Source organism: Scatophagus argus, chromosome 5 (assembly GCF_020382885.2).
Source record: "Scatophagus argus isolate fScaArg1 chromosome 5, fScaArg1.pri, whole genome shotgun sequence".
Taxonomy (NCBI): domain Eukaryota; kingdom Metazoa; phylum Chordata; class Actinopteri; family Scatophagidae; genus Scatophagus; species Scatophagus argus.
Window position 1 is genome coordinate 11,161,746 of NC_058497.1, and position 143,206 is coordinate 11,304,951.

Consider the following 143,206-nt stretch of genomic DNA (forward strand, 5'->3'; position numbering starts at 1 on the left):
AGGTCTTATTGATATGAAGAACTGGAGGCTTTAGTCTTCCTTCATATTGTCTTTTTCAATCACAACCTCAAGGATGGGTGTAAGATTTGCAATCGAAACTTATTTATAAAAGTCTCATGTTTTGCAAGGGGGGGGTGTCACTATGATCAACAACCCCCGACACCCGGCCCCCCCGGGGACTTTTAATGAGATGTTGGCCTAACACACTGCCCTCAACTCATTTTCATAATGAATCCTCCCACGGCGAAATCAATCTGTCAGCTCAGTGAACATTGGTACTCCTGCAGACAGCAAACTCATAGGGTCTATTGCCGGTTGTGCACACAGAGCACACATCGAGACTCTCCTTACAAGAGACTGAAAAGGAATAAGAGACAAAAGGCCTCTTATAGCAGTACAAAGGAAATGGGTCCATCGCTGTGTATTAACAGGAACAGCTTAGAGGCTGAGTGTTGTTTAACCGTGCTAAGATTTAAAGAGCCATCTTCCAGGTGAGTCGAGAAAATCACCTTTGTAGCCGTCTCTATTGAAGCTCACCTAAACCTGCCCATAGTGCTTCAGTATTTGCCCTGAAACATGAGGATCCAAACAAAACAACGGAGGGACAGTTAAATAAAACTAACAAAGATGAGTCAAACAGTTACTTTATTTATGTTCAGGTAAAAACATGAACCTGATGCAGTAAATTATTGCAGATCTTAGAAACCAGCACATGAACGATTGGGCCAGGAGAACATACAGTGGCGCCCTCCCCTGGCCACAGACTGCAGGTGCACACCACGGTTTGTTCCAAGCCAGCAGTGCAAAAAAAAAAAAAAATAATAATAATAATAATCAACTACAGCAAGAAATAAAGACAATATAGAAAATTAAAAAAAAAAGGTAAAGCAGACATTCCCACCTCAAACAGGGTGTGAAACTGCATATAAACTTTATTCCATAAATGAACTTGAAATGCTATCTGGCCATGAAACAATAAAATGCGACCAGACAAAATTTTGTGCCCAGCTACATTTATGTGTTGAGGGTTGCTCAGAGCTTGGTCTACCAAGAAAACCCTACACATCAGGTAGGGCCCAACAGAGAGACACTAATGCTATCAAAATAAGAGCAAAACAAATTTTACCTGATCAACACATCGGTTACAACTCTTCATTTGAGCTCAAACTCTCTATAAGAAAGGGCGCCAGGACACAATCTCAACTTGGGTAGAAGGTGGAAAAAAAATAAAGAATAATATGCACTCATCACTACCCACATTCAAACAACTGCAACTCTCCTTTCCACAACTTGAAGCAAAGACACACGGGGGTGGGGTGGGGGAGTCGAACCAAAATACAACACACAAACTGGGGCCAATATAATACAGAACAAAAGGCGAACAGACGAACTGAAGGGAAGAGACATGAGAACAAATAGCTATTCTATCAAATGTGTAGAATGAGCAAAGTCTGCAAATTTGTCTGTACAAATGATCTTTGGAGCTAAAGTAAACCTAGCTTGCTCGATGGACCCCCCCCAAATACCCTCCCCTCCCCTCCCCAACACCCAGTGATGTTCGTCCACCACTCCAGAGAGGAGACATCCCTTTTTAAATATCACATAGCAATGCAATTTAAAATGTCACCCAGATGTTTTCATCTTTTTTTTTAAACATTACTCAACTACTAATATAAGTTTGACTCTCTCTTTTTTTTTATATTTTAAGTTCTGTGAGTCATGGAACACCTTTCCATTTTTTTATTTTTTTAAGATTTTTTTTGAGAGACAGGGGCAGCAAATATATATTTAAAGTCTTAATTTTTCTGCAAGCTGCTTTCTCTAACAAGAAGGCTGTACACGTAGCCTTAATGTATGTGATTACAAAAAAACTAAGAAGGAAGTCATGATTTCATCAGTCGCTGGAGAAGGCATTTGAATGTGAGATGTTGAGAGATCAGGAGAGGTGGAAAGACTGCTGGCCCTCGCGAGCCGCAATCAACAGTTTCTCTCGCATGGTCTCTATGCTGGAGTAGTCAGGCAGCTTCAGGTAGTTGACACAGGTCATGACTGAGGGGAGGAAGTCATCCGGGTTCTCTGTCGACTCGAACGTCTTCCTCACAATCGTCAGAGGGGGATTCAGGCTCCGGAAACCTGAAACACAAGAGGAACACCAGGCATGAGACACAGTGCAGACATTGTTTTAACCCTGTCTTAATGCATGTATGAGTTTGTGTGTGTGTGTGTGTGTGTGTGTGTGTGTGGTGACTTGCCTCCGACAGGCAGTCTTGGGCTCCCTGTGACAAACTGTAGAAAGAGTCTCTGCTGCTCGGCATCAAAGCTGCTCAACACTTCAAACAGGAACCGTACAGCCCGGCTGCAAAAACATGGAAAGAAATCAAATGTGTGTCTCGAGAATTACGCCTACATTGTGTTATTTTGAGGATCATTTAGTTTGTACAACAAAATCATCATAACAACAAAGGGTTTGACAATCTTCACCTGTCATGTGTGTAGCCGTGGTCCGGTCGACAGCACTCCATCAGCGTCTTGACATCCCACGTCTCAGATTTACTGCCACACAGTAACTGATCAAGCTGTAGAAAAGGAGGAACAATGAACAACTGATAAGAAAAGAAGGAACACTAACAATTATTTGTTTTAACTGACTGCATCATAAGTTGTCAGGACTGACTGAGAAGAACAAAAAGAAGTGCTTACCTCCTCCGGGTAGAAATACTGCAGGTGATGCAAGGGAAAGACCGACTCAAACCCTTCTCTAAATGACTCAAATTGTCTGGACACTCCTTCATTTAAAGTCCAGTACACCACCAACTGGAGGGAGAGACACAAGTGGCAAAGAAAGATTAACCTCAAGAGAATCAATATCAAGGGAGACAACAAATATGAAACGGAATGAGATTTGCAAGAAAAACTGTATCCCATACCCTGAGGTACTCCTCCAGGTTGTAGATTGTGACCGGGATGTCTTTACCACCCTTTTTTAGCTCAATGTTTGGGAATCCTGGAAGGGTGAAGTCCAAACCCAAGTCCTCCACTGAGCAGCCGTTCATGTTCAGGCTCTCCAGTGCCTGCTGTAGGGTCTCCCTTGTCTATTCCACACAGACAGACAAGGACAGGTCAAAGAAAGAAAAGGTGAAGGATGCTTGCTCTGCATAAGAATGTATTACTCTGATCTAAAAGAAAACAGTATTCTCATGGATACTAGTATCACAGTATTAGGCATATATATACACAACATATTCAGCAACAACCAAGTCCTGTGTGGTGACCAGATTAAGTGTTCTGTGATGTAAAGGACTACAACAGAGACTCGCAATGGACTCTTAGAGGCAGATATTCTCATGAAACCTGGAAAACCATAAGGACAACAAGAACCTCTTCTGTGCCTTACCTGTGATCGGTCCTGCTCCAGCCTCTTTTTCTGGCGGATAATATCTTCCAAGTGCTGGATGGACTTCGCCACGCCGGGATCAATGTTCACCAAGTCATGGGAGCCTATTGACATCTCATGCCGTAGCATCCACTTATAAAATGGCAACCCCAGGGGCAGGTCCAGCTGAGAGAGTGGGAGGCAATAGTTAAAATTAAAGGATATTTGCAATACATCCAAATAAGAAAAGGGAGGTATGTTTGAAAGCTGCAACATGTCAAGCTGGCACCTTGATTATAACACAAAGCTCGTAACTACAGCATGATGTTCATTTACAACCAGCAGAAGAGAAGTCCTACATGTTAAGATAGAAGAGAAAATAGAAGTTGTTACCAGTCTGAAGTCCATAATGGCTTTGGCCATTAGCTTCCCTAAGAAACGGAATTTCATTTTGATTTTGGCTATGTGTGCTGGTTTAGTTGTCCTGCCGAAGGGAACAGCAAATAGTCCTCTGGTGTTGAACATGTACTTGGTTCCCTCTTGGCTTCCTGTTGGGGCAGAGACACAAGTGTGGTCAGAGTGTGGTCAACATGCTACACACACTGTCAGATCAGCGTTTCTAGCTGCATTCAGTGCTAGCAATTTTGGTGTGCTTGTCACGATACCCTGCAGGTGACTGAGGGTTGACACACAGAGAATGTGGTACCTTTAGGATTGGCCAGCGTGACCTCTTCGCCCCTCCACAGGCCGAGATCAGCCCGCTGGAGCTCCTGAGACACCAGAGCATAGAACTCCAGAGTGGGGCCAAGTCCCGTGCCAACCTGAAAGAAGATTCAGATTAGAATGATTTTTCCAAATACAAAAAGAATGTAAAACATTTCATTGCACCAAAGCGCAATTTATGATTCAGTATCAAAATAACAGATACGACAGGCACCTCATTCTCATACTGAATCTCCAACATTGCCCTGGAGCTGCCAAGGTCCTGCATCACAGACTCTGCCTGTTTTAGCAGCTCATCACGGTTTATCGTCCTCTGAAAATGCAAGACAAATACAGATATGCTCAGGCAGTAGATGACACACAAAATATTTAAAAACACAAAAAGGTCAGAAGCAATTCAAATTCCATTCAGATACAATGAAAACTGATGACTGTGTGTGAATGGTGGTACCTTCTTTCTGTCAAGACGTGGTGCAACTCTGCTGTCCTGAGAATCTGACTGGTTGATCTCAGGGTTTGTGTCCAGTAGGCGTTGCATGGCTCTATCTCGATCAAAGGCAGTGACATAGAATAACATCTGCCGGGTGTCGAAGGGGAAGAAGAAAGGGCTGTAGACAAAGAGTGAGAGAATAATATAAGTGAGAACCAAGTCAAAGGCTATCAGTCAAACACATCAGCAATCAAAAGACAAAACATTTACCAGGTCTTTCCAAGCTCAATGAGCCAAGTAGGGATGTTGCCCGTCATGATGACCAGCGGGTCTTGCAGCTGACGGTTAGCTTTGGCTGTCAGCTTACTGTTAATGAACTCACTGGTAGGGATGAGTTCCTTACAAACAGCATTCTGCAAAACAACCACAAATGTTCCTGTTATATTTTATGTCATGAATCTTTTTCATTTATTAACTGAAACGATATCAAAATGCACCTGTATTTCTGCATATTTCTACATCACTCCCCAACTTTACACAGCTTTGCGTGTTAGTGTAACTTGCTAAACGTTTGCACAAAAACTAATTCTTAAAAGTGAGACACCAAAGTAACTTGGACACAAACAAGTAAACCAGAGGTTGCTGCCTTCCTTTTTTCATTCCTTAGAAGAAAAAAAAAAAGACTTACATCATACAGGTAGAACCAGTATCTACTAATGGAGTGCAGGACCCTAAGCAGCAGGTTGACCTCTAGAGAGGGGTCATCAAAGGTTATGGTCTCTGGTGGCTCCGAAGTGAGGTATGTCTCTAAGGGATTGATGACACTGGGACACACACCATCTGAAAGTGATGTTAATCAACAAGAGTAATGAAGCTCACTGTACACTTTCCGATTTGGAAGAAAAAAAGAAAGCTTGGTGATTTTAACACTGATCTCTGTAAATAAGTACTAAACAATAAGATGCAGCTTGTTTTGCCTAAATCTGCACTGGAGCAGCAGCTGTTTTAGAGTTAGTTGGCAAAGCTGAAGCTAGTTTGAGAAAGCCTTCCTCACCATGCCACAGCTCATCCTGCTTCTTAGCGTTGCGAGGTGAGGTTTTCGTAGGAGCAGTCTGAGCTCGACCCCTCTTTCCGCCCACGGCATCTTTGCCGCCATCCTCATCCTCTCTCACAGGCTTATACCTGTCAGGAAACAAAACATGACAGGTCGTGTTTCTGTGTGCTTTGATGAGCATGTACATCAGCTGTTACACCAGAAACTGCCTCCTTTCAACTCTAACTTTAGGACAGCACTCAAAACACATAAAAATGCTTGCAACACAGAATAGTGGTCAGCACAAGTGCTTATTACGTCCTGTGCAGAACAGCATTTTAGTTTTAAAGTATTTATCTTAAAATCTGTATGACTAGACATCACTAGAGCAAATGATCAGATAACATTTTTTTATTTGACTGACTGACTTCAAAACTGGTTAATAAGAGTCAAACAAATGCCAAAAACACTGCTTGTTTGTTTCCAAAGCTTTCTTAAAAAGTTAAGAAAAATCCCTTCTACAAGAAAGAAACTTCTGTGTCCGTTAAGAACCAACGTAATTTGTTTCTTTTTACCATATTGTGTGCGTTTTGGTCCAGATGCCAGCTCGCCCAAGCGGGTTTGCCTCATCGTCTGTTGACTCCCTTTCTTCTTCTGCCTGAAGACTGTACTGCCGTACAGCCTGGTATACTGTCATGTTGTAAGGTAGCAGGTGGTCACCAATGTAGAACTGTAGTCTGTGACGCACACTGCCAGAATTCAGGAACTGTGCCGCCTGAATAACAGATAAATTACATAGTGGTGTCACGCATGCCTTTTACTGACACTACTGAGGTTGATAATAAGACTTATCTCTCCATACAGTGTGTACAGACTAAGAGAATCACATACCAGCGATTCATCAATTTCATCATCTGAACCATCATCATCACTGTCTTCATCCTCTTCTCGGATCCGGCCATATCCTGTAAAGACAAGATTGCAAGTTATACAACAAACTTAGCAAAAAAAAAGAAATAAAAACATTGGATACCCCATTATAAGAACAGTTAAAAAGATCACTTTCGGCATTTGGACACTGGGGGAAAAACAGGTGCCTTAGGGGAACTCAAATGGCTGGAAGGGGATCAGCTCACCAAAACTAATTGAACAGTTACTCACCTCTGACAACAAGATATCTCTCTATGGCTTGCACCAGGGCCAGGGGGTCGATCTTCACAGGGCCACCTTTCCACTGTTTAACATTAGTGCAGTCTGGATGTCTCTGCAGCTGACACTTAAGCTGATGTGTGTTGAAGAACTTCAGTGCTTGAGAGCCCCTGGAGAGATAAACAACAACATTTTTAAAAAATATATATACCAAACAGTGTGACTGTGCTTAAATATAAAGTCAATTTGTTTGAACCACAAATAACAAACCCACAAACCTGCTGCCATTGCCGTTGCCACTTGGGAAATCATGCACTTTGACAGGAAACTGCTCCATTTGGCTGAGGCAGCTGTTCATTTTGTGCACTAGTGCCAGGTATGGCCCATTCTCTGATGGGTCCAAACGGCCTACAGGCTCCATTCCTGGGACCTACAGACCAAATGGGAGGAGAAACTAGAATTAAGCCTCGCAGCTGTAAGCCTCCGCCAACGAGTCAGGTTGCAGTTTACATCCATGTCTGTCCACACTTACATCTGTAACAAAGACTTTGAAGGAAGTTAAGAAAAATTAAGTGTTTTTAAGTATTTTTAGCGAAATAGAAGTTATCACCATAGCGACATGTATGATTCCAGTGACAAACATTATCATTCACTTAGAGACTATTTGTACAGAGGAGTACAGGGCACTCACAGAGCTTCATCACAGGGTGTGAAAACAATCACCTTTAGCAGAGTACGACAAACCATTGAGCTTTGTGCTTAAGTACTGCTGTTTGTCTGTTAGTGTTTCGCTTCATTTACAAAAACAAAACAGAGTCCAATTCTTTGTGTGTGTTAACGTGCTTGATCAACAAAGCGGATTCTGACAGATGAAGAAGCTACAAATTGTAAAATGCGGATGCTTCACACACCATTTTCAATGCAGGAGCAAAGATGATCTATACAGTGAGCACAGTGTCAAGGTCACCAATGGAGTATCTGTCCAAATGTAAAATACAGACCCAATCTCCACCTTTGTTACTTAGTGACGGTGTTGAATAATGACCAGAAAGTGTATTTGTAGAATATGCTGTCACAGTAAAGCTTGGGTGATGGTCAAAACAATATACAGTAATATAGAGCATTTTAGTCTCTCACCGGGCAGCCAGCAAACACATGGAGGAACCTCTTGAGCCGCACATCACGGCTGAGTAAGTCCCTGTCGGTGTTGGAGGTCAGGTAGACCAGGAGCTGCTTCACCAGCCCACTGTGCTGGATCTCAAAAGACGACACATCAGATTCTGATACAATACTGGAGATCTCCACCAAGCACTCCATACCACCATCCACCTGGGGTAACAGCAACATAATGCATCATCAGTAAAATGTCACAGTCATCTAACTTGTCACAGTCAATTTTATCTGCATCTACCTATGTTTCACTATCTGTACATCTTGCATCTGAAGAAGCTGGGTAACTAATTACATTTAGGTAGGGGAGTGAATGTTTTACCTGCAGGTTGAGCTGCTCAGTGGCTGTGCAAAGTCTCTGGAGTACATTCAGTGCAGGGTTGCTGCCATCTACATTTTCAGAGTTGAAGTAGCGCTCCACAAACTTACTTGCCTGTTCTTTGATCCAGGCCTTTATTTTGTCTCTACAAATGGGGGGAAAAACATTTCACTGACTATATTTAAACATTAACCATACAGCCGGTGATTCTGTTCTGCATTAACACAAAAAAGGACATAATTTGGGCAATACAGGAATGGAAAATATGGAAACTTTGTTCATTAACTCTCAGTCTTACCTGTTATTTGAAACTGAGTCCTTTGGAGGCGCTCTTGCCAGTCCACTGACCCCTGCTGTACGTGAGGGCTCTGAGTTGGCATTGTTAGTCTGGGCACCCAGCTTACCCCAGGTCTTGGGATTAAGACTGGCCAAGAAGGACGATTTGGGTGACTGCGTACTAGTGGGGCTCTTGGCTGGAAAGAACACAACAGGTATATTTGGAGGGACACCTATAGGCTAACAATATATCCAAGAGCACAAAATGCCATTTTACTTCAAGTTGACTCAAAATATGTTTAAAGGAATCACTGATAAACCTGCATTGCTGGTCTGTTGGCCAGAAGGTACTAAACAGAAACAAAATCTGCTGTGAGTCTTGCAGTTACAAAATCAAAATAATCATCACCCATTGCTAACGCATGCATTAGCTGGCACATCTGCACAGCTGGCTGTCTGCACAGTAGTTCAGTGATATAAAATATATATAAAACAGTGATAGCAATACATTTCTGGTGTTACTCCTCTGAGACAAAAGGTGGTCTGATACTGGCATACTCATGTGTCACTGTGTCTGGTGGGGATCTTTCCCCACACAGTGATAACATCTTAACTTACCCTGATTGTCTACTTTATCATCATCTCTTGGGGGAGAGTATTTCGGCCTTCTGGGCCCTCGTTTCGGTAGCCGTTTCCTCTTTAGGACATCACTTAACCGTCTTGGTGGGTGAGAAAATACATAACATAAATGCACTGACAAACACATCGATAAACAATTGCTTACATAAATTACCAAATGAAATGACAACTACCACTGTTTAAAAATGCTTAGATTTTCAACTTCAAAAACAATTTGTAGAACTACATGTTAGGTAACAAGATTAACTGCCTTTTCTTGGTTTGGCAGTTTGTGTTTCTGATCTTAGTCTCCAGTATCACAGTGAATCTGGATCTGTGCAAAAAATGTTTTTTAAAAACACAGCAAAGAGTAAACGGCCAAACCAAAGCCACACATGGCCATATACTCACCCCTGTGGGCTGAGGTCCAGTGAGTCGTCCATGCTCTGCTGGAAGCTGGGTGAGCCCAGATCAGGAGTTGCATTATTAGCAGATGTGGTGGATGCAGTGCTGATGGTGGTAGTGCACAAGCTGGCAGTGCCACTAGGGCAAGCCTTTGGGGGACTAGTGACAAGAAAGCTCTCAGACTCTGACAGGTTCTTCACCTGGTGCATCACACCTGGAAAAGAAAGGAGAAGGACAGGCATTAAAATGTAAATTTAAAAAAAAAATGCGACAGCACATAACAACTTCATTTCAATTAGTAAAGACTTATCTGAGATCTGGCTGAAGACACATTGAGGATCAATGTAAAGGAAAACACTTGCAGCAAGGCTTTGTGGACTTTTTTCTGTCTCCTCTGATGAGCAGACAAGATGGTTGAGTGAGTGAGTTTGCCATAGAGTTACACACTACCTTCTCTTCTAAAATAGACACTGAAGACATCAGGCAGCTTCTGCATGAGGATCTCAGCCATCTGCAGAGAACCCACTACAATCTTCAGGTCCTGGCTGGATAGCATGGAGGCAATGTGACTGTAGAAACAAAATTACAAAAACAGAATTTATATTCAACTCAAGGACCATCACCAGTAATTCTCTGTTTCTGAAATGCAGTTGCTTAATTTTTTTGAAAGAAGTCTCAAGACACCCTTTTGATCCAGCTTTAGTGCCAATGTTAAAAGCTGTCCTGGCAATCTTACCTGGACACAGCATGGTTCCTCAGCACATCCTTCAGCAACTCTGCATCAGCAAAGTAGATGATCCTGAGGATGGCTCTAAGGCACTTGTGTCTGACAGCAGGGCCAGCCGATGAGCTGTACACCTCGTACAAGACCCCAAACAGAGTTTTGATAAAGCACTTTGCCAGTTCAGGGTCCTCCTTCATCAACTGGGCTCGTGCATCTTCTCTACGAACCTCCTGGTGACTCCCTGGAGTCAGACAGTGAACATGTCAAGTTTATTGGTTCAACCACACTGCAAAGGTTCCTCTTTTAATTTTTTTTTTTTACTACACAATGTTATCTTCAAATGAATCTCACAAGACCTGTAATACCTGTATTGGGGTTGGCAAGAGGATTTGGCTTCCTCTGGATACCACGTGCTGTTCCTGTGTCTTCATTGATCTGCTGCATAGAGTTGAAATCAATTGTGTACACACGGCCCAGGGTTGACAAGCTGATCTCGTCCTCCCCATTCTGGTGGGCTGTCTGCAGGCCAAGGTAATCCCAAAATAAACCCCAAAAGTCAGCATCACATACAGATGCGCCCCATATGTTGTAAAAGTACTCAAAGATGCTGACACACTGTAAATAGACTGAATGGTATCGAGTAATGGAAGTTAACACTTTAACAGATGCATTACATTATTCACCCTTCGAATAGTTATTTGTAATGTAGCAGACAGTCCAGAATCACTGACCAGAATTAATTCTGCCTTGTGATACAACATATCACCCCATGCACAATATTTCTTTAGAAATTTAGAGATTTCAAAGAGAAAACATGTGGGTGACATAGTCACTTCCGTTACATTTATACCTCAATGATGCGGCTGTCAATACGGTTGTAAGGATGCCACAGTCCCCGGTCATCCCTCCATTGCCAAATTGCTCCCTCTGTTGTCTGGGCACTGCCCTTCTTCAGCATTACATCAACTGCAAAGATGCCCTCTCTAGGCAGACAGGGCATCAACTCACTGTAAGAACAAAAGGAGTTTCAGGAAACTACAAAATTCTGTTTGCTCCAAATTCAACTGTCACCAAAGCAAATGACACTCAAACATCAACTATCACTGACAAAACAATTATATGTGCGGTTCAGAAAGAAAGATTAACATTTTTGGCACTACTGTAAGCCCCACGTCGGTGTAGCAAAGTATGTTGGACAAGGGTTTCTGTAAATGCTGCAGAATACAATAAGTCTTGAATTTTCTAATTTAGTGAACACCATTTTTATTTTTACTGGCAGCATAATTTACAGGATTAGCAACCCTATATCCAAATACTTTGCCATTTTGCCAAGCATGATCCTAACCCATAGGATACTAAGAAGAAGGCAAGTAAATAGGTGTTACCATATAAGGGAGGTCAGTTCATAAAGCTCCTGGGGGCTCCGAGGTACCAGTTCAATCTGCTCCTGGCAGCTGCCATTTGATGCACCACACAAGAGGAAACGCAGAGTTTCTGCTATGTCTGTTTAGAAAATAAACACATTTCTGTTGTTAGATGTCCTGCTGCAACTTCAACACACAATATTCCTACACTACTGCTAATAGTGCTGACAAACTTTTAGCAGTAGTGTAGCACATCCACATTTAGCAGAAGTGTAAACTGCAAATCAAATTTTACAGGCAGTCAATAAGATGCAAGCTGATGTGAACATGACATGTTTTCAGCATAGATGGTAACATGGAAAAGATGTGTGCTTAAGTTGAAAATGTGAGGTGAGCTATAGCATATAAGCATCAGAAAACACAAATGCATATTTAGCTACAAGCTAGATTTTGTACTGTCACAACCCGTAGCTGTTTGGCAACTTAACAAAAGCCCCTTTTACGCTGCCTGTTCAAGGCAAGAATGTCATGTCGTAATTCTGCCTCACAATTATATACAAAAGGCACAAACACAGAATGGAGCTACCATTGCTTTTAAGCTAGCAACAGAGGTAACCACAGAGCTGAATGGATGTCCATGTGAAAAAGGAGGGACAGCAGGACAGGACACATGTTGTCACACACATTTTTGTTTTTTGTTTATACATAATGCCGTTCTGCTGCGGGAGCAATAGAATGCCATCTAAAAATCACCAAGGAAGCATTATGCCAGTATTGATTGGTCACTCTGAGCCCAACAAAACTGGCAGAAACTGCATAAACTCTTAAAACAGTTAAAAGGGAGGTATAAAAAACACACTTTTTTAGATACACCTTTTTTTTTACAGCACATTAACACAAATATCCAATCAACCAATCAGGTGGCAGCATCTCAATGCAGTTAGACACGTAGACAGGGTTAATATGCTGAAGTGCAAACCAAGTATGAGAATGGTGTTGGTTGCTGTTGGTACCAGATGATGGTTTGAGTACTTCAGAAACTACTGAAATAATGGGATTTTCACAAACATCCCTTGGATTTACAAAGAGCCCAAGGAACAAATGGGCCCACTGTGTAGTGAGTACATGCAGTATAAATGTATAAATATTTGCATCACAGAAATGACAGAGGTGCCAAGTAATACATGAGTGGCAAGAGTGTTTCCACTGGTGTGTGTGTGTGTTACTCACTTTGTTTCATAAGTTGGACTGCTAGGCAGGGGCAGTTAGAGCACATAAGGGAAAACATGCGCACAACCATGATAAACATCCCAGAGCTGAGGACAGGAGGGGTCACTACCAGCAGCTGCTGAATATTGGTCAAAAGGTCCCGTGATGCAACCTCCTGCAGCAGGTTCTGTTGACAGACACATACATGCACATCAGCAGCAGAGTTGGATGGCAAATGGAGGACATGAAAAGGCAAACACAGAAACAGTAAACATGTTGTCATGTTGGAATTTTAGGTACAAACCTCTTCATGTTGAAAGTTGTCCACCAGCCTGGCGAAACAGAGACAAGTGCTTTCGACGGATTTTTTATCCTAGAGGATTGTTAATTGAACAAAATCATTAGTGAATCCTACAATAGGCTACACTGAACTATTACGATTCAAAGCACAAATGTATCACTGTGATACATTTGAGGATAAAACACTTAAATACTGAAATGAATTAAGAGTATTCATGTTTATACAAATATCAAAGTAGTTTTGGTCAATCTGAACTATGAGCAACCAAAACCCAACACATTAAAAAGTGACACAAGTTCTCTAAAATGCAGGACTTTTTTCAAAGTAAGATCACGTTAACAGCAATGATGATAAATCAATATTTTGGTTTTGATCCTCCACCTAAAGTAAACCACCGATATCTATAAGGCCTTACCTTCTCCAGGAAGACTGTCATCTCTTTTGATTATTTGACATTGTTTGTAATTTGTTGAGTCCAGGTTAGCAGGCTACATTTGTTTTCCTTGATCATTTTATATTCGTGCAGCTGTCTGATTACTGACTAGAAGGTGATCATGAGATTATCTGGACTGTGTAATCAGCTACACTGAGGCACAAAATTCACGCAATTTCACTGTCAGAATTTGCCGAATAGAATCTGAAAACACTGAGTCCGGATGGTCAGCAATTTTCACAATAATATGCATTCACTTTGACATTACTTGGTTCTTAAAAAAAGTCATACAAGTCACCCTCAATGCTGTTAGAAACTGAATGTACCTGGTGTGTGAGCCTCTGTGTCAACAGTGGCAGAGAATCAGCAACAAAGTGGAACTCATCTGGAGTAATGCTCTGGCAGCAGTTAGCAGCAATGGCCAAAGCATTCCTCTGAGCATTGATGCTGAAGAATTCTAGGTACAGGAGGCAGTCTGCAAGCCCACCCTGTGAGAGATGACAAATGATAACATTATAGTGGCGTAATTGCAGCTAACAGAGGAGGGGCAATATAAGGTGTGACAAAAAGGCAGTGTGACACTTACAGCCTGCAAAATGGCTTTGCTGTGTCTCCTTGACAACATCTCCAAGGCTGTCAGGGCCTGCTCTGCTACGTCAATGAACTGGATCACCTGAAGCTAAAGACAAGAAGGTGGAACAAGACATTAGCACATCTAAATGCCACCATTGCAAATTAACAATTAGGGAAAGATTGAGAATGCTGGCCTTACCTTCTCCAGGAAGACAGGAATAGCATCAACCACCACAGCAGAAGATCGAGGAAGTGCCTCCATCATATAGGTGAGTGCACGGGAGGCATGATTCATCTGTGTGCAAGGATGACAAGGCATGCAAAAAATCCATTGTCATTACAAAAATAAATGAAAATAACACAAGACAACAACAGTTACAGTAATAAATGCTAATCAGACTCACAATATCAAAGTTATGCTCCATTTGTAACAGCGTAATCTGTGAAAGAAAGTTGAGAGCATTAACATGGAATCAGATTCTTGGGAGGTTCACAAAAATAATCATCCAATCTGCAAAGACTTTCACGTTACACAAAGCAAATGAAACACAGCCGAGGCACAGATGCAAAACATACGGGACAGCCAAGTATTATGAAGAGGTTTAATTACAAACAAATGAGACCAACCAAAGCGGGCACCACACTCTTGACAGGGAATCCACCCAGTGTTTCTTCATTGCCCATCACCAACAGCTGGCACATCTCAATGGCGGCTTGGAGCTGCTGAGACTCGTCACCTGTGGCTTGCAGGCCCTGCAGTAACTGCTGAGCCTTGGAACCTGAAAGAGAGATTTTTTATTAAGAACTTAGCAAACATAAAGAACACTGATGTAAGGTCAAGAAGGTTGCACTCACTGGCTCCACTGCCAATAGTCCTGTGAAACAGCTGTGACATACGGGGTCCCAGGGGCCCAAAAAGATGTGGGGGGAGACCCCTGGCCTCCAGTAGGGCTGTAAAGACCAAAACAGAAAGACTTAGAGACAAACTACACGATATAAAACTGAGAGAACTGTTTATGAAGTGTTTGGAACTACATTTCTAGCTGCAAATGATGAATCTTAGTGGGGATAGATTGGTAAATCTGAGGGGATTAATATACCTTGAAGCCTTCCCATTTCAGAGTCGTCAGACTCACTCTCTCCAGAGGTGGTCATGCCCACTGCTCCAGCAACTGAGCTTGAAGCTGAATACAGAAACAGCATTAAATTAAAATCCACAGTGAAAGTTAAAAAGCAAATAAAAAGCTATTCAAGACTTAAAAACTCTTGAAGAGTTTTAATTCCCGAGCAAATTTAGCAGCAAATTCCTGATCATCCATAGATTTCACACAACATAACAAGGACAGATGATCTACTGTGAATCAACTATCAACAGTGCTGGCGTAATAGGTACCAGAAGCCCCTTGCGATGCTTCATCAGTGCGAGCGGCTGATGAGTTGGCCCCATCCTGGTTGTTGTCGGAGTCGGCCATTTTCTCCTGTCGGCGAGCGTCGGCTGCCCCGCGCTTGCCCAGGCCTGAGCCCCGCCGACTGTGATATGAGTAAAAACAGATTGACAACATGAGTGACAGTTTTCATAAGTGGTGTGTTCTATTTTACCACTCCAAGTTAAATTAATAAACAGCAGATATTCCACTGGATATGGTTTTTATGTTGGATGTTGACGATTATGCTATTACAAATTTTATGTCATGTTGCCGTTTTTACATACATCTGGTACATTTAATGAAGGTTTCTGCAATATATACATAGATATATATCTATATACACACTATTTTGTTTTCCTTAGCAGTAATTAATTCAACAATCAAATGTTCAGAATTTTGTTCAAATCAGACCAGACTAAGTCATCAATAGAAAGTCATCAGTCAAAGTCATCATTAAAAAGGCTGATTAAAAGAAAGAAAAACAAAAACAGGACATCCTTAGGTTGATATCCATCATTGGTTAAGTGGATGATTACAACAATTACAACAACAATATAAAATGTCTGTGGTACTGGTGCTTTATTAGTGCTAGGAATTTGATGTTGCTTAGACTCATGGAAACAAACACTGATGCATGATTATTAAGTAAACCTTCAAAATTAATAAAATAAACAGAATTTAATACAACAACCCTGCGATGAATTCTACCATCATCAAAGTTATAATGTTCAGTTTTTGTTAACACAAAATTGTGGACATTTTGGAGGCTTTGGTTTCTAGAACTGCTGAACACGAAATTACACTCATTGGTGTGCACAAATCAGGAAACACAAGACAATTTCATTTACTTTTTTTCTGGCATCAATATTTATACTACACTCTACACTGCGTTATCACTGTAACTTGTACCTGGTGCTGGCACAGGAGCCCGTGGTCTTCTGGCGTGTGCTCCGCCGATAGCTGGGGAGCTCTGCTGGAGGAGACTCGCTGCGCTTCTTAGTGGATTTCCTCAAACCTAACATGAAAAAAAGGACACTTTAACCACACTGGGACCAGTACAAACACTACCATTATCTCAAAACCAGTCTGATATTTGGGTTGATTTTTAGGTTGAGATTATATGAAATACGTCACCTAGCTATCACAATAAGCATATGCATCAACAATGACTTTCAGAAAATATCTACATCATATTTTTAAGCATTTTTGGCTATGGTACCTCAACAGATCTCCTCATGTCATAAATATTGCTCACAAGTATGTGGAAAATCTTGGTCAATATAGCTGTTAGGGCAAAGACTGATGCTGAGTGTTACTTTTCAATACAGTGAAGGCTCTAGTGTCGCCAGTTTAGAACCCTGTACCACTGACTACCGGGTATTAATAGTAACCCAACCATGGCCCTATGACAGGACAGCCTTCATGCTAGATCTGTGAGTCATAATTCAGAAGTATAAAAATAAACATTTAAAAAGACAAAATGAATTAATGATGAATTATTATTTCTTCTTTTAAATTTTTTTTTACCTTATTGGAATTATAAAAGGTAACATTTTAATTCCTCACACTTATTTAAGCGTCTGTTTTCTAATAAGAGATTTCAGATAAGGCTCAAATTATCTTCCTATTTAGGCTGTAGCAACATTACTAACTCAACCTAATCTCACAACTGTGCAATGAGAAACCATACAGAATCACTGAAACACACGCAAACTGCATTGCATATGCTTACTCACCATTACAGCTGAAAATCTGTGTGTGCTTTAAGATATTAGAGGCTAACAGATAAAGATATTGAGAGAGAGAGGAAGAGGAAGAGAGAGAGAGAGATGAAGTTCTGTCCTATCCTCACAGAAGCAGCTTTTGAGTCCTTCCTTGCCCTCAAACATATCCCAGTCAGCTGGTGGACCAACAAGTGAAGCCAACTTAGGAGGGGTCTCTCCATTTGGGCCTAGGGCCCATGGCACAGAGCCCACCTCAGTTTCTATCCTTTCACCTACCCAGAACAGCCTGACCTCACACTGACCTGAACAGCTTACACTCACTTCACCATACACAACTCATTTGAGTATCTCTTTATCTGTACTACTACCCTGCAGTCTTTCCTCTCGACAAAAAGGATGAGTCTCAAACCTTAATACATCTCAAGTACTGACTAAATAGCACTGTAGCATTGCATGCAGCTAACTGCTGGACCAACAACAGCTAATTTTGTTTCCCCAAGTCAGCCAACGTTTGATTGTCCACTGTTCTTTATTGAGGTTTATTCAGAGTTCTTGTACAACAATGTGTTTTCACTAAGTATCTCTAACTTTCACACCGTGCATGGCAGCATCAACTATCAGTGTATGAACGTGTGTGAGAATGGGTGAAGTGTTTTGTAGAACTGGAGATTAGAAATGCACTCTATAAATGCAAGCACATTTACACAGACAACAAAAACTGAATGCAGTGCTAACCCAACGAGCTACTAGTGTAACACCAGTAAAACATCTCGAGGAGGCTCAACCTCAACAACTCATGACAGAATCCAAAGAAACATTCTGCATTCACAGTAGTCATTAGTGAAGTCCCCAGTCTAATGGTTAAGTCACATGACTATATAGATACTATCATAATGTGGTGATTTAATGTGACAAAAATGTAATTTTGAATTAATCATCTAATAACTATAGTCCTATCTCAGTCACTCTGGGTGAATTGATGTTAATATCGCAGCTAGCTATAGTCTGCAAAAACATACAAGTGTGACTAGCATGGCATCCAGACAGAGATTTGAATTTGTATTCAAAGAGAGTGTTTGGAGATGGTACTAGTACGCAAAGGGAAAATCAGGAGAGAAAGGTAAGAGACACTTTGATAGTGAGGAGCTGAAGAGCAGAGCATGGCTAACACAACTATTGCTACATAGCTTGAAGCTGGACACAAAGATTTCTGAGTGTCGATACTCAATGTGGCAAAATGTAACCAAGTACCAAAAAAAATATTCAACACTGCATCTGTGGTCTACCCTTCAGTGAGTGATGGAAACAAGATGTTTATGGCAAGCAGTGGGCAGCTACAAAAATTCCTTCAGCACAATAGCCTCACACAATGTCCCAGATATATACTCACTACACTGACAAGGTTGTCGGTTCTAAAAAGTAATGGCGACTGATGTTTATACCTAAGTAATAAGTAGTAGTAGCATCTAAGCAGTATCTAAGTTGTGGTACATCAGTACAGTTTAGTTTTTGTTGCGTCAGACTAGTATACCGTAAATAAATGTCGCTGGTACAGTTCAAATTTCTGATCTTTGCTGTCTGTTGTTTTTGATGTGTGCTGTACATTATGTGTGCATATAAATTAAGTTGTCCGAATACTGTTCTTATGACATCACCTGCGCTATGCCAGAGGGCATAGGCTTGAACTCACAGTAGCCATGTAGCCTAGATAGAGGAGTCACAGGTGAACAGCTGATAGAAATATAAACAGAGGACACCACAAAGTTTTTCAGTAGAACGTGAGTGTCTGCATTGGTATGTGGTCCTGTTTGATAGTCAGGAGCTTTTCTCAAACAGATAAAGGGAGAGAGGAATTTCAATCAACAACATAAGAACAGTGGATCAAACAACACTTTGTCCTTAAGTGTGACCTATTATACGGCACTTAAACAGACAGAGTCAGACAGAAATAAAAGCCTACTTCTAAGGCAAGCCTGTTTCATATAAAAGCCTGGTGCCAGTCATTATTTGAGGAAATAAATCCAAACTATTTTGATATTCAATTAATCATTGTTTTTTTTCCAAACATTTGCTGGTTCCGGCTTTTTTAATGTAAAGATTTACATCTTCATTGTCATTTATGATAGTAAATGAAAAGTCTTTGCATTTTGGATTGCTGGCCGGACAAAACAATCAGAATCAGATCAGAATTCCTTTATTTATTCCTGAGGGGAAATTCTTTAAAAGTAATCTGAATAAATTAATTTGGATAGTTGTGAGGAGAGAAAAGAGTGAAACCTTTTTAAACATTTTATAGACTAAACAATTAATGGATTAATTGTGAAAATAACAGGAAGATTAATCAATAGTAATAATAATGATTATTAGTTGCAGACTAACTTCTGGGTCTACCATACCTGCGAAATCACACATTTGCTCCACACTGATAATGGAACAACCAGCAGTATTTTTGTTATATTTAGCTATTTTCCAGTTTCAGGTGACTGGTGCTTGAATCTGAAATCTGAGCCAGGTCACCAGCACGGTGAAGCCCACATTCACCACATGTGAACTAGATATGATAGTCAATATACACGTGCCTTATTGTATCAAGTGTAAGTGTGTCAATGTCACCATCTGTATTTATACATGATACAGGGACATCATATGAGTTATACACTTGTCTTGATAAAGGATTCTCCACTTGGTATATACTGCACTATATTAATCCTCTACCATGCTGTAATGTGTATCAACTTGGCAGCAGTTACAGCAAATATATTTGTTCCCATGGGTTAAGAGTGACATTTTGTAATTGATGCTGTGATGCTGCTTGGATCACAGGTCTTGTGACATATAATCCCAGGGGTGTAACCCTTATCCAAGCTCACAAGAAAACTGCCACTCTGCAAACCATTCATAACCCTATTTGAACCCCTAAATACTTAATGCAATTACAAACCCAGAAAAGCAAATGCTTACAGATAAATCCCTCACCGTATGCAATGTAAATATGAAATACTATCAAATATTTATGAAGTAGTACTAAATGTTCTCTAAAAGATGTAAGACAGATGTTTCAGCTCAGACAGTGGATCAGACGAATTCTAACACACTGTTTCTGTTAAGAATTAAGATGATGCCTACACAGGCAACTTGACTCACTTGCTAGTTTAGCTTGTAATCCTGATGGCCCAGGTTTGGAGGTCTCAGTTTTGGAGGATCCGGGCAAAGACAGTTTGGGTTTTGGCAGGTTAACTTTGGGGTTGAAGCGTGCTGCCCACTCAAATTTTGAAGAACTGGCAGTTTTGGCCTGCTCCTTGTCACGGGTACTACGGCGTGGGGAGGGGCTTGAAGCTGAGCGGGAGCGTCGTGCCTTGGTCTGATCCTTTCCTTGTTTGACTCGAGCGCCCTGCGTAGTGGCACTGTTGGTGCCTGTGGTAGAGGAAGAGGAAGAGGTGGAAGCAGAGGAGGAGGAGTCTGTCACGTTGCTACACCCAGCTTTGGCTGAGGCGGCCGATTTAGACGCCAGCTTGGTGGGTTTTGCAGTTCTGCCCTCGGTACGATTGTGGAGGGACCCAGCGGTGCTACTTAGACCGGGGAGAGGGTCCGCTTTCTTCCGTTTCTGGATTGGTGAGGCCCCAGCGGCCCCGTTCTTCTTACTCTGGCCTCGACCTGATGATGCAGGTTCTGAAGCAAGTGATCTCTTCTTAGACTTAGCTGGGCCTTTCTTAGTCTCTGAGGTATTATCTCGGGGTAGTGGGAGCGATTTGGACTTCTTGGCAGGGGTCGGTCCAAAGGTACTAATTTGGTCAGGAGCTTCGCTTCGCTTCAGCCCTCGGGTACCTTCACTTTTTGACTGGTGGCCGGGTCGCTCTTGTTCAGATGTCCCTGCAGTCTCTGGCTCGTCGTGCAACACAAATGAGGCCACAGGCAGAGTGATTCTGCCAAGGAGCAAGAGGGATTTAAGATATAGTAATAAAAATTTTTTTTAAAAAAACCCACACCATTTCAGGAAACTCCTCTAATCACAGAGGGTGATTAATTACTATTTCCCATTCATTGTACTCATTCAGATTCATAACAAAACCTATAGGTGCACAATAATTTATGTCTTTCTTCGTTGTGAATTTTATTTAGAATGACACTACTGGACAAAGTACAAACCCATAAACACACGCACACACAATAAGTACCAAAGAGAGGAGGGGTACCTTCTTGAGCTGTGCCCTCTGGACTGGCCAGTGGCTGAGCTGGCTGTGGCTTTGGAAGCCTTAGAATTAGGTCTTCTACTTTCAGGTGGGGAATTTGCTTTATGTTTTACCTGCTCTGACTGCAACCTGTAAGGTTGGAAATTAAAGAGCAAGTGACAGTGTGGGTTTCTGTAATTAAGCCACATAAAAGAAAGACTTGATCAAACCCCAGTTCATTTTTGCTGACTGTTTTTGCATATCCTGTGATCATTAATGCCTTTGGAGTAGCAAGAAAAACAGCTAAAACAGAGTTAATCACCACTAGACCCTGATAAAAGAACACAAGACAAGCCTCCTCTTTGATTAAGGAGGCTGAAAAAACTATTCAGCGTTAACAGAAAGAAACCCATGAATTCATTACAAACATCCTCTTATTAAAGACCTGTCTTTTATTGCTTCCTTCAAGAAAATCCCAACTAATGTTCCCCACAAACCATCATCCCTGCCTCTCACTTCATATGGAGATTTTCACTTTAAGTTAACAGTAAGTGTGCAGGTAAACTCACCTTCCTGCGACTGTGTGGTCTTGTGGCTGGGCCGCAGCAGTGTTCCTCTGTGAACGGCGCAGTGACCCCCCTGGATTGGAATTAGGCCGGTTGGACATTGGCACCTCTCTCCTGAAGGGACATACCCTTTCTAGACACTACCATTCACTACAATAAAATAGAGGGGAAAAAAAACACATAAGAATAGTGGCAAAATGAAACAGTGAGAAATTCTATCTATGCTCTTGTCCAACCACTGTGTTGTCCTCTGTTTAGAATAAAGTGTTGTGCTATAGGTGAGAACTGATAAAGCTTTTCTACCATCAAGCTCTGCTCTCTAGCCTACTTGAAACGATCAGGGGTATGACTGCCTCATTAATTTTACTATAATTTAACATCTCAAGATACGAAAGCTCTCCAGAAAACAAGCAAGCAATCCTACGAATGACACTACCATTTATGTAGGGTACAAAAACAGGCCCTGAGAAAGAGTGTGAGCAAGGAACAGACAACTCACAGTTGCGACTATTAAAAATTGTGGGACTTGTCATGAATTTTATAAATCATATCTAAAGTATCAGTAAGATGCTTGTTTGTTTTTTTTTAAGTCAATAATAACATCAACATTTATATTTAGGTGAGCCACTTACAGTAAACCACTAAGTGACCTTTACCAAAACATAACCTATTTGTTTTAAGAGACAACACTTCATACAGAGGTTCAACAAATTTGTTACCCTGTGTCATATGTATATCATAAGCCCTGTACTATAAAGCTGTGACCAAGTATCCTAATCCCAACTATACCTGAATTGTAAGTGTGTACTTTTCTTTATGTTTGTTTTGTTTACATTTGAACTTGTACGTTTAACCAGTTGAAAAAAAACTGGCATTCATTCATCCACTAGCAACAACATGGATAATAATGAGAAGAAGAAGAAATATATGACCTATAATACCAACACAATAACCCCAGACTCCTCTGAATAATGATGTGCAAGGTCACAGACAAATCAAAACAAACCTAAGGGGTCAAATGAACAATGCAATGAGAGAATTATCTTTAAAAGTTTCAAATTCTTTACAGACTATCATTTACTATTGATACCACTCTCATCTTGATATTTCAAATGACCAGAATATCCCATAGCATTTGGCTATAGGTCAGGCTATAGTAGCCATTTTAATCAAGATGCTAAATAAAATGTATTTTACACATGAAGAAGCAAAATTTACAAATTAAGTCTCATGAATTATGACATCAGGGTACTGATAACAGAAGTAATGACTGACATATTTTGAACACACACACAGAGCAGGATGATTTTATCAGCTGATAGACAAAGACTGTTGAATCACAACCTAAAAAGTTTTTGCCATCTAGAAACGATAGAGTACTAATTTATCAATTCACACTCTAAATCGTGATGATCATGATTGATCATTGGTCATAAAAATACGCCACACTTGGCAAGCTCACAGGGCCATTTTAGGCCTTCACTGACAGTGCATCCTTGTCTTTGTTTATTCGTACATTCTGACAACTGGCACACCATACTGGCGTATAATGTGATTAGTTAGGTATATCAAATGATCGGCATCTTAAAACACTCGCCGGTACTGAGTTTCTATTACCATATCACTAAGCAAGCACGGCAATGTTCAATTTTTATAACCATGATTTACAGAGGCCTATATTTCTGACGTAGTTCTCTACCACCGCCGACTAGCATGTTTAACGTTAGCCACTCATATCCTAGCAAGACCCATACATTTTGACAGTAGCGTAGTTCCATCTGTATCCACGCAAAAAACTCCCACATCCCCCAGGCGAAGCTTGTAACCGCTGGATACTGAATATGATTACGATAAAAAGCTAAAAGGCTAGTAACAACATACCAGAGACTCGCTGGTTAAAGTTACGTTGGCTAGCGTAGCAGTAGTTACATGGAAATGCGTAGTTGGCGTACCGGTGTGTCAACCAATTTAGCTCCCGTAACTAAACACACTGCCAAAGTGAAACAGCTTCCTCGTTTGCACCATGTTGTGATACAAAACGGATAAAATTTTACAGTCTGGTTTAGACGAGGCCCTTAAATAGCAAATAACGATTACCTTCACCTGAGATTAGCAACAGATCGAAAATGGCAGCATCGACTTGACCGTCTTTCGAAAGCGGTTTAATGTAATATAGCTAACAGGCTACCAGTAAACCAACGTAGGCTAACTTCGTAGTCTGACTGCCATGACAGACTGCTGTGTCTGGCTGACGATCAAGTTTGAAGAAAAAAAATATACATGTCTCGCACGCAAGTTAGCTCACCCTGTGCTATTTGATGAGATAATCAAATCAAAAATACACAACTGTCAAGTCGACAGATAACCAAGCAGATCCAGAAACTTATCTACTCTCTTAGCAACTGTCAAAGCGAATCTTGAGTATAGAAGTATAGCTAACTAGCGTTAGCTAGCTACGAGGATCCCTAATGTTTTCTAAACTGACATAAGGCCAATGCCTGGTTCTCACTATAGCACTGGCTAGCGTTTAAGCTAATATTAGCCAGACAGAAACAAGTTGGCTACTAACAAACAATATGTCAACAAAGTACATAACGTTTATTCCTATTTAGAGTTATGGAAAATGAATTAATCACGGTCTAGTATCTTATTTAGCTAAGCATTTCGACCAGAATGACAGTATCGGGCTAATTATTAGCAAGCTAATGCTAGTTTAGCCAAATAAGATACCGAGTGTTTCGTCAATGACTGTTCACTCGCAAAGAGTGAGCTGACAAAAATAAACACTTGACTGATGGCTAGATAAGCCATTGTTACTGCCTGGTATTAGTTAAGCTAGCTCTCCGACAGACAATAAACCACTGACCTTAACAATACTGAATAAGCTGCTGCAGGGCAGTCACGTAGCTGACGTTAAGCGTTGTCAAATCAAACAAGAGCGTTATAGCTATTACCAGCTAACCTTGGCATCCAAGCTAATTAATATTAGCTAGCCTTGTTGTTGCTGGCTAACGCCGTGCCAGCTCGACAGAATGGTAATGGGATTTGTTAGACAAACAACTGTCTCGTTACAACTCACGAATTCTGTTTTTTTGGGAACAAATTTGTCAAGTTTTGATGAAATTTACAAGTTGTCTAGCTACCAGCTAGCACGTTAACTGGCTAGCAAAAAGAAATGGCCTCTGATACCTTTTAGACACAAAAAACAGGAAAGCAGGAACGGGATTCGAGATATTTTAGCAAAACTGAATCATAATTTCACCGATGTATTTCGATATTAAATAGTCTCGAAGGTCCAAGATACTGTTGGCTGAGATGTCACTGAAAATTTCTACCTTTTGTATAATGTTGTTACCTATTTGTTCCAGTGTTGTAGTTGTAACAGACAGTGCACCAGCTCCTCTTTTCTCTCGCTACCCCTGCTAGTTTCACATCAGCTGAGGGACCTACAACTGCAATATACATCCGCGTTATTCATCCGCTCTGGGACTAGTTGCTTCTGAATTTATCTTTTGCATCTGCTTGTTTTTAGCTACCAAAGCCGCTGCGAGCGCTGAATGTATTGCTTTATAAATATATATGCGAGCTATAATGTCTTCAGACAAAAAGAAATAGTTATATTTGCCAGCGTTCGAACATAAGCACTGCAACACTGAAGTCATTTGTAACATTAACTTGTCACAAATATGAAGTATCAATCCGCTGGGTCGTGACCCCCCATACATAAAATTGTTATATGTATCAATTAATTTGATATTCTACATTACCTTTTAGCATAACATCACGTAAATATAACATAACATCCATTGAACTGTCTCCTCTGCCGCTGGGTATATAATGTAATTTCAGTTCCTTCAGTTGTCATGGTTACAGTTCTGCGTCCAAATGGCGTCCTAGCTCAAGAGAATTTATTTTAAATACTTGGTGGAGGTCTGTCTAGTCCAAAAGATTGTTTCTCTTTATAAAGCAGAGTCAAACTTTAAAAAGTATGTTAAGCAAACTCAATTTTCACCTTCAAAGTTGGTTAGCTAAAAGGCTTTAAATAAAATCTCGCTAGCCTAATTTTGTATATTTTGCAGACTAAATATGGCAAGTTGAAGAAACCATCCAGTATTTCTTTTTAAATCCTAAGTTGAATTGAGGGATGAGGCATAGAGTGAACTGATGGCAAAAACTTAATTGGCATGTAAAATAAATGTTGCTGTGGGTTAAAATCACCTTGCCTCAGTTCATTTGTTAGATATCATTATACATAGCATTTTGGATTCATAAGAAACTCAATGCAGTCTTTTGGAATTTAGTCCTGTTAGATTCCCTAAGCCTTCGTTGTTTTTCTTTTTCTAACTCAAGGTAATATGGAAATCATGGGAGATTTCTGTGTCCTGACTGCCAGGACACTGCAGCCAAAGAGCTGAAGACATCCTATCACAATTTACTAAAACACAAAATGCAAAAGTAGAATTTTTTTTTCATCTAGATAGATATATTCACACTCAGGGGAAAATTTGCACGTCATATCAACACTGTATATATGAAAAGTAGTTTTCATTTTGTTTGGCAAAGTGTTACTTTGTTATGGCAGAGATCATTTTGTTAGGTTTTAAAAAGCTTTTGTTCAGATTGTGTTTTGCCACTCCTTATCTGCAGAACAAGTTGGTGGTGTTTTGGGGCTAAGGATCTGGGAACACACAATATCATTTTGTCAAGGAACGCTTGATTACCTGGCACGCTTAACTGATGACACATTGCTCGGAATCCTGTCGTACCTGCAACTGAAAGATGTAGTACTGCCAGCACAGACTTTTCACCGATTCAAAAAACAGAGAGCCTCTTAAAATTATATTTACATTTATAGCAGTATAGCATTGTCCATATTAGATGACGCAGTTTCCACTTTTCTATCTCTCTCTGGCATTTCTTTTCTAGTGCTCACAGTGAATGACTATCAGTATTAATTTTGCCCTTTGTAGAACAAGAACAAAAATTTTTGTGTTGACATAAGTGATCTAAAGTAAGCTAAATATTCTTTAAAACACATCTGTATTTTTACGCAATTGCCTATTTCTTGTTGCACATTGGATGAGAACAATTCAAAGCACTATTTACTGAACAGGTGCCATTAGTTGCAAGTTATACAAATATGTTGCAGAGAGATTACCCTGAGTAATACTACTGTTAAATGAAATTTGCATAAGGTATTTAGTGTTGTGTTGTGTTTATAGAATGATAAACTAACAAAACATAATCTAAAAATGGCCACAACAAAATATTTGAGCACATACTGGACACTGATTATTTCCAAATCAATGTAAACAGCCAATTTCAACATATTTTCCTGTTCACATTTGTCATTCAATTGCTGTTGTGCCTGCTGTTGAAGGCCCTTGGCAAACAATGTCGTCTCTGCCTAGAGCCAACCTGAGTTTGCATATAGTTCCTGGACTATGTTCATTCATGCAACCAGCAGAGGGAGTAACATAGCTAGGAAAACTAGAGTCAGGCACAGGGAGGAGGAGGAGGAGGAGGATCAAGCAAATAAACCCTTGGGTAGCGTGTGCAAAACAAGTGCACTGCTGGTTACCATATCCAGGTCTAAGGAGTGAAACACACGTATTCTGGATTGAAATTTTGTACAAATACATCTGTAAGGGCCACACCGGTACGACTAGAAAGATGTACAAGCAAGATACAGTAACTTAAGACAAAGGTATGCACTGTTTTTTCCATTTCTAACAGGCACCTTTGTGGATCAGATTTCGCATATGGTACAATAAATAGTACAAAACAGCTGCATACTAAAATACTGTCCTTGTTTCTTATTGTCACCGAAGGATGACAAAATAGAAATGCAAGCAAGTCATTCCATTGCTAAAGAACAAGAATGTTTTCCAGTGAGATAAAATGCAGGTAATTTTAGATAAACAACAAAACTCTCTTCAATGCTAAATATTCCTCCACCCAAATGATAGCTAGGTGTTGGACTGATCCAACATGACCGCATACAGCCCTGACTGCTAGGCACTACAGCCTATTATTAGCCTCTGAACACTGGATACCGCCTTCTCAGCTGAGTCTGGTTGAGGAGGAAAAATATTCATTACGTAACAATAAAGGATCTGTCAGCCGACCCACTTCCTGAATACCACAGCAGCAACTAGGCCCCAAACTGAGCCAGGGCGGAAGCCTCATCCATTAGTTTACTGGAACAGTGTAAAGCATTAGCGGTTGTTTTCTGCTTATCCCTTGCCTCCACTCATTCACTACGTCACCCCTCCTTCTCAGCTCCTCTTTGTGGGTCAGTGATGCAGCGGGACTGACGCAGCTGCCTCCAGAAGGCAACTATACACAGCAGGAACAAGGAACCTCTGCCAGAACCACAGTCCACAGGCAACATCTAGACAGCAGTGAAGAAGAAAGATGGTAAAGGCCTAATCTAGGCCAAAGGGAGAACGGGAGCCGGGTAGTCACTCTCCTTTCCTCCTCCTAAACAAACACCAGAGAGACATCTACAGCGGCAGAGACAGGCCAAGCAGGACCTTCGCCACAGAAACATTTTGGTAGGCGATTCAAAGTATGAGTGCTTGTTAAGGCAATATAAGTGCTATCAGGGATGAGTGTCCTTGTATGCTAAGAGTGTGAATGCTTTGAGAATGATGATGAGGCCTACTCAGCCTTGTACTACGGTCTGTGCCTCCCCGCTGATCGCCGTCTCTGCAGGCCGCAGCTGAGTTTACCGAGCATCAGAGGCACAGAGGCCTATAAACTTTGTCCTGTGGTTTTGAACACATCCTAGCTATCATAATAAGTGTGGGTGACAAGGTACTGCTTACAAAATACTTCATATAATCCACTATTCAGAGTAACGTCATAGTATTTTAATATTAGTAAATTCCAAATTTAATATGAGACTGAGATAGACAGTTTCACAATTCATTCATTACCATAAAAAGGCTGGCCTCTGCAGTTAAAAATGACACAGTTCTTAAAATGATCCCCTATGGCACAATGTTTTTTGGAGTTAAAAATTATGAAAAAGAATTTATTTTATTGGCTTACTACATATGCTAATCAGTGCTTGTTTTATGTCTGAACGACTAAAAGGTCTGCCCACCATCAAAAACTGTATGCACTTCAAGTTACTGAAGTTACTGCAGAAGACTCGAAGTGAGAACACAAAGTACAAATGCTCCAAAAATAAAGTCTGTACTATAATTCCACTGACAGACCGACTGGTCTGAATGTTAGACCCTGGCTCAGAGAAAACCCCAAACATAGTGCAGTCAACAAAAAACCTCCAACTTCTCTATTTAAATATAATTATAAGAAAATAAGGTCTTATTGGTTCACCTGACTTCGTCTAATGTGTCTTTGCTGAGTCAAACTGAGAATGACAGTAATTTTGAATGGCATGAGTCTCTAGAAATCACAATCAGTGGTGGTGGTTCCCGCATACTCTTTCCACTTCAACTCCAGTCAGCCAGTCCCCCACTCCCCACTCCCCACCCCCATCTTACAGTTTCTCAAATTTAGATTTTCTGGCTCCAATTACACAGGGTATTCTGGTTTTTAGTTGTCTTACCAATATGGTCCAGTGTGGCACACATTTTAAGGTTCAACTACCTGAAAGGCTTGCACACTGGCTGGTCTCCAGGCTAATGTAGAGTCCCAAAATAGACAACTGAGCCTCCTAATTGTGTATTCATGAAAGCAAACGTAATGTGATATACTGATCACATAAAAGGGAACAGGGCAGTACAGCACCTAAGATTAAGGGTGATCACTGACTGTATTGCAATAAACAAAATCACAAACACTCCCTTCAATTGCACATTTCCTTCCTTTAGGGCAAAGAGTGAGTGCATGCATAATAATATGGCGCCTGCGACTTTGTCTTTTGCAATCAACAGCACATAAAATCAAATAGCAGTCAAACTGGTTTGAAGTGGGTATCGGCCAGCATGAGGAGAAGACTCACTCAGTCACACAACTACCCTAAGCTGTGTAAATAAAAGAGCTGCTTCCGTCCTCAGAAGCTAGCGAGTGGCTCACAGTGCAATGTCGGGTTCAGCTTCCTCCCCTCCCCCTCGTCTGCAGTGCTGACGCATCTGCCGCTTTTGCATCAATCAGCAGCCTCCATATAGGGGGAAAAGAGAGTCCCCACTGATAGCAGGACTCTCTTTCCCTTCACAGCCTTGCATTCAGTTTGCACACTCACTGCAATTGTGGGGAAAAAGGCATCGATAAACATCTGCCCTGTGAAACTGCTGTGATACACCATTGGACAGTAGTCACTGCTATCTTCTCTCGGGTTCTGCATTACCTAACCACAGAGACTGCGTAAGCGTTGACGAAATGCTTTGGTATAATATGCTGCTGCACAGACAGCCTGTGTGCTTAAGCATTGAACAGATGGTGTAGCTTTTTTGCAATCAAGGTGCATGTTGTTTCTATGAGAGATACAGATAATTATGTCTCATGCAAAAGACAATTCCTTTTGGTCAACATCAATGCATCAGGCTGGTGTGGTGCTGGGGATGTTTAATACGGCATTTGTTGCACTCCTCACTCTACGCTTCTAACGGCAATGCAGCTGAGCGCTTTCTCTGGCTGTAGCATCGAGTACAGAGCTGGTGTGTGATGTAGCACCCAGCATCTCTCCGCTTTTCCTACAGCCCTCAGCTTTGCTTAATAAAAGTTGCCGTTTCCTGCTCAGTGGCTATAGAACGAATGCTTCAGTTGCCCAGCTAGCACAGAGGCAGACCCATATCCATCCGGTTTCGCTACATGCTGTATAACTGTGAGTAACTGTGAATTATTCCTATAACTATAGTAGGACAGAAGAGGGACAGTCAGTGGAGGGCAGGGCAGATCTAGCCCAGGACCTGGGCTGCATGGACAGAGGCGAAGGACGTTGGAGCTGGAGTCATCTGCACACAGAGAGGGAGGGAGAGGAAGAAAGACGTCAGAAAAAGCTCTGCTTCTGACAACACCACTGTTCAGCGACCATCGTAGAAAAAAAATACTTTCGCCTTGCTCTCACGAAACTGTTTTTTATGTATGGTTGGGTATATTGAGGGCTGTAGAGAAGGGATACTGCACGACATTGTTTCCTGTTCGCTCTGCATCATTTTCTCTGATTTACTAAGGTATGTTTTGCATGGCTTCCCTCAATTTATAACCTTTTTTTTTGCGGAAGTATCCTTTGAAGAGGTGCATGAAGTGGGTTTTGCTTTGACATTTCATGCTTTGCTTGACAAGACTGTCTGTATGCTTTACTGTCAATTCTTGGTTTGTGGTTTAGCATGTGGGGATTTTTATTTTACAAGTTGAAAAAATAATTTCACAGGAGTTTGAAGGTAAAGTAAGGTTGGGTGTGGCAAAATAATACCTATAGATGACAAATTCAAATTCCGCTCAGCATGTGGTGGCAATAAACCACAACAATTGATACAAACTGTGAAAAATGAAAGTGTTAAAGTAAAGTAGCAACCTAGAAGAAAAGATGAAACTGTATCTGTGAAGAGCATAAACTGAAAGCACAGGCACATCACTTGCTGTTATCAGATGAGAAAGTCCTTTGGGTAGCATTTCTGCTGCAGACAAAGACACACAGACCAATACACACACACACAAAGTATATTCAAGCGGAGACAAGGGCAAACCTCAATGGCTTTGCAGACTGCTGTTTGTTGCAGGTTCTGAGAGAGGGCAGGAGGTTTGTGGGAATGAGAGGACCGGATACCCAGACAGCTAATACAGTCACTTGCTATCCTGCTAAATCCCAATAAGTGCTGCGCCATAGCATGTTGCCATGACAACTGAGGCCTGTCTGAGACTGAAGGCAGGAGGCTGGTTGTGTTTTCAGCAGTGTGAGAGGCTTAAAAGAGCAGCGGCCATATTGTATTTGTTGCACGAACAGATAAGAACCAGAAATAAAAATAAAATGACATCACTGATAAATTACACAAACCCTGATGGCATAAACAAAAAAATACTGTAAATCGCTTACCTTTGAAGTAAAAAAATTCATCAAATTTACAAATGATGCGTAAGTTACTTATTAAATTGAACTTCCTGTTAATGTGAGACTATTGTATACTTATAGATTTACATACTAAATCTAAATATTAAATTTCTGCTGATTTCCACTTGATAAATACGCATAATGAAGGTCAAGTATACAACAGAGAGACACTAAATATAGCTGCATTGCCTCTAGAGTAGCAGTCAAAGCACTGTCTCATGCAAAATTGCACTCACGGTATGACTTTTACTGCAGATGTAAATGATGATCAAAAACAAATAATTTCTCTCTGGATTTAGATTGGATATTTAAATAACACTGATGCAGGTGTGATGATTCATCAAGAACAAGTTGAGTATGTCTTAGCGGGTACAGTCAGCATGCTATGTGAATGACTGAGACAACACTGACTCTGTTATCAGTGGGTCACCATTAAAGCATCATCCTGAGTAATACATCCTCTTTCAAAGTGAGAATGAATGAATTTGAACTTCCTCTAAGAGTTAAATACTGAATATTGTAATTTACTGGCAAAATCAAACTACAGCACAAATGGGGACTGCTTTGTCAATACACTAAAACTATGTAATTTCCTGTCTGACCAGAAATCTGTTTTGCCTGTATAAACTGTGCAATAGAGTGGCCTGTGTTTAACAACTTGAAGACAAAGATGTGTGTCCTTGAGATATTGACACATTATTAGCAAGTCGGCTACTTTGAATCAGTCAAAGACATCTGAAGAGGGGAGCATATGAGTCATAAGTGCGTAACGGTCATTTTTACATTGGGAAAAATAAGACTGTCATGACAACTGAACCAGACCTAGAACAGAGCTGTGGTGGAGCACTGAATGGATCACACCACAATTTAATTAAGATAAATAATAACAAAAATCTATGACTGTGTGGGTTGCGCCACATTTTACCCGGTGCAGGCCAAGACTTCCTGTATATTTACGATAGTGCTGCTGCTTTTAGAAAGATGAAAGTCGTCTAAACTACTTGGGATGTTGTTGATGAAACTATTCCATGTGTGAACACACAGGACACAGGAAATCACGTTCACAGTACAGTTCTAGCCCAGAAGCAACAGGTCACACTGAGTCTCCTTTGACTAACAATAAGTTCTTGCAGTATTTCTAAGTAACTGTATGAAACATTCTCAACTGAGTGTTTTCAAGTACAACCCTTAGTTCACAGCAGTATCAACTCGCTTTGACTCATATTTTCTGATAGATGGGATTTGAAATACTGTCCTTTGCACACATAATCCCATCACTCCAAACAACAACCGTCTCACTTCTTAGCACTGAGAAATGATGTACAACTCCCTATTACCGAGATATCAAAACACATTTTATTACATTGGTCTATGAATAAAGTTTTCCCTACAATAATATAATGAGACTGGCTTTTAACAATGTCTCATTGAGCCTTTAGGAAAGATTAAATATCTTCCATACACAAAAGAAATAAGAATAATATAAAAGAAAACAAAAGGAGGGAAGAAACTTAAGACAGTCGTGGAACAATTCAGAATGAGTTCCATAAAAGCGTGCTCAATTTACAATCAATGATGTTTTTGTGATGATCCTGTAGTCTTAAATTCAGTATGCCACCCGTCTATTAGGGTTTACGATTTATGCTGGTTATGCTGAAATATGAGAGAGATTATGATGGTTTAACTCACCAGAGCTATTGACCGGGCTGTTAACGCCTCATGGAGCTCATTTGTCAGGATATTACTGCCATCTAGTGTTAAAACACTAGAATAGCTAAAATATTTTCAAATGCAAAATGGACACAACTATTCTGATTTTTTTGATAATCTCAAAACTCCCCATTTTGTAATAATCTGTTGTAATTATTTCTTCTTTTTGTTTTTTAGATGACTGTGGTGTCTCCATGCACTCAGAACCTGATGGATAGTGCTCATCCTCACACTGTGCTGAGCAAACTCAATGAGCAGCGTTCACAAGGCCTTTTCTGTGATGTTACCATTGTGGTGGAGGATGTTAAGTTTCGAGCCCACAAGAACATCCTGGCAGCCTGCAGCGGGTACTTCAGGAATGCTCTGACAACGACTGACACATGGAGCTCTAGCCAAGTGCTAGAACTGATGGACTTGAAGTCTGAGGTGTTCGCTAGTATCCTTAACTTTATCTACTGCTCAAAGGTAACATCACCTGGTGCAGAGGACACAGGGGGGCTAGTGGCAGCTGGAAAAAGACTTGGAATTCCATTTTTAGAGAAGCTTGCAGAACAAGACAGGCAGGATGAATGTGTTAAATCCACAGACCCCAGCACAGCCCCATTGTCTAAAAAAACAAAGAAGGAAGCTCCCAAGCCTGAAGAGATTGATGGTGCCAAAGGGCCACGCATCACCAATGCCTTTTCTATCACTGAAGTCTGTCCTGGGAACAATCTTTTTACCCCTCTGGTTCAAACCAATGGAGAGAGGCAGTCACCAGATGTGGGACAGCTCCCATCAAGCTGCCCCACATCCTCCTGCCTCAGTGGGAACAATGAGACGACCCAAGCTCTTTCAGAGCACTCATATGCAGTGAGCAACTCTAATGAAGGCAAAGACAGCAGTGAATGGGACAACAAGCGGGTCTGTAAGCCAGCAATGTCACAGCCAAAGCAACCCAATTACAGGAACGCAGGCCCACTTAAAAAGCGCCACAGGCTGAGAGGCATTTTGGCTAAAAGTATACTTCCAACACCAGCTGAACCTCAGACAGATGCACCAAATGCAATAACCCCCATATTACCTGATAGTGTTTCTACAGCACCTGCTGCTGTCATGACACCACCGCCACTATTTTCAGAGGCAGACACAGAAAGAGTTACAGACCCAGGGCAACCTATAGCCTCTGACAATGTTCAAATGGAGTTAGGTCCACCAACCCTTTCCCCTCACACAGAGGACAGCATTTCAATCTATGGATGTGACCACTGTCCAGAGATATTCACAAATAAAGCTCTTCTCACCATTCACTCAGAAGTACACAAAAAGCGTTTTGTCAGTCATTTGTTTTGCAAGTTTTGTGACAGAAAGTTCATACATCTCAAACGGCTGCGCAACCACGAGCAGATCTGTCCCAGGGCTGCAAGAGGCCCACCTGAACTAGATGCTACTGACATATCAACCAAAGAAGTGGACCTCCATTCAGATGGCTTGCCGAACATGGAGAGCATCATAACACAGCTTCCTTCTCCTGACCTCTCCAATGCTTACAACCCAGAGTCCTTTCAAGTGGACCAATCAGAGCTTCCACAGAATGAGAGAAGGCCAGTGAGGCCAGGTGGCAGTCAGAGGAGATACAACTGCAGTGTGTGTAAACGGGTCTATGTCACCCTATCCAGTCTGAAGCGGCATGAGAATGTGCATTCCTGGCAGAGGGCCTATCCCTGTCATTACTGTAATAAAGTGTTTGCCTTAGCAGAATACCGTACTAAGCATGAAATCTGGCACACAGGTGAACGCCGCTATCAGTGCATTTTCTGTCTGGAGACATTCATAACATATTATATCTTAAAGAACCATCAAAAATCTTTTCACGGCATTGATCCCAGACTAGCTGTTAAGAAAAAATCTGCCAATGGCGGGCTGAAAGCCAGCGTTTACCCAATCAAACTCTACAGGCTTCTGCCCATGAAGTTCAGAAAGAGACAATACAAGACATATAGTCAGACATACTCAGAGAGTGTTGAAAGAGGTGACCAAGCTCCACCAGAGAGCAACTCACTTATCCCTCCGTTTGAAGACAATGGTCTCATCAGCCACCCTGATACTGGTCCATTCCCTCTGACCTTTATGGCAACAACAAAGATGGTGGCACCTATCATGCCTCGCATCAGCTTCGACAAGCCATGTGACCAAAATGTTGACCAAAGTCTGAACAGTGAACTGGGCAGTCAAAGAGGCACAAGAATAGAGAATGAGAATGGAGATTCACCCTTCATTAACTATGACAGTACCTTCCCTTTGCGACCTGATACAGACTCTTCAGCAGCAGGTTACAACAATGATCCTCCAGTACTAAGTAACTCCGAGCACATTAGCCATAATGTGCCATTCTTGAACTCTCTGAACACTTTTAAAAAGTTAGGTGAGCTATCAGCTTCTGCAAAAAGAGTTGAGGATATGACCAAGGAGATACTTCAGTCAAGCAATGAGAATACGGTACGTGATAAGATAGTGGGAGCAAAGACAGAAACCTATATTGCCAAACCTGCATGTCCAGGTCCCTCTGTGGATGGTGCTGCCATGCCACTCTGTCAAATAACAGTGAAAATAGGCAATGAAGCCATTATCCGCCGGCAAATCAAAGGATCTAAGCTCTTCCCTAGAAAAAAAAGGAGAATCAGAGAACTGAGTGAAGAGGAGAGCCCAAGTCAGTGTCCTCCAACGAGGGAAAACTCAGAAAGCCCCAGACTCCGCCTCAGACCAGAAGTCACTGCTGCCACAGAGCCAGAGACATACGATGACCCCAATGACTGTGACACGGCTGATATGCTTTGGCGTCCCTACTATTCTTACAAAGCTAAAAAGAAGAGGAAGAAGTTGAGATTCAAGCACAGAAAAGCTATGTTTCACCGTTATCCAGAAACATCTGTAGACAAATCTGCTGCCAGTGAGGTCCACCTTGATAAAAGCAGTTGGCTGACAGACGAGAGCATCTCAGGTGGTAGTGGAGAAGTAAAACGTAGTCTTAGCAAGAATTCCAGCCCAAGAGCCACCTACAACTGTGACATCTGTGACAGCTCTTTCATCACAGAGACCGGTCTGAGAGCGCATGTCATTGGTTCTCACCCATGTTTCTGCCGGACCTGTGGTAAACAAGGTCCTCCTGGAGAGGCACCTGCTGGTGGTGATTACATCTGCAAAAGCTGTATGGAAAACGGCTCTTGCTTTGATAATACACCTCGGAGCCCCAACCCAGAGAAGAAGTATCGATGCTCTTTCTGTCCCCAGCGTTTTCTGTATCTCGCCACCAAGAAAAGCCATGAGAAAAAACACCAGAAGACAAATGAGGAAGGATATAATTATGACAACTTCACACCATGTTCTAAATACTCAGGATACCTGAGTGAAGACAATAAACAAGACACAATCAAAACAGAAGACAGTGACAATCAAGGGAGGACTGACATAAAAAGTGAAAGGCTGGAAGGAGAACATTTTTCAATTGACAAAATTAAACCCAAAATTGAGGATACAACTGACTTCACATCTTTGACTACTTACCAAGACATGTCATATTCTAACAATAAAAGCCCATTATCATCCTGCATTGACCCATTGCTTCGCCTGACAACCTCAAAAGTGAAACATAAAACGCCGAAAAAAAGGATCAGTGCTCAGTATTCTATGCATCTCATCCACAAAAAACAGGCCCATGACAGAGACAGCGACGGTAACAAGGATATTTTGGTGGGGCCAAGAACAACCAGTCAACATGACCGTGAGAAATCCAGCAAACTGTTTAGGAGAAATGACTCTGAAACTAAAGGTACCCACATTTATATACACAAGCCAGAGAAATGGATGTGCAAAGAGGAGCCATTTTATAAAAATCTTTGAGGACTGTGGCCAACAATAGGAGAAAAAAAGTGAAACTTCAAACCACTTCTTTGGTTAAGAAATGTATGAACTGTAATGTTGTCCAAAGTCAATAAAATATTTTGAATGGACAACACTAAAAATGAGGATATTGTATGTATGGCTGCAATTTCATCCCTCTTCCACAAGTGTGTGATTTTGACCTTTGTAGATTATATTTTTTGGACTTTATGACACAGACTGTACTTTGTCCACTGTCTATGCATATATGGCAGAATCAGTGACTTATAACCTCAAGAAAATACATGAATGTTGATAACATTTATTTAAATGGCGCACAATTTTCAGAATAAGGGTAGGATGTGTTCTTGCAAAGCTGCCTAATGTGGTTACATTTTTAATTTTTAAAATATGTCTGGAGGAAACAATAATAATTTTAATATTGACATTCAGTTAACTGGCCATGGTGAGTTGCACTTTATAGTTACTATGCTAATCTGTTGGTTAAATACCTTGATAATTATATTTCAATTTTAAGCACCACTGGTGTAATTCTTATTTATAATTAACATATGGCACCATTGAGATTAATGTTACTACTTTTGTGTGTTTATGTATTAAACATGAAAAACTATTTCAATAAATGTTGTTGATATTCTAAATGTTGCATGTTGTCATCATTTAATCGGGAAAAATGTTTGATTATCAGTATTCAGTGACCACTGACCAGCATGTCATACTGATTGATAAACACATTTACTCTTTACTCTATTCTCTGATACTGATGGTAAGATATTAGTTACATAAACACTGTAAGTCACACAGTTAATGTGTAGAGATTTTTTAAGAGGTACATTTTTACCAAAATTTGTTCCGCAGCAAACTGTTTCCTAAATAAAAAGCCACATGGTGGTTATGTGCTCCTCTTGGTTCTTCAGGGACCTGCAGCCCATCTGAGAAATCCATTCTTTCATTCCACACAGACTACATCTGTATTTAGAGGTGGGCCTCAAGACTCAAGTTCCAGATGTTCCTAAATTCCTTGATTTGTACTAAGACTGGTCTTGCAATGTAACAGATGGACCACAAATTTTGGGTATCAGGTGCTGCTCTACATACTGATTTTGCCATGGAGGACAAATTATTAATTATTAATTTACGTTTAAAAATTTGTGGGAGTCGTTCAGTGGTTTTTGTTTTATGTTTCGTGTCACGGTATGGCCAGATTTTTGCCAGTACACAGATCTTTATCACAGCACTACAGTGAGGAACATATGCTTGCAATTTTTTCACTGTACAGCTCAAAAGGACATGTGCTCACTACATGGTACATAAGCTATTATTTTTCCATTGTACTTGAATAAAATATGAGATACATGACATCTCCAACACTCAACATCCAATCCAGCATCTTTGTCATGTATAATTTAAGGAGGGATTTCAAATACAAAGATTTGTTTAACATGGCTGAAGACACCAGACATTTTACATTGAGTCTTGATGTCACAAAACTTTTATTATGAAACAGCAGAGGATGTGTGTGCAATGCATAAACAAGGGACTAAGAATTAGATGTTACCCAGAAATTGGTTAATAAAGTTATAATTCATACCTGACTGTCCTTTCAGGCTCCCTCCTAGTATGTGGATTAGACCTATGTTTTCACCCAACCAATGTGAACATGACCTTGAAAAAGATAAGAAGACAGGATGGCAGTCACGATTTCAAACAAAGGCAATATTTGGATAGGATTTTTAATTCAGATTCAAATTATCTTTATACATCAAAACTCCCCCATTATGTTTAGAAAACTGTGCAAAATGTCCACAACTGTTTACTGCTTACTCAGTACACATACTGGTAATGAAATCCCAAAATAAGTATCACCTTAGCTATTTGCAGATGAATTATCCAGCCAAAAGTTATAAGCCAAGTAAAACAAACACAATTGTAAAGAATAGTATGTTCAATGAAATTGCCAAAAATAAATTGTAACATGTTTCAAAAGATATGTGCAATATTGATGCTGACATCCTTTATTAGCAGCATAATACCACAGTTATTCTTAAACGTTGGATTTTTAGTATGTAATCTGTGGTTAGTATGTAATCTCAGAGGTAATTTAATTTTTTCTTAGTTGGAATCAAAATTGGCTATACATTGGCCTAAATTATAACCAGTAGTCTAGCTAGCTGTAATGTGTTAATTGTGAAATTATATAACAGGCTTGCTAGACATTAAAGTATCATATCTATTCATTGTGATTGTTTTTTAATTATTATTTATTTATTTTTGCAAGATTGTTCATAGTGATAATGTTACCGTTTCAATCAATTCTTCAACCGACAAGCAAAACTGTGTGGCTCAGGTATTTGTTTAAGAGCAGAGATAATTAATTCACCACCATTTACATCGGTCTCATACAACTCATACGGACAGGGTTAACCCCGTACAGTCATTGGGTTAACCTAAAACCAAGACTAGCTAGCTAAGTTAGCTTCACAAGTCAAAGTATCAGCTCTCCGTTAGCACTGTCGTTGCATAATGAGAACAGTACAGGGAGACCTTAAATCCTCTTAAAACCTCCTACCATCTCCAGATTGAAGTACTAGACAGACCTAGGCGCTCGACTTTTGAGGAAGCTTGATATTTGTCCAAACGTTTTAAGGCACTGGTGTGTGCGGGACCTGACGTGACGCGGCAGTGGGGCTGGCTTTCCTCCACTCTGCCTGCATGCATAAACGGATATGATAAACCAGCGCTGAATGCTCCGGAGCAGCGACAACAGTCAGATCTGACCATGGCGGAAGAGGACGACGCGAGGATTCGGATTTTACAGAGCCTGCGGGGTAAAATATGTAAGTTTGACTGGCGAGTCGATGTTTTCCGTCTAACAGTGGGAGAGAGGTCGGTAGAACAAGCGATCAGCGAGAGGGGAAGCCGGTGGGGCGCGGCGTGCTATCAGCAGTCGACAGTTAGGAGGCAGAAACAGCCACTGGTCGCTCTGCTGTCTGGTGCTTAACGTCAAGTTATCCTAGCATGCTAGCCGGAGCTACTAGCTTGTTCTGAATGGTTTCATTCATCGAGTTGGGCTCCGCGACCGTCAAATGAATTGTTCAAACAAACTGGTTGTTTTAACTATATTAGAAATGAAAACATGCTCAAAACGGGGGCGTCCTGCGTGGACCCGAGCTGCCCTGTAAGTAAAGTTAACGTTGGTGGCAAAGTAGGCTAGCTACTACCAATCGTTTCAGTCCATCGTCACTAACCCATTTAGTTCCAGCGTTACTTATTGCAGGTATCTGACAGTCTTGTAACGAAGCTGTTGTTTGGCGATAATAACATGAATTTCAGCGACAACAATTCCTGAACGCTACGCCTATCAAATATCTCCCAAGCAGCAAAGTGACTGTCAATTCCCTCCGAGGAGTTAGAAGTAACTGGTGTCTGGCTTCCTAAATGTTTTAGTCAGACCCCTAGCTGACATTGAATATCTACGATAACCAGGCAACGTTATATCTCAGTAACTTACTAGTGCCAGTATACTGTACATTAGTGTAGGGGCATTCAGATTCATTGGTATCGGCGTGACCAGCCTGATGACCCGAGCTCGAGTTGTGTCTTAACACACCTAGTTTCTTTCAGCAGGTCTCTGACAGTCGTTGGTCGGTAATCATTTAACGCAGTTCATGTCTCATCAGTTGCTACATTAGTGATCTAGCTAATCATCCAAGGAATGACTTAGTTTTCTTGCCTGCAGCACCGGATTTTTGCAAGCAAATTGCCTCTGTGTAGTTATTATTATTATTCTGTAATGATCAAGAATCTAATGAGAGTCAAAATTGGAAAACCTGGCTATAAAGTCAAGTGCTGAACAAGCCAGATTCCTTATCCTCATTATTTTGGCTGGGCTTCTCCAATGGAGTAACTTCATTCTGTGCACCTGTTTGAATGTATGAATTTGATTTTGGCCAAATTACTCAAATACAAGATGTGTATGGCTACTCTCAAAAGATGTTTTAGCCATTACTAGTATTTTCAGATTCAAAATTGTACACTTTTACTCATAGATGAGAGGGTGTTACATATACTGCAGTAGATTTTGATTATTCTCTTTTAAGGTAATTGATTATAGTTAATATTTAATTTGTCCCAGTGGCTTTGCTTCATCTCAGCTGGGGATAGAAGAATTCAATGCGACCATTCTTCAGAAATTTAAAATAAGCTGGCACTAAACCTGAGTTTTTGTTTGATGTTAATAATGATGATGATGATGATTATATTGAACATGTGATATGTTTTACAAAACATATTTAAAACGCACTTTATGTTTAAGTATGTGTCGCAACTGTCACGACGAGCTATATATATGGCTTGGCTGTATGTATTTACTGTAAGGGGACTATAGGATAACTACTATGTAAGGCTTGCATGTATAGCCACACAATAAGAGGACAACGGTTTCACTACTATGAATTAATGAGAAAACGGTAAGCAGAACAAAATAGAGGAACTATAATGGCATGTAACTCACTTTGCAGTCTTACGAAACTCCATTCTTCCTGGTTTACACTTGGTCCTTTTTCCTTTAGCCTACATCAATGGAGGTGGCATTCTGTGTAGATGTATGTTTATAGTTTTAAAGATGGTCAGTGTACTTATGTATTATGTGCCACTGTTTGCTTTATTGTCAAAATAAAATGTGGAAAAGGCCAGTTGTTAAAATGACAAAACAGTCGTCAGCTAGGTATTGTTTACTCTCTGACCTTTAGGTCATGGTTTTCTCAAGGTCACATGCTTCTGTTTTAGTAGAAATGTTATTGAAGAGATGGCAGTGGGGTCAGTGGCCAAAGCATTCTGTATGTGTTTGTGTCTGTGTGCTTATGTGCTTGTGTGCTCTGCTCTGCTCCCAGCAGGTCACTCTGGTCCAAGCTTAGCGACAACTTGGCTATTTTCATTTGTCGGTTCCTAAGATTAGCCATACACCATTATTAATAGCCTGTTAAAAAGCTGATTTCACTTGTGGCTTTTCTTAATTAGGCCTCCGCTGAGGCTTAGGATACCTATCCAAAGCTAGACAACCAATTTAGACCACTGTTTTGCCCCTCTAATCCACCAGTCTAAATCTGACTGTGAAGTTTTTGATACTGGAGATCCAGGTTTAACTTAGGTGGCTTTGATTTGATGATTGATGTTTGTGCTGCACAAAACCCAATGGCATGTAATCTGTGTCTGTAATGTAATGCAGCAGTGTGCAAGTGATGTGTGTTACCAAGGTGTTTGTCATTTGTGAATCAGCGCTCTACCATCGTCATTGGTTATGCTGAGGAAGTCAGTGTTTCATGTTTTTAACCACATAGGAGGCTCAAGTCTACTTGAGTTACATCCGCCCTCCAGCTTGGCCTGACAACTTGCAGTAACCAGTGTTCTCACATCAATGTGAGGATGTTGATTGTAAAAGCATTTTTTGAAAGTGTGCTGGTTATGATGATGCATGTGATTTTGAGTTAAGATTATTTTGTTCTTGTTGTTTTGTATTTTTTGTTATTTTGTTGAGTCAGCTGCAGTGAAATCTTCCTTTACTATTATTTTAAAGACACTTTATTTTCAACAGTATGAATTTACTAATAGAAATACAAGCGTTTTTTTTCCCTTTCTAGCTTTTCAGAGTTTCCGTTTGTGAGGACTTAAACTCACTTCTCAGCCGGTCATACCTGCAAGATTCATGTAACCTAGAAACTGTAATATGGATGGGGATTGTTTAAAACCCGTGTCACTGGTGGCAGAGACAAAGTAGATGCATTGCATGTGCATATGTTTTTCTATTCATTCGATAACATTTATTTAATTTTCCTTTAACTTACTCCCTGTAACTTGCAACTCACTGCTGTTGTTTTGATGCCAGTTGAGATAGTAATGATGTTCCTCTCTCTTGCTGCAGGTGAAGCAAAGAACCTGGGTCCAGTCTCGGGTCCAAATCGACAAAGGGATCTCTGCACCTTTTGCACCATAAGCCTGGATCAAGAGGAAGTGTTCCGCACCAAGGTGTTTGACAAAAGTGTCAGGTAAGCAGCGTGTAGCTTTTTCTGTGCATAGAATAAATTTTCATATTGTCTTTTTTCCTGCTGACATTATAGTTTTACTACAAATTTCAAATATCACACTTTACATTTTATAAATAGTTATACCATGCCTGTTTAATTTATATGAAATGCCACTGGACTACATGATTGAGGATGCGTAAAATGGGACATCCACACTACCTTGACAATAGGAAAGACCTGTGTTTTTATTTTAGCATTGCAAGGATTAGCTCTCTTATAGTTTGGAGTGTGTAAATGTTGAAGTATTTCTGGATTATTGCATGTAAGTATTACATTTTTATTGAAGAGACCTTTCTTGTTTTTGTTAAAATTGGTGGGATGCTAGTATTTGGGAAACTCTGTATTGTCTTAAATAAAGATCAGTAAACAAAACAACAGCAAAATCTAAAGTCTCACTGGCTAATACAGAATAATATGGGTCAAAGAAAGTGTGAAATTATCTCTAGTTTTACTGTGTAAAGGGTACAGTACGTTGACATACTTATATGTCAACTGATGACATATCAGCATCAGTGGAAAGAAAAACAAAACCATAGATGAATATTGTCAGTTGTATAAAAGTATTAAAAAATAATTTCATTGGATAATATAATACTTAAAGCAGCTCAGTACAAACCTCATTCCTGAGGGGACTTGATCTTAGTTGTGAACAGAAATTTCAGCTTATAGGGTTTTATTATGTCAAGTATTATTAGATATACAGGTAATCCAATGAACCTTTATTTATGCAAAGGTGAAGATTTCATCTCAAATGTTTGAACTGGTAGTGAAACTTTGTAAGGTACTAGACGTGTAGCTTCTGTTCCACAAAGGTTTGCTGCCATTCTTTTAATATTGCATCCTATATGGAGCTTTTTAACATTTAACTGTGCATGTTTGTGCATGTGTTTTGCAGACCGGTTATGAGAGAAATGGCCTGTTTGAAATTCAGTCGTTTGATAACATCATACAAACTGTCAATATGTGACTCAGAGCTGTATGTGTGCAGGATACCATTTTAGCTGGGAAACAATGAGTGATTCGGGCTATAGCTGTTTTACCCATAGCTGCATGCTCACAAGCATTTTAGAAAAAGGTGTGGGAGATGGGCAGCAGGAAACATTTCAGTGCTTGTATCTACATCATTGCACATCTGACTGTAAACATGGGCCTGCCTTCTCTAGGTATTTCACAACAGCTCATTTTTTCTCTCTCTCCTGATTTCGGTGTCGTTCAAAAGGATTTTACAGTCGCTGAGGAAGTGTGTCCTCCCACGCTCTCTCCTGTCTTTCTCTCTGTGTCACTCTCAGCTGCCTTAGCCTCTGTTTAGCATGTCTTAATAATCACTCAGATTTGGCCCCCTGTTATTTTTTGGGGTTTTTTTTTAATGGTTTAAAGACTGTATGGAAGCTCACAGTTTACAGCTAATCCCATGGATAAAGCAGGTATGTTCATAGTTGTGTTCAGTTGTGGTCAAGTGGTTCTATCTAGCGTTCTCCCATTATTTTAGAAGCTAGCATGACAACAGAAGGGCAGATAGTATAGTGGGTGTATATTTGAGTGTGTACAGAATAAGGAGGTTACAAGTGCATAATTCCATGTGATGTTGAGAAGGGTGTGTGGGTGTACACTGAATATGTTGGCTGAACCCAGTGCGGAAGTGTCAGGCAAGATATTTCACCAGCCAAGATGCATGTATTGTTGAGGGAGGCATCAGTGGAGGAATTGAAGAGCTATGGGGCCAGGTTCTCTCAATACTAGATGTGAATATTTACACTGATATGCCTGTTATTTTCCAGAGCCTGTTTCAGTTTTTAAAAACTGACGGAAATGGGATTATGAAGTACAGTTTATAATAACAGCAATGTTTGACAGATAAGCCCATGTCTAATTGGCACTTTTTTAAGTTTTTTAATACACCAAGTGCCTATTAAGTTGTTTATATGCCAGCTACATTTACGTTTCAAACTTTGTCAACTTGTGATGACTTGTAAAAAAAAAAAAAAAAAAAATTCTTGAACATAGGAACGGTTAATCCAGCACAACTGTCTAAACACTGTGCAGTCTGTTTGGGACAGGTGGTCCATCTGCAAGGCAACACGTACATTGAGGCAGTGCTTAACCTACAATCGGCTATGTCAGATCAAGCTGTCTAACTCGTGGTCTAGGTCGTGAGGTAGGCTAGTTATGTTGGCAGGACTGAGTGGCACAGATGCCTGGGCCGTCTGTGGTTGTGCCAGCTCTTCCAGGATAGCCAGTCCTGTGCTGAACAGAGGAGATCTAACCGTTTTGCTGCTGAGTTATACAATATTGTATCATACGCTGTGTAATTATTGAGGTATGCATATTCGTTGCATGTCTACAAGGGTTTCTTCCTGGTTTTCAGATTTCCATCCGTAGTCAAAAGACATGCAGGTTAGGTGGATTGGATGGGAAGCTAAATTTATCCCTGGGTGTTAATGTGGGTGTGAGTACTTTATAATGTCTGCGTGTGTCTGTGCATATTTTATATTTTCTAATTGAATTTGATGAGGATACAAGAGCATAACACTAAAGAGACTTCACAGATATGCATTATGGGCTTTCTATTCTGTTCGACTGCATGTAAAGGAAGTGACAAGAAAGGTTTTAGAGCAAATGGATGGCAAAAGTGACACAACATAGCAAGAACATTCCTCACAACGCTGATGAGTCATAAAGGCACCCTGTGATGTCCACCTTCTGCTCAGACGGTTCATTTCCCAGTAAATCAACAAACCCTGTGTTTATCATAGTTATGCTCAAATATGATAATGTTATTACGTTTTGGCTAGAGCAGTTATTTCAGTAATTGTCTGGGGGTTATTTTCTACATAATCTAGAGCCGTAATCACCGTAAACATTACACATTAATTTATATCATTGTAATAACCAGCAAAAGTACATTACATGATTTGATTTATTGGTCACATAATTTCACAGTGTAGACTTAAGTCAAGTGGACAGTAAACATGTAGTTTGGGAAATTACAAATGTTAAGTATGTAAAGTGATTGTAACTGCAGCATGCCACAACACTATACAACCATTAGTGATTGTGTTACTCAAATACATTGCTTTGACATTCATTAGCTGCAATCAGCAGCTATTGTCAGTCACTGTCTTAATTTGTCCCAGCAATTTGTGCACATATACACCTTCTGGATACTCTGGGTTTTTCTCAGTGTCCACTCTTATGGTTGTTTGCCAGAAGTCAAGGGCCAACTTAAAAAGATAAAGTTAAAACATATGGCATGCTTACTATACACACACATTGAAAAAATGAGGCCACCCTGTTGTGATGGGCTACATGCATTTCCTTGTCTCATGTGAGCTTAAAAACTCTTCATCCGTATTCTCAAAGTAAGTTTATTTGCATTGGAAGCAGGTGAAATAAATGTAACTTTTTCCACCCAACCTGTTTTAAACGAATAAGGTTTTCAGGCTCAAAAGACTAAATGAATATGGTGATTTTTTTTTTGTCATTTTCTGTTGTAGCATTTATCACAGAAAAATTTAAAAAGAAGCTGAAGACTATAGCCAGTTGCTACAGTGCTAACCACAGCTAACCACTGCTCTGAGATTTTGTCTTTCTGTCAATCAAAGCAGTGAATACCGTTAAGAATCAGGTGTGGGGCTCAGCAAATCATTAATTAAGTCTACATGTTTGTGTCATGGCTCGGATAAGGCAGTCATTTCATAGACCCCAGTCTTGTCATAATTTATCATACCGCACACCACTTAACCACAGTCATTCTGACACGCTGCTTGCTTGCTAATTTAAACCTTTGCCTTTATTTACAGCCCTTTCTATGGAGAGGACTTCTACTTTGAGATCCCACGTCCGTTTCAGTGTTTATCCTTCTATGTTTATGCCAAGAGCGTTTTCCAAAGGGAACAACCTGTTGGTAAATTGCATTACATAAGGCACTTACACAATTAAATTTTCTCATCTGAGTGGATGAGTTGTAGTTTAATGTGTGTGCGTGTGCATGCGTCTGTTTGTCTGTCTTTAACAGGCAAGGTGTCGATCCGGAAGGATGACCTGTGTAAATACAGTGGGAAGGAGCACTGGTTTAGTCTTCACCCAGTAGATCCCAACTCAGAAGTTCAGGTAATTTCTGGTTCAGAGTTTTATATGTAAATATATATATATACATAAAAAAATTAAAATTTTGCACTTGTTACATGCCATATCTCATCCTCATTTTGATGAGGACTTGATTATGATTTTGAGTTCCACGTACTTTGAAGTTACAGCTAAAGTTATTGATAATGAGACTGCACCCAGCAGCACTCTTTTCAGGCTCAGGGATGCGTGCTTTCATATCTTGCACCACCCAAACATAATAAGCAGGAAACTCACTTGTACGTAACCTAAAATTTGCATATAGATAAGATCACTTCCATGTGAAAGTAAGGTTTAATAGTCTCTGTCCAAGCTGGTGTATTTTTACAGTTTGAAAACCTGAAACCAGAATGGCTCAGTACTGTTCAAAAATTGGCTGCCACTGTCAGGCCCCACTCAAACACTGAATGCATGTATCACAGCTGTGTGGTCACAGGAACGTGAAATCCAGCATGCAAGATTTCCAAGAAGAAATGTTATTATGCCGTCAAAACTGTGTAACATTCAGGTTCACAACTTATGCCATTTAGTTTTCAATGAATTACTTGAGAGACAGACTTTCTGTTGAAATGAAGACCTATTCATAAAATTGTTTGCAGCTGGCTAAAATGGTTAGCTGGCTGGTATCGCACCCACTAATCATGATGGCTATAGTCTTCACGGGTGAGGTGGTTTTGGCCTGTATCTGTTGAAACTGTACTTTCGTTCACGTATTGGGCACATAGGTGGGATGTTCTGTTTCACCTGTACATTTCTTTGATTAGATCAGTTTTTGTGGTCTGGTTGCAATGGGTGAAACTACAGCACACAACCACTTCTGTGCTGCTGTAGCTATCGTGTTGACTCTCGCTGCCATTAGCCCACGCCAGACTATTCTGGGTATGTGCTGCTACACTGATTCACTCACAAGTAGACACTTTCAACTGCAAAGTTACATCAGTGAGTGATGGAGGTGTTATTGCAATGCCTCTCTGGTTTGAAGTCAAAACAGCGGGCTGTGTATGTAGCCTGTGAGCAGTGTTAGCTCATATTCTGGTGAACCTGCTCCTTCGATAAAGAAAATTGTGCTGTCTAGACAAACAATACACACATCATTTGGCCACATCCATTACCAAAAATGGAGGATAGGTATTCGTAATGTGAGTGTTAATTTACTGATGATATTGGCCCATTTGGATCCTTGCACAATATTTACGATTATATTGCCTTAAAGGCCTGTCTTGCTTCAGAAGGAACTGCTCACCATCTCAGCCAAGTGCTGAATTGCAGAGACAGAGTGCAAGCGTGTGGGCGTTTTGTTTATCTCTCTCTCTCCTGCTCTCTGTGTGTGTGTGTGTCTCTCTCTCTCTCTCTCTCTCTCTCTCTCTCTCTCTCTCTCTCTCTCTCTCTTTCTCTCTTTCTCTCTTTCTCTCTTTCCTTCCCTCCCCCTCTCTCCTTTCCTCTCTCTCTCACTCTCACACTCACTCACTCTTTGGCACTTCCGAAGGCGAGACCGGCAGCCTTCACCACATCCGACCCCGTAAAGATCCTTTTGAGTGATGACAAAATTCACAGCTGCTGCGGCTCTTGTCACACTTGGTACTTCCGCTAACCTAAAGTAACATGAGACGTGAGGTTGAGCTGGGCCACAGGTCTTGGACAAGCTCAGTGCCCAGTTTGAGAAATGGGCAACTTGTCTCAAGCAAATTGCAATGAAAATATTTGTACATTATGTAGTTAAATGAATAGATGATCAGTGTCAGTGATTAGGTGGATATTTTAACATCGGGTATTTTAACATTTAACATATTCATTTTTCACAAGCGCGTACACTACAGCCCAAATTTTTGTTTTTTACAACCAACATTAACTTGGGATTCAGTAACTGGGGAAATTTTTACTTGTGCCCTTGGGTAAGACAGAGATCTCATGACTTGAATAATTTGTAACTTCTCACCTGTCCTCCTGTTCAACAGGGTAAGGTTCACTTGGAAATGCGATCGAATGAAGTGATCACAGAGAACGGCTCTGTAGGTCAACACTTACTAGTTCGGTGAGTACAAGATTTCCTTAAGGCTGTGGAGCCTGTGGTAAAAGTACAAGCATAGAACAGTAAATATGTGGAAGGAAGGTACATATTCTAAGATGTTGAAGGGATTTATGGGTTCAGATGTGTTTGCTCAGCATCCAAGTGACAACCAAGTCTAATATGTGATAACCGCCTCTTTTTGCATGGCTAGTTATTGACTTCTCTCTTTGGCAAGCATTAGTAATCTTAAGGAACTATGCAGAGAAGGCATTCAAGCCCGTCGTGCTTCACTTCGCTCAGTCCCAGAATCCAAAATTCACTCCAAAGTCATTGTTCAGATCTATTTTGGCCACCCCCTTCCCATCAACAAGGTGTAAATTTTGCCATGTTTTATGTTGTTTTACTGTTTAGTCTGCTAAATTAGATATTAGCATGTTGCTAGGCTAATGTGGCTACTCACAGATTGGGGCATTGTTGCTGCTGTATGTAAAATTACATGTGGCTCCTGCTCCCTATTTTTTCCCAGGAGAATACACAATGATAATGTCAGGATATGAGGAGTTTAAACAAACATTCACAGGTAAATCTAATACCGTGTTGACTAACAAAGGCAGGGAGGCTTGTTAGCAGCACATTGCTAACACAGTGTTTTTGTCATATGTTCCCTATTTTGTTCTACAGACTCTTATTTGTAATGTGATTGAGATGTAGGATACAATAGTGTATTAGGGCGATAAAAATGCCTGAAGGAGCTAGATAGGGGCAATATTCCAAGAAGAAACTCAGAATTTCCAAGATTAAAGTGGTAAATATACCAGAAAAAAAACTCGACTATTCTCTGGCATTACAGTCCAAAAATTATGAGGAAAAAAACACTGAAAATAGCATGTTGGGAAAAGAACCAAATTGCTTCACTTTTAAAGACTGGGACAACTTCATCACAACACAGACGCCACTGCTTGCCTGCAGTAGATGACCTAATCGAATTATACTCTGCAATCACATCTGATGCTCTTGTGATGCACTGCAGGCATCGGATGTGAAATGCCACAGAACCAGCACTATTTTGGCAGAAGGTCACTATTTAGGCAAAATTTCTATAATTATACATTAATTTTCTGTGCATCTGTATTTACGGAACTTTATGAAATGTACCAACGCTACAGAACCAACAGTAGTTTGGGGAACTGTTGCTAGTGCTCACATTTTTCCATCGAGGCACATTCACGCACACAAGCATGAACACAAGCACAACAGCAAGACTTGTTCTGTCTTTGATGTTGTGTCGCTCTGACCTCTGCTCTGTCCTCTTAAAGCTGTGACAGGACATCATTATATTTACTTAAGCATTATAGAATTATTCAGAATAGCTGTATTTGGTCTTTACTGATGAGAGATTCATACACAAGATTTTTTTTGTTTATTTATATGTTTTTTGCTCTTCAGTATCATTACACTTTGAAATGGGCCATAAGGTATAAGTTTTGTCCTGTGTAAATAGCAATAGACAATGGTGTATATGGAGGGCTTAAACAGATGGGATAAAAAGACATGTTTGTTGATGGGTTTACAAGAAAAACACTTTAATGTTCTCTCATTGTGTTCATTCTATAAAAATACATATTAAATATATAAAGTTATTACCAACTAATTACATAGGAGGAGATTTCTGTTGAAAACAAAACTCTCATTAAGGGATTAGATTGAGCGCATTAAGTGCACATACAAGTATCGTGTGTGTATTTCAGACCTCATACTTTTTACACATGTTGTTTTGCATCCCCCATTCATACTTGGAGAGCAGGGTTATGAGGTGGAAGTGATGGCATCTGAGCAGGAAGCCTGCACTTCTCACACTGCAACCGCTGTGGTTTTCTGCTGCCGTCATTCACTCTGTAACATAGATTGTTTGCTTAAACAGTCACCTCATTGTCAGCTCTCACCATATATGCATATAAGATGAATGTTTCAGGTTATTTGTTTTTCTTCCTTCTACATCAGCCTGACCAGGCAAGGTATTCAAGTTCAAAGGTTTCAGGCTTATCTTATGCACACTTGTAGCTATCCTGTTTCGTTATGATTAGTCACTGGAGATGGTTAGAGCAGAGAGACTTGGGATTGATTTAAAGAGATGCAAAGGAGACTATAGGGAATAATGTCATGACACCCTAGAAGATGATACACAAACATCCTGACATATGCTCTGCTTGACTTCTCCCTCTGGCTTCACTTAGTGATGGGCTGAATTCATTCTTATTCTCAAGTGACACCAGCTTAGCAGCCACATCCTGTTTAGGGTGCCTGCAGTGTTTGTTGTCAGCTGAAACATCTGTGGAAAAAAAGCAGTGGTCCCTGTGTGACATGAGCCAAACATGAGGGCAAAGCACTACTTCTGAATGAATACTGTAGCAGAAGTTGATCAGTGCACAGTGTTGTTTTATATTATGAATAGTGTCTGGCAGGAATGTTATTTTTGAATGGAGATCTTGACTATTCATACCTAATTAAGCAAGCAGAGAAAATCATCTTGAAATGCAACCAACCTCATAGCATTGTCAGCCTTCTGTGCCCAGTGTCGCTTCTATGAATCATGGTCATGTGTGTTTTGTTTTGTTTTTTTCACAACAAAATACTACACAATGATACTTGAATCAATACTGCATCAAGATGGGAGATGAGATCCCAGTATTCAACTTCTTTTTAAGATTGATTATCTGTTTATTAAATGTAGATTAAGTTGTTTTTCAAACAGCTTTTCCCCAGGTACAATGATACCTCACACTAAACTCCAAAATTACAAAATTAAAAAATATTGAACTTTTGTTATTGTGGTTCATAAGTGGTCTGTTTTAAGTAAATCTCCTGGTGCTGTGGTAATGCGGTAATGTGGACCTTAGAGGGTTAACGATAATAGCACTTCCACTCAGGGATCTGTTGAACCAACAAGAAATTATTTACCATTTCTGCTCTCAAGACAGCATTGAAAGCTAATCCCTCCCATGGTCTGGGTCACTTTAAAGTCTGTCTCTTTATAATTGCTTGATGTATTTAAAGTTTTGTTCCAAGATCGTTAGCTTCACAGTAGCATTTACAAGGGTGAATTTCTGCTAACCTGTGTCTGTGAATGAAAAAATATTCCCGACTATTGTCTTAATTGATAATAAAAATCTTAACTAACACATTTTTTTTCATTAACACATTTTTGTTTTTGTTTTGTCCACGTTGTCTTCCTGAACAGTTATTTTATTAATAATGTCCCTCCTTGTGTCTTTGTGACCTCCTGCAGGATCATAGAGTGCCAAGGACTGCCTTTGATAAGTGGGCAGAACTGTGACCCCTATGCCACCGTGTCACTGGTTGGACCTGCCAGGTAACTTTGAATTTCACACATGTACTAAAGGAGCTAAGATTTCTTAATAACAAACACATAAAGTGATGTTCTTTTGATGTTGTATGCACAGGAGTGTTGTTTGTTCCTTTTGTACATTAATAATGCCACATAAATGGGCACTCCTACCACTTCCCTTAACAAAACACTATACAGTTTTTCCAAATTTAAAGTTAAAAGTTAAAATTAGAGGTATGAAGGTACATGTACATATTACAGTTTTATCAGACTTTGTGCTCACCATCTTCATGGCAAATATTATACTTCTTACTCCGCTAAGACAGCTGTCAGTTGGTTTTCAGTTTACAGTGAAAAACTATGCATCTCCTAATTTGGTGAGAAAATAGTCTGAGAAAATTCTCCTTTTTCATAAGCTAAATTAAATATTTAAAACAATTCTTTTGTTGTCTCAAATCTGAAAACAGGGATGTTTTTCTGAGCTCATGAAAAGTTAACTTTTTAGAGAGAAGTAGTTCTCACAGTTCTCAGTTTTAACACTAAGAGTGAGCCAGCGGAGGGCAGTTAATACCCTTGTGGTATTCATTTTGCACCAAACTTTAGATATTAATAAAGGAAACTGAGACTAAGGCAGTAATACAGCTTTTTGACCTAATCTCTAGAAGGCCGGTGAAAGCTCTAACAATTTTGTTTAGTTCATTAAAGAAAAGAACTGCTCTTTAATACAGGTTTTTATAAACAGCAGAATGTAAAAAATAAAACATTGCCATGGAAATGGATGTAATGTCTCCTCAGGTCTGACCAAAAGAAGACAAAGGTAAAGAAGAAAACCAGCAACCCTCACTTTGAAGAGACATTCTCCTTTGAGGTAAATGTGTATTGCAAATACACATTTTGCTGTCTGGCAACATTGCAGTTTTGATATGGTCTGTTGGTTACACTGCTGTGAGATTGCTTAAAAAAAGCCTTGACATGTTCATCTTCAGGTCACACGGTCCAGCAGTTACTCTAAAAAGTCACATTTTCAAGTAGAGGAGGAGGACATTGAAAAACTTGAGATCAAGTAAGTTGGTATTTTTCTCATGTTTGCTCTCTCTCTCTCTCTCTCTCTTTCCCCTCTTTAGTCTTGATATTATTTCTCGAGAACAAAAAAAGTGAATTTAGCCCTGGTGTGTTCTGACTACTGATAGAGAGCCTTGGTTAAGGATATGTGGGGCTTCGTCACAGTGGACACATAGCTCACTGGGTAAGACTAGACAGATTCAAAGGTAAACATGCATGGTTTTGAGTTTTGGATTTGAGTTGGTGTTATTGCACGGGTTTTGTATTGGCTTTTATGCACCAAGCAGGTAAGCACCACTGAGTAGTAACATTTATTTTTTTTCGTTTGGCCATATTGGAATTGGGTGTTTATGTGTTTTTACTGAAAAGACACAGCAGCAAAAATTGTTGATATATATATATATTCATAGATGAAATACTTGTTTCCGTGCCCATCCTTTTCCTTTGCAGAGTTGACCTGTGGAACAATGAGAATCTGGCTCAGGATGTGTTTCTTGGGGAGACGCGGGTCCCTGTCAAGATCCTAAGAAATGACCACATCCACAAAGCTTGGTAAGGACTAGACAGAAGAAAGTGTCTTGTACTTTACTGTTCAGTGTGAATGTAAACAAATACAAATGTATTATTTGGGTATAAACAGATAGCTGAGCTCACCCCGTACTGTAATGGTGGCACTTGAGGACCTCTGGTGATAAACATCCATTTAGAAAACAGAGAGAAAAGGTGTTCCTTCATTCTAGATCTTGAGTCATATCCAGTAGATCCAACGAGCTCTTGTTTCCACTGTTATTTTCCACCAGCATCATTGACCATTAAGCAAATTTTATTTTATTTAATTTAGGTTCCTTTTTTAAAATCAAATCTTATACTTTCAGTCTCTAAATCTGTAAACATGAGAAGTATACATGACAGTTGAACACAGAAAATAAAGCAGTCCAGATAATTTCTAAGAGTTACTAAGGTACTATCTTCTGGTGCTAACTTTCAGTATAAATAAGAATACCAAAGGCAAAGACTTTTTATGGACTGCCATGGCTGAAAATGAATAAGCTCATTGCAGATGTCCAGGATAGATAGAGGAAGACAAGACCAGCACAACATGCATACACCACGCTTGGCTCACGGTAACCAAAATTGTTAGACTTTTTTAGCATGATATGAACGTGAACAGGAAATAGGTCATGAATTGTATCAATAATAGTTTTAAAAAGGTCTCAACCCCGAGACAACTCGGGACATTGTTTTTCCATCACTGACAAAGTCTGATGTGTTTCTTGATAAATGTATTGCTCTGTTTGCAGTAAACAGAAACAACCCAGACACTATTTATACTTAGAAGGTGCAGCTTTGAAAAATATACTTTACAGTTTCTGGAAACTCACCTTGTAATTGAATCTAGATTTAATAGAAGTATGATGAGCCTAGATTCCTCAGCATTCAGAAGGTTTTCCAGTGCATGGGTGTTTCCTAGCTTATCTTCAGGTAGGTGATGCGGGATTATGCCAGATGGCAATCTGTTAGTACATGAGGGCTGTGAGTTGACTGCGTGGGTGGCTTTTTGCATGGTGGCAGTACCTCATGTCTTGTGTTTATGCTGGAAATCATCCACATTGTACTCATAAAAGCTGTTCAGCTTCATGAAATCGGCACAGGTGATCTTGTTCAGAAAAGCATCTTTGTGCCTGTGTGCCATGAATGTACCTGATCACGCAGCTCATGGTCAAGCCTACAGTATGTAGCTGCAGCTTTTGAAGCATTATAGTTTGAGTCTGCAGTTAATCATTTTGTGTTTAGCTCCACCTGTTGGCTTTTAGAGAGATGTGCATGCAGATATGAGCATTATTCTCTTTAATAAAGAACCTTTCATTTTAAGTAGAAGACAACCAGACCATCAAAATTGTTAAAGCTGCTGGGAAAATAAGAAGCTAATAGCAAAGTCAGCCATCTGGTTTATATAGTGAACACAGGTAGGGATGTGCTTTATTGACTGAGCTACTTACCTCTTGGTGACACTTCAGACAACGGTAGCTACAGTAAAACATGTTCTAGGGGTGTTAATGTATCCCTAATAGTTTACACACTAGACACTTACATATTTGAAGTTTTCATGCTTGAAGGAAACATGTTCATAGCTAATCTACTAAAGCTTTGTCGTGTTATTATTTTTTTCTAAATGCAGCATAGTGCCAGTTAGAAAACAAAGACTTGTTGTTTTGTTGTTTTTTGTTGTTGTTGTTGTTGTTTTTTAACAGCCTCATATTTTTTTTATTACAAACTTTTAATTAATTTATTTTTTTTTTTCCTATAATGTTTTGAGAGCTTTAATTCCATGTGGATATACATATCCATTTTTAATTTAGCTGTCCTTTTTTTTGAGCCTGTAATAATTGTTATCATTAGTTTCTGACGTGTTGAGCAGGTGGTGTCAGGTTTAAACATCCCACCCATCTGTATTTTCTTAAAGCAGTAGCAGTGATTATTTGGCCCATGTAAAACTTTAGGTAAGCTGTGTTAAGCTATTTTAATATCAGACTCCATTTCATCAGAGATTGGTTATCATGACATTGAAGTCATGAGTATTCATGAGTATGAATACTCATGAGTAAAGAGTATTTTCCTCCCTCACAACTTAGTAACATGATTTCTGTGTTCTTGCACTCTCACAGGTATCTCCTCCAGCCAAAAGGGAACGGCAGCAAGTCCAAGTCTGATGATTTGGGATCCTTGCGTTTGAAGCTGACCTACATAGAAGACACGGTGCTGCCATCTGCCTGCTACACACCACTCTGCAACCTGCTGCTCAAATCCCCAGATGTGAAGGTAAGACAGTGGCTCTGTAAGATGGAGGGAAAACCTTTAAAAGCATATACACAAATGTACATTTTTTTCCTCTCTCTCTCTCTCTGAATCCTTCAGCCCATCTCAGCGTCGGCAGCACACATCTTGGGGGACATCTACAGAGAGCGATACGAGGCCGTGCTGCCCATGGTTCGATTGCTGCTCCACCACAATCGCTTTGTGCCTTTTGTCTCTGCTGTGGCAGCACTAGAGCTGGACAACACTCAGTGAGTACTCGTACATGAATACCTGCAGGACAACACAGTACAGGTACACAGTGACATGTAGATACGTGTAGATGTGCACACATGATAAATTTCATGGCCCACACTGTTAGTTCTCTTAGCCTTAAAGTCAGGTTCCTTTTTTTTGACAATGTGGGGTGTTATTTTGGTGCCATCATTCCCTCTGGCTATGACGGTGCAACCAAAGTTATATTTGAAACGGGAAGCAGCTGTGAAACATAATCGACATCTAAGCAGGGAATTTAGATCATTTTTATGTCACCTTCAATTTCACTTGGTTAATTTGTAAAGCCACCTAACAGTCTCACAGCACTCTCTGATTCTAAAACCAGGATGGAGCAGGATTATGGCTGTAACTACAAAAACAAGACCTAGGTCATAGAGACACATATTTTTCCTTTCCTACCGTACTAGACTGTTAAATCTTTCTTAATGAACGGCAGTGTTTTGTTTTTTGTTTTTTTGGTCTCTCTAAAACTTTAATGAAAATAACTATGGTATGAAATTCTGTTGAGAAAAATGTTGCCAAATGCGGATACAATGACTCACTGATGTTGGTGGAACATTTCTGTGTGCATACAGGGAGGCTAACACTATATTCCGTGGCAACTCACTTGCAACACGCTGCATTGATGACATGATGAAGATTGTGGGAAAGAATTACCTGGTGGTTACCCTGAAGCCTGTAATCGATGAGGTATGAGTAACAAGGACACACACACACAAACAAACACACACATTCAGTATAGATGCCAGGATGGGTGTGAGTCACTGAGGTCAGTATGGAAAACTCCACTTCAACAGTTGCCTTTCCACTACAAACAAGCAGATGTGCAGATATAATTGGTCAGTGTGGAGTTGTTACAGGGCACTGCGTTGACTTGAAATAATTTTTTTCCACAAATATCTTCTAAATGGCTTGCACTGATGGAAATAAATTAATTTGTGGTTTTTTTATTCAGGTCTATTTGCATCTGCAATATGTGCCATATTGTGTTCCATCTGTGACTTAGTATTGCTGTTTATTACTAATAGTAATTTGAGTTCCTTGACATGACTGTAAAATGCAAATATTGTGAATGTCTGCAGTACATCTTCTCCTGTTGTTGTCTGTCTAATTTCAAAGAAATAAGAATAAATCAGCAATTCCAGTCAATACAAAATTGTTCATTTCTCATGAAGACATCGATCTGACCTGAATATTTTTTTTTGTTTGTTTGTTTGTTTTTTTCCCTAATGTTTCATAGATCTGTGAATCCAACAAAACATGTGAGATAGACCCCATTAAACTAAAGGAAGGAGACAACGTAGAGATCAACAAGGTAATTGCACCTGTCTCTTATAAACCTGTCCACGGACGAGCAGAACTTCCTGTGAAATCCCTCTCCATTTGGTTAAGCTATCCTGCTCTGCTAGAATAGATAAGTGTGGTTGCACTTGCTTTCAGAATATTTGTTTTCCTCTGTTTATCACACGTGTGTTAAGTTTCATGTCTGTTACCTCTGTAGGAAAACTTGCAGGGTTATGTCCAGAAAGTCTTTTCCTCCATCACCCAGTCCAGTTCCAGCTGTCCCCCACTTATGTGTGATGTCTTCAGGTCTCTGAGACACTTGGCCTGCAGACGCTTCCCAGGTACATGCCAGAGTCTGTATAAGATCAGTAATCTATACCTGAAGTATGCTTTAACATTTTAATTAGTTGAGCTTTTAAAATGTGTTAATACATGCAAGAAACATGTAGAATAAAGCGATGACAGTTAAATGTCATCCCCGGTTGTTCTTCCATATGCCATGTACAGCTTTCTTATTGATTTCAATGATTATTTTGAAAAGGCAGACTCATCAGTTGTTAGCATGTTTTTTCTCTCCACAGGTGACCCGCATGTTCAGTACTCAGCCGTTAGCAGTTTTGTGTTCCTGCGGTTCTTCGCTGTCGCTGTTCTTTCACCACAATCCTTCCAACTTCGTTCCCACCATCCTGTAAGTGCATGGCTCTGACACCACACTGACCGTTTAATAAATACACTGGAGTGTGAATTCACATGTGGTCTATACGGTATTTTGTTGTCATTGTACATTTTCTTTAATTCTAGGATCCTGAGATTTCGCGCACACTCACACTCATCTCGAAAACAATCCAGACTCTGGGCAGCTGGGGTAGTTTGTCAAAAAAACTGGTAAGATTAACAGTAATGATGAGAGATTCTCTTAAGCCAGTTTAAACAAAGTGAGAGGAAGCGTAAATGGGTGCATCACTGATTCTGCAGAATTATGAATCATTGATAAATGCATTTGTGAGACAAATAAAACCATAATCCAGGCTGAATGAAGGATAAGGTTTTACATTTAGGGGTAATGTTGAATGATGTTTTTCAATTAATGATTTTGATTTTGTATCAAGCATTATCTTATGCTGTATTTTAATATGGCCTTTTTTTCTCATTTGTAGTCTAGTTTCAAAGAAACCTATATGTATGACTTCTACAAATCATTCCAGGAAGACAAATGTATCGAGAAAGTTAAAAAGGTATTTTTTCTGATATGCTCAAATATCCATAAAAAAGTAAAGTGTAATTGCAATCTATTTATTTATCATTTCAAATGGTTGGTGCTGATATCATCATTATTTCTGTTTTCTAGTTTCTTGATGAGATCTCCTCTAATGTCAGCAAGGAGTCCAGTGGGCTACATGATGCAGTGGTTCTCAAGGAGGGGTGAGTGTTCCTTATGAGCCTGAGGAGGAAGAACTGATGGCTGCTTGTTTTTTGTTTTGTTTTTTAACCACTCATTCATATAAATATATATCCGCCACTTTAATATCTAATTCTTACAATGCACAGTGAAAAACAGTGATTTTGCTACCAGTACTAATATTAAATGAGAATAGTGAGGGAGGGGAGGGTCAAGCTCCCAATCTGCTCCATTTCCCAGAGTAAAATTTAGAATTGGACTTATGACATGGATTGTCGGATATAAAATGTACATACAATTGTAATAATTTTCTTAATATTTACATAAGATTTATTTCAGTCTAATGCCTTGTTCAGCGTTTTTATCTCAGTTCAGAATCATGTAATTTTGAAAACAAAAAGAAAAGAATTAAAGTGTGCTGATCTTTTGTCGTTTGATTTTTAAACCTCAATCTTGGATGTGTCCTTTTACAGGGAGGTACAGAAACGTGCCCAGGGGAAAAAACGTCTCGGCAAGAAAAACTTTAAGAAGAGATGGCTCAGAGTGACCAACAGGGAGCTCTCCTACCATAAACATAAAGGTGAGACCAGTTTCTGTTTTCTCTCACTCCAAGGATGCTCTGTTTTCTGTCACAGTTATTATTATAACCATCAGATGGCGCCAAACTAAAGACTTCTGATCCTACACATAGTGGAGGTGACCATTTATTGGTTTGTTTTATTTACCAAAAGTTGAGATGTTAATGAGTGGTACATAACTATTTATTGAATTCGCAAAGTGACCGTCTGGATAGTTAATACTTGTAATTAAAAAGCACAGCATGACACTCCCCACCTGTGCATTTTGCTTACATTTGTGTTTAACTTGCCTCAACTGATTGATGATTATCACAATTTTTGGTTTATAAAGTTGTTAGAATATTCTCAGGAAACTCGAGGAGAGGGCCAAAAGTGTTATGCCATGGCACGGTTTATTAGACAGGGAGAATGTGGTTATTAGTTAGAGTCTTCCTCTGTCTGTCACGTGTGGCAGAAAGATGAATCAGGCTAAACTTTTGTCATTATTTGACTTTTGACAACAGACACTAACAAACTCCAGAATATATCAAGACTCCATGAAAGATAACTGGAATCAAAAGCAATCTAGATTTGACAGTTTGTCACTATGTGGATATTTGAGTTGTGTGTCATCTCATATTGACTTCTCTGTCAGCACTGGGTCCATTTTGTCTTGGCAAAATTTGAAATCAAGAGTAGAAACTGTATTTCAACTTGCCTGTCGATCTTTTGAATCCATTTTGTCTGTGAGAATTCAACAAATTTGATAGTTTGTAGCACTCTGCTAGCCTAAACATCGATTATGGGAGGCTACCTGCAAATGTTGTTTTCAATAAAACAAAACAGCAATTACTTCCAGGAATGAGAGACTGTCAGAAATTGAAATTGCCAAAAAAAAATACATCTTGAGCTCTGTCATTTATACTGTTAAATTTTAAAATAGCATAAAAATGCTAACATGGAGAATCTACAGTGCTTTATGTGACTTAGACCTCTTCTTATATTTTCTAATTTTACAAAGATGACAGATGACTGTGTATTTTTCTTGATAAACACAATTACATATGCTTTTCAGGGAAAGAGGCCCTTTGCATCATCAGTGTCAAAAATATCCAGGCAGTGGAGAAACTGGATGAAGGTGCCTTTAACCGCAAAAATGTAAGCCGTTTCCCCTCGGACATCAAGTCATCACTTCTGAAGTATGGCCCCTTTGTAATGAAAACTTCAGCCTCCGAGCTAGTTCCCTGAGTTGACACACACAAATGGTGAAACATTTGTATTGAAGGTCTCATGAGCATTTGTTGACCCTTTGCTAAATCATTGTTAATGGTTTGGATGACAGTTTGGAAGTTGTGTCTCATTCCTCTGTACCCGGAAAACCTTGAGTAGTTGCAGCTGGAAGCACTGTAATGAAGAAGTATTTAAAATAACATGTTTTAACAAAATCTGTCAACTTTTATTGTGAAACACAGTGAGTCCCAAGTTGTCACAGGTGGAACGTTAATTGAATCACATATCTTAGGGCCGCACTCATTGTATGCTTAGACACACCTTTTTGTTGTATTTTACAAAAGAACTGTAGAACTGTAGGCCTGAAAGAGCGGCAACACTGTTGTGGGTTGGCTCTTGAACTGCTCTGTTTCTCTTGCCAGATGTTTCAGGTGGTCCACTCTGAGAAGCTCCTATATGTGCAAGCGGGAAACTGTGTAGAGGCCAGTGAGTGGTTGGAGGTCCTGGGCCAGGTCAGTCGGTGCAATGAAGGACGTCTGGCCACCTTCCATCCATCCAATTACACCAGTGGAGCCTGGCAGTGCTGCAGAAGCCAGAGTAACAATGCACCCGGGTGTAAGCCCTGCACAACGTGAGTCTTTTCCAACATCATCGTCACTGCCGCCAGCAAATGGAATAACTTTAGTAATGTTTGGTTTTTTTGTTTGTTTTTTTTTGGTGGGTCATGGGTTGTAGATCACTATAAACTCGTAATAAAATTGCTCACTGCTGTTTTAGCAACTCTAGCTAGCGGTAAATTTGACTAACCGTGTAGGTGCTTACTGTGAGTCATGAAACTAGACATGATGGGTAGATAGAGATAAAAACTTCCTTCATTGGATCACAGTCGGTTGTTTTATAGCTACTGCAAAACATTGTTGCCATAAACCTAGCAATTTTTTTATTTGTGGATAAGCACAACATGCTTAAAATAGCATAACCATAATAATGTGCCCAGGAAGATTAGTAGGAACTAAAACCAAACCTTTGATAGTTGTGTGATTGCAGTTATGTACTTAAGCATAACATACAAAATGCTAAGCACTTCCTCATTACTGTAGCGACCGGTGTTTGGGCTTTCTGGGTTTTTATTTCAATTTGCTTTGTTACTTCTGCTTGTTCTCTTACTAGCATTCCCTCAAACAATATGCAGTTTTGCAGCAGTGAATTATAAAAACTACTCATGTGCAAAAAAAATGTCCTAGGCAGAACTATAAACAAATTCTGTACAAATGTGCTATGGTTGTGGATAGAAAGCCATATTTCTACTGTATATTCTGTCCAGTCACAGGTCACATAACTTCAGTGTGACAACAGGTTGAGCACGGGTCACTTGTACTGTCTTTGTTTTTCCTTCTTGTGCATTTGTTGTTAATTGTCTTATACATTTCATTTTAAACAAATGAAGTATTTACTTCTATGTCTTCTCTCTGCTGTCCACACCTTCATGAGATCTTCTTACACTGTTCATTCTCATGTGCTACAGCACCATGCTGGCCAACCTGCAGCTGGACATTGACTGTGACCGGGAGACAGAGAGAATTTTCTCCCTCCTCTCCTCGAACGACACCAAGCTCCAGAACATGGAGGGTACGTGTTTGTTCTATAAACTAATGAGTCTGTTTATTTGAGCTGGCAGGATTTGATAATTAGACTCGTTGACAGATGTCACAAAAACTTCCCTGGATTCTTGGAGCATTACATCAGAGGAGATCATGACCTGTGATTTATGTATGCACTTACCACGACGGTGGTGTTATGTTTTCCATTGTTTTGGCTCTTCTGCAACATGATGGATTAGTAATTAAAGCGATGGCTGTGAGGTGCTGATTTTCAGTTTGAAGCTTGTTTGAGGATGTTCACATCCATGTTGGATCAGCCAAGTCAATTGTATTTATATAGACCAGTAACACAAATTTGCTTCAAGGGAGTTTTCAATATGTGCACAGCATACGACACCCTCTATCATTAGACCTTTGATTTAGTGAAAGAAAAACTTTCAAGAGGGAGAAAAAATGCAAGAAAACTCAAAGAGCCACACAGAACGGATCCCTCTCCCAGGACGGAAAGGCTTGCCATAGATCTTGTGTGTACAGAGCAGATCAGTATGGACTATCGGGTAACCAGTGTTGGATTACTAGGCCTTTGTATATATGGTCCCTTAATTTTGAAGCAATGCAGCTGCAAACAGTGGAATATTCCTAACCTCAGCCTTACTCGTTCTAACATTCTATCACTGAACTTGGTTTGCTTAGATGCCCTTTGGCTGTTCACAGCAGCTATTCTTCCTGGTGTCCTTGAAGACCAGATTTGAGGATAAAAAGATCACCAAAGTAATCAAAATGTGAACATGGCTACTTTACAGATCCAGCTAATGTGACATGCATGTGGAACTTCTAAATGTATAATCTCGACTCCCAAAATGTTGATGTTTTAGAATCGAGGTTGTATCTGCAATGAATTATCTGCAAGTAAATTATTTCACTTGTTATTTCACAATGTCCCCATTTGCAATTGGAGCGTAGGAAGGGCTCATACAACAGAGCCCCCAAGAGCCAACATCACGTTAAAATGTCACTATTCTAATACTGAAAGGGTCTGCACACTCCGTCTGAAATGCTTGTCAGACTGCTGAACAGCTTCAAGTAGCAAACGAGCACATTTCTTAAAGTCTTCCCAGACAGATGCTTTTGATTTCTTGTGAGGCAACGCGTCCCAGTCCCACTATAATGTGCGTGGTATAATGGCTTACTTATTGTCTTTAGATGCATGTGCCAGCATGGCAGTGTACCAAGGCCCTCAACGGGAGCAGGAGGAGCACTCCAAGTTCACCATTCAGGAACCCAAAGAGACGTTTCAGACACTCAAACAGCTCCGTAACATCATGGAGGAACTTCAGAAGCAGCACAACATCAGGAGTGACACCATGGCGCAGTACGGGAGCCTGTAAGTCTGGATTGCTGTTACTATGTGTTGCTTTTGCATTGTATTACATATACACACCTTTTTACTGCTCCTAATCACAGATGGACAAGCCACCCATTGTCGTTGTCCTTTCTGTTTCAGGGACAACCCCATAGTAGGAAAAACCTCTTAACCAGGGCGAGGAGGTGTGGCCTGAAACAGCCATGCCAGCAGGGGTATATACACACAGACACAACCTAAACACTGTCCTAAAGAAGCCTCGGGAGTTGTTCCAGTGAGAGAACAAATGTGTCCATGAGAAGAACGAGTGATCCACCCTGACCTCGAGACACCAAAAGTCCACTACAGCAGTGAAAGAACAAGAAGGAGAACCAGAATGAGCTTGTGAGCTCTTCTGGGCTCTCCCCGGCCGAAATGAACAAACACACAGGTCATTCTCATTGGCAGTACGTTGCCTCATCTCCTCCCCTTCTGTGCATTGCAGATCCCTTACAAAGACACTTTTTTCCTTGTCTTAATTTATGTCCTCTTTTACGTCTATAGCTGTGTGGAAAAGGCATCATTATCTGGTGTGTGAATAGGCTGCTAATTTTTTTTATTCACCTGGTTTTATATTAATAGCTGTGATGATGCTCTCCCAGTCTTTTAAGGTTTTGCTCTGACATCTGTCTTTAGAGTTGATTGATAATTTTTCTGGAAGCTCAACCTTTATTTGTGACTCTTTTTGTCTTTCTCTTCTCTTTAGTGTCCTTCCTCTTCTGAACAAATGTGTATATATATTTTCACAGGATAGTTAAGTAGGTAAAACCAACTTGCCTTATTTTGATGGATGTTTCTTTCACATTAAATGCTGAGGGAATAATGCAGAAGCACTTTAAATATTTGGAGCACTCCAAATGGAAATGATTAGATACTTGGTATCAGCTTTCCCCATTTTGATCAGTTACATGATCTTGAGTACATTTATGTTTCGTTCCTGTATAATAACATTTATAGCTTGTAGATTTTAAGATATTTTTCGACCAAAGACAATTTTGTAGGTTTGACTTGAAAAAAAAATAATTAATGTATTTTGAATACAAATGTTTTAAAAATGGATACAAATTCTATATGTATTTGGTTTCTGTTCATGTTTTTGCTGACATATCCTTTACTTTTTAGTGATTTAAGGCAAGCAGACTGCATGTGTTCAGTTTTGAATCCTGATAGCACATGACTGGTATAGAGTTGTATTTCCCTGTGATTGTGAATTGTATTGGTACGGTGTACATCAGATCTGTACTGTCATCTTGAGAGCGTCGCAACATATCTGTAGTGGCTTATGTAAGCAATGATGTAGAGGAATCAGAATAACGAATTACTCCCATCATAACTAAATTAGTCCAGCAATCAGCGAACACATTTTGTCTTTTTTTTTGGTTTACTTCTCCAAACCAGCAGCACTCCACAGCTCCAGCTCATATATTTTGTTGAACTTCTGAGGTTTTAGAGAATTTGTTCAAACTGTGGCTGTGACTTTAGGTTTAAAAGTTATATTTTTATCTTTTCCACAGCTTTTAGTGACAGCACTCCACTGCCAGAACAATCAAGAAAAGAATGTGTAGAAAATTAAAGAGGCCATATTTATGCTCCTATACAGGTTCCGACCTTTAATTTGGGAATTTGCTAGAATAGGTTTACATGGTTTCACATTCAGACAACACATTTTTCTCATAGTGTGCGCTGCTGCAGCAACGCTATTCACTGTCTGTCTGAAATGCTCAGTTTTAGCTCCACTGTCCTCAAGGCTTCGATCCCAACAAGCCCAGTCTGTCTGATTCGTCAGTTCCCACAGGCCTTAGCAGGTACTATCTGCCAGTTCTCCAGTCAGTTCTGCTGGTTTCATACAGCCAGGCTATTTCACCACAGTAACCATGTCTAAACCAAACCATGCCAAGCAAGTGAATAGCTGCATTTCCTTTAACACATTGCTGTATTGTTATCCCCAAGGCATAAAAAAGTGAAAAGATAAATTTATATACAGCATCACACACACCCAAGCAGGCTGCTTTGTTACAACACAGCTAACATTATCTGGGATAGCATCGCATCATTAAAAAACAGTTACTGGCATCCAACCAACTTGTCTTATTATTTAGTTGTCTTTGAGTGTCTTCAGCATTTACGGTTTGTCTTGACTGTCCCTCAGTATTGCACTGGTCCAACATCGCCCCAGACTGTGGAAATAGCCTGTAGAAGTTAGATGCTACATTTGTAAGTAACATACGACATTAGCACCAAGTATAACAGGCTAATCTACAGAATAAACGGCAAAATTATAGCTTCCAATTTTGCAGTTCTGTTACCAGCCCTTTTCACAAAGCAGTCTGGAGGGGTAGGATGTACATACGTTTCCCAGTCTTACGCAAGTAACAGAAGGAAAGGCTGGACTACAAAGAGGGTGTTTCAGGCAGTTCAAATTTCTGTAGCAGATAATAGCTCCATTTAGCATCAGCTTTGGGCTTTCTAACTTAACAGATGTTTTACATGTACCAGAAATCTTCATATGGTACAAAAAAGGGAAAAACACAAAAAGCATCATATGGCCTCTTTGAAAAAACAAATTGATACATTATCGCACTCTATGTGACTCATCCTTTACACATTTTTGTCCTGTTAATCATATCTTGCATTACAAATGCTTATCACAAGTCATCAGCGCCCAGTATGACGACATGCTTAGGATTAGGGTTAGGGTTAGGACAGTATGTTTAGGATTTTTTTCCCAGTCGGTCCAACAGAAATATAAGTGTTCAGTTTATTATAGGGAACTGATACAAACAGCCAAATCTTCTATATTTTTAGCTCTAACCAGCAATTTTTCAACATTTTACAGGTTATTTTTCTAGCTGTCAACTTATGGATTAATCAACAAATCGTTCTTGCACTGGAGAAAACTGATGAACAATCAGACTTTGATTCAGTCCTCTTCTTGTCATTTTTGCTTTCTTTCATTTGCCCATTTGAACAATGAAGTGTTGAAAATTTACAAAAGAAACTTGAATTTAATTTAACAACAGCAGTTGAACATTTAATGCTGATAATGCAGGGTTAATTGTGTAATTTTCTTGTGGTTCTTATGGTTGTTTTCAGAAATTTTGTCTTTGGTCCATCATATATTTCTAACATGCATGTCTTGTGTATTTAACAATATATTTTTCTAGGAAAATATTTTGTACTTTTTATTTTAAACACTGATTTATTGTGTTGCTATACTTGTACGGTACCTTGTACTTTGCAGCGCTTCTTGCCGATGTCTGCTCTTGTTTTTGTCCCTGAGTGTTCCCTTTATTTACTGTGTGTGGTTGTCGCTGCCACCATACCTCCATTTGCTAATAGCTTAACGCAGTGTTATTGAAGTGAATATTGTGTGTAATGTTCCACGAGCCGCAGCTGACAATGACAATGTTCACATGCAGGCTGTAAGTGAGTGAACTGGAGCCAAAACACAACTCCAAAATGATTTATTTTAAGAAATTGATCATTGGATGGACTTTGCCTGTGCTTGGGAAAATGGACCAAATCTCAACTGTAAGTGGAAATGAATCTTCACTAATCACAGCTTAAAGTTATTGTTTGTGTACTTCATAAGCTTGCATGTCAACTCCATTGTCAATTTGTAGTAAGGGCCAGTAAACTAACAGTGGATTTTGCTCATTTCCGTATAAAGGTGAACGTTTGGGGGTTTTTATTTCCACCCTTTGTTCCTAAATATATATTTTACAAAGGGAATTTTTCTCCAGTTGTTTTGCCATGTCTGCATATTGTCATAAAATAAAAGTTATGTCAGGATGTGGGTGAGATGCATGTAGAAATGCATGCATTGGCCTGCTGGTGGTTTAAGTGCATTGAAGACAAGTCTTCACTTTTACATGTTGGATTGGGGCCAATTTCATTTCATAATTAAGTACCAAACTTTATATTTTTATTCATATTTGTTTTGAACTATCGTAGAAATCATCTTTGTTAAGGTAGTAGCCAACATGCACATCTGATTTGTGTTTCTGTGCTCTTCATATTCATTACAAAAATTAGGGAAACGTCTTAAGTATATGCAAGAACAGTCACTGATTTCTGAGTCTGTAAACCCAAGTTTACTTTCAAAGCAGCCTGACAACAATATAGAAAGGCATAAAATGTTGTGGTCCTGTCAGTCAATCCACGTCTGTTCTGTAAGAGTCGTAACAGAGCATGAGTGCAGCAAACAATCACAGGATGTTCTTCTAAAATCTGAAGGCTTCTGTGGTCGCAGACAGTGAAATAGAGCTCAGTGAATGTCTCCGCTGCCTGAGTACAATGTCTGTTCCTTTTTTATACACATTTAATATTTTGTTTTCAAACGTGTTCTTGAAACAATTGACAATAAACACTTTGCCAGTGCTTCTCCTACTTGTGGATTATCTGTGCTCGCACTGAAAAATCCAAATTATGAGAATTTGCTTTCACATTAAGTTTTTTTTTTTTCTTTAGTTTTATTTTTCAACTGAGAGGCTTTATGAAAGGCACACAGCTTTAATGTTTAATGTGGATTCAGTGCTGGACAGTATTGTTATTAGCTTTCAGTTGTAGTGAAATAAAGCTGACTGAGGCTAACTGAATCAAAAACGCATTTATCCCCAATTACTGTTTACGTTTGTTATGAAGAACATAGCCAAAACAGAAGGAAAGAGCTTTGGAACCTATTACCCATATACATCTGAAAGAGCAACATGGAGGTCTTCAGTCATGCTGAAATTAAACCTTGTTTAGTCATAATGCAGCCTTTTGTCATTTCTTATGTTAAACAAAAAAAGACATGTTTGTATTTTCAGGTTTCAGTTTTGATTTTGTTCACATTAATCCCTTTCGTTCCTGCATAACTCCTGAACACGAACAGATTCAGAGTGACCTGTACCACTAAAAGATGATAAATGACCCCTTTCGACCCTTTGCTTTTCTTCTTTAAAAATAACTTTCTGCTTTAAAATAACCATAGTGCACTTTAAAGGAAACACCTGTACGTACAGTACATACTTGTGATTCTTCATATGTAGACATGTTAGCAACATTCGAGAGATTTAACTGAAATCAAAAAACAGCTGTGAAAATACTGGTTCATGGTCTTGCAAACCTGTGTGCCTTGTGCAGACATTAGCTAGGTTCCCCCTGTAGCTAAGAACACAAATGGGATGGGATTATAATTTCTTCTGGATAACACACAAATAAAGCTAAGCTCTCGGTGTCACGTTGTGTGAGAAACATCTAACAAACTGCACACAGCCTGTGCTGTCAGGTTTTCCACATTCCTTGAATTTTGAGCCACATGTGAGGAAAGGGAAATGTTTGTTTATTCTACAAGAACATAAATCTGAGCCCTCTGGACGATGGATCAGCTTGACCCTCATTATGCATACACCTCACCCACGCCTCAGGCAGGAGTGTATTTCAAAATTGTCATAATAGCACACAGTGACAGCAACAAAGTGGTTAGGTGCTGTGTGTTGCCTTGGGATGTTGCAGCGAAAGCCAGTTTAGCTTGGTTTCTTCACCAAAGCTTGTCTACACACAGAAGAAACTGAAATTTCAAGTTGCTTCGTCTCATTACGCATTTTGCTATCCGTGAGCAGGTGTTTGGTTGTAAATCTCCTTGCTGTACTGAAGCAGCTTCTCTCAGCCTCCCACAGCTGTTATATGGAGTAGTACCTGTACTTTGTGTAATGCTAATTAGCAAATGTTAGCATGCTAACACATTTAACTAAGATGGCAAACATGGGAAACAGCTGCAGCAGGTTAGCGATGTCATTGTGACCATTCTAGCATGCAAGCGATAGCATTTAGCTTAAGCAACTGTTGTGTTTAAGTACAGCTCCACAGAGCCTCGAGCATGGCTGTGGCATGAGAACTTTTTTTCTTGCTGATATGAATACAAATTGGTTATTAATGTTGTTTTATTTTGTCCACAATCCAAGCTTTTGACCTGCCGTGTTCACACAATAAATTTCAAATGTAAAAATTGGTTTTAAAGTCCTTTTCCTTATATCTCAAACTGACTGACAGAGGTTTTGACAAGGACAACACTGCAGCCGGGAAGAATATGAGGTTTGTTTATACTGGAAGTGGTGGAAAGACTTGGGCTAAAACAGCACAGCATTTGCAGTAATAGTGGTTTCCTTACAGGTTGTTTGACATCTGCAAATTAAAGTGCTGATGGATGAGAATCTCCAGTATCCAAAGAGTATCTGTTGTTTTCTCATGCACGTTTGATTTAGGTTCATTTCATTCTGTTTCAAGTCTCTTAAATATTGTTTTAACACATTTTTAAGCTTCATGCCACTGAATTTCAGTCTCTTTTCTGTATGAAAGGTGCTATACAAATAAAGCTGCCTTGCCCTCAGAGAGAATCCCGGTTGAGGTTCACCCTGTCAGCGAGCAGCAGGCAGGATCTCTACCAGCTGCAGGGTGTTGTCCCACTGTCGACCCCACACCCTCGGTTCCTACATGAAGAAAAACACTCCTACAGCGATCAGTGAGGAGCCACTCTAATGTTGTTATAGCTAGCTTCTTTCTTCCTTTGTGACTTGTCCAATGTCAGTTTTTTTTGTGGATTAAACAAATAAAAGATACCATGTTAATCAGTGAGATTTAGAGGTGCTGGAGGAGGACATTATTGCCTTTGACAGACTAGTTGTTTCCCCCTGTTTCCAGTCTTCATGATAAACTAAGATAACTGCTGACTATAGCTTCATATTTTTTGCACAGATTTAAGATTGATATAAATCTTCCATTTTTGTTTTGCTTTTAACGTTTGTTCTCATCTGTCCCTGTCAGGGTTGTTGGGCGTATGTGCCAAAACTCAGGCCCATCAGCTGTCTTCACTTTCAAGAGAGACTGCAGTTTTGAAGCTCTTTGTGATGGGAAAATATTTGTGTTTTAAGGGTCAAATTTATAGCATGGCATGAGACGTCTTCCCATTGCAATGAGTACAAAGCTTTGTTTATGAAGGAAAATAGACACTCAAACACTGGTTATTAAGAATTTAATGCATAATGCACGCATCATATTGAGGTATGCTGCATTTTGATACCTAAAGCTTGTGCACACTCCTTGCTGTGTGTACCATTTGTGCATGAACTTCCTGTTCCCTGTCTCAGTATTGCCCCTCTTACATGTAGTGTGTATACATATGGTTGCCAGTTTGATCCCCAGACAGGCACGATAAATATGTGTAGTGGAAAGTGAAAGAACACTACTTACCTGACCTTCATTATCATAAGTGAGGTGTGCTCAAGCAAGGCTCTTAAATGCCAGCTGTTCAGTGACCTGAACATGTGGAACTGTGAATTAGTGATGTGTCGTTCCCAAATGAGTTGGCTCCTTCAAGTGAATAAGGGGTATCTCAACACCCTGATCCCCTGGATCTGCCAAGGTTTTCAGACGGCTTCGTCATGAAATGCAGCATTAACACAATCACTGCTGCTGCGCCTAACGTGGCTGGATGATTGCCACATTTAGAGATCAAAGTACCACAGATTGGAATCAGACCTGGGCCACTCAGTTCCGCTCTCTACCAGGCGAGCTGATAGCCTCAGGACAGAAGCATTTTGGTTAGCCAAACACCAGCTTGCTGCTGTGATTGCACAGTTCTTCCCAGGCATCAGCAATACAAAGCCCTGACTCTGAGGGCAGTGATTTGAACCAGCTATGACTGATGCATACACCTGATCCAAAGAGTGGTGTCAGATTGGGGTTTCTCTGTCATCTCTCTCACTGAAAGAACATTGCTTTGACAGCTGGGAGGGAAACACTTAGCGGCTTAAGTATCCCAGCTGCAATGTTTCCATTGAAATACATGAATGTCTTCAATCCTCAGGTGTTTAGGGTACTATTGGGTGTGTGTTCATGTCTCAAAGCAAGAAAGGTGCCACTGACCTGTGACCTTGTCTCCCTCTGGATGTGTTGCATCTCTGCAGGTTTTTGTTTTTTGTTGTTTTGACAAAGTCATGTCATGGGGGTGGTTATGGCAGCTTCAACTGCTTCCTAGTCTGGAGGATTTGGCCTTGAGTGGTGTTCTGGCAGACACACAGGGGTGAACGCAGTGACAACCACAGAACTAACACCCAGACTGAGCATATTCTCATTAGCTCCTCGACACTAAGGTTACATTCAGCTTTAAGCTTGAAGGCATGTGGTTAGACTGTGGGATCGCGCAGGCCACTTAACTTCTTTACACTCAGACAGCAGTTTGGTCTGTGTTGCTCTATGCACTGATTCAAGCTGTCGTGTTTACGACTGGTGAATCTACAGGCAACAAGGCTCAACTGTTCTACTCGTAGACAGAATCTTGATTCATAAAGTCAGTGTTTATTTGCAAAGAGGTTTGGTCCACAGGTCATCAGTAGATACAGCAGACCCACAAGGAGAAAACAAAGGCAAGGTCAAGATAAAGTAACACAGATCAACAATACCAGAAAAAATAAACACTGGGAATGAAGGCTGGAACACTTTGCACTGGGTACAAAGATGAACTGGCACCGAGAGAGGGAAACACACAGACTATATCCTCTACAGAGGGAAGGATAATGGGGGACAGGTGAAGCTGTGGCCTAGAGGTTGCAGAAGCAACTTGCGATCGGAAGGTCGCCAGTTCGATTCCCCCACTGGACGGGCAGGAAAATTTTGGGTGTGGTGGAGTGATTAACAAGAAAAAGCGAGGAGAGGTGAGTGTTGTTGATGTTACAGGCCCAGGTGATGAGACCAGGTGAAGTCAGGAAGAAACTATTCATGTGGTGGGGGTTTTGTTCCTGATGCACTGCAGCCTCCTGCCACTGGAAAGCAACTCAAAATGTTTGTGTCCAAGGTCAGAGGGTTTGGCCACAGTCTTTCCTGCATGCCTCAGGTGCTTGAGGCATACTTTTCAAGTCAGCAAAATGATCTGTAATTCTAACCTCTAGAGAAAGTTTGCATCCTTAAAAGGAATTGCACAAAGTCTATTGTAAATACATTGCAAGTTGCTATATTCATATTTGAAGCATTTTTTTGAAGCCATGAGCCTACACATTTTGCATGACATCTCACTGAGTTTAACAAGGAAGGAACATCTTGCCAAACCTGTTTAATCTTATTTATGACCTCAGTGGGTCTCTAACAGGTTTTATCTGTGAGAGGTGTGACTCATCTTATTTATTCTAAACCTTTAAATCAGTTCTTCTTTATCAAACATAAGTTTGTGCACATACGAACAGGGAAGGCATTCATCTGACCTTCAGTTGTGCCCTCCCGCTGCTGCTCTGCGACGTAGTCAGTCTGGGCATTGTCACAGTGGTCTGAAGATTTCAAAGTCTTCACATTCACAGTAAAACCACAAGCATAATTAGACTTTCATTCTATACAGACTGTGATGCCATCTGACACTCTATTCTATTCTACAGGACCATAGTGTGTGTCCACAGAGTCTCAACAGAGTCACCCGACACTCCCTGCAGGGAGGAAATTTTCCTCAGCAAGTGAGATTACTGGTTTTTCTCTCGAGACCAAGGCTTAGATCGAGGCTTTGATGTTCAGTGTTTTACTGGAAATCAGTTGTGATGAAGTGATTGTAGCCAACTGGTCAAGCCTATATTGCAAACTATGCAGCTTCTTTTCTGTGGTCATCCCCAAACCAAGTTTTAATACCACATGTAGAGGATGTTGATTTCGGACTCTCTGCTCTCTTCTGCTCTTTTCTGTTTGTTTCCACTGTGGCATCCTCGTTGAGATACACAGATTATTGAAAATTACTTTGTAGATTTTATTATTTGGTTGCTGACATGTGGGTTCAATACTGTGGGATGTTAAAATGCAACTTCCCTTTCCTCTTGCTTGTTTTTCTTTCCATACACACTAGAGAGAGTGTGCAGATTTGATTTACAGTGAACCATCATCACTATGCCTACCAAAGATATTTTTCATGTTTTAAATGTGTGCTAAGTCACAGGACGATCAGGTAAGAGCTCTGTACACTTGTGGCCAGACCTGTGGTTTTGTCAGCCGCATTTAACATTGTTTAGTATGGGTGCAAACACCTTGAGGTATCCATCCGTCCATTTTCTATACCACTCATCCATCAGGGCTGGAGCCTATCCCAGCTGAGTACGGACCAGAGGCGGGGTACACCCTGGACTGGTCGCCAGTCAATCGCAGGGCTGACACACAAAGACAGAGGGAGGCACAGGGAGAACATGCAAACTCCTCACAGAAGGGCCCTGACTGGGATTCGAACCTGGAACCCTCTTGCTATGAGGCACTAACCACTGCACCAGTGGTTAGTTGCCCCACCTCACTCGCCCCACTCTGAGGTATTGTACTTTAACTCAGTATGATACCATGGGTCTGCCAGGGTCTGTACTATAGTTCAAGAAGCCAAAAAGAGATGATTGACTGTCAGCTGGTGCAGAAGTATGCAAGGTGTTCCTTTAGTATTGGAAATTATCAGCGTTGCACCAAACGTGTTACAATGCTCTGTTTGTTTAGGACCCTTGATTTATTTATTTATCTTTTTTACAGCCTTTTATTTTAATGAAGAAGGACACCTCTGGGCTGAGCTGTGCACAGCTCCCAGGAGACCAGAGGGGTTGCGGCTTTGGTGGTCCAGAAGTAAAAACACTGATTGCTGGAAGCCAAACACACATGGATGTCACTATCAGCCTTCTTCTTGCTCATGCTGTCACTCACTGTGAATGAAAGCAGACTGTATTAAAACTGCTTGCACTTGGATCAAACAAACACTAATAATGTTATTTATCATCAGCAAGTACAACTATACAGGGCACTATTTGAATATGGAATAAATTAAAGCTGCAAGACACACAGAGAGAATCAATTTATCGTGTTAACGTGAACCTTACAGCTATATCACAACTTATCATGAGTACTGCATCAGTAACTGAGGTATTGTAACTGCCGTACATCTGCAGATAGGACAACTGAACCAAGAAGGTAGAAACAAGCAGAGGATGAAAGGAAAGAGAAGGAAACGGATCTCAAAATAAGATTTCCGAAAAACTGTTTCTGAACATAAACGTCTCTCAGCGTGATTACTTCACAACATAACATAAATACTCCATTGTAGTAATAGCTGTAATAACATTGGCTAATAATAAATGACTTAATGGGCTGTGAGCTTGGAATGATACAGTTTTTTAAAGATTAGTTTGTTATAAGATTTAAAGGAGGCCACGGAGAAGAACTTCTCATCTAATTAGGATTGGGTTTTGCAGGCATGTCCAACTAGTGAGGGTAGAACCAGAATATGCTGGAGAAATTATATCTGATTTGGCTTAAGAGCACTTTGGGATCCTCCAAGAGTAGCTGGTAACTGGGTAGAGGAAGCATTTTATTTCAGACCCCTGTATCTCATTTCAAGTGGGTATTTATTTGGAAAGCAGAACAGCTAATTCTTCAGAGGAGGATATATTCTATCCTTTTCTTTTTTCTTTGGCTATGGTAGCGGTGAGTCTCCAGGGCTGGCATGTCAGTCTGTTGGACCACCACTTTGGGCAAGAAATAACTCATCCGGGCTTTTCCCATAGTGTCACCAACAAGTTGTCATGTGGTTTTGAGTGAAAACAATTGCTGGACTTGACTGCCCTGAAACTGGCTAAAAGCATCTCCTCCTCAGGAAGAAGTTTTTATCTCGTAAAATCAGGACAAGTTTTCATTTTTTTTCCAGTACTTTGTTCATACAAGACACACCAGCATGGCTGTAAAGATGTTCCTTCACCTTTAGCCATATGAAATGTCTCCATATCCGTGGTTAAAAAGAGCACAACGTTTATCAGCTTTCTCTTTTTAATAGTTTTAAAAATACTTTCGTACTTTAATGAATAAGAAATACATGTATAAAGTTATTTGTATTGTTTGGATGTTTTTCTGGACAAATCACAGCACTTGTACATTTTGACAGTTTTTGCTACATCCCATCTTTGACTGGAAGTCACATCCTCAGTCAGAGGAGTTTCACAGAGGAAAAGCACCCTGTAACTGCAGCAGAGTTGGCATGCTGTCAGTCCTTGTTTTTCCACAACTTCTTTTTACTAGACCCACCTCACACTTACCAGTCTTTGTGTTACACTTTTATACCTTATCTACTTCCATATAAACAAGCAAGTGTGACATAGAACACACATCAAACGCACAAGTGTGGATAATCTTTTCCAGGTAAGACTCAAAATACCCCATATTAGCAGAGTAATGAAAATCTGTTTTTCTCTCCACAGTTGTTTTACTGGGGTATATTTGGTTTGTATCATTTAGAAAGATGTAAGCATGTCTCTGGATGAAAAAGTTGATATGAGTTGAAGGAGCTACTTAAACTTAAATGTGCAGTCAGCTGATGCAATTAACATCACTTTGAGTCACAGTCAACTCAAATCAGAATATATAGATGTCAGCACTATAAATGTAAAAGGTGAATTTGAGTTTAATGTGACATTTAAACAACCCCTCTCACAAGATAAGAAACAAACAGCCAAGGTGAACATCATCCTTCATCCATCGCCTTTTAGACCTTATTTTATCTACCACATATATGATGACTTCAAAAATCCAGACTACTCTGTCTTGATAAGTCATTGATTTAATGCATTTTTGTGATTGATCCCATGTAATGAATACAAAAATATTTGACAGTTAGTAAAATAAAACTTACATGCATGTTTGTAAATCACATGTTTGAGGGGCCTTACATGACATAAACCAAACACACACACACACACACACACACACACGTGCATAGGTGATACCACATAAATATGCCAGTAAAATTACACACAGACCTAATATTTTTCACAAAAACCAGCTCGTCAGACTAAGATTAGCTGTGTAAAAATGCCACAGTGGTAGAAATTTATTGATATGGAGGAATGCTGAATTTGAGCATTGACATGGTTAATTACCCTGAGAGGCCTTTTCAGAGCCAAGCACACACAGCATACTTTAAGTCAGGAGGATCTGAATGTCTGGAGGCTAAGATAAGATGGAGAACTTGTGGACGTTTCAGACTTCCTCGATAATATTGAATGAGAACTTGCAGTTTATCTATTAACAAACATTTTACAACTTAACACATTTACGTTTCTGAATATAGCAAAATATTTCAAAATATTTGTATATAATTGAAAGTTGCAGGAAGCTTTGCATGAAACTTCCCACGTCCATTAGGGGATTTTTAGATAAGTACCCGCTGTACTTCCTCACTTCCTCACAACATCAACAATAATAACAATGAGAATTATTATCATTATTATTATGACAATGTTGCATCTGTTTGTCCCTTGGGGTTTTTTCTGCATTTCTTTAGTAATTTTTTGATGTTGCTGGATGTTTCTGGCGGTGCTCAGTCAGAGAGCCTGTGGGCTCTAAGGCAGCAGCCTGGTTGGACTTGTGTGAGGACCCAACGGTGAGGGAAAACTCTGTGGGGCAGCTGGTCCTTCTGCTGGAGGGAAATACACCGAGGCTGTCTGGATGAGCAGGGCAGGACAAAAGAAAAGAGGGAAACAAAGAAAGAAGTTGACCACAGACTTCAAGTCGTATGCTTCAATCGTCGGTACGGTGACACGACAGTTGTTGATAATTCATAACATATGTGTGATCTCTCAGTAGCTTTCAACACTGTGTCCATATGTAGAGTTTAAACTGAGTGTTTCTGTTGCCAAGGATCAAATATAAATAAATAAATTAAATCTCTTTGGTTTAACCTTCCTTTGATCAGTTTTGAGTTAAAAAAAGATCCAATCACATCTCACTTGTTTTCACTTTTCAAATTGCTCTTTTGGATCAAGAATAAACACTTCACACTCTACCACTGGTTACTTTCTATTGATGTGAATTCCAGTAAACAGCCTTACTGAGAATTATAAAAAACAACAAAAATACAGCATTCCTAATGCTGAACACATGTATTACGCAGATCAAGACTGAAATGGCACAACCAAATCAATTAATAAAATGTGGGTGGTCAAGTGCGTAGACTTCGGTCTTTTTCCACACTCTTATTGTGTAAAAAATGCTGATTGTTTTCTGTATGAAAAACTGTTGTAGAAAAATATTTAAAAGTAGTTCCCAGTCTCACTCTTCATGCCTAAACTTAACCAACCAACCAGAGGTAGAGTAGGGTGGATCTTTCCAAGCAAAGCTGATAAAATATAATGCCTTCATGTACTCTTGGACATGAGAAGAGGCACAATCCTAAAGATTAGGAGACCCTGGAATGTCTCAGTTTCTTGAAATATGCTTGAGATAACTGCTTCTGGCTTGTTTTTGTGACAAGATAGCAAAGGAGCGCATCTCTTTATAGGCCAGTTACAGGTCAAGTTGATACAAGACTTACCATAGAGTGTTTCTTTATTCATCATGCTCTGTGGAGATTTCAACAGAAGAGCAGCTGGTATATCTGTTTACAGTGTAGCCAACCAAGCATGTTGCTTTAATAAAGAATTCAGTCAGTAATAACTGCAGTCTGAATTCATGCCACACATAGTGTGAGAAGTACAGTTGTTTTGAATGCAAAACAGGCAATGCTTTTGAAGTCGTGGCAGTAGGAAATATTGAGTTAGTGTTAGCAGCAACTTAATACAGCTCAGATATGGCACCAGCAGAGTGAACAGTTTACTGGATTACATGCTGCATTATTTCCAGTGAATCCCTCGTATGTGTGAATCCAGTGTGGGGACTTTTTACTTGACTTCTTTGTGAAAATGTTAAAGATTCCAACTTAAATGTTTTTGAAACCTGCAAATCTCACATAACCATGTATTCTTCCTCCTCTCTTCAATGGTGTACTTAATTGTTAAACTGGGGAACATCGTTTGGTAAGGGACAGTGGACACTGATGTGTGTCATGTCCATGGTCCTGCAGCCAAACTTTGCCTTCTAGCACAAAACCGCACAAGGTGTAAGTTCAAATTTTCAGTGCTATGCTCTGTTTTCAGTTGAACAAACAAGATGATGATTGCATTTGGCCTTGGAGGATTGTGATCCTCAGTGAGAACGAAGTAGTTAGAGGTTCACTGTGGGTCAGGTTCACATTTGAAGCAGCTGCCTGTGTTTAGGCACATAGCCTTTAAATTTGGAATTCATAAAAGCCTGATGTGTGTCAGTTAGCATTACATGTCTAAAAACAAGTTGTAACTCCAGAAAAAAAGGGTTGTGATAGTGCATAATAAATGTTTTAACTAGATACATATGTGGGTTTTTTTCATTCACACACTCAAGATGAAACCTTGCTCTAACCAAAACAGTACATACATAAAATATACCACTCACTGTATAACCACAGTATACAACTATAATTGTAGTCATTTTAATTGTAAGTATAATTATCAAACTGTAAGCCGAATAGATGTTATTACTTTGATTTCAGGAATTTTTCTGTAAACGGAAAAAATAATCATATTGCTAACTAATTCTAATACTAGACAAATCTGAACTAAAACTACCACTGACCGGAACAAGAACTGACCATAAAGTTTTTATGACCCTGTTCAGTCTTTAACAAGGAACATCCATCATCAGACTAACAAGGAGCATCCAAACTATGTTCTGAATTCAAATCTACTGTGACATTAGTGGGGCAATTCCTGGATATACATGGTTTTCTTCAGTCAACACTGGAAATGCTCTATGGGATCTTTAATTGATGGATGTAGGGTGGAGATGAGACGGTTTGCATCATGTCGTGACTGCAAAATGTTTAGTTTTACAGGCAGAGATGAAACCAGAGAGAAAGAGAGATAAAATTTAGGAAAAACTAGACTGCACACATACATATGTTTGTAATAGTATCTTTTGCTGCCGCTGTATGTGTGTGTGTGTGTGTGTGTGTGTTGACAGCATACTGACTGGGTGGAGGTGGTGAACTGTGTGTGTGTTGGCGTCCATTAGCAGAGGAGCTGTAGGGGAAGATGCTGTGGACTCGGTTGCAGGGCTGCCACTCCTCTGGTACAGAACAAAGAGAAATACAATATCATGTTAAGAAAAAATAACACAGTCACATTACAGAAGAGTAATGAAGCTGGTTTAGATGGTCTGTTGATAAGTCTTACACAGTCTAATCACATTATTTTGCCCATAATCGTCTGCATCATGGGCAGCCAGCACAGTCGGTATTGCTTACACGCCAAACGGACATCATGCCAGTCTGACTCATCACGTTTACTTTAACTTAGGACTAGAATATGAACAAATCTAAATTGTGATCCCATACTCTTGATAACTAAAACAGTATTAGTTCAGTCACTTTTTATTCATAACAAAGAGTTTGAAGGGACTCTCAAAAGAATCCAAGCAGCAAAAAGGATTTTTGGACAATGCTATGCTTCCAACTTTGTGGCAACAGTTTGATTTGATTGTAAAAGGTGCTACAAAGTAAGGACACGGTTGTTTGTTTGGTTTGGTGTGGAGGAGTGGCAAGGAAAAACTCCCTTTTAACAGGAAGAAACCTTGAGCAGGACCTGGCTCACAAGGGAGAACCTACTCTACTGCATGAATGGGCAAATTCTCAGGCCTGAGATGATTTCAGCATATGTACTTTGAAAGCATTTAAATCAACAAAAACCTGGCTCTTAAGAAAGGGGTTTGGGTGGGTGGAGGGAGCTGTGGGAGCAAACCTCGCTGGCATGATTGCATCAGCAGAGCATTAATAAGTGTCAGGTATAGTGGAAGCACTGCACACCTGCATGAAAATAATTCGACTTTACCAGTCAGCAAGTCAAACAGCTGATAGTGAAGAGAGAATGAAACAGCACAGGCACATTAGGCACACTTATCACTTAGTGACTAACAGCATCAGGTCATTCCTTTAATGCAGCATACATTCTTCCCTGCAAAAACCACTGATGGATCTGGGCTTCACTGTTGTTTTTGGTCTGCTATTGGGTGGTCTGTCTGCAGTGTGATAGAGGTTAAATCCACAACTGTTAGAGACTGCAAATCTCAAAATTTTACAAACTGTTAGTTCCCCTGTCTTTTGTGTATTCTAGTGCAGCCAGGTCAGGCAAAAAGATATAAAACATCTGCAAAGCAATTAATGTAATCATATTTATATGACCACTGATCATCTCAAAGGTATGTGGCATGCTGTAAAATTCCAGATAATCATTTGCCACTCCTACAGATCTGAAAACTTTTGGGATATTAAAAAGTCTTACACAGAGGAGTCAACAAATGACTGATAGTACTGAATCATGCTGAACTGAAGAACGTGGACACAGAAAAACAACTGATTTAAAGATAACTGAGAGAATTATTACTGTTCAGGGAGTCTCATCCCTGTTTGTTGCAGATAATCCTGTTTACATTGAGGAGACATTCTATGTAATATAATGCAAAGATAGCAGTTTGATTGCATGCAGTGAAGGGAATTGAGAGGCTGTGTGGTCTCGTGGCATCTCCTGCAGAATCTGGACTCATTCAGACCCGATCCATTTGACCTCTGTCAGCTCAGTGAGCTTTCCATATACCACCAACCCACTGAATCTATGGTGTTGTCAGTAGGCAGAGTTGGTACAGACAAAATCAAACAAAAAAATGTTTCTCAAGTTTGGCCTATAAAATGTCAGAGGTTAGTGAAAAATGCCAATCACATTTTCCTTCACATAATCAAACTGCTGTTTTGTCAATCCAGCCGTCCAAAATCCAAAGACGTTCAATTTACGAAAACAGAAGGTAAGGAAAGCAGCCAAAACTTCCATTTGAGAAGCTGGCACCACTGAATTTCATTCTGCTCCCTCTGTTCTCAGTGACCTTGCCTTGGTGCAAAGCCTCACAACACTTTCTGTCAGATCTTATTATTATTACATTTGGACATATCTATGCTCAACCACATATTATTTTGGTAAGTAACACCTAATTTCCCCCAAAAGTCACTATATCCTTTCAAACTGAAACCCAAAGTGATATAAGCTTGCAAAACAGATCTTACCCAATACAATTTAGAAGCAAAGATCAAATGGTTTTGGAGTCTTTTGGAAGAGTCTGATGTTGAAAATGTCTTTGATTTCATGTACCTGATGGTGTTACAAGCGGATGCTACAAGTGGAGGGGTGAAGGGATGTTTTTGAAAAGCCGTGCTAATGGACTATGGTTTAGCACGCAGAGACAGTCCCGGGGAACCCTGCTGATACACACGATCAGTCCATACTCTCACTACAGGGTGGGGGAGAAGGTCAGGGCTTTGGCTGCAGGAGCAGGGAAAACTGACTTCGTTCACTAACAGCTACATAACCCGATTTCAATAAGCAATTTTTAATTCTGCAGGCTGTAATGAGTGGGCGACAATTACGTTTAGAAGCAAACTTTAAGAAGTAATACAGCAACAACAACAAAAATGTGGGACAGTTTCATGTTTGTCTTGCTGCAAAATTAATTTCATTTCTGCAAGGTCTGACAATAATGATAATAATAATAATGATAATGAAACTGAGCTTGAACTACATTCACTTTGCTTCTGTTTCACCATTTGCTATCTGTGTTGTTTAGAGATGTTATCTCTTGGCTGACACTTTGTCAGGCAGTAAATGCACAGTGACAGTATGGAAACAATGGAACCCACTGCTGCCTAGTGTGTGATGTATAAATTAACTAAATCGCTGCCCTTGCTATAATATGCAGCCAGTGTAGGCTTGAGTAATCGTTTTTATTTTTTGTGGATGAATAAAGCTGAGTTGGTGCTAGGTGATATGCTGTGTGCTAGGTGTAAGTGACATCTCGGACACAAAGTTCTTTGGCTTTAACAGCCGGTCAGAATAAAGGTTGTGTTCATGTGTAACTGTCTCTGACATCTTTGTAATGAACTCAAGGCCCCTCCTAAGCCCACGGCTTCACTTGTCTTTTCACAGTCAGCTGATCACAGTGGGATGATACCAACTGACAGGTCTGGAAACTTGTTTACATTGTATCCTGAGCCAGAGCCAAATCTGGACAAAGTTTTCTGGACATCCTCACACTTCCTCCTCTCTTTTCTATCCATTTTTCAATGCACAGCTCGAGTGTGCTGAACAGTAAGTGAGTATGGCTTCAGGTCAGGAAGGTTAAGGGTTTAAGGTGTGGTTGGACGCTATCAGTTTTTACTGGCAGACTTCTTTGTAGTACAGCTGACTGGCTATGACCTGCCATTGACTTTCTGGCTGTCATTTCAATCTTAACCACAGTTCAGCTGGCTGTACAATAAAGTGAAGTGATTCCTCCTTAATAAAAACTGAAAAAACCTATCGCAATCTGATCCCTCCCTCCTCACATTATGAGAAGTTCAATCTAACTACATGCTGACCCCTCAAACAGTCTGAGCAAACAGCATCCAGCATCCAATCTGAGAAAGTGTACGGAAGTTCTTTCTCCTTACGGAGGTATTAATTGTCACGACTACAAGGTGAACGACACCAAGCAAAGCAGGCAGTGCAATAAACAGAACACAACATAAAAATAAAAATACATCTTTAACGTGTGAAATAAATATGTGAGCTGACTTTAGCAGCTTGTGCTTGTGTACCTGCCCACATAATTTGGTGCCCTGCTTGCTTTTATGCTTTTAGCCAAACTATTGAGGAAATAAGCCAACTCTGGGGTGGCGTTAGCACAAAACTACATTCAGACAATGTGAAAAATAAATTATGCATGAATGGATTCGCAGTCAGTGGAAGTCACAAATGTATGCAAATACTTTCGGTCTGGATGACATGAATTTAGGCAATCTGCTCAGGCCTTTGGAGTTCTTCTGCCTCCTAATGGTAAAAAATCAATGAACACCGCTTTAAACACAGAAATCATGGAAAAGTAATTTCAAAACTAATGTTAACAGTGTTTTATGTGAGATGTTTGCTGAGTTACTTGCTTCTAATCTTGTCTAAATGTGCCATGTCACACAACACATGGACCTTTTGTAAATATGTGTCCAAGTCTGTGTCCGTGTTTGTGTGTCTTACCGACTTCTTGATGTTGCCCAGTACAGCTGTGCTAAAAATGCCTGTGAAGAAGGCTACCAGGTTCAGGCTGCTGAGCGTCCAAATCAAAACATACAGGGTGAAAACTTCCTCACAGCTTTGTACTCCAACAAACTCGTAGTAGTTGCTGAGGTAGCCTCCACTGCAGAACAAAACAACACCTCCTTTTATTAGTAATGTTTGATGAACTAATTAATGATGAGCAGATGATGGGTGTGGTCTGTTTACAAATTGACAATATTAAAACACACTGAGATACTATTATATCTCAATGCTTCCTGATGTCTCACTTGGCGCAGTTGTACAGGTCACAGCAATAGCAGGTCCCACTTCGCACTGTCATGTTACAAGACTCCACTGGACTCCAGCACAACACCTGAAAAAGGAAATGCAAGGGGAGAAAATGGTGTTGCATCTCACAATCTCAAACTGGACCTGGTCATGCTTGCCCTGATCATAACATGTGAACTTTCCTGATTAGTCTCAGCACAATGTTTTGCTTGTAAACATCAGTTTAGATTTTCTTTACTCACAGAGGTGTAGAAATTCTCATAGATGTAGCCACTGCCACTGCTGTAGTACTGGCATCTCCCTGCTTTCAGTGGACGCATGTCCTGGCAACAAACAATATGTGTAGAAATATAATCCAAAGGTTTTTTTGTTGTTGTGGTTTAAATAAGCTGAACTATTTTTGTCAAGAATAAAAACAAAAAAATATAATAACAAAATAAGATGAGATAAATTACACAAGACAATGGCCATGTGTGATAGTAGTAGTTCCTCTGGAACCAGTCACAGTCACAGTGTTTTTTTCATCTTTGATTTTGAAATATTTTATGAGATACAACATATAAGACTTTGTCCTTGACTTAACGTCCATCATTGTTGGAAATATCCACTTTATGTTCTAATAAATACTGATGAAGTTCATTTTACATCTCTTTGTTACAGTACAAAGGAGGAAGCAAGAAGGGAAGGAAGGAATAATACGGTTTAGTAATATATATGGTATGAAAAGGAACTCAGGCCCGTGCAAACGGGGATATGCAATCCTTATCTCGTTTTGAATATGTTTAAGATGGGACATGTTGTGCTTTTACCTCTTGATCATCATAATTTACCACACTGTGACTAGACTCACACATTAACTACAGTAACTAGAATTTATTCTTAAAGGGAGGTTCGCACTCATAACTCTTCTCTCTCTCATATCTCTTCATCATGTTTCATGTAAGAGCACTGGTGGCATTTACCGTTACAATCAGTCAAAGTCTAGTTTTCGTTTCCCCTTTCATTTCACCACTCTGTACTGCTTTCAGTTCTATTTTTAAGTTTGCTTTTATCACAATAAAGAACCACACACACTGTTAAATTATTGAAATATTTTGACAATTCATTCCAAGAAAAAGAATAAAAATGAATAAAAAACTTGTTAAACAATTGGCATTTGGTCAAATCACAGTTTACGCATTAATAGAGGCTATGTCACCTTGACCTGAGGGTACTGTGCAGAGTGTTGAGGGATGACCCAAGAAGAAGTCACCAATCAGAAGAAGCACAAAGCAATTCCTGGTACCCCTCCAAGATCAATAATCTGAACCAGCTAAAACCAGTATAGTATAACACACAGGCATTGCAAGCTGAAAGCCAACCAGGGTGTGTGCACGTGTTTTTGTTTGGGTTTATTTTGTCTCTGCTTTTCTGCCTGAAACATACTGCCAAAACTTCACCTGATTTTATTGCATTATATAACTACTGCAAACATTTCTTTAGAAATACATTCCAGCTAAGAATTCACTCACTCCTATGGCACCATTGCTACTTTACTTTTCTATTCTGTTCTTACATTTGTATTTGCTGTGGTAATGTAATGCGCTTTGGGTTGTATAGATAAAATAAACCAGCAGCCTGATGACAGCAGGCTGAACTGTTGTACAACCATTCAGGGAATATCAGGTGTTCTGACTACAATTGCTCTTTACACCACATTGTTTAACCAACTTCCCAAGAAACTGTTTTGCTGTATGACATTTATGGTCATGTGACAAAATCATGTATTACCTTAAACATTGATCATTGCTTTGCAGTAGTTTCAGGCAAGAATGTACCAACAGCAAATATCACATTCTGTAACATAGTTTCAATCCATCTACATCCACGCACAGGCAGCAGCATGGGTTCGGCTGGTCAAATCAAAATATAATCCCAGTTAAAGCCCAGGAGCCTGACATTGATGTCTGCCTCTGCCTGTACAAGTCGGGAAAGTTGCACAATTGCTATTATGAAACAGAATTGTATACAGTTCAACATTTTGGGAAATGTGGTCTCCTGCAGTGATCAGTTAGATGAGATGAACCACTCTCGTGTCAATCTGAAGTTAGGCCCACCTGCAGAAGCCAATAAAGCTCACTAATTAACACATTTGTTTAATCTGCAACAAAACAAAAAAGAAGTTTGATCTGTATTGTAAAAACTACAAGTTGTGGGTCATTTTAGGGAGGCAGCTCAGTCACATTCAGTAACTGCATGTGAAGTCACCCCAGTCATCAGATGTCTGAATGCTTTAAGCTGAAGGCAGCTGGACTTCCTTCAGCACTTCACTACTCTGATGGTGTGTATTATGATTTCACAACTGGTGACTGACTTACTGAAAAAACAAAAAACAAAGCTGGTGAATAATTTAAAAACAGAGCTATAATTTGTGGGAACTTTTCATGGACAAAATTGTGCCAGTATTGCTGACAGATTGATGCTGGCTCATACCGCTTGCCAATGGGTCCAAGTCGGCTACCACAGCGGTTTATTGTGTCTTCATGATCTACTATCAGTGTTTTGTTTAATCGCCCAGTACAGTCATAGTGTTACAGTACACACAGGCAAGTGCGGATAACTCACCATGTTTAAGACAATAAAGGCGCCATCAATCACCAGGCACAGAAAAGAGGTGATGATCCCAAAGCTGAGGAAGACAATCGCAGCCGTCAGCTGGAGGACAAACAAAGAAAGAAGCTTAAAAGAGAAAAGCTTCTTTTTTTCTTTCCAGCAGATGCATGCCATCCACATTTCTGAACAGCATGGTGACCGCTTTGTTTTGTTCCAGTGTTTCAATATGGACAGGCTTCCTACCTCTCTTTCATATGCTTCTGTTTACTTTTAATGTATATGTGAGTATATGTAGGGTGAAGTGCAGTGCGTTGAGCTCACTGTAGATACCAGTCTCAGAACAGAAACAGCAGTCCTATCTGTTTAAAATAGTGACTCTTTCATGATATTATTCTCGCCTACCTGAGACTGAAAGAAGCTGTTAGCGCTCTGCGACTTCTACACACCGAACTCGCAGTGTATCTTTCCTTTATTACAGCTCTTCAATAATCGCAATTTCAATTTACCACATCCTGAAGACATGCCATCACTGGAATAAATTGAATATGACATATGAAAATTCTACTTTTAAACATTAGTGAGTTTTTATCACGAAACTTATCTGACCGCTAAAAGGGATAAAAACATGACACCAGATCCAAGCGAGACCAACACTGTCCAAGAACTCCAGCAAAGGAGTCTACCAATGCACTTATGTGATTTGAGAGTAGGACGATCTGCTGTGTTCAACATTTTGGACATACACTGACATTGTTTTGACAGCATCCAACCACCTTCGTTTAACATTTCAGATCTCTTCCACTCCTACTTGGAGCTGCTTGAGCGTTCATGCTTTCATAATATTCTACTGGATTTTAATATTTAGTGATTAATACTAGATATTTTTTTCTGATAGTGGTGTTAGGAGGTCACCAAAATCAAAACAGGAATGAATCTCTGGGGTCTGAAAAGTTACTGATACAGTGTCTCAGTGATATATTGTGATTTCCTTTCTTATGCTGCCACAATACTAACTCACCAAAAGCTTGACCTTCCGGGTAAAATTATCTGACAGGTGATTTCCATTCAACTAATTAAAACTAACTAATTAAAACCATCTGGCGGCACCAGTGATTGTTTTGGTATGTCCTACTGAAAGAGAGTGAATACTTTTATTATAAACATATAGGTCTCTTTCATCTTTTATACTTGTGATTAATTCTCTCTCATTGTAGGCATGTGTTTGACATTACAAGCCACATCAAATGAAATCTGATTCAATTTTGTAGAACAATAAAACATGAATACTTCCATGAGGGGTTAATACTTCTTTAGAAACACCATGTATATTAGCCTTACTCTAGACCAAATATAACACTATATATATAACTATAATTATATAACTATAAAATGAGTGACTGCAGCCATATATGCAGTGTCACGTGGAAAAGGTTTGCGACACACAACAGAGCTGCTTCAACAGAACCACAAATACTTGACCGAGATATGACATGTGATAAGCTGATTGACTTTTGGACAGTTAAACGAGCCCGTGCATTTAATTAAGTACAGCAGGCACGCATATTTAATGTCAGCAACAACATAAATACCTCTAGCTGAAAGAAATCAAATTATCTAATTTCCTGTTCCAATGCTGTCAAACAAGTGCAGGTTAGATTTTTTTTTCATTTCAGTGTGTGGTTAGCAGGTAGGAATGATCAGCAGAGGTATGCTTTACAAATCTGCATAGGCTGACTTCACCTTGGGAGGACCTGCCTCATTTGGTGGTGTATTATAGAGAGAAAAAAAAGTCCTTTTACTTCTACTGCAGTTGTTGATTGTCTGAAATAAGTGAATGTGCTGTAGTTCATTAAATAAAATGACACAAACACTTTGTATATTTGATACCAAACAATGTAAACCAGATGTTAGATTCTCATTTGTAGCTGTCAGTTTTTCTGCATTTGAGAAACTGAACGTTCGTTAATCAGGAACAGACCCACGTAATCAAACTGAATTAATGTTTGCTAAGGCAGTCCGGGTACTCTGTCAAACTGATTCGTTGTTGCACGGCACACATGCAGTTTACTTCAGTAGACTAAAGCAGCTTCTCATCAGTTCCAATGATTTTGTTAGCTGTGTCAGTGTCAGTGTCAGTGTCAGTGAAAGATTTTATCATTGTGTGACAACACAAAATAATGTAGCTGGTAATGTGATGGATGTAACGTTTCTCTGGTGTCACAATGGATAACCCAAAATTGTCTCATACATGTTGCAGAGCAGCACAAGTGGTGTGTCCTCACATAATGTGTGTCTCTTGGCCAAATTACACTTTTTCACTCATGGCCGAATATGCAGCAGGAAAAAATTATGAATTAATTATGACAGAGGATGTTTATGTGTGGCAATGTCAGATGAAGAGATACAGGAAGAGCAGGGGAATATACCAGCTGCCTGCGGTTTTCTTCCAGGCAGAGTCCCAGAAGTCCTAGGAACGATCCAAGGGTCAGCTGCAGGGAGCATAACATGATTAATATAATAAGTGTTAGACAAAAAAAATGTTTCATTTTCATAAGAACTGACACTTTGTTATGACTTATTTTTATTCCAAGGAACTAAAAGCCAACATTAGCACTTAACAGCTATGAAAATAACTCTGGTGGTCAGAGCGTAACAGGGGTGATAAAGGACTCTAATCTACAGGGTTCAAAGGTGTGGCGTATGAAACAGACTCATGCCAATACAATCAAATAAACATATTACACATTTAAAAAAAAAAAATTAAAAAAAAAAGAATTTGAGAGGGAATAACACTCACCGAAGAAAAAAAATTATCCTAAACGTAAACTTTGTAAACAAATTATTTGTGTAATCATGTAGATTACTGGTCTTCTGCTTTTTTAATTACATGTATTTTATAATAGTTCTCTCTGCATCTTTCCCACTCACTACTCATGACACATTTAATCTCACTGTTGGCTTTGCAGCCTGATATTAACTTTAACCTCTCTGGTGCCAGGGATGAGTCCCCATTGGCTAACATGTTTTTGGGTGACAGCTCAGTGAACTGAAAACTTCAACAGAGGCAGGAAGCAGTGCAGATGATGTCCGGCGTGAAGAGAGCTCTGAAGGTATTTAAGATGAAGAAGTGGAGGAAAAAGGAGAAGAAAGTGAGAAGTCAGATGAATCCTTGAAGATCCAGAGAAGATATAATCTCCGTACTGCAATCCATGCCTTTTGATGCAGGAGATATTTCTCACGGCATTCATATAGTACCACATTCCCACATCGTCTTTGCACTATCGAATTCCTTAATGCAATTTATAAGATGCAGCTACAGACCCTTTTTAGTGAAGCTTGTCTTGCCCTGAGGACATTTTGTTCACTTTCTGTAAGTGTTACTGGAGACGAATGGCTTTCCAGCAAGTTGAAACTGGTCAAGAACTACTTGGGCTCAACCATGTCTTAGGATAGACTTACAACAGCCTTGCACTGCTCTCCACAGCTGAGGACAAAACTTGACTTTGAAGAGCTTATCAGTGATTTTGCTCACAGGAAGCCAGTGGGCCTTTGGCACACTAGTCAGTGTGACACGTAAAGTGAGGTCATTTCTATGTGCAGTTTAGTCTGAGGAGCAATACAGTGCAGTTTAAATTATTTTATTTTTCCATCAGGTGAACTGATAGGCCTTATGTTTTTTTGTAGAAATGTATTTGTAATGCAGTTATAAATGACCACTTTCTACTCATTATTGAAGAAGCCTGCCTAACAGCTTAGGCATCAGTATTTTTTTTATGAAGAAGTGTATGCTGGATTAGGGGAAATTATTATGTTACAGTTTAAAGGTTTAAACCTGAACCCTCACAGACTGCTTGTGCAAGGCAGAGAACTCTGTGCTATGGCCCTGCTCATTGTACAATTCTGAAAGCATACAGTACACTATAGAGTACCAACTCTGCCCCCAACTCTGCCCCCCGCCTTTGCAGCTGTAACAGCTTCCACTCTTCTGGGAAGGCTCTGTTTCAGTTGGGATTTTTGTCCATTCATGCAGCAGAGCATTTGTGAGATCAGGCACTGCTGTTGGACAAAAAAGGCCTGAATTCAATAATAAAGACGGGTGTCCTAATACTCTTGTCCATATGTTGTAGGTTATATAATACTTCCTGTTGCAAAAGTCGGTCAAAAGACATAAGATGAATTAGTAATTGCCCATATCTCACCACAAATACAGCATATCCATGATTCTAGTGGATACACGTTAGGAGACATTTGGCACGCAGAAGGCCCATTATGCTCTTCGAGTTTCAAAATCAGAGGAAAACCTGAATGTTATGTAGCCCGTTTTACCCTATCCAATATAGGAAAGCTACAGGTTCTTTAATTGATTCCTGTTGTTTTTTATTATCACCCCAATCTATGAATTGCACTTTTTAACCATGAACTATATGCTTTTAAATCATCAGGACAGACACCAGGAAATGTATTTTAGAAGGTTTTAGTCATCAAATGTATTTAAAGAAATAAGAAAGGAATATTAGAACAAGGGATTAGGACTGAAAAGGTCAGGGGAAATAAACACACTTGGGCTTTGCCCACTTTGGCAACACAAATGCAACACAAATACGCACTCAAAATATTTCAATGCAACCAACACTGCAAGACCTCAAAGGCAACTTCAAAATACCAACAAACCTGTATGTGTGTGTGTGAACCTTAACACTCAATCACACTTATCAAATCAATCATTATCCTAAGCCGGCGTCTAATTTAACTAACAAACCCCACCCACGTTGCAGGCCTGTTAGGGTCCAGAAGATGGCGTTTCCAGCAAACGAGAGTCACTCACGACACACGTCCAACTTTCACATCCACGCTCCTGCGACAGCATCCACGGTGTAATCCACCCAGAAATCAGGGTTTGCTTCGGTCAACCTCCGTCGGGCTGCTAGCTGTGTCAGCTCGTAGCTTCTGCGGCGGGCTACCTGCGGTTAGCTGGCCGCTAACCACCTCGGCTAGCGTTGCCTCGTTGCGGCTAACGTTGCGCGCTAGCCGCGAACTCCACGGGGAAACACGTCCTCGCTCGTCACGAGACCTCGTCTCCGCAGCGCTCCTCGGCCAGTGACGTCGCCCGTCACCGACAGTTAATGTCCGAAGGATAAAGAACCGTTGTTCACGTTCAATCCTCAAACATCAGCTCACGCACTCATACACTCGTACATACAGCTCGCTCTCTCTGTGTCGCGTCTCCTCTCTCTTTTTCCGCGGTTCTCTCCCGTCCCACACGTCACTCTCCCCTCTTCTACGGCAAGCAAACAGGACCAAACTACATATGTACATTTAACAACCGACTCAGGTTAACATACTAACGTCTCCAATTAATCATATTCAAACTCTTCCTTGTCACATGTAATCACATTCACACATTAAACAAAAAGAAACCATCTTTTTAACAGTGGCCTTTTTTATATTTCAAAATAAATAAAATTACAGGGCTACATTCACCCCCTTCTAAAGGTCTGATGTCCTCATCGGACTTAAAGAACTTGAAATAATTTGACAAAAAAGAATTATCATGTAAGCGAATTTACATTACTGTTTTCCTATCTTAATCACGACCCCTCTGTGGACAATCGTAAGGGGTTCCTCACGGGTTTGGCCAGGTTTATCATAGGTAAGTCTCATAACTGGTTTGTGTGATCTTTTGGGTCTAGATACTTTAGCAGGGGCTCCTATTTTAGTGCTACTAAACTGCCTTCTATGATCTAGATCGCTTGATACTGGTTCAGGTTCAGATTCGGTGTCGGGAAGTCTATGAGGAGGGTCCTCTCTCATAGGAGGGGGCTCTGGCTCAGCGGAACTGGAACTCTCCGACTCCGAAGGACTGTCACTTGGATCTGTCTGGACTTCGATCTGGCTGTGACTCGTTGAAAGGGACTTGTTTTGACGGGGCCAGATCTCTTCCAAGTAAGTACGGTAGGACTGACGTTGGGGATGCGCCAAATCAGACTCAGACTCTGATGATGATTCACATTCTTGTTGTACAGAGTGCTCAGTAGTGTTACTCCGTCTCCTTCTCTGAATTTGTGCTCGAGTTCTAGGCCTGGAGGGCAACTCTTCATCTTTGAGCAACTCTGGCATCCGCACCAGCTCTCCGATAGGCAAGAGGTGATCTCGGTGCAGGGTTTTTAACTTGCCTCTCCCATCCTCTGGTTTCAACGTGTAGACAGGAAGGTTTGGCATCTTCTCTGTGACGACATAGGGAATGTCACACCAGCGATTCTGGAGCTTGTGTTTCCCAGTAAAGGCCAAGTTCTTAAGCAACACTCGGTCACCAGGCTCTAGGTGTTGACACCTCACTCTCTTGTCATAGGCCTTCTTGTTGCGCAGATGTAACTTGTTTGAGGCTTCTTCGGCCAACTGATAAGCCTTATCTAAGTCTTGCTTTAGTTTGGTGACATAGGCGGAGTGCTGACGTTCGACTTTGTCTTCAGGCTGAGTGCCGAAACTCACATCAACGGGAAGTCTGGCTTCTCTCCCGAACATAAGAAAGTACGGGGAGTATCCCGTGGCATCACTTGTAGTACTATTATATGCATGCACCAGGTGCACAACCTGTTGACTCCACTGTCTTTTCTTCTCCTGGTTCAACGTGCCCAGCATGGACAATAGGGTCCGGTTGAACCGTTCTGGTTGGGGATCACCTTGCGGGTGATAGGGGGTCGTTCGGGACTTTTTTATTCCCATTATTTTCAGGAGCTCTCTAATCAACCGTGACTCAAAGTCACGCCCTTGGTCAGAATGTATCCGTGATGGTAGTCCATAATGAACAAAGTACTTTTCGACGAGGACCTTGGCAACTGTAAGGGCCTTTTGGTTCTTGGTGGGAAAAGCTTGGGCGTACCTTGTGAAATGATCTGTTATGACCAACACGTTGCTGATTCCTCTTGAGTCGGGCTCCATTGAGAGGAAGTCTATGCAGACGAGGTCCAAGGGCCCACTGCTGACTATTTGATGAAGTGGAGCAGCTTTTTGTGCAGGGGCTTTCCTCAGGATGCACTCTCCGCAGTTCTTGACATAGTGCTCGACACTGGTAGCCATTTTCGGCCAGTAGAACCGGCGTCTTATCATGTCTGTCGTTCTCTCAGCTCCCAAGTGACCGAGGTCATCATGAAGGGACTTCAGCACTACTGGTCTGTACTCAGCTGGTAACACAAGCTGACTACTCTGCTCTCCAGACTGGCTTGTGCTCACACGGTGTAGCAAGTCGTTCTCCATGACCAGCTTTCCCATTTGTCTCTTCATTGTCGCAACTTCAGGATTAAACTCTGCATCATCGGGCCACTTCCCTTGCTCCACGGCATGGATGGTTGGTCCAATGACTGGATCATTGACTTGAGCCAAGATTAGGTCTTGTCTGGACAACGGGCCCAGTGTGTTCAGCTGCACACGTGCAGGGAAGGCGTACACATCTGGCACACACTCAGGGGATGCTCCAAGCTGCTCTGCATATCTTGGAGAGGCTTGCGGGGATCCAAGAGCACCAACCTGCTGGCATACAGACTTGACACCAGACTGCGATATGCTTCTCCAACCAGCATCCTCCTCCCCTAGATCCATCCTCGACAGCAGATCAGCATCAATGTTGTTCTTGCCAGGCCGATAGATGACATCAAAGTTGTAAACTGACAAATCCGACAGCCAACGATGTCCATGTGCACTGAGTTTGGCCGTTGTAAGGACGTACGTCAGTGGATTATTGTCAGTGCGAACCGTGAAACGGGCTCCATATAGATAGTCATGGAACTTCTCCACGATGGCCCACTTTAGGGACAAGAACTCCAACTGATGTATCGGATAGTTCTTTTCCGAAGGTTTCAGTTTTCTGCTGGCAAAAGCCACTGGCCTCAGGCCTTCAGGGTGTTCTTGATATAGAACGGCGCCAAGTCCTGCCAGACTGGCGTCTACGTGCACCACATAGGGTTTGCTGGGGTCGGCAAATGCCAGAACTGGGGCATTAGTGAGACGATGCTTGATGTTTTCAAATGCATCGGTGCACGCTTGATCCCACCTCTCTCCAAATGGTTCTTTCTCATCCAGGTAGATGTCGCTTTTCCCTGTCTTGGGCTTCCTACCCTTCTGTGTAGGAGCGTATCCCTTAGTCAGTTCAGTCAGAGGACGGACAATAGCGGAGTAGTTGTGGATAAACCGCCGATAATATCCACAAAAACCCAGGAACGATCTGAGAGTCTTCAGATTTGTGGGCCTCGGCCAGGTGCTAACAGCTTCGATCTTGCTGGGATCTGTGGCAACACCATCGCCTGACACAATGTGACCCACATACTTAACTTTGGTCTGACAGAAGACACACTTATCGAGGGAAATCTTGAGCCCAACTTCCCTGAGCCGATCCAGGACTTTGAGGAGCCTGGTCTCGTGTTCTGCTAGGGTTTTGCCGAAGATGATCAGGTCATCCAGGTAAACGAGCACCTGGAGGAGGTTCATATCTCCGACAGCCCTTTCCATCAGTCTTTGGAAAGTTGCGGGTGCTCCGGTGATCCCTTGCGGCATTCTCTCAAACTCATAAAAGCCCAGAGGACAGATGAAGGCTGTTTTTTCCTTGTCCTCTTCCTTCATTGCGATCTGGTAGTATCCGCTCCTCAAATCCAGGACAGAGAACCACCTGCTTCCCACCAGGCAGTCCAACGCCTCATCAATCCGAGGAGTGGTGTATTGGTCAGGGATGGTGCGACTATTGAGTGTGCGGTAGTCTATGCACATCCGTACTTCTCCATTCTTCTTCCTGACTATTACTATCGGGGAAGCATATGGACTCCTGGATTCCCTGATGATGCCGGCAGCCAACAGCTTCTGTAGATGACTCCTCACATCATCGATATCTGCAGGAGCAAGGCGTCTAGAGCGTTCACGGAAGGGTCGTTCATCTGTCAGGCGAATGGTGTGTTCCACACCTTTGGCTAGCCCCACATCTAGTTCATCGAAGGAGAATACATCTGCCCTCTCAGACAGTTTCTGTCTCAGCCGCTCCTTCCACTCTTCAGGAGCAGGTGAGTCCCCAAAGTTGAGTAGGCTGATGTCAAAGGCTTCAGAGGCTGGCCGTTGTGTTGATAAGTGATTCACAACATCCGCTGGACATAGACAGCCAATAATGGACCCCACAGGTATTGTGGCATCTTTGAAAGATTCATTCTGAAGAATCACCGTGAACCTGTTAGCATCAACTGCATGACTGGGAATGACTACGGGCTGCAACAGTACACCTGCAGGAAGGGGGGTGGCAGAGAAAGCTTCAACCACCAGGATCTCCTCTGGCAGTGGCTGAGTGGTCTCAACTTTGCAAATGGCTGGATGACTGGTACCAGCAGGGATTGTCAAGGGACCAGGGCCCTGCCACTTTACATATCCAACTTCATCAGGGTCTTTCCCCTTAATAGATGCTGAGGGCTCTGCGAAGGTGCTTTGAACAACCATTGTGTGAGCCATATTCGTCCCAGACATGTCTTCACACAGCTGGGCTAGCCGTTTGGGGAGACTAGCTTTGGCATTGGTCCCCAGGATCACGGGTGTCTTGTCGGGACCGGCCGGGTCGGGACAAATCAACGCCAGTACTGACATTGTGGTCGGAGCTCCGGCGACCTTTTTGGGAAACTCAATGTCAATGATTACATAGCCCAGGTACGGGTAGCTGGAGTCACTGAGGCCCCAAATGTCCAATTGGCTTACAGGGTGAATCTCGACATCTGACAAGTGCTGCTTGTACCAGGACTCGAAGATGATGCTGACACGTGAACCACTGTCCAACAGCGCTTCACACAGGTGGCCATTGACTTTAAGCGGCTCCAAGGACGGAGGCCCTATCAAACCTTCGGGTAGATCTGTTGTCTTGTGGAAATCCAGTGCACTTTTCCTTACTTGGGCCCCGGCACTGGGGGACGGTGAGCCATTAGCTTTAGCTTTCTTCAGAGCCCCAAGAAGCTTCTGGATCACTTTGCTTGGATTCTCAGCATTGGTGCACTTGGAGGCTATGTGTCCCACCTCTCCACAGCGGTAGCAGATGTAGTCCACGGTATCAGTGGCTCTTCTGTTTGCGGTGTGGGATGCAGGTGGGGTATTGGGTGTTGGACTGGTGCTGTGTGCAGGCCGGTTATTGGGCGCGGGACTGGTGCTGCCCACATTCATCACTGTGGATGAGGTCCCGGCTGCATTAAACTGTTTGGAGTTCATTTTCTGTGTCAATTGCCTCACTTGTTTCCTGAGGGCAATTACTTCGGGGTCTTGACTGGTTTCTGTGTCTTGTCTGGGGACCACGGGGGTTTCAACCCGTTCTTCAGTGAGTGGGGTTGGTTTTGTCGTCAGTGTGGCAAACATTGACTTAATTTCTTTGATTTCAGCTCTTAGTGCCTGTATCTCTGACTTGCTTTCAGCCTGTGGTTTAGCATAGACTGAGCGCACGGACTGGTTTAGTTTAGCTTTAGAAGCTTCATACTCCTCTTCTGTGCGAATGTCTCGCAGCAGCTGAAGGAATGTTGGAGGGTTGTCTTTCTTTTCCCTCAGTCGCAACTGCATTAACATCAAGTCCGCATCTACTGCTCCTTTAAGCAGTTGCTCGACTCTGGCTCTGTCCATGCTGCTTGCAGGAAGACCACCCCGTTGTACAACTTTGGACAAACAGCGCTCTAATCTTCTCACAAACTCCGACAGTTTCTCTCCTGGCAGTTGTCGCTGTAGGCGGAAGGAGAAATATAAATCATCCCCTGATTCAGCCAGTCCAAAGGCACTCTCCAGTGCTTCCAAGCACTTCTCTGAGGTGACATCTGGGTCGGATAGTCGCACAGCTTTCACCACCTCAAGCGCCTGCCCCTTTAAGCTTTCCATTATCCTCCTGCGTTTTTCTCTTGGTGGACAATCACTTTCTTCCACCATCAAGTAGGCCTGCTCCATCCAATGGTCGAATTGCTCTTCCCCTGATGGAGTAGGTACAGTACCTGAAAACACACGCAGTCGCCGGTATCCTCCACTCTCAGAAGGGGGCCTCCCTGTTTTGTCTAGCAGGTCGCCGACGGCACGAATTATGGATTCCACAGACGAGGGGGCTGGCTCTGGGCTTGTGTACAAAGCCTGTACATCCTCCATAGACCTTCCCTCAGCTTGAAGCAGAGCACTCAGTTTACTACTGAAATCATCTCCAGCGGCTGCAGGGATTCCTGTCACCGTGTAGATTGGCCAGGACTTTCCTCCTTCCTTTGGAATGACTTCAGGGGGAATGGACGGTGCGTCTTTCACCTTTTCTCTGCACTCACAGAGCACCAGGAGTTCATCTCCTGCATCGCTGAACATCCTGCCCCTCACGCGGACAACTCCGAAGCACTTAATCGTCTGCAGGACTTCTTCAATGTCTTTCACTTCTGTGTTCTCTGGGACAACAGTCAGGAGTGCATGAGCTTCATCAAGCCCCTCTCCCCGACACCAGTTTGTTAACTTTTTAGCATACATTTTGGGTTTTAGCCTGATAGCTATTTTAAATCAAATGAATAGTAAGTTGCGCTACCTTTATATGCACTTTATCTTTAACTATTTATTGGGAATTTACATAAGCAACAGCATAGAATCATCCCAGCGGTGCCTCCATTTATGTAGCCCGTTTTACCCTATCCAATATAGGAAAGCTACAGGTTCTTTAATTGATTCCTGTTGTTTTTTATTATCACCCCAATCTATGAATTGCACTTTTTAACCATGAACTATATGCTTTTAAATCATCAGGACAGACACCAGGAAATGTATTTTAGAAGGTTTTAGTCATCAAATGTATTTAAAGAAATAAGAAAGGAATATTAGAACAAGGGATTAGGACTGAAAAGGTCAGGGGAAATAAACACACTTGGGCTTTGCCCACTTTGGCAACACAAATGCAACACAAATACGCACTCAAAATATTTCAATGCAACCAACACTGCAAGACCTCAAAGGCAACTTCAAAATACCAACAAACCTGTATGTGTGTGTGTGAACCTTAACACTCAATCACACTTATCAAATCAATCATTATCCTAAGCCGGCGTCTAATTTAACTAACAAACCCCACCCACGTTGCAGGCCTGTTAGGGTCCAGAAGATGGCGTTTCCAGCAAACGAGAGTCACTCACGACACACGTCCAACTTTCACATCCACGCTCCTGCGACAGCATCCACGGTGTAATCCACCCAGAAATCAGGGTTTGCTTCGGTCAACCTCCGTCGGGCTGCTGGCTGTGTCAGCTCGTAGCTTCTGCGGCGGGCTACCTGCGGTTAGCTGGCCGCTAACCACCTCGGCTAGCGTTGCCTCGTTGCGGCTAACGTTGCGCGCTAGCCGCGAACTCCACGGGAAAACACGTCCTCGCTCGTCACGAGACCTCGTCTCCGCAGCGCTCCTCGGCCAGTGACGTCGCCCGTCACCGACAGTTAATGTCCGAAGGATAAAGAACCGTTGTTCACGTTCAATCCTCAAACATCAGCTCACGCACTCATACACTCGTACATACAGCTCGCTCTCTCTGTGTCGCGTCTCCTCTCCTTCCCGCGGTTCTCTCCCGTCCCACACGTCACTCTCCCCTCTTCTACGGCAAGCAAACAAGACCAAACTACATATGTACATTTAACAACCGACTCAGGTTAACATACTAACGTCTCCAATTAATCATATTCAAACTCTTCCTTGTCACATGTAATCACATTCACACATTAAACAAAAAGAAACCATCTTTTTAACAGTGGCCTTTTTTATATTTCAAAATAAATAAAATTACAGGGCTACATTAGCCAAACGTCTGTGTTATCACTGCACAAGCATTGGTGGTTCAGTGGTAGAATTCTCGCCTGCCACGCGGGAGGCCCGGGTTCGATTCCCGGCCAATGCACAAGTTTTGGGGCAGTTGTGGATCAGCGGTTAGGGTGTCGGACCCGTAACCGGTGGATCCCTGGTTCGATTCCCTTGAGCAAGGTACCTAACCCCCACTGCTCCCCGGGCGCACGCGGTCGCCCACTGCCCCGGGTTTGCTGTGTGTGTGTGCATGTCACTTGGGTGGGTTAAATGCAGAGCACGAATTTCGTTGGAGTGAGTTCCCTCCAATGACAAAATATGTCACTTTCATCTTTCTTTCATCTTTCAAAGTCAATATGTGACTGCAGCAGAGGGCAGTCACCCATTAGTTTCACAGACTACTTAAAATCATGTCTGTCTCAAGATGGCTGTTCTAATACCACAGTGAGTGAAGCAAAACTTTTGGCAGGTAATGCGAGACAAAAAGATTGCAGCTTTATAATGGCTATAACACACTGAATGATGATATGTTTTACATATTCCTGCTGACTTCCTGGTATTTGGTTTTTTTTTTTATTTTATCATATCAATCTGTCATCTCACTGAATAAATCATAGTGGTGAATTATTGAGAGACATATACATAGATATAAAGATATAAAGAACTTACAATCACTCCAGAAGTGTAGCCAGACACATTCAGGCTCTCTGTTCGAGTTGTTGTGTAGAGGCCCAGCACAACCAGCAGCAGGGACAGACTGAGCATGCCCAGTACCAGCCACAGAGCTCTCCTGACCCTCACCATCATCTCTGCAACCCAAAGAAGAGAGGAAAAGCCTCAATCATGTTACATGCACTGCAGGGCAAGTAAATCATTGTAAACTAGACTGCCGCCTGCCTGCATATTTCTACTTCAGCATCCAGGTCAACAAGATTTAAAGATTTAACATATTTAAACAGATTTAATTTAACTTAATTTCTAAAAAAAACAACAATCCAAACCCTGTGTCTCTGTTGGGTTCATTTTAAATGTCAACAATGTCTACATCTCAGTACACTGAAGAAGTCTCTACTTTGATATTTACATATTGGACTACTTATTGTATTCATTATATGACCCTTCAAGAAAGTATAGCTGCTGCCAAACATAAAAACATATTTGTCTAATTATATATATATATATATATATATATATATATATATATATATATATATATATATATATATGAAAATAAGCAAAAAATACATCTGTCAAAACTACAGCTTTTGTGCTCAAATCAGCAATTTACAATGGGCATGCAAAGTCCAGCTACACTAGGCTATGGCCCCTTATCTAATACCCATGATATACTGTACCCACATCAGATGTTTATGTTTGTCTTGTTAAATACACATCAAAGCTTTATTAACACTGACAGCCCCGAAATGTGAATACACTTGCTGCGTGTTGACGTTTCTCAGTTTACAGAAGTCTAGACTGACAGACGCCACAAGTGCAAACTGAGAAAAAATATCTTTATTGACCCTAAAAGACCACTGTACACTGTATGTGAAGGAATGTTGTACAAATAAACTGTGATTACTACAACATCATATATCAATATCAATATACTCAATATGCTTGCTGGATATCACACATACATTAGTCATATTAAACATAAACAAACCCTGTACCATGCACCATCTGCTCATTATGGTTACTGAAATAAAAACAGAGAAACCTCCTGTGGGACAAGCATGAACACAGTCATTAGGACATCATGGCTACACAATTAAAGATGACATCAGTGAGATTTTGTAATGAACTAAATGTATGTGCCTCACATCATGAAATACCCCTGTTTATATACACTTTAAAACGAAATGACATGACCTTAATTGTTTCTGGTTGAGAGGAGTTTGTAAAGTGTCAGTGTCAGCTGCTGCTGCTGCTGCTGCATGTGAAATGAGCAAAGTACCAGACTGAAAGCTCAAATATCCACACCACAGTATCAGCCAATATTGAGTCAGCACTGAAAATTTAACAATTTAAATGCAATACGTTCAACAGGAGTGACATAATTGTAAATATGTAACGCAGCTGGCCCTGTTGCTGTCCCACGTACCTGACCAGCTCACCTCATCCCCACTCTCAGTAAATTACCTGTCGCTGTGCTCTTCGGCACCGGCTTGCCCTTGCCCGTTGCTCCCTGGGTCCTTGCAGTCATGATAGGTCCTCTCTTTCGACAGCTTCTAAGTGTGAGATCCCAGATTCAGGTTCACAAATCTTCTTGCAGCGAGTCTGAGCAGCACATGCGCCTATTGCATGCATGCAGGTCTACGTCAGTGCGGTTCTGCGTGAGTGATGCTCGGGCATGTGCGGCATTCAACGACAGTCGGAAATGTGGGCGTCTCCTGCTGTCAAAATAATTTAGTACATAGCAACAACAAGCAACAACTTATCTTGAAACTGCTCATGTGTGTTTCACTACATGTTGCATGTGTGTGTTCAATCAGTGATGGGTTAAATGCAGAGAAGAATTTTGGTGTTATGACAATAAAGTTTTAAGTTTTTAAAACAGATGGAGTTTACCTGTAGGCACGACCAGCTTAAGGGAGCAGGGAGCTAAACATATTAACTCCATCAAACACATACAGACACTCTAAGGATAATTAAAGTGAACAAAAATGTCCTCATAGAACAAGTACAATAACTTACTAGAAAGAAAGTTAAAAGAAAGAACAAGAGGATATTTTTCCAGCTGGTAAGAGGGCGGTTACACAAGAAACTTTAGTTCATACATACAAGTGACATTTTACTTAAGATTTTATCCTTGTCTCTGTGACCTCCCAATAGTCATGGTAATACATCACATCCCATCTGGACATAATTACAAGAAACTCTACATAAGAGCTGGGTAAATTTATTGTGCAGGAAATCATTTTGTAGGCAGAAGAGTTGACACAGTGAGATAAGAGGAGTCAGCCCTACTTAGCCCCGGTTCCAACATCTGAAACACAGGTCTATACATCCTCTAATTTGGTCAAGTGGTAATGATGTGGTCCTTGTCCACAAGTATAAAATGTACATTTAGAAGAACCTTTAACACAATTTTTCATCCCTTGGTGCACTTACTCTGATCCTGGGTCTGATGTGCAGAGACCTACTGGGAGGGCTGCACACTGAATGACTGACTGACTGGGAAAAAAATTATATATCATCATTGTGTAAGAAGCCCTCCTGATAAACACATAGAGGAGATTTAATTTATCTGTAGAGCATTCTTTCAAAAGAAATGCTGCCTACACATTATCTACTGTGAGATGGTTTTCAGGAAACAGTTCAATTCAAATTCCTTCTCTTATCCTCTCTGAAAATGAATAAGAATGTTGTTTAGCTACCATGGCTTGTCTTGTTTTGTTTGCTTTTTTCCTTTTTCATCCAAAGACAAATGTTTCCATACTAGAAACCAATCACATTTCAGTTCAATACAGGCCGAGACCAGATCATTTCGTATAACCAGGGTTCAGCATTTCGGTCCCAGGGAGGTTTCCCACCTCAAATTTTGGTTTAGATGAAAAATGTCACAGGTGTGAAAAGGCCCTTAGAGAGAGGACTGTGTTATGGTAGAACAGACACATGAGATGCTTCGTGGAGCTTTAGGGCTTATATAGCGACTAGTTAAAGGTCCACTGTGTGGGATTTAGTAGTTTCTAGTGGTCAAGTTGGATAAGCGGTATAGAAAATGGATGGATGGATGGATAGTGGTCAAGTTGCAGATTGCATTTAACAGAACATCCCTCATCTCACCCTCCTATGGCGGCTGCTAAAAACACAAAAGGTTCTCTCTGCAGCCAGTGTTTTGTTTGTATGTTCTGGGCTGCTGTAGAACGGCAGTGCAACATGACAGAGAAGAGCATTGACTCTGATGGAACGAAACCACAACAATTCTTGTAAAGTTACAGACTATATGCAAATGAAAACATAATTCAGAATATTATATTTATGCCAAAAGATCCCCCTAAATCCTACGCAATGGACCTTTAACAACATACAAACATAGTATGTTGTTTTTCATTTTTCCCAAAAGAATTGTATACATTTTCTGATTGGTTTGTCTCATAAAAAAGTGACAAAGACTACAGTTTAGCTGTTGAACTTTAAACAGTGTAGTTTGAGGGGCATCTCTTAAAAACTGAAGTGAATATTCTGTCATTGCTTGAACCCTGATATGTTTGTGTTCATGAAAGCTTGTCTTATATTTGGTGGTTATGGAGGTCACAGTCAGTCATTTGGAGGGAGGCTCCATGCTACACTGGATCATTTCTTCAAAATTCTTGAATACAGTTGCAGGTTGGCTAAAAGAGAAGTTAAATTAAGGTCAAATACTTTTATTTCAAGCAAAACCTTAAAAAATATTTTTAAGAAAACAAGGATGAATGTACAGCAGCATTTTAAGACAATCTTAAATGAGCCAGTTTCTTACCAAAAAAGGGAATTTTAGAAATCGTAATCTTTGAAGCATGCAGAGGAAAAATTATTCATCACTGTGATCTAATCTTTCAGTGTAAAAGAGAAGCACTCGTACCCGATTGTTATATACTCAAACTAAAGATTAGGTTAGGCCATGACTACTCCAGGAAATATGATAACTATTGTAAACAGTTAAAATGGTAAATGGTTAATTGTTTAACTGTGCATATTATGACGTGAAGTGTGTTACATTTACTTTTTGGTTGGGCCTTGACTTCAAATCTTGGAAATGAGCGCCCTCTCTTGTCACTATGGAGACAAGACGCCCACTAAACCAAGTAGCATGAGCGTTAGCATTGCTTAAGTGTTTCGTCCATTTTGTTTAGCTTAGCTAGCCTGGCTAACATTATCTGAGATACTGTGCAGCAGAGATGGATGACGGTGACGAGCCGGGTCTAGTCCTCTCTCACAACACTTCTTCGGGCTCTAAGTCGGGCGGGGACAAGATGTTTTCCCTAAAGAAGTGGAACGCTGTAGCTATGTGGAGCTGGGACGTTGAATGTGATACTTGTGCCATTTGTCGGGTGCAAGTGATGGGTGAGTCCCTGGAATCAACGGCGTTATTCTGCTAGCCGGCTAGGCGAATACAGGCTAACGCAGCTAACACGACTAATATTACCTTCAATACCAGAGGTCCCTGTCAGTGTGGCAACGTAACGTAACATATTTTTCTTGATTTGCAGACGCTTGTCTCCGATGCCAGGCGGAAAACAAACAGGAGGACTGTGTTGGTAAGCACCAAATATGTTATGGCAGTGATAAGTCAATAAACAGCCACTCAGCAGGTTAATCCAACTAGCTTAGCTACAGCTAGTGTGTCAGAGCTGTCAAATAAACCGACCAAGCCAGCTAGTCAAGATAATTTTAATCCCTCTTGGTCGTTTCATTTTAGTTAAATGGATAACATCATCCTGAATTCGGTGTCACTGTGTTGTTTTGATGACACAATATGTAGTCAACATAACGCTAGGCAAAAGTTTGAAAATGATGTGGAAATAGATTTATTTTACTGCTTTTAAGAGAGCCACCTGCAGAGCAAGTATAATACTACTGACATCATAAATGGAGTAAAATAATGGAATAGTACTGAACTGAGCATGAATGACTCTCCACAGAGGAAGAATTATTATGACAGGAGATTTAGCATACTGGATACACTGTAATTTGCTGACTTTGTCAAGGTTATTATGCATATAGTTTGTGTTTTATGAGAAGTTATTTTAATTGCTATACACATGCTGTGTAACCTAAGATAACAGAGTTACAGTATGTTCTCTGCTAATACTCATTCACTGATGTTCCCTTCGTCCCTTTCTCTTCATCTTTTTCCAGTTGTATGGGGAGAATGCAACCACTCCTTCCATAACTGCTGCATGTCCCTTTGGGTGAAGCAGAACAATCGCTGTCCCCTCTGCCAGCAGGACTGGGTGGTTCAAAGAATCGGCAAATAAGGTCCAACTCCAGGCGACGTAATTCTCAGACGACTCTTCTATGCACCCAAAAGGGGTGACAGACTTGACATTGATCAGTGCTATGTCCTGTGCACAGCCACATTGACAACTGCCCTCTCCTTAGGATCGCATGTTCCAGCTGCCCTGGTGTCAAAGAAGTATAGTGGACAAAATTAAAGCAACATAGGCCTGTTGGTCATCGATTCATGTGATGGGGCTGGAGGGATCTAGAGTCGATAAGATACGAATGAACCTTGCTGCAGTGTTTGGTCAGTTGTTGTAGCTTAACATCATTATTGTTTGTGGTGGTGTTCAGCACATCTTTAATATGTGACTGTCTTTTTAAAAATAAAGAGTTGTGTATAGCTGTACATATGTATTTTTTTTCACCTAGTAATTTGACTAGGCTTGGGATGTAATTCTATAAACAGGTGAAATTATGGAAATTGTTCAGAAGGTTGGCTTCTTTTGTAGAATTACCTGTTAGTATTCCTTCATTTATCAAAAAGAAAATGTTGTTATCAGAACCAAAACTCAGCTCAAGTAGCATTGGCAGGACGGAGCTTAGAAGTCTATGCACTTTTTTTAATCAAATATGAAATAGTCATTTGGAAAATGCATCATCTCTTGGCCCTTTTTGCTCCATAACCTTCCCCTGATCATCTAGTTGTCTCTTCCTGACACTCATCACACACTTTCTCTCTCAATCAAATGAGGCCTAACTGGATACATTTTAGATAACCATACCATAAACATCTGGTATTTTGAGAGTGCTTGTGTAACTACGTTAAGGAAAAAACATATTTTTTACTCCACAACATTTATGTTATTGTTAAACAAGATGATCACCTGTCTTGATGTAGTCATCAGCTTACACAACCTGCATTACAGGTTGTGTAGAGCAATGGGCCTTGATTTGATTGTCAGACGGAAGGCAGTGCAAATTCAGTCAAGGACTAATCAAAACAACACCCAAAATTTTGGGGCATGTTGCCCAATGAACAGAACCTGTCTGCTCCTTGTAAGCCATCCTAATGGTATTGCCCACACATTTGTTCCAACAGTTTTGCTGACCTGCATTGTCCAGATACATGTCAAACAAAGGCATTCCTACAACAGAATGAATGTTATATTCTGCATATAAGCTTTATAATATGAGCCAAAATGTCACCACATTGTTTTGTCCTATCAACAGTCTATAAGATATTTAATTTATATTAATGAAAGAAAAAAACAGAAAATTCCCCCATTTCAGACCATGGAACCATCAAATGTTTTGGTAGTTTTGTTTGAAAGTACACGATTAATTGATCATTGATTCATAGTTGTTGCCAATTTATGTTATTACAAGTGATCAATCCAGAAACAGAAATACTCATCTTGACTGTACATCCTCTCCCAGCATCTCAGGAAAATTAATTTCTTAGGCTGCCAACTTAACTGATTAGCTAATTTAGTAAAGCCTTCACTGTTTTCCCCTATAATAAGCAATGAAGTGTGCGTACTTTACATGGTATTTTACACCCACACACCTCTCAGTGGCTTCTTTATTTCACAACAAGTTATAATTAACCATATCTCGCTCAGATCAGGATTTGCCAACTCATCATGTCATGCTAACAGCCCAATTACTGTACACAAACACTTTGCATCTTCCAAAAATAGAAGAGCCTAAAGCCTCTTAAGTTCAAACCACATAAGTTGCTTTCCCTTCATGCTGTCTGCGAATAAGCATGCAAAGTCTAAGCTAACAAGAATCTCTAAAGACTGTAGTACATCCAGTGCTTCAAGAGACATGGCACAAGAGGCAGAGGATCTTCACATTGCAGATGCTTTAGGTGTTCAGTTGTGCCTGGAACCAGTAGCGTTATAGTAGATACCATATATCCAATATGGGTGACCTGGTGGGACTGGACACCCTGGTGGCCAACACGGCATACTTGAAGGCTCAGAACATAGACCTGAATGAGCTGAGGAAGCTGAGACTCTCCCTGACGCTGCCCAAACCAAACAAGTCCTCTGCTCTTCTGTCGACAGTGGGAATGAAGTACGAGTCCCTGTGCGAGCATCAGCCTATTGGGAGGAAGTTGTTCCAGCAGTTTCTCCTGGTCTCTAACCCACAGTATGTGGCTGCTGCTGAGTTTCTGGAGGAGTTGACTCACTGGAGCTTTGCTGAGGGTGAGACCAGGGAGGAGGCCAAACGGAGCATCCTTACTAAGTTCTGTCAACCTGAGTCCAAGAGTTTTCTCTCCTACCTCACGGGAGGGGAAGCTGAAAAATGGAAGGATGTATCAGACAAAAACTTCAATGAGGTGACAATGGACCAAATGAAAGAAACCACAATGGACTTCCTGAGGGGGGAACCTTTCTCAGAGTATCTAAAAAGTCCCTTTTTTTATAGGTTCTTGCAGTGGAAGGAGTACGAGAAGCAGAAGATCACGAACAAATACTTTTATGAATTTAGAACTTTAGGAAAAGGTGGCTTTGGAGAGGTAGGTACCATTAATCCCGTCACCTGAATAAAAATGTAAATCTCAAATTACTTGGATTAACAACTATGTCTGTGTTGAAGGGAGACTTTGATCATTTTGAAAGAAATAACATTCTTTTGCTCTTTTTACAAATGAAAAGCTAAATTTATGAGCAATTGAATGAATGTACAGAAACATATTTCAGGATGACAGGGTAACAACAGATAATACATAAGGATAGCCAATAAATAAAATGCTTATAAATTCTAAAGAAATGTTGTTCTGTCTTGCAGGTGTGTGCTGTGCAGGTGAAATACACAGGCCAGATGTACGCCTGCAAAAAGCTGGATAAAAGGCGCTTGAAGAAGAAAGGTGGCGAGAGGCTGGCGCTTCTGGAGAAGCAGATACTGGAGAAGGTTAATAGCCTCTTCGTTGTAAACCTCGCTTACGCTTTTGATACCAAGACCCACTTGTGCCTGGTCATGAACCTCATGAACGGAGGAGACCTCAGTTTCCATATCTATGAGCTTGGAGAGCGGGGCATCCGTATGGAGCGTGTTGTTTACTACATGGCACAGATAATCACTGGGTTACTCCACCTGCACTCTATGGACATTGTGTACCGGGATATGAAGCCTGAGAATGTGCTGCTAGATGCCAAAGGACAATGTCGGCTGTCAGATCTCGGACTGGCTGTGGAGCTGCCAAAGGGGAAGACAATGTGCCAGAAGGTTAGTGTCTTGACCTGTCCTAATCTACAACATGTTGTCAGACAGTTGTGCTTCACCCTACAAAATCTCTGTGAAGTTGTACATGCTTCTGATTATATGTTCACATATGGAAAATAGCTTGGTTATTACCCTCTATGGTCTTTATTTCCTTGCTTTTTATTGCCATTACACAGTATAGTTGCTCACCCAACACCACCACCACCACATGTAGCTTACCAGGAATAGATATGAAGTCTCTTAGTGCTGCTTTGACAGACATCACCAGAGTGCACATCCTGACCCAAATTAATCTTATTAAAAGGTTCCTGACCTCATCCCCAGTTGGATGCTGCACTGGCTGAGAAAGGAAAGTATTGGAGATTGACCAGCATTAGCTGGTTAATCTTTGCTTTACTAATCCCAGGAACAGCCTCCATGTGTGTGTCCACGGAGATGAGTCAGGAGATTCACAGCAGGACTGCACTGAGTGAATAGTAATGATATTATTTGTCAACTGACTGGCCTGATGGACAGCATGTTTCATTATTTAATTTAGTTTTCCATCATGTGGAAAACTGGTCAAGATGGACCATTGCAGAGAAATTAAAAGTGGAGAAGGTGTTTCTAGAGAAAGATTGTTGATATTTAAACTCAACAGCCTCATAAATACATTAAACTGCTTATTCAGAAGCTGTGCCCCCAAAACTGATGCACCTAGCCAAGGCAACAACCCTAACTATTGAGCTAGCTGAGCAAAAGAGAAGAAGGAGGGAGAGAAGTCAGAGGTCAGAGTGCAACTGGTTCCTCTGTTTCTGATTGGATGGAATAGATCTTCAAGAACTAGGCCAAGGACCACGAAGGCCATTTATGGCATGGACACCTGAGCAACTGGTCTGCTCCACCAGGACCCTATGGACCACTGGTTCATATTTATAAACATTAAATAAAGTAGCTGCTCAGGTGCTATGTTTATTAGGCATAATTGATAATAATTTTTTGGCTAGCAGCGTTGCCAGCATGAACAGAAAAGGAATGAAAGTGGATGAGGACCGCTCAGCAGCATCATACAAAGTTACACACATGCTACAGGTTATAGCAGCAGTTCTCAACCTTTTTGGCTGGTGACCCTTCAAAATAAAACAATGCCTGTCTGATGCCCCCTTATCACCTGTCATATATGTCTACTGACTGTGACTTCATCAGCCAAACAATTATTTTTTTGAGGTCTGGAAGGACAAAGATAAGCCAGTAATAACAGTAGAAATGGGTATTTATTTTTTTTCAGTGCTCTCTCCAGTATATTCCAAGACCACTTGTGAGGTCCTTGACTGGAGACAGTTAGTTTATAAAGACAAGTGGCAGAGCTAAGGGACTGTAAAAGAAAACCCAAATCAATACAATACAATCTCCCAGTATCTCTAAATAATATAACAGTGTGAGTACCATCGGGTTCACCATTAGTAACTAAAAAGGCAAGGTCTCTAAGCAGGTCAAACAGAATAAAGTTGTAAGTTTTTTCACCTTGTCCCTGGTCCCAAGAATTTAATCAGAAGACCGGAATATATGAATTTACAGTAAAATTGCAATTGTTGAACAAAATATCCCTTGTGTTTTCTCCTCTTTGTGTCTGTGGTCTCAGGCTGGTACGTCCGGATACATGGCTCCTGAGATTCTGAGGCACGAGAACTACAACATGTCTGTGGACTGGTGGGCTGTGGGCTGCAGCATCTACGAGATGGTGGCTGCTCGTTTGCCTTTCAAAGACTTCAGAGAAAAGGTGCAGAATGAGGAGGTGACTCGTCGCACTCTGGAGGACGAGTGCAAGTATGAACACAAAGGGTTTGATGCTCCCACCAAAGACATCATTAGCCGCTTTCTCAGGAAGAAGGTTCAGAATCGTCTTGGGAGTCGGTAAGTAAAAACCTTTATTTTCTCAAGCATACAGTAACATGAGTTTAGTTGTTGTAGATTTTATGGAACAAATCATCCATCAAGAAAATGTATAACTACTTTTGCACCTGTGAAAAACATACTGTTAAGAGTCCTTTAAAGACAGGGCCAGGTGTAACCAGATCAGTGGTTCCCAACCAGGAGGTCAGGATGATTTAAAGAGCAGGAAAGATGACAATACATAAAAGACAACAAAAGACAACACTAAAAACCAAAAGAGAACTTGCTTTTGCAACCTCCATCTAATGGAGAAATCACCTTTAGAGGCTCATCTTAAGAGTTTCTTTTTGCATATATTTGCTGCTGACATGTAAAGAAGCAACTTTCAATACACCTCATAAACATTTTTCTTGGCCAGTTTAGGTATCCCTCTTGCCTCATGCCTTTGTAGCATAATTTTAAATCTCTATTCAATCATTAAACATCTGTTGTGTCTTTCTGACATTAGTGGTGATGACCCACGGAAACACATATTTTTTAAAAACATCAATTTCCATCGCCTGGAGGCTGGGCTGGTGGAGCCCCCCTGGGTGCCAAAACCCAATGTGGTCTACGCCAAGAACATTGACAAGTTCAGAGACACCTCTGAGGTTGAGGACATTACGTTTGATGCCAAGGATGAGAAATTCTACAAGGAGTTCAGCACAGGGGCCGTCACCATTCAGTGGCAAAAGGAAATGATAGAGAGTGGAGTGTTTGATGAACTGAACAAACTCGAACTAAACAATCACAAGACTGTGTGGGCGTCCAGGATGTGCATCATTTTGTGAGCATCGTTATCTACTCATCAGTACATACAACTGGGCAAAACATGATTCACTTTGAATACTTTAAAATACAACACAAGGACTACAGTATCTTTTTACACTTCCAGAGTGCCTGGTATAATACAAAATAAAGCACCTAAAGTACCTTTTTAAACAGCTACTTGACTTCCTCAGTCTTAATGTATTTTCTCACAAACAGTAGTGGAGAAAGTATTTAATTCAATTCAATAAAAGTGCTACTAACGCACTGTAAACATACTCTCTTACAAATAAAAACTGTGAATTGAAAATGTTACTTGAGTAAAAGTAAAATCAGGAACATGTACTTAAAGTATCAAAAGTATTCACAGCAGACAAATGTCTCCTGGGACTGATAAACTATTTTTCTTACTCATGCGTTAATATAAAAGCAGGATTTTACTCTTGCAGTTGATTGAGGTGGAGCTCATTCTAATCTAATAATCAAGTGATTATCTATATTATTTCTTGATTAACTGAATGATTATTTGGTTTGTAAAAATTCTCAAAATAGTAAGAAATGCCTTCACAATTACCAAGGTGACACTTTCACAGTGCTTGATTTGTCCAACCATCACTACAATATTCATAATGATTATTAACATCTTTTGAGAGTCAGAAAAATGTCTTACACCATTATCAAAATGGTTACCAACTAAATCAGCTAACTGATTAATTGACTAATCATTGCAGATATACATATTCATATTACATATATTGTTGATTAGTTTAATTTTTGAGTTTTGAGTGCAAAATTCTTAGTTTATAAGGTAACTAAAGCTGGTGCAGTAAAAAAAAAAAAAAAAATCCTATTTCTCTCAGTACTCAGACAGTACTTCAGTAAATGTACTCAGTCATAATCCACCACTGGTTACATAAGAGGAATCACTTTCGAATTTTCGATTTTACCCCTTAACACTGTAATTTCTGATGCTGCAGCCAAACATGATGAGAAACAACAAGCACCCCATATTTTTGTTTTCGGTCTTGAGTCCAGATGGAAACACACTGCCGACAAAGTGCTGCAACTGCTGCTTCACACTTTGCCCTTTATTCCTGGTGAGACAGCAGATCCCAGCACATTCATAGTTTCCATTGCATCACTCGGCCATTTTGGCAGGCCTAAATGTTTACATGTGTTTGTAAACAAGCTACATAATGTTTGTATGTCATTAAATAGCAGCAGGATTATTGGATCCGTGGGATTTGCAGTAATGTGCCACATTTGTTCGAGATTCAGATTGAAGTCTCACATAAATGCCATGAATGCCTTTTTCTCATGTCGATTTGTAATGCGTCTTCAGTGCTGCAGTAGCACACATTAACCACTATGTGCCACCACACACCCACTGAGTGCCTCCAACCTCCTGCAGCGCTCTTTATCATTGTCTCTATTATTCTGGCTGTGCTGCTCAGGTATTTACAAGCACTGGATGACTTGTTCAGGTTTAACAAGAGGATGCAGGGAGACAAATTGTCATGTTTTTTTTGTTGTTGTTTTTTTTCACAATAAAAAAAGGTGTTAACATTGAATTTTTGGCTTTCGCAATGCAATACCCTCCCATCACTCCCTCAAATCACCTTGTGTTTACAAGCCATAAACAACCTGAGAAAAAGGTTATAACGTAGCACCAACAAACATCTATTTAGCTTTCACAGATGGTTAGTTCTTGCATCCATATATGGACTTCTAGTCACGTCATAGAATGAGATGTTTTGTAAGGACTTTAACATCTTAGACCTTTGGGCTACATGGATGCCCCAGATGTCTTATTTCTTACTCACATTGTAATTTCCACCTGTGTTGTGCTTTGTTCTACAAGTCTTAAATGAAGATATATTTTGTCATGTGTCATGTCTGAGTTTAACTCATAAAGATTTGCATTGTCAGTACCTAACAGTGCCAGTAATATTTTGTATTATAGTAATAAGTTGTTTTATGGCAATGACTTCATTTTCTCATATTTTATGTGTCATTTGTGGCTTGTAGTTATTTTAAATAGTTGGTTATTGCTGTCTTGCCTCATGCATGTGTCTTTCACAATGATGTTTTGTGCTCTTTTTGTATGAATTGTTTGTTGGTTGACAACGTTTTTACAAGATGTGGTGGAAAAACCTGAGCGAAATAAAGCAATTCCTTATGATACACTGCCGCAATGATTTCTGTTAACGTGACTCCTCATAGACATTCAGAGTTAGGGGGGTAAAGGTAAGAGAGTTAATTTCTTGTCCTCGTCCTTATAAGTATGATCTGTCATCATATTTCCAAACATCCAGGGTCAGTCTGAAAATTGAAGGTGCTCATCTCTTTAAAGCATCACAGTAACTGCAGTACAATCATGATTACATCATAACATCACTGCAATATTTGATTCAGAGTACATCCATCACTCAGAGTATCACTCCAAAACCTCAGAGTCATTTAGGTAATGAGGGATACATAAATCTGTTGTGCTAATTCCTGCGAGGGGTGACCTTACAGGCCTGAGAAGTGGTTCCATTCATGCTCAACTGTCGTGAGATTAGAGGCTGGTTCAGATGGAAATCCAAGACGCAACCTGATCATTGTCGGCTGTGGAGGCAGAGTCGGGAGTCCGCTGTGGACGACGTGACGACAAGACAAACTCGGCAGAAGGTCTCCAGGAACATGTTTTTACCAGGCGCCTACAAGCCTCTGCCAGGGTTTAGTTCCCCATGGTAACTGTTGCCCTCCAGTACGTAAACTGCATGAGTCACTTTGCAACACACTCATACACACACACACATATATACACATTGCATATATCATTGCACTCTTGCATGCAGATACATGCATGCATCCACATTTATTCATATTCATATTCTTGTGTTAACTGATCATGCAGGAAAAGACATACAAACACATACACAAACACTGTCATGTACACTTTGATACACTCACTGACACACACACACACACATACACAATCTTATTACCTCTGTAGAAGCAGGCACGGGGTTTTAGAGATCAAAGCAGGACAGGGTGTAATTTGGTATCTGCGTTTGTTACATGCCCATGCTCTGGATTCACATCAAAGGCATGTGCCACACTTCAGCTCTGCCCTGGCATCCTGAGGACGGTATCACACCGGCGATATTGCTGCTGTTTCCCTTCTTTGGCATGAGTGAGTGTCTGCATTTGTGTGTATATACATATGTGTGTGTGTGTGTGTGTGTGTGTGTTTCCACTGATGTAAACTGCGCAGCGATTTGTGTCTATACGTACACAAAGGGTGTGTCTGCAAGAGAGCATTTAGGATAGGTGAGAAAGTGGTTAAACAGTGAAGACAGAGAGGCCATTGTCTGCCGAGGAAAAGTGAGAGCCAGCCATGTGGGAGAGAGATTGAAGGAGGAAGAGGGTTGTTGCTCGCTGTGTCGTTCTCACAGCTAGTGCGAGGTCTTTATTATTTGGGGTAATCTTTTTTTCATGCCATTTTATAAAAGAAATGGAGAACCAGATCGGGACCTCAAGTGTCACAGTACTGAACTTCCAAGGTTGTCCCATTACCACTCAGGAAGTGTTTAGCTTTGGTTAAAGTTCAATTTTTCTGAGCTTCATTGCTTGAATTCTTAACATTTCCACAAATAAGTGAATTCCTGCAGAGGGGTCCAACAGAAACAGAGCGTGTGTGTGCGTGATGTTCCTCCCCACTGAGGCCCAATGGGCAGTTTCCATGGCGCCCAGACCTCAGACCCCTTCCACTGCCAGGGGCTGGACAACGTCAAGGATAGAGTCAAACACACACTCACAAACACACACATGTAAACAGTCCCACAGTTAGTCTTAGCCCTTGTCCTATCTCTGCACCATTTTTGGTCCTTGTGCTGCAAAAATCATCTGTCCATGCCATTTAATCTTAAACCTTCAAGATTTATTTTTCTTTCAACAACCCAAAAAATGCTGCCAGTGAGGCCAAATAATGCCTCCTGTTCTCTGTTTGTATAGCCCCATGTTTTGGTAATTTCTAGAAGAGTATCAGTATCCTGGACCATAACTGTACTGCATGAGAATCAAGAAAATGGCCTGTTTCCACAGAATTCCTGACATAAGCTGATCTGTATTTGAAGCAGGGGAGTCGACCTCTCCGCATTCATAGATTTTTGTCACTTGATTAAAGGAAATGTGATTTCAGGATTCAGAATTAGATGAACATGACTTACGTGGGATTTTTTTTTTTTTTTTTTTTTTTTGTGGGTGCTGTTATTGATCATCCTTAAGAAATGACAGGGTGATGAAAAATGACATTTTTGTTAAATGACTTAATAAATAATTTCCTTGCAAGGCTGGATTACCAACCCAGACCTGCCCTGCAGGCCCAGATATGCTCCAGTCATTTGGTTGTATGTAACTTGATTAACTGCAGATTTGGTGAGGAATCTGCAAAACTGAAATACAATAATGACTAAGAAGTCATTTTATTTCTACATCTCGTGTCTTTTAGAGACAACCTGTGTCAAAATCTAATTTTAAATCCTTAATGATTTCACTTTGTTTTAGTAATATGCACCATATTCCTAAATAAAGTTGTATAGTATTAAATTGCTTGTAAGTACTTGACACACAGAAGACTTTGGGTCAGATAATTTTATTCCAGCAATGAAGAACCAGTTACTTATACTTTCAGCTGTTTAGACTTCTGTGCTTGATTGTTAAATAGTTCTCATTCTCCTTCTGTCACAACACATAGCCTTCAGGTGTAACCTGTTGACTTAACATGCGGATATACTGTATGTTTTTATATGTGTTTATTTATCTGTATATATTACTTGAAAAAAACATTTCCCAGTGCACTCTGTATCATTGCAGATCAATCTGATTATTACAACTACACCAAACTTTTTAAACTGCAATCGTACTTCTTAGCTTTCACAGTTTCCACACTCTCTGCCACATCTCTCCGGTCACCTGTCACTTGAAATAAAGTTCTCTCCCACCAGTAGAAAATCCCAAGGAAACAGCTTAAAGTTCAAAAAGTTACAGCATCCTGAAACCCGAGTTGGCCCAAGCGTAAAGCTTTCTGATGTTCCTCAACCCCTCCACTGCAGGGTGATTGAAGATCTGCACATCAAACGAAGGGAGAGGGATATAATGATACAGAATACTGTATCAGGGAAACACTTTACAACCCCTCATCCTGACCTGTGAGAGGGAAAAACAGTTGTGGTGCATGTGTTAATGTACTTTAATTACAAGTACACCATGCTGCCTCAGGGGTCACTGACTGAGTGGGTTTCGGCATCTGTGTTTGTGTGGACGTCTCAGCCTGCCTCTCAGAAGCAGGAATAAAACCAATAGATTTCACGAAGCTGGATGACGGTGACACAAACACAGAAATATAAGCTGTGAGCTGGTATTAGTTTCTAAGAGTGTATCCAGTTTGATTTAATTAGCTGGTACTTATTGCATTCTTTGTTTGCAGTGTAATATGACTGACAGTTGGCGCAGCAGGCAGTCTGGACTGAATCCAAGTACATCGCTGCTGTTAGTGTGTGTGTGTGTGTGTGTGTGTGTACGCATATTGCTGTAATTGTGGGGACAAAAATCTGTTTACACAGTCACATTGTGAGGACCTGCAAGTCCCCACAACATAAATCTTTAAATATTAGGGTGAAGACTTGCTTTGAGGTTAAACTGAGGTTAGCATAAGGCTGAGGTGAGGGTTAGGATTAGGCAAGTAATGTTTATTGTTATGGTTAGGTGGTGGTTAAGCCTCCAGGAAATTAATGAGTTTATGTAATGTCCCCAGAAGCGATGGAAACCTGACTGTGTGTGTGTGTGTGTGTGTGTGTGTGTGTGTGTGTGCGTGTGTGTGTGTGTGTTTTCACTCCTATCACCCTATCCCTGGACATCTGGGGTGTGTCGATGCACAGCTGCTAATGGACGGAATTCTGCAAAGCTGCTTCTGCAGCAAAGAAAAGTGCAGGATGTGTGTGAACTCACTGTTTTTTGTTAAAGGACAAATGTGAAAAGAGAGCAAAATGTCTTGTGTTTCCTCACAGGTATTCATCATGCCAACAGGAACAGGAGAAGAAGGTTTATTCAGATTCTTTAGTTTGGACTCTGAAAAGGATGTCCCCATTTTCTTTCGTTATGGACAGGATGTCGGTGAGTGGAGGTCTGGAGAGTGTCCACTTTGGAGACAGCAGCCTGGCACCTCTGCTGTTTTCAGATGATGTCATGTTTATGTCTTTGTAAATTGCCCCAGGTGAAGGAGTAGCAGCTGCCCTGAGAGGAAGAGTTTAGGTTACGATATCTCAGGGCTGACAAGTGAAATTGAGGCGCCACAAGGGAAACCTTTTGATGTCTTCTTGCTGTCCCTCACATTTTGTAATGCTGCCTATGACACTGTGATGTGGTCCACAGAAGACAAGATGTATTGAATGAATTCAGGTAAAACTCACAGTGCTGTGGGTGAACATTTTTGTTAGACAGATAGAGAAAGAAAGAGAACATCGGTCATAATAGGACACTTCTGTTAAGCAAGAGTAATCTTTTAATGTTATCTTTTTTTAATAGTAACTTTATAATCCGATTTGTCATGGCACCATTTGGCCAAAGATACACTTAACAAATCAACGACTCTGACAATGGCTCTGAAGAAGGCATGCTATTGTCTGAAACGTCAGCTAGGGGATCGGGTCTTCATCACAGATTTTTTAAAGTGGTGCTACCTTCTTTGCAAGTTATTCTCCTTGTTCTTAACACCTGATGTTTTGAAAGAGTAAGGTCCAGGATGTTCCCTGCTGAGGCCAGATGAAGACGCTTCCCTGCAGCATCATACTTTTCAAATCCTGACTGCTCTGGGCACCGGCTGAAAGGAGGGAAAGAGGGATGTATCGCAGAAAAAGAAGCAGAGAGGGGAGTCAGGGGCAGGAGAGTGGTGGTTTAGTCAACACTCCTTCAACCGCAGGGAGTCACACAGCTGAGGGTCGAAATACCCTGTGAATGTTTTGTACAGCCTCGTGACATTTGCTCCTGATGAAACGATGATACGTCTGAGGCAAACAACTGTGAAGGCTTTGCACTCTTGAATCCAGGCTTTTCAAGAAATACCGGCAGGTGCATGAAAAATCAGCAGTGCCATCTCAATGGCAAAAAGAGACTCCTGAGATGCAGAAAGAGTCACTGTTGTGACAAATGTGCAATAATTTTGCACGTTACCACCACAATCGATATACGAATGGATGATTTATGTATTTTCAGGTTCACATTAAGATAGTTCTGTAGTAGTCCAATGAAATACTAGATGGAACTAGAGCTAAACATTTTTATCCTAATAGGCTTAAAACTCTATGTGTTTTGGGAGAAAAATATTGATAAAGTTAGTTCCCAGATGGAAAACAGAGTTTTAAACCCTCTTCCTCAGAGCGCTGCCTCCTCAGAGTCCTGCTGCAGGCTCTTTCTCCTTGCAGGCATCTCTTGGCAAATACAAATGAGCTCAAGTTGCCAGTCCAGAAACGATGGCCATAACGTCTGTTAAGAATACTTTCATTGGTAACATGCCTCAAATCTAAAATCTCCTCACTGTAACCTTATCGCTCTTATTTTTATTTTTGGTGAATGACGTCTTGCACTCACACGTACGATGGATTAATGGGTTTTATCTTGTGATGATCACGGGGATGTGGTTTCCCACACACAAATGCAAATATGCCAGCATAAATACACACACGCGCACACACACACATGCATGCATGCACGCACGCACACACACACACACACACTGTCCCCAGATGTTTCTTGACATGGTCTGCTGTGACTCCAGTACATTTGTTTATCCCTGCATGCATAGTTAACTCTCCACGCTCTGCACAACAGAGCTCTGCACTTTTCCACTGAAACTCTTTCCCACTCACTCCTTCATAAGTTTTCTGAATCACCAGAATATAAATATTCATTAGTACACCTTTTATTTTTTCATTTGTATACTTTGAATTAAAATGATAGTTTTTTCATTGGTGTACACATAGTGAGACTGAATTCACAAATACCAAAGTTTTGCCAAAGCCACTGCTTGTCACACATCTGCTGTCTGGCAGGAAACACCACCAGCAAACCAACGCATATTTCCATGACTGCATTATCAGACATGCCATGGCAGGTGTCCCAGAATTGACATCCAAATGAGGACTCAGTAATGCTGCTGCACATGGAGATGCTTGCTATGCGGTTTGTGAGAGTTCATGTTTTTAAGTTTTGTTCGCACTCATGCACTTTTTTACGCTGTTAATTCGCTGGGGGCTCTGTTTTGTCACTTCAGTGTGTGTAGCCTCTGTTAAAAGCCCTGCACTCTCACACAGGTGTTTTTACAATTAGACCTCCAGCCAGGTTGAAGTAGAAGCTGCTATCATGGGATTTACCTGATGTTATGAAACTCTACGCTGTAATAGGAATGACAGGTTGTCCCGCCCTGACAGGTGCAACAAAGCTAACAGGAGTCTGAATGAGATGTCAATCAAGTCAGATTTGTACACACACACACACACACACACACACACACACACACACACACACACAGTCCTGACAGTGTGTATCAGGCTACAGGAGTGAAAACACCTGTGTGGGTAAACTACAGGTGTGTAGGAGCTTAAATCACTGACTACACAGCGGTCAGATTTTATTACAACTTGGGTTTTGTTATCACAGTTCAAGCCATCGGTTGCATTTGACATGATAAAGTTGTTCTTGATTACTCCTGTAAGTATTTACTGTACTGTAATCCTGTATACCTGCTGTATGGTTTTCCAGTGTAATGAGGGCTTATTACACAGTTTGGGTGGGCTCACTTTAAGTTTAACGTCCAAATATAGTTGTAGTCAGTTTAGTGAAACTGTCATCCTGTGTGTTTATCTGCTTTACTGGTTGTCCCGATGGATCTGTATTTCATCAGTGTTGTCATGGTCCAAGTTGTCACCAAGGTTCATTTTTCATTTCATCCATAACAGATAGAATCCATAGCATGAAATTTGGCTGTAATAATCCTGATTATTGTATGTTTTTAGAAAGTCATTTAGAAGTCATTTCAGAGCTCCACCACCAGCGTCAAGGGAAGTTCCTATTCTGACATCAGTGGGGTCTAATAGACAGAGACTCCATTGGATATTTGTTTAGCTATTAAAATAAATAACGACTCTGCTCTTTCTTAAATTCTGCAGCCATTTTCTCGCTCCTATAGGTGAGAGTTCTGCAAACAGCTGCTCTGGGCCACATGCTTTGTGACATTGTTAACACGTAATAAGCCCACACACTCTTGTAAACATCAAAGACTGTCTCTTTCATTCAGTGTCGGTGCAGAGTCCGCTCTGTTGTTTGCTTTGAACACAACATCATTATTACTGCTGGTGTGAGGAGATGCAGAATTTCTTGGAAGTTGTGGACACCTTGCACACAGAACAGCACACATGCACAATGCACACACACACTCACACCCATACACACACACACACACACACACACACACCTATATATACAGCCAAGGTCCTGGCATGTCTGAAAAGAACACTTTGATGGTGAGGCCCTCACTCATTTGCCGTTTGAGTTGGCATTGGCTGAGCTCTCTTGACGTCCCCTGGCCCCTACTCACTCACTCACTCTCTCTCTCTCTCTCTCTCTCACACACACACACACACAGCCCTGAAAGCCTCATGGAGCCTGCAGGGAGTCAAACTGCTCTCACCTGTTGTCTCTGGCAGCCTAAGAGGGGACGATTAGCGCCCAGCACTGACAATATGCTCTTTGTTCCTCTCTTTCTCTCACTCTCCCTCTCTGCCATCTCATGCTCACAGTCTGTCGCTTCTGCCACTGCTCAATTCTCCTTCAGCCCGACCGTCTGTCTTCCTCTGTTTCTACCTCTCAATGTCTCGCTGTCACTCTTTGTGTCCGTCTTGCTTGCTTACTATTTCTGTCTCCCTCTTTCTATTGCTCTCTCCATTTCTTTGCGCCTTTAATGCCCTTGTGGCCATGAGAGCAGCGTGTGGAAAACAGTTGAGCACTTTATCACAGATCATCGGGTTAATCCCTTGCAAATACACTTCGTGATGGCACAGCGCAAATGTGCTGCAGAGGTTTCATCATTGGACCAATCACAACAGCCATGGCCAGATTTAACTCCTTTTGATTTGCACTGATATCAAGACTACGGAGAGGTCAAAAGTTTTAAACATTAGCATCAACGTACAGTATGAATCAAGTTCTGGAGAAATTAGCCCTGCCGATTAGCAGCACATGTTCCACTCTGCATTCATTAGCATGTATTTGTGAGGCCCGGTTATCCTTCACTGGCATCTGCAAGGGAGAGGGTGCAACAGAGTGTGTCCCAGGAAGAGCACAGAGGCCGCAAACAGCCCCGGCATGACATTTCCACAGACCGGGTCACAGATGTACAGCTGTATAAAGTGGCCTTCAAGACCAGAGGGGAAGACCTCTGTGAGATCTGGGTAAGTCGAGCTAGCGTTCCTCCGTACATTGAAAACATAGTGGACAGTATTGGGGGTGAGTGGGTGGGGTGCAGAGAGGAAAGGCGTGTTTGTCGGCTCAGTACCAGTTACGCTTAAAAATGAAAATAGCATTCTTAAGAATCTCCCTGGATCCAGTCTCATTCAGCTGGTGTTAAAGGAGAGAAAATCCACCCTGAAGTGCAATCTGAAACTAACAAACAGTTCAGTTTCAGCACTTTTCAAATCTGTTTAGTTTAGTTTAGTTTAGTTGTATATTTTCATATAGATATAGATATATTTTCATTTTCAACAGCCCAAATATAAGGTGATATTTCCAGAGTTGTGACACGGGTGCAGATGAGCGTAAAGTTCATTTGAGATAACTAGCAGAGAAAATTCCTGTGTGCTGGCTGCATGTGAAGTACCTGAAAGAGTGAGCAGTGAGTGAAGTGAAACTTCAAGCAATGAAAGTAGTTGAAATGTCAGTCTACTTGCGGCTGAAACTGAAGCTGAAGCTGAAGCTGAAATGAAAGCAGCTGGAGTACATTGTGTATGAACGTAGTGTGTATGTATGATATGGTAGCAGAATTACATATGTATGAGACAAAGTACAATATTGGTTAATCATACAACATACTGCAAAAATTAAGTGCATAAAGAAAATCACTGAGAAATACCAGTTCTTCTGGGAATAGCAAATTTAGTCACGCTTGACAGGTAGTTTATCTGACCGTTAGCATTAAGAGTCCCTTATCACACCTGCTGATAAAGAGTTTCCGTTTACCTGACCAACGTGCAAACACAACAGGCATTGCATGTACACTGTACACATAACTGAACAATGCTTTAGTGTGACTGGGTACTACAGTAAATATGTGCACATTTAGCCACATTCACAACAAGATTACTGAATCGTGTCAATTTATTTAGAGAGCACATTTAAAAACAACAAATCTGGACCAAAGTTCTTTACAGAGAAATTAAAACCACATTTAGATAATAAAAAAGGTCAATGCATCAGATATAGAAACCCAGCTTCAGTCAACAGAAACACTTACTCACCTAAATGGCCTCTTGTTTCTGTTGGCCCCTCTGAGGCTGCAGCAGAGTGGTTTGGTTTGAGTTGGCATTTGTGAGCAGCTGGAGCACAAACACTACCTGTCAGCTCCTGGAGGCTCATATCATCCTGCTGTGGTGAGGTCTTTGGGAAAAAGCAGTGGCAGCCCGAGTCTGTTTTCTGCATTTAACACATTTAACGCCAGGCTTGACCCTGTGTAAGTAAAATGTGAAGTAAAATGTGAAGTAATCCTTAATGTCCCATGTCACTTTATCTGACCTGAATGCCTTTTTCCACCGCAGTGACGACCACCAAACCCTGGCAGATAAAACAAAATCACATCTGAGCCAAACTCTCTCTGTAGTTCCTCCACCATCAATTGATGTCAGAACTCATTAGGGGACGACAGAAGAAACTCAAGCTGTTTGCAGAGAGCACTGGCAAGTATTGTGGAAGATACAGACCTGCCATCACTATAACTAAAACATGAAAATTAGGCTCCACATCAGTCAAATGTTCTTTTAAATGAATCACGTCTCCAGACTGCAGGGCTCTGGGAACATCAAACTCTTGTCAGAGTAAGGACAGTCAGGGTCCTGACTATTTAAATGCATCAACAGGGTTCCTTGAAGGTGCTACTTAAACCACATTTACAATTTGGTTTTCACAGTAAAACCGAGGACTGAACACCCACAAAAGACATTTTTGAAGCTTCACAGGACGGCACTATATGTCTGCTACATGTTTGTGTTTAAGTATTATACAGTATACTTAAATGGACAATTTAAATGTAATCTTTGGGCTAAAACAAAGAAAATATCCCCTACATGAAACTTCGCAGAGCAAGGTCTATGAGTCATCTTGAGTAATCAGGTCATGATTTCTGAAAAAAGACACATGGAGAAATAGCAGCACAGATGAGAGGAAATAAAGTCTATATTGATAAACAAAAAGTTGTTTTTGTTTAAATGCTGCAAATGTCTTGTTCATGTGAAGTTTAGTCCGCGTGTTACTTTCCATTGTTGCCTACAAACTGTGATGCACAGTGTTTGTCAGTCAACATCAGTTGTCTCATACAGTTCAGGGCTAAGCCTTCTCAGCCCTCACAGAACAGGCGTGTTGGTCATTACTGCATGCTTATGGCAGAGTGCAGAGTGCAGACAGCCGTGGAGGTAGCAGCAGCTCAGACCAGCCCAGCAACAAACGCTGCTCCAGTGAGCTGTTAGGGATACAGCCATTGCTGTGCTTTAGGGCTTCACTGATGGTCCATGACAGATTGAGTCCCCCCTCCCCCGATGGACTGGGGCCTCTCTGCTCTCAGACATGCTGGAGCTTTATTGGACTTCAGTATGCGTCCCCTGTGGAACCATGTCACCCAGCATAACCCCTCGCCCCCTCCCCAAACATGGGCCAAGGCTCTCCCAGTGCATGGAAATGGTTCACACACGTGCTGTAAATCAGCAAGCCAAACAGATCAGACACGTGCTCTAAATCAACAGGCCAGAACAATGACACCTGAGGAAGCTAAAACTCTCCTGCCGGTGAACACGCATCATAACTCAACATCTGCTTAACCTAGACAGGAACAGGGTTTAATCTGAAGGGGGCTGAGTGCTTGGATGAAAGTGCTGAGCCAAACTGATAAGTTACATTACCTTATATGCACTAACTCAGTCTTTAATGACCCCAGTTTCTCCCCGCAGTGTGAAAAATGTTCCTTTCAGAAGACATGGCTATCCATCAGAAAATCCCATATAATATTCATGTTTTTTTCTGAAGCTTGGAGACACAAGGTTCTCCATCCAGCAGCTGTGATAGATCAAGCGCTCTTGTTAGCAGGATCAATGTGGAGAAGTGAGGGCAATCAATATTTTATCTCATCCCACTGTTGAGAGTGTCTGCAATGCTGGCTGCAGCTTTACAGGATCAAGAATAGAGAAACGTACATTACTGAATGTTGACAGACTCAGGTCTGTTGATTAATGTCCTACACAGAGGCAGCTTTCCTAGACACGCTGAGACAACATGTACAACGAGAGGCAGAATAAATTCACCCATATACGTGAGAGAGACCTCGGTGCACATGTTTCATTGCTATGGCTTGACTTAACCCAGTTTTTGTGAAGTTTTAGTGAAATATGAACAACTATGTCCTTAAGTCAAAAGCCAGAAAATCAAGAAAATAGACTGTGAGCTTAGTTTGCACTGTTAATTTAAATGAGGAGGTGTCAGTGTTCTCACTGTCACACCTGTCCTGCATCAGCCTCGTTAGTTGTGTACCCCCCCCCCCTCCAGCCAATCAGCTTCTCCTGTTTCCTCACCTGTGATTCTCTACCCATCTTACCACCTGCATCTCATTCCCCTGTCAGTTTAGTTGGTTGTTATTGTTTTACAGCATACAAATCTTTAAAGTAAAAAGTACTTATTCATCCATATTTCCCCAAAAACCTAACCAAGTATTCATGTGCCTGAACCAAATCTTAAAGGTGCTGACTGTAACCTAATTTAAATGAGACCTTCCCTGACTGACAACCAGAACTGATAAGTAAATGAAATTTACATTTTCTATAAAGTCACATCATAAATTCATGTCGTCCGTCATTTTGAAAGGCACAGACAAATCACGTCCTCCTGCTGATAATGATGTCAGGTCAGCAAACACCTCCACGGTTCTTGATGTGTATGCTTGAGTTGTACACTGTTCCTTTTAAATAATTACATTAAATTGTTTACTTTGAAAGAATTGTTGGATTATGCCCACCCACAAAATTATATCTCATTTCTAAAAAGTGCACTGCCATTTACATCCCTCATAAATGAAAGACTGTTATTGTAATTATGCTGCGATCTTGCTGTCAGAAATGAATTTAAAAAAAAAAAAACACTGGTTGAAACAGTGAGGTTATAATGTTATCGATGACTTCAATAACAACACCTTTTGTTTTTTTGGAGCTGTCTGTCTTCAGTATTCAAGGTGAAATAAAAGGCTCGGAGTCGTGTATATATTTGGATACACAAGCAGACATGAAATTCCTGACAAATCTCACTGGAAACACTGAAGACCTTGTCTGTTTTCTTCTTCCCTATTTCACTGACCATATCTCTCCCTCCTCCACATGTCAGAATCATTCAAGGTTTTTCTTTCATGCCCGCCTCACTGAGGAGGTTGTTATGAGTCAGAGTTACCGACTCGAAACCTGAACACCAGTGTTTAAGATCTTTATTATCTCTGAGATCAGTTTTCTGGTGTACAGTTTGACATAGGGGCCCTTTATCTCACATCTCACATCATCCTCCCTACAGTGCGTCTCTTATAATCTCCCCCCGGTGCCTTAGTGTTAGATGAGGGCATGAGGTGACCCAATACACAAGCACACACATTCACAAACACCCATAAGTTAAATGTGAATCAATTCAAAAGGCTATAAACCGCTCAGACGAGTCACCGCTGATAAAGACCACTAAAGATATTTCTGCTGCTCTGTGTCAGCGCTGCCTCCTCTCTGGTCTTTGGACATGGGAGGGTTTGGAGTTGAACCTTGAAAGGTTAATAAAGCTGGCAGATAGTGAGTTTTAATACTTGGTATAAATATCAACAGTCCAGACTCAGTAGATGCACAGACAGATCTGCTCTGTTGTATGAAGGAAGTTTCTGGAGTTTTATCTGGTTGGAAATCAGGTACAAAGATCCAACTGTGGCTGTGATTGTCAGTAGCTCCCCTTGAAACCTTTGAGTAATTATGTGCCATTTGATGTGGACTTACTCCACGAAAACACAAACATTCATTCATTTTAGCGGAATAAGTCAAAATGGAAAGGATTTAGCCAAATGTAAACTTAATGTGTTGTTTTTCCAGATCTTTAGAGTTTTCGTTTTTGAGAGACGGGTGTAAGGTGAGATTAGACTAAAATATCAAATAGGCTCTTGGGACGATTACAAAAGAAACAGGACTTTCATATGTCCTCCTCAGCAACCCAGAGTAGGCTGTGTCCGTTGGCGGCTGGTGAATGTGTCCTCTATGTTCTGACAGAAAGAAGAATGAACTGCTTTATTACTTCTGTGCACAGCTGTCAATCATTACAGGTATCCCTCACACACATGCAAAAACAACTAGAATTTAACTGTGACATTTAGTTCCATGTGCACATATACTCGTTATCCCAGTGCAATAATCTGCAGTGCATATAGCACTGCTGCAATGAATTGCAAAGTCTCAATACACAGAGAGGATTGTATTATCTCCATCTTTTTACCCTGCACCTCTGTCTTTTTATCTCTCAGGGAAAATCCAAATCCTCCCATCTTTTTCAACCATCTTCACTCTCCACCTACTCCCAGTGTCACACTCCCAATCCAACTCAAAATCCCAAGCTGATCCTGCTTTATCATCAGAAATCGCACCAGAAGGAATGCTGGAGTCAGCTCCTATCTGATGGTTTTGGTCGCCGCCTTTCCTCCAACTTTCATTTCCAGGGTTGATAAGCATCAAATACGATATCCACCTCATACCTACACAGCAAAATAGACTGAGGCCTATCTGAGGTCTACATACATTTCAGTAAGCTCCGCAAAATGCAAGTAATCCGGTTACAATTGCCAAGTTCAAGTATTGTCCTGCCTAATGCATGTGAGCATTTATCTGCACCCACAGGACAAAGATAAGACAAATTATTTGGTTGACATTGACTGTAACGGGACAAGGGACATAGGTCCCCCTGTCTCATGGTCATGATCTCCACCACACTGATTACAGCACAGCTGCACTGTATGTTCTGTTAATGTGTCTTTTTCAGTTTGTTTGTTTTTTCTTCAAGGAACAATTTAAAGAAAAACACTGCATTTAGGAGCATTTGGAACCTGATTTACTTTGCATGTTATTTTGGCAAACATTGCATATGTGTGTTAGTATGTGTAATATGTAAATGTTTAATATTATAACTTGTATGGCTTTATTAATGCTTTACAAATCATTTCTTAAAGCTTTATAGAGCATGAATAAAGACAGCCCTTGGTTTGACAGGGTTTTATTGCGTGCTTTGTGCATGTGCCTTATAAAATGATTTACTCACTTCCTAGTATTCGGTTATACATGTTCGCAAATTATTAACAAGTAAATGTGAGTTTCTTATTGTATATTAAACCATCTAGACTACCTAAACTAGTGACAAATACAGAAAAAAATTCTAAATGAAAATAATCTTTTTCACAAAATCTGTTATGTAGTGGCTTTAATAGCTGATCTATCAATACTTATTAATAAAAGTTTCACTAGGTAGAACCTTTGTACCATTTATAAGTTATGTCTTGTTAGAAAGTGAAACCACAAGAACCTTGAAAGAAAGAAGAAATTTTACAACCATCAGCTCTCATATATTTTTAAAGCATGCAGCTACTTTGCTGTATTACTGGAAGCTGTTGTAGGCTCTGAAGCATCCATGGAGGGTAACATCACTCTCCTCAGGGGCCTGTCTTAACTGTACTGCTGTTGGCACAGGGGCAGTAAGGTGATCTACAGGCTATCAGCAGGGCATCAGTATCATCCAGAGTATCTGTGTCATCTCTGGCATGTTCCAGCCCAGGAGCCAGATTCTGTCTCCATTTCCATTACTTCATCACAAAATCAAAGATGAAAGATAGCTGTGTGCTCGTGGACCAGACAGCCCACCATTGGGAAGGAGAAGCGATCTCCTTCATTTGAGTTTTGCAATTAAGTCTTTGTTTAATCTCTGCCTCCTCTGTGTGTTTCCACATGCCACCCAAATTCCATAACAGTGCTGCTTTATGCAGCCGCACACCCTGCCAGCACTTATCATATCAGCACATACGACTGGAGGGAGCCGTGCATTTGTTAGGCCTCACATTTTCAGGCACGCTCAAACACAAACGGCTCCTAAGTCACTCACTCTGTCAGGTGGCATTGGTCTGGTCTTGCATAAAACAAAAACCTCGAAATCTTAGACAAGTATCAGAACAAGGCAGAACTCTGTCTAGCCTGCACTAACCCCATACCCACCCTTATACACACACACACACACACAACACACAACGAATACAACACGCACACACACACCCCACCCGCCGACCCCCACCGCCATATGCCAAAAATTATCATACAAGTTTCTCTTTGTATCCATATTTAAACATGATGGAGAAGAATTGAGCCTTTATATGAGGGGGAGGTTGTGTGTTTATCCAGCAGCGCCAGCACCAGGAAACAAGAGAAAGCCCCCATTGCTGCTAGTGGAAGCAGGAAAGGGTCGGAGACTGCGGGGCTGGCAGGAGGAGAGGTGAATGGAGACGGGGAGAGAGGGAGAAGGAGAAAGAAACTCTTTGAGTGACGTGACAGTAATTTAGGAACCTGGACTTTTTATGATTTCCCTGCTTTTGGGAAAACATACAGACTTCTGGGTATAGCACTTGGGGCCGAATCAAAGACGTCTTTTACCATCAAAAGGTGTGTGTGTGTGTGTGTGTGCATGTGTGTGTGAGAGAGAGAGTGTGTTTGTTTGCATGTCTGTCTATCTGTTTATAACCTTCACATTACACAAGAAGTAAATCAACCACCACACTTGTTAAACTGGAGGTGACATTTGAATTCTCCTTAGTTTTTGTGCAACTATAATCTAATGATGCTGTAGCTATTGTGCTATTGTGTTTTGTCATTTTACAAAAGATGGATAATAACATTTGTTTTGGGGGGGTTGGACATTTTTATTTAAACATTAATATTCAGGCCTCTAAGTGAGCATTTCTCTTGGTTAGCTTGGTTTTTATGCTCGTTTGAGCTGATCAGCGGCATGTCTGGATAGTGCTTTAAGACACCTTTCCCTTAAGCTGCAACATTCACTGTGTTTGTTGTATTACACTCTTAGAGGCCAGCAAGAGAGACTAACTAGCTTCCACTTAGAAGTTTTCGTTCAGAAGTATTTCAACATCCGGCAGCTCTCACATGTTGTACTGTGTTTGTCCGACATTACAGAAAGCGGGGACTCTATTAGCTTTAATGGTTTTCATGACAGCAAATGACCAGACTGGAAAACTGAGCAACAGCAGGGAGTCCACTGTCCTCAGCAACATGGAGTAACTAATGTGCACATTAATGTGCACAATAGTGCAATAAATGTTCACATTACAAAATCGCAACAGCTAACAAACGTTAGCAGCACATGTGTCTGTGAAAGTGATATTGCCACGCTACTTTTCCACACTATAAATTACATCAGTTAAAGTACGTTGGAGCTAAAAATGTATCACTGTAGAAAAATTAATTTCTTCTTTAACAAAAATGATTTTTAATTCCAGTTCAACTTTTGATAAATACATTTGATGGAATTTGACTAAACAACCCAATCACACCACCATCGCTGTAAACATTTTGTGTACCTTATCCTCAGGCACCACCAGTTCTGGAGCCGCAACGGAAATGTCCGTTTTCATTCATTCAATAGAGAAGCAACAGGCAACTTAAATACGCTGTCAAAATCTGCTGTACATCTTATAGCCATCCTCTGCTACTGTGTTGAGAAAATAAGATCTTCAGTATGTTTTTGGTGCAAAAGCCTCTTAAGGCCATGAAATATTCTGAAAGCACGGGCCACAAATTTATGAAGAAGGGAACAAAGTTTAGGAATGCAACGGTTTGTAAATGGTCCTACTGATGGATCTGTGTTTTCCCCTGTGTCAAAACAGAGCCAGGACTGAATGGGCCTCCTCATGACCCTCTGGCCTCGGTTACACGTTCAGGCCGCTCAGGAAGGCCTGAGGTTTGGAGGTTTCTAACCACAACGACCTTCTCACTCATTTCGCTTCATTTTTTAGCTTTTTTATCCGAAATGAGACACTAGATAAATTACGTTGACTATGAAGGGCCCCCTTGTTCACTTACAATAATAAAGAAAGGATACCCTGGTGGAGAACTTAGCAGTAATTTTGCCTGTAAGTGTATGAGCATGTCTGGGCTCAAGAGTTGGCCGATCAGGACGGAGCAGAGACAGAGAGAGAGAGAGAGAGAGAGAGAGAGAGAGAGAGAGAGAGAGTGGGGGAGAGAGTGGGAGAGAGCCTGTCTCATTTCCTCCATGATGAATGAGCCTATTAGCTGTCCAATGTTAGCGTCGGTTTAGCCTTACACCTCGACTTCTGGACGCCCACGTGTTGATTATGGCGGCCGAAGGGAGGAGGAAAGAGGAACTGCTGAGGATGAGATGATGAGACTGAGTTTAACAAATGTTTTAAACAACAGAAGTAACACAAATCAGCTCCTGTGTGTCTACACTTAGGATCGGCTGCTATTCTTTGTGAGTATGTGTGTATGGCAGGCATGTTGTCATTCCTTACATGAATTGACGGACAAAAGTCTTTACACCAAAACACTTTTGAATTATCGCTTATTCTCATATATCCTGTCTTAATACTATAGGTATTCAAATATCACTTTCCTCAGATCAGTGATGGATTCAAAATTATGGATTCAAATTATCTGCACACCTAATTTTCTATTTACATGTTGCTGAAGTTGTTTGCCGTAAAGGTTTGACACCTGATGCCTAATCAGGTCACTCTGCTGTGGATCACATCATTTATGTTTCTTTATTTGCTTTGGCTTTATATTTCTGCAAATATTTTAATGTGGCTAGTTTTCTGTTAAACATCAACAACAATGTGAAGAGGCATATATGAAAATTGTATTTGTCGTATTCTGGAGATATTACACCCCAATAGAGCAGTGAGATCTGATAGATTTGTTGATTTATTTAGAAAGAATTCCTCAAGCTTTAAACTATGCATCTTTATTGTCATTAACCCATCATGGTCTCTGCATACTCTGTTGATTATATTGTTATATAAACAAGATGACAAACAATATTTCCTGAATGAGCCGTCAATCCCCACCTCTTCAGTAATTTCACGGGTTAAATTTCAATCATTTTGCAACTAGAAGCAAAATCCAACTTGCCTCGTTCTTCATGAATGATCAGGTGTGATTGCAAACTAAAATACATCATGCCAGTTGTGATGATTGACTATGATGATTGATGTTCTGTGTGCATTTTGCATGTGATCAAAAAGTTATGTTCAGTTCAAGAAAATGATTTAATCCCTTCTCAAACATCTTGGCACTGAATATGGAAATAGGCAATTGGTGTCCTCTTTATTGATAAAAAAAAAAAAAGCAAAATTCCAAAAATCTCTGAAACTCTCTGAAATGAGGAGGGATTCTCCTTCGACAAACAAGTTAAAAATCAGACTCCATTTGCACATTTACAGTCTTGCATTAAGTCTTGGGAGACATTCCCTTCCTGTGCACATTCATAGGCACATATGCTAATATCCTGCCCCTCTACACACACACACACACACACATCTCTCTACATTAACACATATGCTCACCCTTCAGATGGTGGACCATTTCCAGAAAAGAGTCCACCTGATTCCCTCATCCATCCACAGGTTATAAATAGGACTTGTTTGACGTACCAGTGCTCAGGCTTACAGGGTGGGCCGATGGGGGTGGGGCAGGGTTTTTTAGAAGGCGACGGAGGGTCAAAGATAGTTGATATCCCTGTGCTTGTCCTCTAACCGCTCTCACTCTCGATATAACCCCCCCACTCTCTTTCTGCTGCCAGCCTTCTCTCACATGCAACCCTGCCCTTGCTTTCTTTCTTGTCGGAGTCTGTATCTCTGCTCGCCATGTGTTCCTGCTCACTCACTCTGTGTAACATGTGTCACTCTCGCTCTCTCTGGCATGCGCTGCATCTCTCATGCATCTCTCATGCACTCTCTCTCTCTCTCTCTCTCTCTCTCCAGCTGACAGCATGTAATTGAAATAGTCAAACACATGAAAACATGACAAATGGCAAAAGGTATTTGTGCTTCATCATCGTCTCTCTTTCTCTCTCTCTCCATTCAGCTGGAGCTCGGTTGACAGCTTGTAATCGAACTGCTCAGACACATGGCATGTGGTAGGAGATATTTGTGCTTCATCATCATAATTACAATGGACCCTAAACCCTCTCTCCTCCCCCCTGAACATATCCACACACTTGGCTGCAGCACGGAATGAGTCATCATGAGTTAATGTATGAATTATGATTCTTTGGCTTGCACATGTGGTTTTTCCCAACAGAGTCCCTGAGAAACGGGATATGCAGATTTACAAGATCAAAGCAGATCAAAGAGATTAAATGTAGAATCTAAGTGAGTGGAGAACAACAAATTGATTTTATACCCCGTCTTAAGACTGACTGTATAATTTTTGGCTCACACTGTGTGATTAGTACTGAGCTACCTCTGAAGTGCCTGGAGGATCAAACTTCCTGGTGCCATGTTGGAGACTTCCTCTGTTAAGAAAACACAGATAAAAAACAGTAATCAAGATAAGGCAGGAGGAGTCATGTTGGGCTGCTGGGACCTGGGTTTGGTCTCCAGCTGTCAGTCCTGACAGTTAACACAATGTGCTGATAAAATGTGTTTCACTGGGTCACTCTGTAACGCTCAGGGCATCCACACACTTTATTAGACATGATGTGTGTTTACAGAGGAGTTACAGGCACACAGTGGAATTTCCAAATAGATTTACCCGTATCAATACTTTAAACATGGTTTAGTTACTTGCATGTGACATATATAACATATGTGACACACTTATATTTTTGGACACAGTATTAACTTAAGAAATTAGGAAAGAAATTTCATATTTTACTTAATGTCCAGTCATTCCTGTAATATTATTTTGTTAAACCTCTCTGTGAGCAATTTCATGTAGGAACTGTTTTCTTTATACAAACCTACACTGTATCGCTGCACAAAAGGACACGGTTATGTTACTCACTCATGATATGGTGCAGGATGCAAACATCAACAAAGTCCTCCTCAGCTGAGCTGTGGAGTTAACTAGCTTAGTTAAGTTACTTAGCTAAGGTTTCTCATACACAACACGATCTGTGATGAAGGCTAACGCATCATGACAAGCCAAGTGCTCATCTATGTCTTTTTGTACGTATTTTTCCCCACACTGTGGGAGTAATAAAGGCCTATCTTGGTTTTTGGGAGAAGTCTTTTATTCATTTTCTCATTATCAACAGATGATAAATGCTGTGTGAGCTGACTTAATAAACTTGTTTTTTTAGCTTACCAAATGAATATTTATTATTTTGTATGTATTAATTAGATGAAACCAAGAAGACAATAAGATAGTGATTACAGTTTTGCTGTTGTTGTTGTTATACCAAGCACATGGAATAATTATTTTTTTCATAATTAGGAAATGAAACATGAGAAAGAAATGTCCCAGATGTCCTTCAGAAACACAACACCACCCTGTGATTCCTCCATGAACAGGCCTGTTTTCTGCTGTTAATGGTGTCTTAAGAGTTTTTCTGCTTCACTGAAGGTCTAAATCTGCTGGTGCCTGTGGTCAATGACAGGCTTCACAGCGTAGATCTGTTTTGTCTTTTTTGACTTTTGTGCTTTGATGTGTTTTGTCTTTTCTTCTTAATTAGTTACATATTAGTGTGCTGGTTTTCAGTTTTTTTTTATGATGAGACTAGTCCAACATTGTGTTGACTTTAATAGCTTAAGTCAAGAAATTAGATCACATTTATTGTAGAGTTATTATTGTTTATTGTGCAATAAGTGTACCTGATATACCACGTTTATCACATTGCACTTGTCTATTTGTGCCGTGAAGTTTTTTTCTGATTGAGGTATCAGTTGAATCGGTATCCAAATAAAGCACAGTGGTTAAAGAATCATTTGTGTCTTTTTATTTCACAGGACAAGCGGTGCTAAATCATACTGTTCTGTTGATTCATTGTAGCTAACTTGTGCCGATAATGATTTGATAACAGGACACTACAGACAATTACACACACAGGAATGTCAGCAGGGAATGCAACGTCTGGAATATCAACAACTGCTCCCTGCTGCCAAATGCATAATCAAGTTGTTTTGGTATCTCCAGCTATCTAAAGCAGCCATCTTTCAGCTATCCTAAGCAGCTATCTTATGTCCCTGCCCCCTCCGACATCAGACAGGGGACAGAACAGTGAGAGGCAGACAACACTGGATACACTGATAGTGCAGGGGTCTTGTTTTCCCATGTGCGTTGCCAGGATGTGATGTATAAATAGGCACCAAGCTGTTTGTGTGTGAGTGCAGGCTTAAGTTATGTGACTATAGCTTGATAGGGGCTGTACGTGGCTGCAAGGCCACGGCTGGGAAGGCAGTTACGGCGAGTTGGGCTGTCGGTGTCTTCTCATGTCCTGAGATCTGAAAGGCCTCTCCCAGGAGGTGGTGACGGGCGACAGAAGGGCACGGATTCAGAGTATTTTGGTGTTAATTGAGCTTATTGGCCTGCTATTCACAACCTTGACATGTGATTGATTTAAAGGGTAGAGTGAGACTAGGACAGAGCTGACCTCCCGGTGGCGGCTCCTTAGATATCGCCTTCAGACCCCACAGCTGTGAGAAATAATACTTTCCCTTCGTTTTTATTTTTTTCAAAGAAGGGCAAAAGATCTGCCCTCCTTTAGTAGCCTATTTTATTACTTTTCCAACAGTACAAAGATGAAGGAGAGGAGAAGGGAAAGACAGGAGGGAGCAATGTGGGGGCCTGGAAGGGGGCTGGGACATGAACCTGCGTACCATGAAGGGTTTTCCAGATTGGTACACTACTTAGACCAAGAGCTATTAAACATTAACCTGTTTACGCCGTGTACAATGAAAAAAACTTTAATCCATTGTAATTGTTTGATTTTTTAAAATCTGATTTCCTTGAAACAACATTGTAACACTGCAGAACATACTAAAAGGAATAGACCACCTAGCATCAACCCTAAGGCTCAATAACTAACATGTTATCCCTTGTTTTTTAATAGGCTACATACAAAAAACAAAGCGTAGAAAGGACAATTTGTGGTTTTACGATCAAAAAATGTTTGACACAACTCCGACAAAACGTCAACATGTCCTTGTTATACTTGTTATCAGTTTCTCTTTTTTCCTATTATTCATCCAGCGCTGGCTAACTGGTTGATGGCTGTAGCTTCAATTTAAGCAGTCAGATATGAGAATTGTCTCGATCTTTCATCTAAATCCTGGCAAAAAGCAAATAAGTTTCCCAATTTTTTTAGATAAACTATGTTTTATGTTAAAATGTTATGTTAAATTATGTTAAAATAATAGTTGGGGACATAATTTAGGGAAATATGCTTATTTCATTTCTTCTTGTGAGGTCAGTGTATGGATGCTAGCCTAAATGTGTAGCTGGAGCCAGGAGAGGGTTAGTTTAGCTGGAAGCTGGGGGGAAGCAGTAACCTGGCTCTGTACAGTAAGAGAGAGGTCTTAATGTTCTTATCTCACACTCAGGAAGAGAGCAAACAGAAATTGTGGTTATAAAATGTCACACTATTTGGAAACAAGTACAGTTAGCCTCTCCTAACAGACCAGATGTAACAAAATACGCCTGCAGAACCATTAAAGCTCATTAATTAGTATATGTCATCTCAGGAAGCATTTGTGCCAGGCCAAAAAAAAGTCTGTCACATAATCTACATAAATTTTAGTAAATTTTACTAACTTTTGGTTAGAGCTAACTAACTAACTGCTGCCCGTTTCCAGCTGCTAAGTTAACCTCTGCTCTCTTCAGCTTCATTTTTAGAGAAAGACGTGAGTGATGTCAATCGTCTCAAAGAACTATTGATTTAAAGTTCGTTTAAAGTCCAGTTACTACGTCGCCTCCTTCTCTCAGTGAATTTCAGAACAGAGGATTTACTGAACATATATGAAATTCAAGTAAACTTTTGTATGTTTTTTGTTCTGTAGCCTAAGTACAGTTTCCAAAGATGACTGGCAGACCGTGACAAAATAAACGGCAACTGCAAATGTTATTTCAAGTCAGATATGCTACTTGTTCCTGTAACCTTGCTCGCTCTACCACCCCCCTCAGTCCATTTTTAGTCCTTCCAGGCTGGCCTGGCCAACAGTCTAAAGTCACTCACAAGCTGCACTCCGACCCACAAATGCAAGCAATCCCAGCACTTACACAGAGTGTAAGACGTCTGTGGAGAATTCATATTCTGGGAAAGAAGAATAAAACATGTACTCCAGTTATACAAGCCTGGCAAACAGGCATTGCTTCTTCTCATATCTTACCACAGATATTCTAACAATTTAAATATCAAAATATCATTGTTTAGGCTTCCCTCCCCTAAAAACTTTATCTTAATATTTCTAAATCCTCTGACCCCACTTCCCCTCTGCATAAAGCCTCAAACATTCAAAACACCCCCACTCCTCCCTCTCCACTGCGGCTGTATGACCCTGCAGTAGTATTGCTTTCAACTGCATTGTTCCCCAAGGACATCCGAGAGTGGACCTGAGTGTGCCCAGAAACTTCAGCCTTTAAAAACAAAACAGACACATTTAACTATTGCAAATCGAGCCATTCAGCATTAGCCTTCCAGTGTAAACACTCACATATTGCATGCATGACATACATAAACACACATGCATCATTAGTCTATTTCATTTTTTTCCATGGTTGAAAGACTGAAGACTACAATCTATATTTACTGATCTCTTCGTTTTAACCTCTTAATTTTTCTCTTATTTATTTTAGAAAACCAAATGTATTTTGCTCTTGTTGGCACCTCATATTAAGGACATACTGTATTTACAGGAACTTTTCATGCGTGAGCACTGTGTCCAGCAGAACCAGAGAGCATGTTGACATTCAGACTTGATGATATTTCAAAAGTATGGATAAACATCCTGATGTTGACGCATATGTATAATCTGTACTAATATGGTTACTTTACCTATGGCTGAGGTACTGTGAGAAAACTTTTCACAAACCTTTCGTATTTTCTTCCCACTGATGACACTTTGGTGCATTTGTAAACATCTGTAACTTTATTTTTGTGTTTTGTTTTTTTTCTTTTTACATTGAGAATTCAGCTGCAGGACTGAAACCCTATAGACCTCTTTCCTACAGGAGCCATTTTGAACTTATGTCACAGCTGTAGTGAGATAGTTCAGAGTGAGGCCAGCTGTTGCGTCACTTTTTTAGCTGTAATTTCTAGACCAACTATTATTAGGGATGCATCCATGTAAAAGTTCCAATTTATAACTACTTTCTCTTTTTAAATAGTGAATAATGAAAAAAGAAAAACAGTTGTGGGACCCAGTAACAGAAGGAATTTTAGCTTTAGGATTTGTAAGACAGATTTTGCAAAATGGGCTGCAATTCAGCATCAGAAAGATGTCCATAGGTTCTTGCACATGCAGTCAAGACTCACTTTTAATATCATATGGGACACATTTTAACAGAATTCACTGTTGGGAAAAAAAAGCAGGTTGCAAAGGCAGAACAAACCAAGTTAAAAGTCAGCATGCCCTTGATTCAAAAACAGTTTGGCAAAAGTTTAAAAGAAAAAAAATGGAGCAGGCAAGCAAAAATGAATCAAAGACAAAACCAGGGCTGAACACTGAGGCCTGTCAGTGCAGTAAAAATGTGGCAATTACTTTAGAAAATATATCCTATTTATATGAACCATTATCTGGCATTAACCAACCAACTTGAAAGGGACCTGGCAGCAGTGTTGAAATGTTACCAAAAGCCATCTGGTAAAGGAGAGACAACTTTTAAATTTAAAACAATTGAAAACTAAACAATCTGCACCTACACACATTTGTACAGAACACCACCACTAATTTAAAATCTGAAAACTTATCTGACAAAATAGTTTTCCAAGGATTTAATACTTTAGTTTCTGTATTTTGAGTTACTGGAGCTATTGCGGCACCAGTTACAGTTAATTCCATTGGACATACCACCAAAAAAGTTAATAAGTTTAATAGCTTGGTTGGCTCATATATGTTTATATTCACAGATATAATCAATTATTTGTATGCGTATAGCACATTCCAGTAGTACTTGGATAATTTGGAAACTTGGTGATGGTGAGCAGGCAAAGTAATGCTGACATTGCGAGGATATGACAGCAGTGTCATTCTTGCTACCTGCACAGGCTGTAAAGGACATTATCTCATTTCAAAACACTGAAGGATGAGGAACACAGATGGACTGAGGTGATGAATCAGGCCCATTCACTCAGTCACTAATAGCACTACATAAAATTGCATAACAGTGAAACTGAGACATTTTGTGCACACTGTCCTCTCATTAGAGCAAATAACAACTTCAAATTGTGGATTTGGAAATAAGCGAACAACCTCACTTAACAGAACATCTTATAACTCTCTATTCCTGATTAAAAAACAAGAAACTACAAACTCCAGCTGCCGCTAGCTTTCACCCGTCTCCAGTGTCTGCTTATTCACCTAGCACTGCATAAATTACAGCACAATATGAACAAAGAGATAATTACATGATCCAAGCCTCAACAATTTGCCATTATACTCCCTGTCAAAGGCAGTACACTGGGCCAGATGTATTATGTATTGCTTTAAGTGTGAGGTGTCTCTTGTTACACCCATAACAGTCTCAGACAGGATAGTAATGTCATGCCGGCCTGTGGCAAGGCTCTCCCATTGTTCTCCATGGGATGTTTATAGCTTTGTGCCTGATATATGATAACCAATAAGTAAGAGGTAGTAATTACAAGGCCCACACTCCACTGGATCGTCTGATGAATGCATGAAATAAAAGATGTGGTGGGGGGGGGCGTTCATCGTAAAGGCTAGTTATTACATAGACATACAGAGACCTGACATACGGCAGTATTGAGTGGGAGAGCACTAGCGGGGGGGGGGGGGATAAATAGCATATATCCATTTCCTCCACCAAATGGTAAAGTAAATAGCATTGTCCTTGAACAAATCAGCTGCAAGTCAGCAGATGTCCAAATCAAAACACTCATTTGTACATATTCCTACTCTTTCCTCATTCTCCATTCAGGTCAAGAAGAAATAACACAATTAGGTGAAATAAAAACACACCAAGAGAGCACAATAGCATCTTATTGTAGGACACAGAGCAGTGGTGTGGTCAGACATCATGTCTCCTAAACCGATCAGTGGAGAATCAAAATCCATCCAAATTCAATGCGCCCACTTGTATCAGGCCATTAAGTGGTGTCACAATGGACTAAATAAATAGTCTGTCTTTTTGGAAGCTATGCTTATCATTTTTAATCATAAGTAAGAACATAGATACCTGTTAGCTTAGCTTATTGACTGGAAATGGAGGAGGGGAAACAGCTCGCTTGGCTGTGTCCAAAAGTAACAAAATCTGACAAATTTAAGAGGGTTATGTGGCAGATTTTGCCTTGACCTGGCACAGTAACTTCCAGGAAGATAATATTCTGTTTAGCAAGCTGGCAGGCATACTTTGGTACCTTCAGACCATTAGACAGAAGCTAGATGTAAACAATCATATCCAGTCATTTGAAATAGTGCATCATTTTAGGATATATACTTATATTATAAATTCACTTTCTTATTGATAGTGAAAAAAGATGATTAACTTACTTTAGCATATCAACTGAAACCAAAGAGCAAACAGCTCATTGGCTCTGTCTGATATAACAGCAGCCATCTAGCCAAGTTAACTAATTAACATCTTGTTTGTTTAGTTCATATAAAGCCAAGAATAAAACCAACACAACAAAAGTGCTAGCTGCTTTCAGGTAACTCTGCTTGTGGCGGCTTCAAATTTACCATGTAGATATGAAAATGATCTTCTGATCTACATCTCAGTACTGAAAGCAAATGACTGTATTTCCCTGAATGTCGAGATACCCCTTTAAATGACACAAAAAGAGATTTTGGAGAGAAAAAAAACACATAAACCAGTTTGCTTTAGGATGGTTACTGTTCTTAGTTCAACGCTCCTTTTCAAAGTGAGAGCGAGTTAACTATAATCCAAAATGCTTTAACAGTCAAACCTTGATCCACCAGTGCCCCCACGTTAAGAGGCTTTATGAATTGGACACTAATGCATCCTGATATGTACTGCTTACCTTGGAGAAAGATATCTGTCTGATAATAATCTGAAGCCTTCTACGGTCACAATCAGGCCTCTCCAATGACCCCTTGTCTTTGAAGTGTGAACTTGAAAACGTTAAAGTGGAGAGGCGGCTGAGTAGTAATGGAACTTCAGTCTAAGCTTTTCTGTTTGATTCACCAAAAAGCCTCAGCACTGACGTACAATAAGATATCATCTCGGTGTCTGGAATGTATTTCCTCCCCCACTCGATCAGGCTTAATTTGAAGTTGGAGGCTTTTTTTTTTCTTCTTTTTTTTTTTACCTGATGCCAGATCTGATAAAGCAACACACAATGCCCTCATCCAGCTCAGTTTGTCATCTAGAAAGCATAGGAAGAGGATCTTCCTTTCATAAGACAGCCGCAAATATAGACTGATAATACAAAGGGCAGTATTTAAGTGCCAGTATTTTCACGACTCAACAGACGAGGCTAAAACAGATAGATAGATGTAGTTCTTAAAGGACTAGTTTGCCATTTGCGCTCTTGTTTGCTCTCCTGCTGAGGGCTAGCTGAGAAGGTTGACGTCACTCTCATATCAAATATGCATGTAGAGTCAGCAGCTGGTTAGCTTGGCTTAGCAGAAAGACTGGAAATGGCGAACGGCTAGCCTGGCTCCTGCAGATGGTACTTTTGAAGCTCACTAATTAACAAATATATCTTGTTTGTGTAATCTATATAATCACTGCAATCTAAAAAGAACTACAGTGTGAGTCAGTCTAAAAAATACAATTTCTTTGAGACAAGAAATATTCACACAAACAGCACAAAGCACCAATAAGCCCTGTTCTATAATACCGTTTTTGCAAAAACTGAGCAATTAACATATAGTTTGTCAATTTGTGTGTTTTAGAGGTTTTTTTCACCTGTGGAGAAAGCCAGGTTAGCTGTTTTGTTATGCTAAGATAATAGCCGCTGGCGCCAGCCTGAGGGTACGGACATGAGAGTTGTATCAATCTACCATACTCTCATTTTCAACAAAAAACAAAAAAGCATATTTTTCTAAAAACACTTGTGTGTCCTTTTAAAAATGCAGCTTTTCTGTGTATTTAGTTTGAGTGCAACAGGCTGCAGTGTCATCATTCCTAAGCCAGCACGGATCAAAATTTCACAAAGAAGTCATTCTCACACCCAGACAAATGTAAAATTGCCTTTAGCAGAGTTAACACAGAGACTAATAGAGACAGTATGCAGTTGACAACCAATTCAGTCCTGCAGGGCGAGAGGCCAAAATCCTTGAGTTCCACCCCTGTTTGAGAAAAGATCAAATGCTCAGTGCAACAGCTGTGGAGCTGCCAGTTCTCCCCATTCAGCCACTAGATGGAAACAATAGTCCTGTGCTCTGCACATCACTGTTTCATTCATTAACTGCATGTTACATCTAATTTTTGT

At 40.6% G+C, this 143,206-nt stretch overlaps 6 protein-coding genes and 1 non-coding gene across 18 annotated transcripts; 5 read left to right on the forward strand and 2 right to left on the reverse strand.

The window, feature by feature from the left end:
- Positions 1-628: 628 nt before the first annotated feature.
- Positions 629-40,297, reverse strand: trip12 (thyroid hormone receptor interactor 12). Of its 10 annotated transcripts, none has more exons than XM_046388714.1 (43): positions 40,169-40,297; positions 39,191-39,264; positions 21,990-22,136; positions 21,445-21,570; positions 20,396-21,174; positions 16,437-16,542; positions 15,494-15,630; positions 15,201-15,284; positions 14,956-15,051; positions 14,728-14,879; positions 14,505-14,540; positions 14,300-14,395; positions 14,114-14,206; positions 13,854-14,015; positions 13,098-13,166; positions 12,815-12,980; positions 11,606-11,723; positions 11,071-11,227; positions 10,586-10,739; positions 10,233-10,461; positions 9,947-10,065; positions 9,503-9,710; positions 9,092-9,192; positions 8,496-8,670; positions 8,201-8,342; positions 7,846-8,037; positions 6,987-7,138; positions 6,721-6,878; positions 6,451-6,524; positions 6,135-6,334; positions 5,581-5,708; positions 5,215-5,366; positions 4,797-4,939; positions 4,548-4,704; positions 4,311-4,409; positions 4,080-4,194; positions 3,767-3,921; positions 3,395-3,559; positions 2,928-3,092; positions 2,701-2,814; positions 2,482-2,576; positions 2,253-2,356; positions 629-2,133 (listed from the first exon to the last, which is right to left on the reverse strand). In XM_046388714.1, exons 3-43 carry the CDS (start codon positions 22,085-22,087, stop codon positions 1,937-1,939), a joined length of 6,168 nt encoding a protein of 2,055 aa, XP_046244670.1. In that variant the 5' UTR covers positions 22,088-22,136; positions 39,191-39,264; positions 40,169-40,297; the 3' UTR covers positions 629-1,936. The 10 variants fall into 10 exon arrangements, with proteins under 10 accessions (XP_046244670.1, XP_046244672.1, XP_046244671.1 ...); XM_046388716.1 differs by lacking the exons at positions 39,191-39,264; positions 40,169-40,297 and adding exons at positions 25,342-25,438; positions 25,754-25,873 and having other exon boundaries at positions 10,586-10,655; XM_046388715.1 differs by lacking the exons at positions 39,191-39,264; positions 40,169-40,297 and adding exons at positions 25,342-25,438; positions 25,754-25,873 and having other exon boundaries at positions 10,586-10,658.
- Positions 27,556-38,234, forward strand: zbtb38 (zinc finger and BTB domain containing 38). 3 transcript variants are annotated; one of them, XM_046388721.1, is made up of 3 exons: positions 27,556-27,693; positions 28,269-28,543; positions 33,898-38,234. In XM_046388721.1, exon 3 carries the CDS (start codon positions 33,898-33,900, stop codon positions 37,597-37,599), a length of 3,702 nt encoding a protein of 1,233 aa, XP_046244677.1. In that variant the 5' UTR covers positions 27,556-27,693; positions 28,269-28,543; the 3' UTR covers positions 37,600-38,234. The 3 variants fall into 3 exon arrangements, with proteins under 3 accessions (XP_046244677.1, XP_046244676.1, XP_046244678.1); XM_046388720.1 differs by lacking the exons at positions 27,556-27,693; positions 28,269-28,543 and adding an exon at positions 29,512-31,132; XM_046388722.1 differs by lacking the exons at positions 27,556-27,693; positions 28,269-28,543 and adding an exon at positions 29,512-30,783.
- A 19-nt stretch (positions 40,298-40,316) lies between the features above and the next one.
- On the forward strand, positions 40,317-69,166 carry rasa2 (RAS p21 protein activator 2). Its single transcript, XM_046388723.1, has 24 exons — positions 40,317-40,436; positions 43,520-43,643; positions 47,483-47,586; positions 47,698-47,792; positions 49,763-49,839; positions 53,102-53,185; positions 53,957-54,029; positions 54,148-54,224; positions 54,674-54,775; positions 56,890-57,043; positions 57,140-57,288; positions 57,889-58,003; positions 58,554-58,628; positions 58,815-58,938; positions 59,179-59,285; positions 59,399-59,482; positions 59,755-59,832; positions 59,946-60,019; positions 60,470-60,576; positions 61,629-61,711; positions 62,206-62,414; positions 63,309-63,412; positions 64,588-64,768; positions 64,889-69,166. Exons 1-24 carry the CDS (start codon positions 40,379-40,381, stop codon positions 64,917-64,919), a joined length of 2,469 nt encoding a protein of 822 aa, XP_046244679.1. The 5' UTR covers positions 40,317-40,378; the 3' UTR covers positions 64,920-69,166.
- An 8,308-nt stretch (positions 69,167-77,474) lies between these two features.
- Positions 77,475-102,819, reverse strand: LOC124059019 (transmembrane protein 255B). Its single transcript, XM_046388724.1, has 9 exons — positions 102,560-102,819; positions 101,087-101,226; positions 90,048-90,110; positions 87,634-87,723; positions 85,272-85,352; positions 85,029-85,114; positions 84,721-84,880; positions 80,642-80,737; positions 77,475-78,261 (listed from the first exon to the last, which is right to left on the reverse strand). Exons 1-9 carry the CDS (start codon positions 102,621-102,623, stop codon positions 78,160-78,162), a joined length of 882 nt encoding a protein of 293 aa, XP_046244680.1. The 5' UTR covers positions 102,624-102,819; the 3' UTR covers positions 77,475-78,159.
- trnag-gcc lies at positions 100,444-100,514 on the forward strand. Its single transcript has one exon. It is a non-coding gene; the product is annotated as a tRNA-Gly (tRNA).
- Positions 102,820-105,215: 2,396 nt separating the features above from the next.
- Positions 105,216-106,751, forward strand: rnf7 (ring finger protein 7). Its single transcript, XM_046389766.1, has 3 exons — positions 105,216-105,466; positions 105,613-105,660; positions 106,262-106,751. Exons 1-3 carry the CDS (start codon positions 105,301-105,303, stop codon positions 106,378-106,380), a joined length of 333 nt encoding a protein of 110 aa, XP_046245722.1. The 5' UTR covers positions 105,216-105,300; the 3' UTR covers positions 106,381-106,751.
- A 1,114-nt stretch (positions 106,752-107,865) lies between these two features.
- On the forward strand, positions 107,866-114,413 carry grk7b (G protein-coupled receptor kinase 7b). The gene is made up of 4 exons (XM_046389768.1): positions 107,866-108,872; positions 109,145-109,582; positions 111,201-111,472; positions 111,960-114,413. Exons 1-4 carry the CDS (start codon positions 108,273-108,275, stop codon positions 112,279-112,281), a joined length of 1,632 nt encoding a protein of 543 aa, XP_046245724.1. The 5' UTR covers positions 107,866-108,272; the 3' UTR covers positions 112,282-114,413.
- The last annotated feature ends 28,793 nt before the right edge of the window (positions 114,414-143,206 follow it).

Excerpts from the sequence above, each read along its gene's own strand:
- trip12 (XM_046388714.1), bottom strand. The coding sequence starts at position 22,087 with ATGTCCAACCGGCCTAATTCCAATCCAGGGGGGTCACTGCGCCGTTCA. Across the intron at positions 3,922-4,079 it reads CACGCTGGCCAATCCTAAAG|GAAGCCAAGAGGGAACCAAG; the intron begins GTACCACATTCT and ends CTGCCCCAACAG. Across the intron at positions 2,577-2,700 it reads AGTATTTCTACCCGGAGGAG|CTTGATCAGTTACTGTGTGG; the intron begins GTAAGCACTTCT and ends CCTTTTCTACAG.
- zbtb38 (XM_046388721.1), top strand. The coding sequence starts at position 33,898 with ATGACTGTGGTGTCTCCATGCACTCAGAACCTGATGGATAGTGCTCAT.
- rasa2 (XM_046388723.1), top strand. The coding sequence starts at position 40,379 with ATGGCGGAAGAGGACGACGCGAGGATTCGGATTTTACAGAGCCTGCGG. Across the intron at positions 49,840-53,101 it reads GGTCAACACTTACTAGTTCG|GATCATAGAGTGCCAAGGAC; the intron begins GTGAGTACAAGA and ends GACCTCCTGCAG. Across the intron at positions 61,712-62,205 it reads GTGCCTTTAACCGCAAAAAT|ATGTTTCAGGTGGTCCACTC; the intron begins GTAAGCCGTTTC and ends TTCTCTTGCCAG.
- LOC124059019 (XM_046388724.1), bottom strand. The coding sequence starts at position 102,623 with ATGACTGCAAGGACCCAGGGAGCAACGGGCAAGGGCAAGCCGGTGCCG. Across the intron at positions 101,227-102,559 it reads GCCGAAGAGCACAGCGACAG|AGATGATGGTGAGGGTCAGG; the intron begins GTAATTTACTGA and ends TTTGGGTTGCAG. Across the intron at positions 85,115-85,271 it reads ATGAGAATTTCTACACCTCT|GTGTTGTGCTGGAGTCCAGT; the intron begins GTGAGTAAAGAA and ends TTCCTTTTTCAG.
- rnf7 (XM_046389766.1), top strand. The coding sequence starts at position 105,301 with ATGGATGACGGTGACGAGCCGGGTCTAGTCCTCTCTCACAACACTTCT. Across the intron at positions 105,467-105,612 it reads TTGTCGGGTGCAAGTGATGG|ACGCTTGTCTCCGATGCCAG; the intron begins GTGAGTCCCTGG and ends CTTGATTTGCAG. Across the intron at positions 105,661-106,261 it reads CAAACAGGAGGACTGTGTTG|TTGTATGGGGAGAATGCAAC; the intron begins GTAAGCACCAAA and ends ATCTTTTTCCAG.
- grk7b (XM_046389768.1), top strand. The coding sequence starts at position 108,273 with ATGGGTGACCTGGTGGGACTGGACACCCTGGTGGCCAACACGGCATAC. Across the intron at positions 108,873-109,144 it reads GAAAAGGTGGCTTTGGAGAG|GTGTGTGCTGTGCAGGTGAA; the intron begins GTAGGTACCATT and ends TCTGTCTTGCAG. Across the intron at positions 109,583-111,200 it reads GGAAGACAATGTGCCAGAAG|GCTGGTACGTCCGGATACAT; the intron begins GTTAGTGTCTTG and ends CTGTGGTCTCAG.